The sequence below is a fragment of the Cibotium barometz genome, chromosome 20 (genome assembly GCF_041138505.1).
Source record: "Cibotium barometz isolate CiBa-2024 chromosome 20, ASM4113850v1, whole genome shotgun sequence".
In the NCBI taxonomy this organism is placed as follows: Eukaryota; Viridiplantae; Streptophyta; class Polypodiopsida; order Cyatheales; family Cibotiaceae; genus Cibotium; species Cibotium barometz.
In genome coordinates, this window is record NC_141065.1 from 24,973,284 (window position 1) to 25,117,462 (window position 144,179).

At 44.3% G+C, this 144,179-nt stretch overlaps 2 protein-coding genes across 3 annotated transcripts; both read left to right on the forward strand.

Moving 5' to 3' along the window:
• The first annotated feature begins 10,955 nt into the window (after nt 1-10,955).
• Nucleotides 10,956-89,368, forward strand: LOC147627693 (ketose-bisphosphate aldolase class-II family protein). Of its 2 annotated transcripts, XM_086814626.1 has the most exons (29): nt 10,956-11,077; nt 11,202-11,282; nt 31,944-32,020; nt 32,245-32,299; nt 32,437-32,485; nt 44,137-44,274; nt 46,160-46,241; nt 46,382-46,460; nt 46,581-46,627; nt 46,933-47,207; nt 47,314-47,401; nt 47,491-47,607; nt 47,691-47,809; nt 47,917-47,989; nt 48,061-48,180; nt 48,912-48,980; nt 49,094-49,264; nt 49,479-49,526; nt 49,651-49,792; nt 49,925-50,022; nt 56,111-56,255; nt 76,827-76,912; nt 76,997-77,107; nt 77,192-77,266; nt 77,355-77,420; nt 88,223-88,411; nt 88,599-88,709; nt 88,793-88,873; nt 89,064-89,368. In XM_086814626.1, exons 1-29 carry the CDS (start codon nt 10,984-10,986, stop codon nt 89,244-89,246), a joined length of 3,069 nt encoding a protein of 1,022 aa, XP_086670752.1. In that variant the 5' UTR covers nt 10,956-10,983; the 3' UTR covers nt 89,247-89,368. The 2 variants fall into 2 exon arrangements, with proteins under 2 accessions (XP_086670752.1, XP_086670753.1); XM_086814627.1 differs by lacking the exons at nt 10,956-11,077; nt 11,202-11,282; nt 31,944-32,020; ... (1 more) ...; nt 32,437-32,485; nt 46,160-46,241 and having other exon boundaries at nt 44,136-44,274.
• Nucleotides 89,369-126,566: 37,198 nt separating this feature from the next.
• On the forward strand, nt 126,567-133,611 carry LOC147627694 (S-adenosyl-L-methionine-dependent methyltransferases superfamily protein). The gene is made up of 6 exons (XM_086814628.1): nt 126,567-126,905; nt 127,123-127,309; nt 131,870-132,022; nt 132,131-132,576; nt 132,714-132,838; nt 133,032-133,611. Exons 1-6 carry the CDS (start codon nt 126,573-126,575, stop codon nt 133,309-133,311), a joined length of 1,524 nt encoding a protein of 507 aa, XP_086670754.1. The 5' UTR covers nt 126,567-126,572; the 3' UTR covers nt 133,312-133,611.
• The last annotated feature ends 10,568 nt before the right edge of the window (nt 133,612-144,179 follow it).

Below are 144,179 nucleotides of genomic sequence, written 5' to 3' on the forward strand. Positions count from 1 at the left end.
TCAAGAGTCTCTCCTTCCTCCCGTGGACGATCGTGTAAGGATGCCTCTTCGCCCTTCAAAAGGTTGATTTCCTCCTGCATGGCGAGCTTTTCCTTCTCCCACTCCTCTTGCATGGTAAGCTTCTCTTCCTTCCATATTTCCACTTCGGTCTCCAACTTCCCCATGCGCGTCAATAAGTCCTTCTTGATGGCGGTGATGGTGCTGTCCAGTGTCTTCTTCTGGTCCTTGATAAGATCCCTAAGGATATGATCAAGCTGGCTGATTTTGTCATCTACAGACCCTCCCACTGTAGAGGGAGGGAATGTTTGAAAGGAGCAGGTAGATATGTGGGAAAGAAAGAGAAGAAATGGATGAAATGGATGAAATAGGGTGGGGGGTTCAAGTCCCCATTAGGGCCCAGGGATGGTGATCGGAGTTCACAGGCAGGGAAAGGGGGAGGATGAAGGAAGGGAGAGAGGGAAAGGGGAGAGAGAGAGAGAGAGAGAGAGAGAGACGGGAGGGAGAGAGAGAGAGAGAGAGAGAGAGAGAGAGATGGGGGGCGCAGGCAGGCAGCGGGAGGGGAGAGCAAAGAGCGAAGAGCGAAGGGAGCAGCGGGAGGGGTGTGCGTAGAGCGAAGCGGGAGGGGGGCGCAGCGGGAGAGTCCTCTGTCTCCTATGGGCTCTCAGTGTCTCTGCTCTCTGGAGAGTAATTCCCTGCTGTGTAGGGGTTGGGAGTGGGGTGGATCTCTGAAAAAATGTAGTAATCTGTCTGTCGTCCCCTTGTGGAGCTGTCTGAGCTTGTAATGATGTCTCTCTGTGACGCTGTATGTCTAGAATGAATCGCGTTGTTGTGCTGCCTCAAAGATCTGGCGTAGGGAATGTGGCTCTCTGAATAAAATGGGATATCTCTCTCTGATGGCTGTATATGCTATGCATCTGTATACATAATGCTCCTCACTCTCCACCTCCTCTCTGCACAATCTGCCGTGTGGTAAAAAGCCCTCCATGTATCTAGGCCTCTCTATAAATCCATCATCAGTGATACTCATGAAGTGATCTCTGTAGTATAGCATCTTTGGTGGAAGAGGCTGTGTAGGTGATATCCATGTCTCTCGTGTATAGAGCTGCCATAGGTCCCGTCTCAATACTATGTTCCTCTCACTATGAGAGAGACGGATATGTGGTGCATGCCTGTCATACTGGAATGGTGGTAGATGATCCATGTCTAGGCCATGCTGTGAGAACCAATGTGTGACCTGTGCATACCATGATCCTCTGTCTCCTGCCTCAGCCAGCTGTCTAGATGCCTCAAAAGCTATGTATGACAATCTATGCTGTGGCATCTCTCTGAATCTGTCTAGCAGGCATATAGTCTGGAATATGGCCTCTACCATCATAGGAGGCGCAGCAAACTGTGCTCGGATAATGTCATGAGGTACTGACGGTTTGCTGCGTATCATGTGTGCCATCATGAGGACCTGTGGTCTCTCTATCTGTGTCCACCAATAGGTAGCAAGTCCTGGCGCCCATACCGCTGCTCCAAACATCAGTGCCGGTGTGACTAATGTGTCAAATAGCTACCCCTTCGACTGGGGCTCCTGAAAATGCGCCTGGTTGCATTGTCTCTCTAGCATAGCCAATGCTGCATATCCTCGTGTCAATCTGGCTTTGGCTGCTAAACCATGGTGAAGCGCGTGGCTGCTGGAGAGAAGGTAACCCCTAGGTACACGTATGATGTCACCACCTCCACCTGGCGTCCTGCGAGAGTGAATGTCAGCTGACTCCTGCCCTGTCTCGATGTATGAAAGACCATAACCTTGGTTTTCCCAAGGTTCACAGTAAGACCCCTCTGTGTGCAGAAATCATCGAGTGCATGTAGATGCTGCTGTAGACCTCCTGGAGACTCAGACACTAATACAATATCATCAGCATAAAGCATAATATGTACTGAGGTACCTGCTAGATCAACTCCATCTCCGCTTCCCCTTGTAATGAAGTCAGCCACCTCTTCAATGCATAACCCAAATAGCATGGGGGAAAGTGGGCATTCTTGCTTCACACTAATGGTGCTAGCAATAGTCTCGGACATACGTCCTAGGCATTTGACTCGCCTGATGGGGAGAAACCTGTAATTAGGGTTTAGAGTTCATTCATGGGAGACATACACAGAGAAGCAAGGGAGAGAGAGAGAGAGAGAGTTGTGGGGATAAGTCAACTCATGAAAAGCATGAGTGTGTGACTCCCCTATCACACATGTATATTGCACTAGTACACATAGTGCACTTAGTACATTAAAAGTACTAAGTGTACTATGTACTATAACTTATGGGCTTGTACACACTATAAGGGTGGGCATAACGCCTTTACCCCAACAACCTCCCACTTAAAGGCAAAGTGCCCTTAAGTAAAGGAAAAGAAAAAAAATCAGCATGTACATGATAATATACAAGGCCATATCAAGGCTGAAAATGGCCTCATCCAATGCCCATCAAGTGTCTGCAATGAGCAAACCGCTCCGGAGGCAAACTCTTCGTCAACAGATCAGCCGGGTTGTCATCCGTATGAATCTTAACAAGCTGAATTTGCTTGTTCTCTATCACCTCTCTGATGAAGTGATACTTCACATCCACATGCTTTGTCTTTGCATGAAAGACAGGGTTCTTTGCCAACTGAATGGCACTCTGACTGTCACAATGCAACAATGGAATATCCCCTGTATAGCCCAAATCAACCACTAACCGAGATAGCCATAATGCCTCCTTGCAAGCCTCTGTGGCTGCAATATACTCGGCCTCTGTAGTAGATAAGGCAGTGCACTTCTGCATCCTGGATATCCATGACACAGCACCTCCTGTGAATGTAAATACATAACCGGTAGTAGACTTCCGGTTATCTGGATGACCGGCATAATCCGAGTCCGTATAACCATGCACTAATGCATCCTGTTTGCCAAAGCAAATGCACAAATCCTGTGTGCCCTTCAGGTATCTCATGACACCTTTCACTGCTTCCCAATGCTTCTTGCCAGGGTTGGCCATGTATCTAGAAACCACTCCCACTGCAAATGCAATGTCCGGCCTAGTAGCAACCATGGCATACATGAGACTGCCACAAGCTGAAGCATACGGAATCTTGGCCATATCAGCCCTGTCTCTATCTGACTGTGGGCTGTCCATAGCACTGAGTTTCACATATGGAGGCAAAGGAGTACTAGCTTTCTTCCCCCCGTCCATATTGAATCTCTGCAAGACTTTGCCAATGTATTCCTTCTGAGACAAATACAACACATGCTGATTTCTGTCCCGAAGTATCCGCATACCCAAGATGTGATTTGCATCACCCAAATCCTTCATATCAAAGGTTTGATGCAGCCTCTGCTTCAAAGCATCCATCTCTTTACGAGATTTCCCGGCAATCAACATATCATCAACATACAAAATGAGAATCAATAGACTGCCATCCAAAGCTTTTTTGGTGTACAAGCAGTGATCTATATCACTTCTCCTGAATTTCTGAGATTTCATGAATGTATCAAATTTATGATACCATTCTCTTGGTGCCTGTTTGAGCCCATAAAGACTCTTTTTCAGCTTGCATACAAGCTTCTCCTTTCCACTCACTGCATAACCCTCTGGCTGCTGCATATATATCTCCTCATGGAGATCACCGTGAAGAAAAGCAGTCTTCACATCCATCTGAATCAAGTCCAGATCATCATGTGCAACCAAAGCCAACACAGCTCTAAGTGTGGTCATTTTGACCACTGGAGAGAAGATCTCATCAAAGTCCACACCATATTCCTGCTTGAAGCCCTTAGCCACTAACCTGGCTTTGTATCTTGGCTTAGCATCTGATGCAACTTTGAGCCTGTATACCCACTTGCATGGCAAAACCTTCTTGCCTGCAGGCAAAGACACCAATTTCCATGTTCCATTTTTATGCAGAGAATCCATCTCTGACTTCATGGCACGCTCCCATAGAGCTTTGTCTGCCCTCTGTAAAGCCTCTTTGTAACATGAGGGCTCCCCACAGTCAGTAAGCATCAAATAGTCAACCCCTGGAACAAACCTGTCAGGGACTCTGGAGGGTCTAGTGGACCTCCGTACCCAATGACCATCATTTGCAGGTTGCTGTCCAGCCTGCATATCACCCATTGGTGGCTCCTGTTCCATGCCATAAGGCTGAAAAATCATGCCCGGTATATCCTCCAACTGTGGTATATCCATAGGGATATCTTCTGCCATATCTGGCTGTCCATTTGGACCATTTTCAGCACCATTTAAGGGCTGGTTTTCCTGCTGTAATGGCTGATTTACAGCCCTTTGTTGTTGTCCATGATGTCCATCGTCATCAAAGATGACTCTGCCAGGCTCCTGTTGCCTTGCAGGCTCCTTATACATGCATGTTTCATCAAAAATGACATCATTGCTGCGTATGATCTTTCTATTCATGGGATCCCAAAGTCTATACCCCATTTCACCTCTGTCACCATATCCTAGGAATATGCATTTGTGAGACTTGGGATCAAGTTTGGTGCGCATTTCCCTGCGTATGTGCACGTACGCAACGCAACCAAACACTCTCAAGTGCTTGTATGACGGAGGCTTCCCTGTCCATACTTCTTCTGGCACTTTCCCACCAAGCCTCGTGTTAGGTGACCTATTTATAAGGTGTACGGCTGTCATAACAGCTTCAGCCCAAAAACCATGAGGTAATGCAGCATGTGACAACATAGAACGGACCTTCTCCTGTATGGTCCTGTTCATCCTCTCTGCTGTCCCGTTTTGTGGAGGATCATAAGGAGTAGAAAGCTCCCTCTTGATGCCTTTAGCATCACAAAAGTCCTGAAACTGTTTGGACATATACTCTCCACCATTGTCGGAACGCAAAGCCTTCAGTGTTTTGCCAGTTTGATTCTCAACAAGAGCAACAAACTTCTCAAACACTGAGAATGTATCACTCTTCAAACGAAGAGGATAAACCCACACCTTGCGTGTGGCATCATCTATAAAAGACACAAAGTATTTTGCCCCTCCCAAAGAAAGCTGAGGCATCTCACATACATCTGTATGCACAAGCTCTAACTGAGCATCTTTCTGTCCAAGAGCTTTCTTGTGGGGGCACTGTAGTTGCCTACCATATATACAATGCTCACAAAACTGAAAACTTGAAAACTTTAGAGAAGGCAAGTAACCCAAACGAGACAATTGCTCCATTCCCTTGACACTCATGTGTCCCAACCGGCTATGCCACATAGAGATTTCCGGCAGCTCGGTTGCATTTACATTTGCATGGTGACAAACACCTGCATGCATGAAATAAAGAGTGTCCACCTTAGAGCCTCTGGCAACAACCAGTGAGCCCTTACTAATCTTCCACTTTCCACTACCAAATGTGGTAACATAATCAGCATCATCAAGCTGTCCAGTAGAAAGCAGATTCTTCTTGATCTCAGGCACATGCCTGACATCATGGAGCATAAGCTGTGAGCCATCTGAAAATACAAGCCTCACATCACCTCTGCCAAGAATTTTGCATGCATGGTTATCACCCAAATAAACTACTCCTTCATTGCCAGCAGTGTACCTGACAAACAAGTCTCTGCAACCTGTGACATGAAAGGAGGCACCTGAATCAATGATCCATGAGTGCATACCATGACCACCTGTAAGAAGTGAATGGGCATCAAGTGAAGACGTAAAGAGGACCTCATCCTCACTGCCACCTGCATGTGACACATTGATTTCTTCGATCTTGACTCCACTTTTGCCCTTTGGCTTTACATCTTTGGCTTCATCCTTCTCTTTGTCTTTGCCTTTTCCCTTTTCCTTTTGATCATTTTTCCATTTGTAGCATTGCTTTTTGATGTGTCCCTTTTTGCCACAATAATGGCATTCCAAATCCTTTTTGGAGCGAGACTTGCTCCTTCCCCTTTCTTGGCTTTTCCCTCTTTGCTGGGATCTCCCACCTGCATTCATTGCATTAGACTTGCCAACAGAGTTGTTTTTCCTGTTCATCTCTTCTTGAAGAAGAGCACCCTCAACATCTGCATATGACAGCATAGCATTCGAATTGCTAGTGGCTGTCCTGAATGTGTCCCAACTCTCTGGCAAAGTGCATAACAAAAAAGTGGCTTTGAACTCATCGTCCATTGCCAACTTTTGATTTATAACCTGGCTGACAATACCATTAAACTCATTGAGATGGGCTGTCATAGAAGCCCCTTCCTTCATCTGAAGGCCTATGAGTTTCTTCAACCAATACACTTTGCTTGAGGCACTTTGTTGGGCATACAAGTCCTGCAATCTCTGCCACATTCCCCAAGCTGTCTTCTCTTCACGAATGCTGAAAAGTAATGAGTCTGACACAGACAACATGATAGTAGATCTTGCCAGCTCATCCATATCTTCCCACTCTTCAGCTGTAAGAGAAGCGGGCATCACACCCCTTTCTTTGATAGGCTTATGTTGCTTTTTCTGAAGCAACACATTGTAGCACTGGGTTTGCCAAATATCATAATTATGAGAGCCTTCAAGCTTCTTGATGTGAAGCAATGAAGAGCTCTCACCTGTGGTTGCCATAGCAAAATGCAACCTGTAATGCCTGACTCCCTGCAAATGTGCAAACACTGCACCCTAAGCACACAAAGTGCTTACAAATGTTCTCCCAAGCTTTATCTCCCACTGCGGAAGCAAGAATGCAACTTTTCTCCCACTTTTTGTGATGAAAACACCAAAATCTGGTTGCTGCAGATTTTGGACAGCACCTTAAATGTCCTCTTTTGCCCTTCCAAAGTACTGTACAGCAGTACTAAGCGCTCTCCAATGATGTACCAAACCTGTACCGGCAATTTCAGCAGCTGAATTTGAACCTTTTGATCACTCAAAACAGTGTACAGCCATGCCCAAACATGCACAAAGCTGTGCCAAATCTGTACCAGCAGGTACAATAGCAATAAATGCTCTCCTGGCTGTCCAAATGAGTGAAAATCAGATTTTTTACAGTCACGAACACTGCATAAAACAGTCCCGAACAGAAATTGGGCAAAAGCCCCTTGACTGCAAGCTGATTTCTGAAGATTCAAGGCATAAATGTCTTGCCTGCTGCTTTGCCAAGCTCAACAAGCATACAAACTTGAAAAGCCCCTTGATTTGAGATCAATTTCTGATCATGCATGGTACATTGGCGCACATGAAGGCATCCAGAGTGTTCACGATGCTTCCCCCTGGCCACATATACATCAAATACATGAAAGCCCCTTGATTTACAGGCACATTGAGTGCTTGTAAGGCATCAACACATTATCCACAGCATCAAATGCGATTGCCTGCATGCAAATCAACCAAATCGGCACAAAAGCCCCTTGATTTGCACTGCAATTTGCTGCAATTTGCTGCAATTTTGCCCAAATGTGCGATTTTTCACATCATACAGCATGTATGAGTGCTTAATTGCACAATTACATCAAAAGCCCCAAATTTCGACATCCAATTTCCTGCAAATTGATCCTGATTTGACCAATTTCCTGCAAATTGATCCTGATTTGACCAATTTCCTATGAAATTCTGAATTTCTCTGATTTGCAGGCGGGTTGATGAATTTGGTGCTGCTGCAGAAAGATTGTGCTGATGAAAAATCCTCACATGTGAGTATCTTCAAGCGTGGTGTAGAAGACTGCTGCAAGCGCTGCCCTTTGGCGAGCTTTGTCAGGGCGAGTGATGCGAACAATACCAGGTTGTTGCCTGTACTCCCAGCAGCGCACAGAACAATACCAGGTTGCTGCCAGATGGAAGCTTGCTGACGGGCGCCCCCTTCGCTAATGGTCGGGCGTTGATCACGATGTCACGGTGGTGGGCGTTTGCCTTCGCCTATCCGCCAGCTTTGCGTGAACCTGCAGCAGCACGGCGCCCGTCGCACGTCTAACGCCTTGTGGCCACCAAGGCTACACGCTCACCGCACCGTTTCTGCCGGCTCGTGTCAAGTAGTAAAAGCCTTCGCTTCACCCACTTGATGGACGCCCGCCGACTACCTGTAGGTGCAGTTGATGCGCTGGCTGCTGTTGTTGATGCGCTGGCTTCTGCTGCGCTAACTGGGTGGCTGCGCCTCTTCACACACAGGCAGTATCTGGCCAGCCCCTGCGACCAAGGAATCAAAAGGCCCAAGAGCAGGCGACCAGCAGAGTAGAAGAGGGAGGAGAACCAGAAGAAGAATCTGGAGACCAAAGCTCTGATACCAGTTGATGGGGAGAAACCTGTAATTAGGGTTTAGAGTTCATTCATGGGAGACATACACAGAGAAGCAAGGGAGAGAGAGAGAGAGAGAGTTGTGGGGATAAGTCAACTCATGAAAAGCATGAGTGTGTGACTCCCCTATCACACATGTATATTGCACTAGTACACATAGTGCACTTAGTACATTAAAAGTACTAAGTGTACTATGTACTATAACTTATGGGCTTGTACACACTATAAGGGTGGGCATAACGCCTTTACCCCAACATCGCCCAAAAACCTACTCATATAATGCATAGATGCCCCATGTCATATCTGCTGGTATGCCAAGAGACAGCAGGCGCTGATGGTACTATGTCAAATGCCTTGCGGAAATCCACAAAGCAGCAATAGAGCTTTCTCTTCCCTACTCTTGCCTGATCAATCATACATCTCAAAGTGAATACATGGTCAGTGGTAGAGAAAGTTCTCCTGAAGCCTGCTTGCCCTGATGAGCATAAACTTGCTCGCTTTGCATATAAGCTAAGCTCTTGCTCCAACACTTCACCATAGAGTTTGGCCAACACGTGGCCAACCATAACCGTCCTGTAGTTGCTCGGATCGAGCATATCCCCTGTTTTGTGGATCGGCAGAATGGTGTGCACCGTCCACTCCACAGGCAAACCCTCTGCTAGTGCGCTGTTAAACAGGTGTGCAAGAAAAGGAGCCAAAGAATCTACTGCATATATGAGATGCTCACACTGTAGGCCCATATGGTCGGGGGCCCGTCCATGCTGTAGGCGGCGGATAGCTTCCTTTACCATCGAGTGGGAAAAGAAGCTAGCTGTGGTAGGTCAAGGCTCCTGTGGCTGAGGTATAGGTGGCTACTGTGGGGCGTGGTACAGGTCCTCTGCATATGTGTGCCATGTCTGAGTCTGCAATGGGTGTCGGTGACCGGGGCTCTCTGAAGTGCCGCCATGAGATAGGACTATCTCTACTCATGAAGAAATGGAAGATCTCTAGCTCCTGTATCTCTGCGAAGGCCCGCCTTTTGCGGCGAGTAAGTCTCCTCATCTCTCTCCTCGACTCTTGCTCTGTGATGGCTCCCAAGGCTCTTTGTATAGGGCTCTGGACTCGTCATCATACCATCTGTTCTGGGGCATAGTCCCAGATCTCGCAGGCTCTCCTAAGTGGACACGATGTGGGAAGCTCTGTAATGCAGCCGTGTGTAGGAGTGATGCCAGCTGGGCTGTAATGGTATCCATAGGTGGTACTGTAAATCAAGTCTGAGTTTCCTTCCGCAGTCTTCACTATTCCAGTGAGACTGACTCATATAAAGTAACTAACCCCCAAGTGAGTGTTGGCGGTACCCCAATGTCATACATCCTTTGCATCAGCCTGGCCCGTGGTACCATATTAGAAGCCTTGCGAAAATCCACAAAGCAACAATATATCCTCCGACCATGTGCTCTGCCCTCCTCAATAATGGCTCTAAGCGTAAAGATATGATCTAATGTCGAGTATCCCCGTCGAAAACCTGCCTGGCCTGGAGCTCGCAATCCCTGTGTCTCTGCCCAAATACTCAACTCATGCTCAATAATAGATGCATATAGTTTGGCCAAGGTGTGGCCGACTGTAATGGTACGGTAGTTGCTGGGATCTGTGGGATCTCCGAACTTCAATATGGGCACGATGGTGTTATCTCTCCAACTAGCCGGAAAGCCCTCACACAAAAACCCTGTTGAACATATGAGTCAACAAGGGTGCTAACAAATCTCTCACATATATAAAATGCTCCGCAACTAGGCCATCATGGTCTTGAGCTTTCCCTGATTTCATCCTATCAATAGCATCATATACCATGCTCAACCGAAAGAAAGTGGAGGCCAGGGAAGAACGCAACTAAATGATGAGAGTATTGATATTATTGATTAATTTCTTCAATGAAGTACATGTACCTTTATAGGTTACAAAGGTTCTCCTCTTGACATCACTACTCATGTCACATCACACACAAATATCTAGATATTATTATAATCCCTCCAAGAGGTGGTTCACACACAAACATACTATCTCACTCATAAGAGTGGGTTCACACACAGACGTACACTTAAACACTATGTTGACCAAGTACACACACAACACAGCTTAGCAGCCATTCACACACACACACACACACACTTAGATCAAGTACACACCGACCATAACAACCACAGAGATAAGGCATGCATGCTCGCGCACACACTTTTAAACTTAGAAACTTGATGCTTTTTTGGGTCCTTTATGTACTTCTTAGAGAAATGACAGTACAGGGTTCGAACCCAGCAAAAAGAAGGGGGATAGATTTTTCCACAGCTGAAGCTGGAGGTCTGGAGCAGCATGCTTTTGTATGTGTCTGATATACATGGGTGCTATCCGCAGAAGGTAGAAAAATTTCAGAAGTCAAAACAGGGATGGAAGGTGAAGGAAAGAAGGGATGCAACTTTTTGTGTGCTAGTAGATCTTTAGACTTTGTGCAGTTTCCTTACGCTAGTCTCAATTAGGGTAGCATGTGCCCTCACATGGCTTTAAAATTCTGTTGTCCTCTTTAGTATTTGAGCTGATTTTCACATGCTTACTTGGATGGCCACCAACTAAATGGGTTATGTGAGAATGAAATGCTTGAATTCATATAAGATTAAGAAGGGCTATAGAGGTCTTGATTACACTACCCAAAGGGGCTCAGGAGTCACGTGCCGTAAAACCTTAATGAGCTTGCTGTTTATGCATACCATGCATGCGTGCCAATTATCTGTATGATATATGTAGGTGCTCAAGTTCTTATTGTGATGGTTGCGACTGAGGTCCAAGCAGAGATGGCGTTGTTTGGAGAGCATGGGGCAGTTCCAGGTTGTTTTTGCATGCATTTCTTCTTGATGATGATTGGTGATTGAATCCATATTTGTTTTCTGGTTCAATATTTAACAATTGTTTGATGCTTTGCTTTTTGATACACATCTCTTTTTTTTTACAGCTGTTCCGGATGGTTGTACTATTATCTTATGCTCTACAGTGTCTCCACACTATGTGAAAAATCTTGAGCAGCGCCTGCAAGGTAATCTTTGCTTTCCTAGTTATTTGAAGTTCCTTTTTCTTTCTCTTGGCTTGTTCATATTTTGACACAGCAGTTTTATGCCCAGTAGCGAGCGTAAGAGAAGAAAACACACATATCAGAACAGTTGTGTTGTACATATGTTTAGAGGTTAAATATTTTTTAGTGTAGAGTGTTGTTCAGTGGCAAAGGCTTAGCGGTTGTGATGACTATCAATACTATTCTAGTGATAAATTAATTTGTGGAAGATTGGATGGTGTCACACAAATACCATGCCTGAGACTTGTGGGAGATAACAATACTTCGCTCCATTGTTGGACCTCAAAGGGGATTATGATACTTGGGCTCTTTATACCTGTAGAATGACAGGCAGACACACCTGAACTGTGTTGACAGACTGGGTGCCAGACAGCTCAAAACTGTGCAGTGGGCAGCACCAGCACCAGCAGAGCGCTGGACCGCAATGGATCACTGTAGAAAAAAGAGTAGAGCATGTCATGGGTGAAAACCATCTTGGATTGGGCGGCACAAGGGTGTGGAACCTCAGAAACCAAGCTAATGGCAACCAATAAGAGAAGGACCATGCACTGTGGTAGTGGAGAAGTCATGACGATCAGTTTGTTGCACTCTTGGGGATAATGATACTTCGGAGTTGCGGCCAGTTGATATTGTGCTAATTCTTTCTATCTTTAGCAGTGCATTTGCCCTATCAACTACTTATTTGCTGTACTAATTCTTTCAATTTGCTACTTCCCTTAGTGCTAGGCTTCATTATGGCTGAGTCTGCTGTGCATCTCCGGAGGTTTGACAGAAACTCAGTACAAAGGCCTTTGTGTGAATATATGCTCTTATGTGTGTGTGTGTGTGTGTGTGGAGTGCGTGTGTGAGAGCATATCTTGATACAGAGTTCTACACCCACTATTGGGCACTAATGACGTTAGTGGGGAGTATCTAGTTCATACTATGCATAATGGAGTTTATAATTATACAGTCTTGAGGGTTGACTACCATGAGTATATAACATGCACGTTTCTAAAAGGTGAATTTGGGCATGTTCCTGGATTCATCTAGGTATATAATTCAGCCGTATTAGCAAACATGCAAATTTCACATTGTGAAGTTTTCGTCTGAGTTGCGGCCAGTTGATATTGTGCCAATTCTTTCTATCTTTAGCGGTGCATTTGACCTATCAACTACTTATTTGCTGTACTAATTCTTTCTATTTGCTACTTCCCTTAGTGGTAGGCTTCATTATGGCTGAGTCTGCCTTGCATCGGCCTTTGTGTGAGTATATGCTCTTATGTGTGTGTGTGTGTGTGTGTGCACGTGTGTGAGAGCATATCTTGATACAGAGTTCTACACCCACTATTGGGCACTGATGACGTTAGTGAGGATGTCGTAGTATCTAGTCCATACTATGCATAATGGAGTTGATAGTTATATATTCTTGAGGGTTGACTACCATGAGTATATAACATGCACGTTCCTAAAAGGTGAATTTGGGCATGTTCCTGGATTCATCTAGGTTACAGGTATATAATGATACTTCGTCTCTTTAAAACTATAGAATGACAAGCAGACACACCTGAATTGTGTCGACAGACTGGGCGCCAGACAGCTCAAAACTGTATGGCGGGCAGCACCAGCAGAGCGCTGGACAGCAACGGATCACTGAAGAAAAAAGAGTAGAGCATGTAGTGGGTGAAAACCATCTTTGATTGGGCGGCACAAGGGCGTGGAACCTCAGAAACCAAGCTAATAGCAACCAATAAGAGAAGGACCATGCACTGTGGTAGTGGAGAAGTCATGACGATCAGTTTGTTGCACTCTCCGAGCTTGTAGTGGGTGAAAACCATCTTTGATTGGGCGGCACAAGGGCGTGGAACCTCAGAAACCAAGCTAATAGCAACCAATAAGAGAAGGACCATGCACTGTGGTAGTGGAGAAGTCATGACGATCAGTTTGTTGCACTCTCCGAGCTTTGGATTATATAGCCTAGGTCCTTATAGAAATCAATCAAATGCCGTGTGGTAAATTGCCTACGCCCTCTTGCAGGTTCGACTAGGCTGTCATGTCTCCCACATGGGTAGTGTACAGGGCGGACAGGTGTGACGGCTGGATGTGGGCAGACAGAAGGTCTGAACTGGTAGTGTAGAACAGGGCAGATCTGGGCCAAGTGAATACATCTGAAAGGCAACCCGCATCTTAATTATAAGGTTATTTCGGGGGTCTTTATCTGGCTGCCCACCCACGACCTGCATGGAGCAGCTGACCAGCTCTCAACCTGCAGGTTGAGGAGGCTATTTGTCCTATAAAAAGGCCCCTTCTATTCAGTTATCAAGCAGTAATCTCCTTCTTCACCCAACATGCAGCTGACAGAACTCTTTAAAACAGGAGTCAGCAGAGTAGCTAGCGTTTGGGGAAAACGTAGCATTTTCCATTTACTTGGGATTATTCTGCCATTGGTTACATTTTGGATTGGTTTACATTAGTTGTGGAAACAATCTTTTGCTATTTAGGCATTTACTCATTTAATATTCTACAGTTAGTTGTAGGTTCACCAGAAGGTCTTGCATTTTGTTAGGTCTCCTAGGGTCTTGCTTCACCTAGAATTCTGTAGAAGCGGTTCCAGAGTGCGAACATGATATACCGTAAACTTCAAGGCATGGGATACGTGGATGATTTACAATTTGGAACCACTACCAGTTTATCTGTTTCTCGAACCTAGGGTTCCTACAAATTTGTTTTTTCTCCCAATATTCCATTTGTAACCTGCCCAATGCATGCCTGGGAGAAGGCCGAGCAGGAAGTGATGTACCACATGGTGGCAAGAAGGACTTGGTTTGCCATCACAACACAGCCAGCTAAAGAAAGCTTGGCTACACTCCAGAATAGCAACCTCCTCCAAATGCTCAGAAGAAGAGGGGCAAGGTGCTGGTTCGGGGAAATGTCAATGCCAACCTGGCATCCAAGATAATGAACGTGATTGATCCACTGGAAACAACAACTGGCCTCCAAGTTGGGGCAGGCGATGAGCCCACCCAAAAACCACACGACTTGTGCTTGTGCGCCGGATGCTTGGCAGAAGATCTCTATCACATCAACGAATCTCTAGAGATTTCCCACATCTCTAGGCAGGTATGCTACTGTGTCATTGGAAATTCTGAGTCGAGCAGCTCCTCCTGTGAACGGATAAGTAAGCGCTGCCCTTGTAAACCAGTCTCTTGGGCGAAGAGGAAATTGCTAATGGCCTTAGCTACAACCAAGAAAAGGAAGGGCGCGAGAGGGCATGCTTGTCGGACCGATCAAGAGGGGATCTATCTCCTCGGGCCCCTTGAATGAGTACCTAGCTATGAGAGGGGGAGTCCGGAAACACCTTGGACCCACTCCACTTGAAAGCCCATCCAGCACATAGTCCCGTCTAGAAAGCCCCAATCCACCCTGTCGTAGGCCTTCTCAAAATCAAGAAGGAGAACTATCAAATCTTGATGCTGCTGCAGAGAGGCCGAGGCTCTCGCCTCCCAAAAAGTGAAGATGTATCTAGGATACTGCAATCCTGAACAAAACCTGTTTGTGTTCCATGTAATGAGTCGGGGAGGAAAGAGTGCAGGCGCCGGCTGATGGACTTGGCTAGAATTTTATAGGCGGTCTCTAGGAGGGTGATGGGTCTTCACTGTCGAATGTCCAACCTATCTCCACCCTCCTTGGGAATCAAGACCAAATCTACGACGGCGGTTAAGAACAAGACCAAATCAATGAGGGTTAAGAACAAGGCCAAATCAACAAGAGTTATAAACAAGACCAAATCAAGAAGGGGGAATAAATCTAAGATCACATCGACTACGGATTAAACCCGTGACACGATAAAGGTTCAAGCTCCAAACTACTAGGCACATGTTGGTTGGCACTTGGGGTTCTAACTTGAGGTGTTTAAGTTACGGTTTATCGTGGTGACACCTGGACCCATGAAAAAGATAAAAGTATACGTTGTGTAAATGTTGAATCCTAATGATCCTAGTTCCTAGAGATAAGCCACCTTTGGTTGTTATGAACCCTCAAACAAAGAAATACCGACTAAATATAAGCACCTTCCATGAGATCCTAGTGTCTAAGAAACAGAGAGGTTGGAAAGCCATCCTCCTCCTCTCAGGGCATTTGCCCCGGGGGAGTGCCTGCAAAGCCTCAGCTAGCTCCTCACAAGTAAACGGTGTCATCTAGAAAGTCGGGAGAGTGGGAGCGACCACCTTTCTCATGTGCCGCCATACCCGATCCCTCGTATCCATCACCTACACGGAAAGAGGGGCTCCAAAAAGAAGGGATCTAAAAAACTCTGTGGCAATGGCTCAAATGAGGGGGGATTAGAGACAATAGAGCCATCTTGGCCATGCAATCTCTGGATGCCATCCTTCCGCCTGTGTGGACCAGTGATCTCAAAGAAATCTCTAGTGACCTTGTCTCGAGCCAATGTCCAGAAGGAAGATCTAGCGTGATATCTGTACTCCACCCTCCTCTCCTCTATTGAACTCAGATCTGGTAGCCGGGCCTCAATCCACGAGCTGTCCAGGGCATTCTCCTAGAGATGCTGCAGGGAGGCCAAGCTCTGACGGATGCTCCTCTCCTGCTCTCTGTAGTCTGTGAGCTGCTCTATGCCGCCACCTGCAACAAATCGGTGATCTCTCTGAGACCTACATCCAAGGCCCCTGTAGTTGAGCGAGCATAAAAATCAAGACTCTTCCAGCTTTCATCAATCTTGTTGTAAATCTCAGATTCTTGAATGAAGCACTTGGGGATATGGGTGGTCGAGTGTCTGTCTTGCCTTCATGAGTTCTCTAGGGAAAGAACGATGGGGGCATGATTTGAGAAAGAAGTGCCTACATGAATGCCAACCATGCCGCCTCGTCTATAAGCCCACTCAACAACATAGAAACTGTCTAGTTTGGAGAGGTTGGGGCCAGTAGCTCTCTTGTGTGATCTCGAGAAGCTAAGACCCCCCTGGGCTATACCGGGACACGGTTAAGTGCCATGGCTCGTCCCCACAGAGCTAAAATCAGCTCCTCCCAAGCTGAGTACTCCAAGCTTGAGGTGGTATCGGTGCCTCCTCCGAGTGTGTCCTCCGCTGCCTCTAGCATTAAAATCACCACCCATGCACCAAAAATCAGCCTGTGTGGGAGGTATAGACGGACCGTGCTCCAAAAAATGGCTCTGCCTACTGCAGTGTTCGGAGCGTAGAGGTTAAGGAAACCCACTCTGTCCTCTCCAATGCTAATGATCACCCACTGCACTCTCCGTGTGACTATGTGCCTGAGTCAAGGATTACAAGTAAGAGTTGCTCACAGACAGAGATGCATACCCCTCCTTGTATCCCGGAGGGGCCAAAAGCGTGGGACCAGAAGGTGTGGCTTCTGTCTTGGAGAATCTTCCCACATGTGGGGGTTCGATCCTCTTTGAGATGGTGCTCCTGGAGGAAGAGTATGTCAATAGGTCCTCTGACTATAGCTCTATGAAGCTCCTTTGTGAGGAACCCGCACCTCCTCTCAGACACTGCAGTCCACTCAAACCCTGAATGTTCCATGAGACAATTCGCATATCTAGGAGCGGTGGGAGACAAAACTATCGGAACTGCCCACCACTCTGAGAGTCTTGGGGATGGTGAGTAATCACAATCCGTCCTAGGGTGAAGCCTCACCAAGTGGTCTCGAATCCTACTGTGAAACCAGTCTCGCTAGGCCTGGGAGTACGCCTATTGTGGGCTCCACTTGTCATAGTGAAGGTATCTGTAGGAAGGGGAGAGGGGTGTTGGCTCAAGAGCTATGGCAAATGTGTGCGCAAGAGAGCCATGACTAGAGAGAGAAGGAAGAGAGAGTACAATATAAGACACGGGAGATCTGGGCACAAAGTACCATGTTGATTGCTTGATTGATTTATTTGTGAGTACATTGGTGCCCCTTTTATGGGCTGAAAGTGCAACCTCTTCTTTGACCTTATTAAATGAGGTGTGACATCACTGCTTACCTCAAGGGAAGCTTCTGAGCCTAAGAGACTATTCCCACACTTAACTCCGATTTCCCAACAAACCCCCCTTCGGAGTGAAGGAGTGGTGAGACCCTTACACAAAAAAGTTTCATTACCTACTTTGCTTTCCAGTCCTCCTTGGGCTGATTCACCACTCAACAGCTCCCGCGTTGCGGTAACAAAATCCCGAGTAAACCTAGAAAGAGTATAGCAACTAATTTTTGTCCCCCCCCCCCCCCCCCCCCCCCTTACTCTTGGCTAGGATTTATGAAATCTAAGAGTTTGGAACATACAAAATAAAGGAAAAAATACACATTTTGGGGGACGACCCAAGCAGAGGACCCTTATTGACTCAAACACACACAGCTGTGGTGGACATGTGTGGGGAAGGAAGGTTGGCAGACAGAATATTGGCGGGCAGCCGGTGCGGGGGGCTGCTGGTGGACAGCCTGGGTGCAAGGGTTGGGTTGGTGGACAGCCATGGGTGCAGGGGTTGGTGGACATGTGTGGGGAAGGAAGGTTGGCAGACAGAATATTGGTGGGCAGCTAGTGAGGGTGTGGTGCGAATGGTGGAGGAGAGAGACGGATGGCAGCGGGGGGTGGATTGGCGGACCGCCGCCGGGTGTGGGGGTTGGCGGACATGCGTGGGGAAGGAAGGTTGGCCGACAGAATGTTGGCGGGCAGCCGGTGAGGGTGTGGGGCAGACGGTTGAGGAGAGAGGAGAGAGAAGGATGACAGAGGACGGTCTTGATCGGGGTGGTTAGTTTGTAGCAAGAGGACGGCCGTGAGAGATGGTGAAGTGGGAGAGGAAGGCCACCAAAAGAGGAAGATGGCTGCAGGTGGGTTGAGATAAAAAGGAAGTCCTCTAAGGATGATAGAGAAAGGACGTCCACCAAGAATCGTCCGCCAGATGGGTGGATGTAATGAAAAGGATGTCCTCCAAGGGGGTTGTAAAAAGGACGTCCACAATGGTGGATGGTAAAAAGGACATCCTTTAATGGGTTCAAAAGGACCATGGTAAAAGGACATCCTTGAATGGGTTAAAAAGAACGATGGTAAAAAGGACATCCTTGAATGGGTTAAAAAGGACGATGGTAAAAAGGACCAAGAGAAAAGGTAGGGAGGGCATGGAATGTAACGAGGAAGAATGAAAGGGTTGAAGCAGGAAAAGGAGCGGTTAGACATTGGGAAATAATGGATGGGGTGGAAGAGGAAGAAGGGTAGTGGATGGATGTACTAGGAAGAAGAAGGTGACGGAAGAAGAAGGGTTGAGTGGTTTCTTCTTCTTCTTCTTCTTTTAAAAGGGGTTGGGCTATGGGGTAGGAAAGGCTTCAGAGGAGGCTTCGAGGCGATAAGCTTTGATCCGGGAGCCGTTGACGAGTGGGAGCAGTAGACTGTCCAAGGTGCGGAGTTGCATAGCTCCCTAAGAGGAAGAATCTGGTGAATTAGGAATGGGCCTTCCCAGGGTGGAACTAGCTTCTTTGCCCGTTTCAAATAACGGGCTTGGTATACCAAGACCAGTTGGCCATCCTGAAACTAGGGCCTGTGGAGATAACGATCATGCCATGCTTTTGTTCTGTTCTGTTCCACCTCCAAAGCTTGGCTGGCCAGGACCCAGGTCTCGTTCAGAACCCCACTAGGTGCTGCTTCCTCAGCAACATCGCCTACGGGCTATAGTCACAAGAAACGTTTTGTCTGTTTCATCATTTTGACACATTGCGTCTCTATGTTGTCAAATCAAATTGGGAAAAAGTGAGAAATCAAAGAAAATGTAGGAAATTTCAGCAATTGGGTGTGTAATTCTATGTGATGGAGATCAAAGTTATGAAATTGGGATTTATAAATTGGGGGAAGTAGCAAATTTCAACAATTGGGTGTGAAATTTGGTGCAATTGAGATTGAAGTATGAAGTTGGGATTTATAAATTAGAAGAACGTGAGAAATTGAAAAGCTAGTAGAACACTCAAGGAAGTTTCAACAATTGGGTGTGAAATTAGGTGAAATCGACCACAAGAAGTCAAATTTGGGCAAAACAGTGCATCCAACATTAAGGTCAGAAGTATGAAATCAAGATTTATAAATTGCAAAAAAGTGAGAAATTGAAGAGCTAGTAGAATACATGTAAGAAATTTCAAAAATTGGGTGAAATTGAAGAGCTAGTGGAATACTTGTAAGAAATTTCAAAAATTCAGTGTGAAATTAGGTGAAATTGACCAAGAAGTCAAATTTGGGGATCGTTACACATAGTCACAACAGAGGTTTCGTCTATTTCATTGTTTCATCTATTTCATGGTTTTGTCTTCACGGGGTTTTTAAGAAATTTGAGATGGAGAGGAGAAGAATAAGTTTTTTTTTAATTTTAAAAATCTCAAATTTAGGCGAAATGTTGTTTTGGTTGCGAGTGTTTCGTTTCATTTTGAAAAGTTTCACAGGGACAAAACAGGTTTTCATGTGACTATGCTACGGGCGGATAAAAAAGCGCCTACACGCGATGAAAAATGGTAACTACGGGATGATCTTGGGCCCAAGGCTAATCGAAAACAAAGAAAAGAAGAAAAGAGAGCAGACTCTTTCCATACTTGCAGGGTGGTGGCCATTGGATCACCTCACTTGAGGCCACTCCGCTCCCGTAAGTGGAGTGGGAACCCAGTGTAGTGTCCACACCATATCAATGAAGAGGGCACCTGTTTATGAGAGCTTGGCCGGTCGCTAGCTAATGAATGCCTAGACTCACTTATAATATATCCGCTCACACTTTAATAAAGTGTGAATGTCTAAACTCACTTATAACATGTAAGCCCAGCGGGACGTGCCGTGATTCAATCACGTGTCCAAGAGATAGAGATATAGAGAGAGAGGGGGGAGAAAGAAAGAAGGAAAGAAAGATTTTATTAACATCTTCCAAAAGACCGAACTCGGCCTATGTGACAAATCAGTGTACCTGTGTGGGGTATCCTCTGTCATCCCAACAAAATGAAAAAGTACTGAACTAAAAAGCTGAATCTAGGTGTGCAATATGTACAATGAGTGGGGGAGGTGATGGAGCTCTACTACTAGGAGAATGCAAAGCTATATGCATGGAGTATACAATCATGATATGCACCCTAGCTAGCTCCATCCTGTACCATACTAGGGGTATAGAATGGTATACATCAATGAAGGGGGTGTCCACAGCTCCCTGAAAAACATGCCTGGGTCTGCTCAGAAACGAGCCAGTTGCTCCACACCCTCTCTGTGAAACTGAGCTCTGATCTCTGTTATCTCTCTCTGGTATAGGCGTGGTGTCCGAAAGCCAGGTGTCCTCTGTCTCCTACGGGCTCTAAGTGTCTCTGCTCTCTGGAGAGTAATTCCCTGCTGTGTAGGGGCTGGGAGTGGGGTGGATCTCTGAAAAAATGTAGTAATCTGTGTCTGTCGTCCCCCCTCTGGAGCTGTCTAAGCCTGTAATGATGTCTCTCTGTGACGCTGTATGTCTAGAATGAATCTCCCCAATATGCGGTGGTCTGCTCCATCAAAAGGATCTGGCGTAGATGTGGCTCTCTGAATAAAATGGGATATCTCTCTCTGATGGCTGTATATGCTCTGCATCTGCATACATAATGCTCCTCACTCTCCAGCTGACCAATAGCTACTCGGGAGCCGTGTGGTAAAAAGCCCTCCATGTATCTAGGCCTCTCTATAAATCCATCATCTGTGATACTCATGAAGTGATCTCTGTAGTATAGCATCTTCGGTGGAAGAGGCTGTGTAGGTGATATCCATGTGTCTCGTGTATAGAGCTGTCATAGGTCTTGTCTCAATACTCTATTCCTCTCACTATGAGAGAGACGGATATGTGGTGCATCCCTGTCATACTGGAATGGTGGTAGATGATCCATGTCTAGGCCATGCTGGTCCTTGATAAGATCCCCAAGGATATGATCAAGCTGGCTGATTTTGTCATCTACAGACCCTCCCATTGTAGAGGGAGGGAATGTTTGAAAGGAGCAGGTAGATATGTGGGAAAGAAAGAGAAGAAATGGATGAAAGGGATGAAATAGGGTGGGGGGTTCAAGTCCCCATTAGGGCCCAGGGATGGTGATCGGAGTTCACAGGCAGGGAAAGGGGGAGGATGAAGGAAGGGAGAGAGGGAAAGGAGAGAGAGAGAGAGAGAGAGAGAGAGAGAGAGAGAGAGAGAGATGGGGGGCGCAGGCAGGCAGCGGGAGGGGAGAGCAAAGAGCGAAGAGCGAAGGGAGCAGCGGGAGGGGTGGGCGCAGAGCGAAGCGGGAGGGGGGGGCGCAGCGGGAGAGGGGGGCACAGCGGGAGAGTCCTCTGTCTCCTATGGGCTCTCAGTGTCTCTGCTCTCTGGAGAGTAATTAGCTTGTAATGATGTCTCTCTGTGACGCTGTATGTCTAGAATGAATCTCCCCAGTATGCGTTGGTGTGCTGCCTCAAAGATCTGGCGTAGGGAATGTGGCTCTCTGAATAAAATGGGATATCTCTCTCTGATGGCTGTATATGCGATGCATCTGCATACATAATGCTCCTCACTCTCCACCTCCTCTCTGCACAATCTGCCGTGTGGTAAAAAGCCCTCCATGTATCTAGGCCTCTCTATAAATCCATCATCAGTGATACTCATGAAGTGATCTCTGTAGTATAGCATCTTCGGTGGAAGAGGCTGTGTAGGTGATATCCATGTCTCTCGTGTATAGAGCTGCCATAGGTCCTATCTCAATACTATGTTCCTCTCACTATGAGAGAGACGGATATGTGGTGCATCCTTGTCATACTGGAATGGTGGTAGATGATTCATGTCTAGGCCATGCTGTGAGAACCAATGTGTGACCTGTGCATACCATGATCCTTTGTCTCCTGCCTTAGCCAGCTGTCTAGATGCCTCAAAAGCTCTGTATGACAATCTGTCTTGTGGCATCTCTCTGAATCTGTCTAGCAGGCATATAGTCTGGAATATGGCCTCTACTATCATAGGAGGCGCAGCAAACTCTGCTCGGATAATGTCATGAGGTACTGACAGTTTGCTGCGTTATCATGCGTGCCATCATGAGGGCCTGTGGTCTCTCTATCTGTGTCCACCAATGGGTAGCAAGTCCTGGCGCCCATACCGCTGCTCCATACATCAGTGCGAGTGTGACTAATGTGTCAAATAGCTACCCCTTCGTCCGGGGCTCCTGAAAATGCGCCAGGTGGCACTGTCTCTCTAGCATAGCCAATGCTGCATATCCCCGTGTCAATCTGGCTCTCGCTGCGGAACCCATGGTGAAGCGCGTGGCTGCTGCAGAGAAGGTAACCCCTAGGTACACGTATGATGTCACCACCTCCACCTGGCGTCCTGCGAGAGTGAATGTCAGCTGACTCCTGCCCTGTCTCGATGTATGAAAGACCATAACCTTGGTTTTCCCAAGGTTCACAGTAAGACCCCTCTGTGTGCAGAAATCATCGAGTGCATGTAGATGCTGCTGTAGACCTCCTGGAGACTCAGACACTAATACAAGATCATCAACATAAAGCATAATATGTACTGAGGTACCTGCTAGATCAACTCCATCTCCGCTTCCCCTTGTAATGAAGTCAGCCACCTCTTCAATGCATAACCCAAATAGCATGGGGGAAAGTGGGCATTCTTGCTTCACACCAATGGTGCTAGCAATAGTCTCGGACATACTTCCTGGGCATCTGACTCACCCAAAAACCTGCTCATATAATGCATAGATGCCCCATGTCATATCTGCTGGTATGCCAAGAGACTGCAGGTGCTGAAAGAGCCTCTCTCGTGGTACTATGTCAAATGCCTTGCGGAAATCCACAAAGCAGCAATAGAGCTTTCTCTTCCTCAGTCTGGCCTGATCAATCATACATCTCAAAGTGAATACATGGTCAGTGGTAGAGAAAGCTCTCCTGAAGCTTGGCTACCTGCCCTGATGAGCGTAAACTTGCTCGCTCAGCATATAAGCTAAGCTCTTGCTCCAACACTGCACCATAGAGTTTGGCCAACACGTGGCTAACCATAACCGTCCTGTAGTTGCTCGGATCAAGCATATCCCCTGTTTTGTGGATCGGCACAATGGTGTGCATCGTCCACTCCGCAGGCAAACCGTGTGCTAGTGCCCTGTTAAACAGGTGTGCAAGAAAAGGAGCCAAAGAATCTACTGCATATATGAGATGCTCAACCTGTAGGCCCATATGGTCGGCGGCCCGTCCATGCTGTAGGCGGCAGATAGCTTCCTTTACCATCGAGTGGGTAAAGAAGCTAGCTGTGGTAGGTCGAGCTCCTGTGTGGCTGAGGTATAGGTGGCTGCTGTGGGGCGTGGTATAGGCCCTCTGCATATGTGTGCCATGTCTGTGGGTCTGCAATGGGTGTCGGTGTGGCCGGGGCTCTCTGAAGTGCCGCCATGAGATAGGGCTACCTCTACTCATGAAGAAATGGAAGATCTCTAGCTCCTGTATCTCTGCGAAGGCCCGCCTTTTGCGGCGAGTAAGTCTCCTCATCTCTCTCCTCGACTCCTGCTCCGTGATGGCTCAAGGCTCTCTATATGCGGAGCCGTGAGTATAGGGCTCCGCACTCGTCATCATACCATCTGTTCTAGGGCATAGTCCCAGATCTCGCCGGCTCTCCTGAGTGGACACGATGTGGGAAGCTCTGTAATGCAGCCGTGTGTAGGAGTGATGCCAGCTAGGCTGTAATGGTATCCATAGGTACCAGGGGATCCATGAGTAGGAGCCCATCCTCTACTCTACGAGTGTATATGTTTGCCATGTCGTGTGTGAAGTAGATGGTAGTGTGTGGCATGGGTATGTCGAGGGCTGGTGATACTGGTGATCCGGCTAGTGAAAATGCCAAGTATGTATGATCTGCCCCAATAGGACGAGGTGGGATGGAGAATGAGGTGACAAGCTGTGATGCCTCCAAAGACCCCATAATGTAGTCCACCACCGTGCGTCCGGTCCGTGTATGACCCCCATGTGGGAAGCATGTCAGCCCTCCTGATCTCGGACACTGTAGCATCCCGTTATAAATAACGAGACGATGCCTGGCTCCCAACTCAAGTAAGTGGTCCCCATAATGTCCTCTGTCTGGTCCAGTGTCCTTTGATGCCCGACTAGCCCCTATCTCCTCTGGATCCACAAGGTGGAGGATCTCCATGTCATCATAGTCATACACCTCACACTGTCTGCTTTGTGTGTGGGCATTGAAGTCACCCGTAAGAAATACTTCCCCTAGTGTAGAATAATGCATAATCTCCTCTGACAGACAAGTGTATGGCGAGGCTCCTGTCTCCTCTTCCTGTGGCATGTCCTCTGTAATGACATAGGAGGATCCTGATGGAGGAAAGTAACATAGGGCTATGTATATAACCCTGTCCTGTGAGAGCTGTAAGCTGATCCACATGTATTTGGCCTTTGGATCCTGTGCTACCACTCTCAGTCTCCCCTGTAGCTCCCGTCTGAATAGAACTGCTACTCCCCCCGACCCTCTCGAGGTACCCTGCCGTGTGGTCCTCCTATATGCTGACTTCCACTGGAATCCCTCTACTCTAGGTAGCCCTCTCTCTGGGCTCTGATGTGTCTCTGTCAGAAGTATGATGTCTCTCCCCACCATAACATGCTCCAGTCGTCTAGGTTGCACCCATAGTGAACCATTACAGTTCCATACTGCCATGTGTATCTCTGTCAGTGGCCTGGTCTGTGTCCCATAAGCCCCAAACCGCTAATCCATGGGCCGGCCATCAATGATGACCCGACCATCTCGATAGAAGGCCTTCTTGCCTTCTCTCCTCGCGTGTAAGACTTGTGGCATGCAAGCTCTCCTATGCTCTAGCTGCATCCTCGTGAGATTATCATCCAAGAAAATAGGAGCTCCCTCTAAGCCTCGTAGTATGACCCTCTTCCTCATGAAGGTGACCCTCTCGGTCTCTCCTGCAAACTATAGGATGAGGGCTCGCTTGCGTGTTGAGTCTTTCCCGGCTCTCCATGCTTTGGTGAAGGGGAGAGGGTCCTCTTCCCTGTAGCCTAGCTTCATGTATAGAAGCTGTCCATCTTTCTTGGGAGTGGAGTTGGGTGTCTTGGCTATACCTGTGACTCGAATGTTGAGGCGGCGGGCATGCCTCATCTTCTCCTTCTCAATGGTGGTGTGAATGATTTGATGTTCTTTCCTTTGAGTCTCCTCCCTCACTTCTTTGGGAATGTTCTTCTTCACCACCTCAACCCATCCTGACTGCTTGGCTTCAAGTTTTTCCTCCATGTCCTTTGTGATCTCCTTGGAGATCTCTTCTTTGATGGCCGTGAGAGTGTTCTCATTGATCTCCCCTTCTTCCTTCTCGGTGTTCTTGACGGCTACCAGTTCCACTTTCAATGCACTCACCTCCTCCTTGAGTGCTGTGTTCTATTGTTTAAGGTCCGTGACCCGTGCTTCGAGGGCCATGATGTGCCGGTGTAGTTTGTTCTCCACCTCATTGAGGTTGGAATCGGATGTCTTCTTATTCTCCTTGATTAGTGCCTTCATTGCTGTCTCGAGGGCCTCAAGTTTCTCTTGGAGACTCGGGGCCATTCCTCAAGATTGAGAAGAGAGAGAGAGTTATGTTGCTGCCTTGGGGGCTTGAGCAAGGGTGAGAGGGAATAGGGATCTTGCACAACACACCACATTGAGCGGAGAATAGGCCCCGCCCCCTTAAATTATTCAGGAACAATCCATGGGCTCGCTAGCTAGGATCAATACAATCAATGAATACAAAACAAACAGATATGCCCATGTAGGATATCCAAGTCGATGTCGAGGCACAAGATCTCTCATGCCGAGCACACCACGGAGATGACCCACAAGTATCTCACTAGGCTAGTACCAAATCTAATATCCAAATCCAAGTCCAATGAATCCAAATCCAGATCCAAGTCCAAGTCCTGATCCAAGTCCAAGTCCAGATCCTAGTCCAAATTCAATGTTCATGTCCAAGTTCCATGCCCAAGCTCTATGTCCAAGTTCTCCATGTCTATGCTCCATGTCCAAGCTCTATGTTCCATATCCAAGTTCTATGTCCAAGTTCATATCCAAGTTCAAGTCCAAGTTCAAGTAGTCCAAGTTCCCATGAGTAATCTCCACAACTCCTACAACCTTGTCGATGAAGAAAACCATGGAAAAGCTCTTTCTGGCAAGAAAACTGATATGAAACCTATTTTAATGGTTTTTGGGCGATAAAAAATCCAAAAAGCAGTTTTTAGGGTTTTTGGAGCAGTTTTTAGGGTTTTTGGAGCAGTTTTTAGGGTTTTTGGAGCAGTTTTAGGGTTTCTGAAATTTTAAGGATTTTTGAATTTTTTGTCCGTACATGTCTGTACAGCTCCGTACATGCGTCCGATCGCCCATGCATATGCCCATACAAGTCTAGGGCTGACCGTACATCTGAAAAGCAAGTTGGAGAAGGTGTTGATGGCGAAGAAGAATCTCTCCATGTTCATAATGATGCCCACACACTCTCCATGATCTCCTTCAATCTTCAATGATCTTGTTCATGGTACTACAAGAGAAGTCCAATCCTTTTTATACTTGTAAGAGACCCTGCTTTTTGCCAAAAAGCCTTCATGCTTTTGCTTTGCCTTTTTATGCTTTGCTTTTCTCTTTTTGCCTTTGCTTTTGCTCTTTTTACTTTTATTAATAAAATATTACTCAACTTTTGATGCTTTGCTTTTCTAGCTTTAAGGCCTTGCTTTTTGGCCTTAGAGCTACTTTTTGAGAAAGCGCCTTCTATCTTTTTGGTGCGGCTCAATCTCCTCTTTCCAATGGTGCCCTTGGCTTGCGGTCAACCCTATTTGACTTTTTGCTTTTTCTTGCTTTTTGACCAAGAATGCTGCTTTTTCTTAATCAAACCTTATGGACCCTGTCCCCATGTCTTCTTCCACCTATCTGGTGTCCGGGCATGGGCATGGATTTCATCATGTGAAATAGAGCTAGGAGGGCCAAATAGTTACACAACATGTACGGCCACACTTTAATAAAGTGTGAACATGCAAAACAGAAAAATGAGCAATAACTCTAACAAACCTAAACAAGAGTTTAGAGTCAAACCTACCACCTATCTACAGCCCACAAGCAAGGTCAAAATACGGACTCATGTGTCATGGGACTTCCCCATAAACTACACATACAAATCTTGCAAGTAGTAAAACAATTCATGCAAAAGCAATTCTAGGCATGTAGGTATGCCATGCAATGCACAACATGTATTGAACAATCTCCCTTTCATTTAGTCGATCATTCAAAGCGTAGCTGTACAGGGTGGCTGATCTTGTAGGAAGTCGTTGAGGGAGGCTCAACACTTGTGATGAGGTCACTGCAACAATCCTCCGGCTTGGCATAGGGTAACTCACTCTGGTAATGCCAAAAGATGAACATATTGTGCTAAAATCCGCTTCCGATCTTTTGAAAGGTCAATCAAGCTCGTTAGATGCCACAAATAGAACATACGTGGTGTAGCCATTTCCAACCTTGTGTATCGCTTGCTAAGCAATGGGACTCATAAGTGAAGGCAAGGACTCCCCTACCATCTCCAACTAGTAACTGGAATTATCTCGGAGTGTTAGTGAGTGTTTGCTAAGGTGGACCATCCACAGTTGATGAAACAACCATGGCTGATAAAGAATGATATCCACTTGATCTAAAGATGCCACTGCCCATAAAACTCTCCAATCAACAAATAAGCATCCTCCAATAGCTATCATACTTGAACTTGGTTGGATTAACTCTTTTTTCTTCTCATGCCGTTGGTTGCGACCACGTTGCTCACGCCCACCACGAAAGGCAACTTCAATTGCTCAACCTAATGCTCCCGAATGATTGCTTAAGAGGCGCCATTTTCAAAAAGGGTAGACACTAGATGCCCATGCATGGTCCTTCGGCACATCACCTATCACTATTTGGGCATTCTTTGTGCTTTTGAGAGCTCCATGGTATGGACAAGACCTGTGGACAAGACACCTCATGGCAGGGAACTTATATCTACGCCAAGGGTCAGTAGCTCATGGTAGGGGCCTCATGGCTACACCAAATGCGAGTAGGCTGAAGACTTTGTCCGGCACTCACATTCAGAGTACGATATTCCGGTTGGCCTGGGGTTGATTGAACTCAAACAATTGTCACTTGAAATGTTATCCAAAGACTTGGTCCACTCAAGTTTCTTGCCATTTGGAGCTCCAATTATTTTGGTCAAGAAGAAGGATGGAAGTGTATGTGGTTGTGTGGATCATAAGGCGCTCAACAAATTAACTATCGAGAATGAGTTTCGTCTCACTCATGCCGATAATTTGCTCGATCAACTTGTAGGCGCTATGACGGTCAGTAAGTTGGATTTGAAGTCCATCTATGATTTGGTTTGGATTGCGCCAGATGACAATTTAGAAGACCCCTTTGGGTTGTTCAAGTATTTGGTGATGCCGGTTTGGGTTGACCAATGCATGGACCACCTTGAGTAGCATGATTTCTTGAACTCTCAGCCGAATTTTGGCCACATTGGCATCGTGTTCCTCAAGGACATTTTGGTCCTCAGAAAGTTCGGAGATGAGCATCATAGTCATTTGGAATTGGCCATAAGGGTGATTCAGGCCAAGCAATTGTAGCTTTACCCTACAGAGACGAAGTTCTACTTGGTCAAGGTTACCTCTTAGGACCATGTTATCATACTCAATGGAATTTTGAGGAATCCAACAAACATGTGGAGCAGTATGCCCAAGAAACTAATCCTCATGTTTTACAAAAGGAGGATTGGGTGTTTTGTTGGGTGGAACGGACTTGTTTTGAGACTCTCAAAGTATTTATGTCGGCCTCTCTAGTCCTCTGTCTTCCATATTTGGACAAGCCCTTTATTGTGCTTTGTGATGCTAATGGTGGTGACATTGAGAGAGTGTTGTAGGGGAAGGTCATTCGGTTGCCGACGGGAGTAAGAAATTGTGTGTTACAATACTCCATGTACGACTGAAGCTTCATGCTGAATTTTGGATCTGCATTGCCTCCTCATTAACTTCGTTGCCGGCATTTTCTCTCATACTTCATTTTTCAAATCAGCTGCAAGAATGAGTATTCTCTATTCATGAAGAGAATTTATGGGACGATCCGGATTTTAAGCACATTGAAGAAAGTTCTTGCAGGTTGAAGTACACTGTTCATGATGGGTGGTGGTACTACAAGGACGGCGCGTGTGAGTCAAGATGGTGGTTTGCGTCTGGTGCTTCTATGAAAATGACATGATGTTTCTGTTTCAGGACATTGTGTTGGGGGCCCTCATTGGAGAATTCACTCAACTTCTCTTCTGGCCTTGCATGAAGCATGATGTACACGAGCATGTGCGCTTCTGCTACATCTATCAAAAGTCAACATTAGACACATGGAAATCAGCACGCAAACAACCAAGCGTCATCCATTGCTGATCTGCGAGTTGCCATGGGAACTATGGTTTTCTTGGTTGGTTTGTTGAAGAGCCAGGAGTTTTATAATGACTGTATTTTGACAGTTGTTGATTGGTTGATTAAGTAGTCTCATCTCATTCCTTGCAAGTCAGATGCAAATGCATAGGATGTGGTGCAGTTTTTCATATATACAGTGTTGTGACTTCATGGAATTCTGTAGAGGATCGTCTTGGACTGGGATTTCAAGTTCATATGAGCGTTTTGGAAGGCCTTGTTTGATGGTCCGGGGTTGAAGTTACAGTTTAGCATAGCTTTTCACCCACAGACAAACAATGAGACAAAGAGCATGAACAAGACATTGATTATAATGTTTCGGTGTAACTGTCATGAGCATCAAACTCTTTGGGAGGCATTTTTGCTGTTGGTGGAGCATGCCATCAACAATATAGTTTAGGTTTTGACAATGAAGACTCCCTTTGAGGTGGTGTATGGTCATCTGTTTGTAATTAAAATGATTTAAACACTCAAGATTTCTATAGGTCATTATGGTGCAAATCAGTTGGTCCAGGATTCATGTCAGATGCTGCGGCAAATATGGAAGACTCAGATGAACCAAGTGTGGGAAGCCAACGAGTACTATCGGGATAGCAATCGGGTTTCTTTAAAAATTGAAAATCTGAGTTTAGGAGTTTCTTTGACACTTCAGAGTGGTCCAGGATTTATGTCAGATGCTGCGGCAAATATGGAAGACTCAGATGAAGCAAGTGCGTGAAGCCGACGGTTTCTTTAAAGATTGAAAAGCTGAGGCTCAAGGAGTTTTAGGAGTTTCTTTGATACTTGCTGCGAAGAGTAAGGGTCCTCTCAAGATCATCAAGAGACTCAATGATACTATTTTTTAACTGGAGTGAGTCAGCAAAGTGGAATATGCATCCAGTGTTCCACTCCAGAAATCTTGTGGAGTACCATGGACGAGAATTGTGTGCTCTACCCGAGGAAGATGAGCCAGAGTTCATGGATGATGGAGGTCTTGTGCCAGAACCGGCGGTTCTTTATTAGTACAGAAAAGACTCCTAGTGAAAGGAATTTGAATCTCTCCCTAAATATAAGGGTTATGCAATACAGCAAGCTGTTTGGTTTGATGAGGATTAGTTCATAGATTAGTCTCACCGGTTATTGTGATATCAGGAGGCTATGCAGTTGAGGATAGCTTCTGTTAAAATGGGGGACATGTGATGCACCCGCACCGTGTTGACAAGCCAGGCGGTCAGCACAAGCCTGGTGCTATATAGACAGCAGCAGCAACTGGGCTGTCATGGGCAGCAGGAAGGGAGGAAAGGTGATGGCTGGATCTTGGCAGACAACAGGTCTAAACGGGAAGTAGACAACAGGGTAGATCTAGGCTGGCTAGTAGCCAGACGCTCATGTATGAAAGATGGGTTATAATTATAAGGTTATTTTGGTAGTTTAGCTGGCCTGCCAGCCCATGACCTGCATGAAGTAGCTGACCAGCTCCGACCTAAAGATTGAGGACGTTTGTCCTCCTATAAATAGGCCCCTCCAGTCCTGTATTCAGTCATTAATCAGTAGTCTCCATCTTCAGTCATTGTGCAGCTTAGAGAGCTCTTTAATGTGTAGGAACTAGGGAAACATGAGTCAGCATTTGGTGGAAACGTAGCATTTTCCATTTTCCATCAACTTGGTTTCTGGTGCTATTGATCATCTTTTGGGATTAGTTTACACTAGTTGTGGAGACAATCTTTTGAAATCTAGATATTTATTCATTTTATTATATATAGAATTAGTCATAGGTTTATTGGAAGTGCTTGCGTTTTGGATATTTATTCATTTTATAATATATAGGCATAGGTTTATTGGAAGTGCTTGTGTTTTTTTCCGATTTGTTTTCTTCTCTCTTAATACTTGCATCTAGCCCAGTAATCTTATAGCCTGCAACACATGGTCAGGGGGGTTGGCCCAAAAATACCCTGCTCATGCTTTGCTATCTGGCTGCTCGTCTGTAAAGGCCCTTAGAGATGCCAAGGGAGTGTTGGCAGTCGGACACTGATTTTTCAAATTTGTGCTTCAGATAGCCTCAACGTTTTCACAAGGTTACCTCTCACTTCTAGGGAGACATAGGCACATTAGAGAGTTTGGAACCATGTTCCATAGTTGCTCTATCTAGAGATAAATCTTTAGGTAAGGGACACATGTTTACATTTTATTGCTAACCAGCAAGTTATGTACCTTCTATATGTTTCTTTGCAGCTGAAGAAAGAGATCTTCAGCTAGTAGATGCACCTGTTTCTGGAGGGGTCAAAAGAGCTGCCAATGGGACCCTTACAGTACGTAAAATTCTTCTTGATTCAAAGAATTCTTTTGTATTGTTTGTGAAGTTTATTCGAGTGTTCTCTTTGCTTTGTGTTTGTTTGTTGAAAAACTGCAGTTACTCTGTCAATTGGCAAACTTGGATGTAATCCAATGTTATGAGTGCGCATGTGCGTGCATGTGTGCATGCATGGGTGCATGATGTGTATTAAATATGATATGATATCCAATGTATGTGCAGATTATGGCAGCAGGCCAAGCAGAGGCTTTTAGACGAACAGGGCTGGTTTTGTCAGGTAATATTTTCAGTATAAAATTTTTAGTTTGACAAGAATATGTTGGAACTACAACCCTTTAAGGGCGTCTTTGGTTTCAAAACTTATCCTATGTTTGTGATTATATGATGAATGATACTTGGCTGTACGTTTGGCAGTTTTAAGTGAGACGTTGTATGTGATTGATGGAGGAGCTGGTAAAGGAAGGTATGCTCAACTTTGACACATTGCAGGATGTATTCTTTTCTTTCATGAGGAAAATGATTTTTCAATAAGTGTAGTACATGTTGAAGGTGTAACACACTGCTACAGCTCCTCCCTATAAGGGCAGTGGTCTTAACAGAAAGGCATTATCGCGGAATGGGAACAGTGGCGTTTGTGCCCTCTTTATAACCTCTGTGCATTGGGCTCTCCATTTGAGCCAATTGTCAAGTTTCTGACCATCACATTTGAATCCACACAACTGGGACCACACCGTCCTTTTAGGACGTGCTGCATCTTCACAAGTCTGTGACAGTAATGACCAAGTCCTATAGTGGGTCCTTGCAAATGACTCTAATGGGACACATGCAGTATGTGGCACCAACTTTGGTATAAAGAAAAGACTACAGTACATGGGCTCGTTGCACTTACTGATGGATCCACAGCACTGACTTATAGAAAAGGACATTTTATCTGGAGTTACACATGGCTGAAGGATAGTCAATACATGTCCAACCTTGGGACAAGACTTACATCTTTCAAATGCGCAATTTTCTTGCCATGATAAGTCTCTATTGGGATTGTAGCATGGTCATCAATTTGGGTGCTGCTTTTCTCTTGAGGAGAGCATGGTTTGGTTTGTTCCGAAATTTTGTCACAGAGTTCTTACTAGTGCTGCTAATGCAGGTACCTAATTGAACCTCTTTCGGCTATAGCAGGGTATTGAGAGAGGACTTTTGACTGGGCTGACCAGCCTAGCATGGGAGCGTGTATTGGGCATATAGAGGACACAAGGTGAGCTAAGAGGACTCCAAGTTTCAAGAGTCCCACCGAGCATGCCAAATTTTGGTGTGCATATAGTAAGGGTGGTTGCATGACACACTAAAGTGGTGGTTCTTCTTTGGACAGTATGTCCAGAGTCCTTGACACTCACGACATGTAACACTTAAAACAGACTTGAATTTAAGCATAGAACAACGCACAAGAACACCACAAACACCACCTGTATTACTTTCAAGAAGTTGTTATATGCCCCTCATTGCACCGTGCATAGCCACCAGTGGTCACAGTGAGATGGACAACACACAAGACATGATGCAAGAGTTTTTTCCATGTAATTTGGCCACGAATTACATTTGAAAATATTATGCTTCAACTGTGTATGGCTGGGATTGCCAAGTACTTAGAATAATGTTCCATTTTTGGAGGCTTGAATTCCATTTGAGCTTGAAATCGTGGAGGATCATCAATTCCATATAGAGCAATGTCGTCATGACTCATCCTCGTCCATGCAAGCATGCAACGTTTTGGAAGAGAAGACCTCAAATTAGCAAACATGCAAAAATAATGACACACTAGCATGGCATAAGGTGAATGTTCCCCCCCTCCTATATATACCAATAACGAAGGCACCCAAGTGAGAACCTACTCGTCCACAAAGTCTTTGGCCCTTGTCATTAGCTTCCCTGTGCATACTCACCATTGGGCTCTCTCGCCAGCTTGGCTCAACCCATGAACCCAGTCTTCCTTTGGCCGCTTACCTGAGACTGGAGTGTGCACTTACAGCTTGCAATTGACAGTGTGCATTCTCATGCCACCTTGTGTGATGCTTTCCTTCAGACCACTCAGACTAGTGTTCGCACTCACAGTTTGCAAGTGACGGTGTGCATTTTCATGCTGCCATATGTGATGCTATCCTTCGGACCACTTGTCTTCAAGCATTTTGCTTCATCTCTTGGCCTTGATCCTTAGATCCTTGCCTGAAGCATCGAATCGCTGACCTTGATCCACTTGATCCTTGCCAAATTATCAATCAACTGATTAGGGTCATGACATATTCTCATCCCCTTAACAAGAATCATCATCTTTGATCACAACTTAGGACCAAACTGCCAATACTTAGGTTCACCTTCCTAACTCATGCTACTTCCATATCTCGAACGTCTATCTTAAGCCTCAATAGCTTCTTGTATCTCTGCTCACTTTGTAGAAGCGCACAGCAGGCTCTTTACTAAGTTCATCCCATTTCTACTTGCAATCTTAGGGATATTTCAAACCACAATACTGCCATTTGCAGTCTAGACATTCTAGTCCACACAAATTCTAGTTGTTCGAGTAAGATATTCAGCTTCTATGTCATTAACACATGCCAGTTGGCATCAACTTTCCCATAATTTTGTTGCATCTAGCGTCTCTTGTTAACATATCTTTAGGAAACTCACTTCTCCGATTAAGGAAATAAAGTGAAATCTGTCTTAGCCTAGCAATACGATCACTACCAAGCTTGTAACTTCTCGAGGTCCTTATTGTTAACATAAACATTACAGGTCTACTTGGCCTTTCAATACTCTGTATCTTGGCCTAGCAATACTACACTACCAAGCTTGTAATCTCTCGAGGTCCTTACTCTTAACATAAACATTACACGTCTACTTGGCCTTTCAAAAGTCTATGGTAAAGTATGCTTGACCTACCAAAATCTTCTTGACTCAAATATGCCCGCTATTTTGGTCAACTTGTCCTTCATAGTCCAACACATGGATTGTCTGGATGTCTAGTTCTCTTCAGCTCTACGAACATGCCCTCATCATTTCCTTTTAAGTGGCCTAAGATGAGAAATCAAAACAAAGTTGATTGTTCATTTTTCTAATCGATATGAAATTGTGCGAACACTAACACTCACAAGTGTTCCCTTAGTTCTTTTGGCTCTCTTGTGCTTTGAACTACAACATGGGTTCCTTTAACAGACCAATTCCATGAACCATACCAAGATTTCTTAGGCCACGGGCTCCTTGAATCCTATAAAATTTGGAAACTCATAATAAACTTTCAAACACATTCTGATTCCAAGGATCACCTAGTACACATGCATAAACAAGATTGGTACAAACAAAGAAGGGTGCAGGCAAGCTCACCACCCAACCCTAGGTTCGCGTCCGCAAACCTACTGCGAGCCAGGGGCTAAGCTTCCACTCCTATGAGTCCATGCCAGTGTCCCATACCACCAGTGCCTACCTCACAAGGAATCTTGGCAAGACTACCCGTGATCCGCCATGTCCATGGTAGGAGTAAGCCTTTGGTCCAAATCGAGACCACCATGAATCAATAATAACCTTATATAGTTCTTATTGTTGTAATAAATAACACTCCAATCATAAATAGCCAATAACCTTGGATTTGTTAAATCTGAACCTTAGCCACCTAAATCTGTCTGCTTTTCCTCTCCTAACCTTGTTGGATTAGTCTCTAACCCCAAGGGTTAGTGTTAGGTACCTAACATTCCTCACGACTTAGGACATTTCCACTCTTGGAAATAAATGAAGGAGAATCTAGCTACTCGTAACATGCCTTCAGAAGGGTTGTGGCATGGGCACTTAGCTTATCTTCAAGAAAACATCAACTTAAAACCTTAAGAAAATCTGAAAATAAACAAAAGAGAGAGTAGAGAGAGAAGACACCACACTAGGGGTCGGAATAGCCTTGGGCCGACCCCCCCCTTTGAGTTATAAAACCCCTTGGAGGAGCCTTGAGTACAAGTTCTTAGAGCTAGAGAGCTCTCTCGTCTTTTTACATGTCTCAACAATGAGAGAAGATCTGAATTTATAGTTCTTGCCCAAAAGCACTTGAGAAAAGCACTTTCAAACTCACGTATAGTCCAAAAACCATCTTTGTAATAATAAAAGCTCTTCTCTTTTTAGTATTTAAAAAGCTTTTAATCTTTTGATTTCCAAAAGCTAATCACATCATTCCAAGCTTGTAAGGTGGCCTTGAGTTGCTAACTTGCCACATGTCAGTGCCATGTCACCATCGCCACGTCACTTTTTTTTTCAAACCTTTTTTTTTTAAAAATGCGTTGCATTTTTGCATATTAGGGACCTGTTTTTTAATGCTTCGGTGACATCCCCCCAACTTATTAAAACAGTTGTCCTCAACTGTTAGGTCTTGCTTTTCTTTGCTTTTTTCTTGTTGTGGGCTTAGCTCGTCTCTCTTTGGCTCTTGAGACATGGTTCTTCATGCGGAATGTCCTCCTCTTCTCTTGTGCTTGGCTTTGGGGAGCATCTTCCCCTCGTTGTTTTCACCCTTAACATAAAGTGACCTTGGGTTTGATTTCTCTAGCAAATACTCCCACCCCTTGCCCCTCTAGAGTTTCCCTCAGACAAGAGTTTCCCAGCATAATTCTCTTCCTATCAAGATCAACACGCACTAGTTATACGTTAGAAGACAAAAACACGTGCACACATGCTCGTCCTTGGGTTTGACTGGGCGTTCCCGACCCTTGGCATACATACACAGATATGCTCATAAGCATAAATAAAATGAACAAATGAATGCACAAACAGTTCCTTGGTTTTGACACCAATTTCTTGGTTTTTACACCAGTTCCTACTATAGTCCAACTAGCCATGTCAGTGTTTGACTATGGTAGACTAACAGTATTCATATCCATGTACTCAGTTATGATTTCCTTCACTGATAAACAGTGCCTCCATGAGATGGCTAGTCCCATGACTCTTGTACAAAAGATATAGTGTTGTTCAATCTCAAAGTTGCTCCTTTTGGATACAACTTGGACAACAACCCTGGAGTTCTAGAATACTCAATTCCCTAGAGTGGAATATAAACTTTGAGCATTCTCCTTTGTTCTTGGTTCCTTGTATGTCAAAATACAAAGGCCAGTGACATCTCCTTGGCTTCTAATAAGTTGTCCTCAACTAAAAAGCTTCCTGATATGCCTGTAAAACTTGTGGATACTCCACAAAGAAGTTCTCATCCACCCACTTGGCATCCATAGCCAAATAATTCTCGAAGGCACTTTCTAGTAACCTTGCCAAGCGATCCCCTTCTTTCCTTATGAAAGACAATCTACTCTGGTTGAACTTCCTCTAGCTCTTCAACTTTTGATGGATCCTCGTTCATTGGTTCCAAAGGTTCGGGACGCTTATAAGCTTTTAGGAGACTCACATGAAAAGCATTGTGAATCCTCCAATGATCAGGTAATGCTAGTCTGAAAGCCACATCGCCGACCTTTCCCTACACCCGGAAAGGTCCATAATACCTATTGGATAACTTAGGATAAAACTTCTCTTTGCCCTTCTTTCAAAGCCTTGCTTTCTCAAACTTCAACAATACCTAATCACCTTCCTTGTACTCCACCACCCTTCTATGCTTATCCACAACCTTTTTCTGCTTAGCCCTTGACCTCTCTATGGCTATCCGCACCTGTGCAAAAGCCGTATCTAGATCTTTGACATACTCATCTGGTGTAAAGATCTCATCCTTTGGCCATAAGCAACCTCAAACGGTACCTTTCCTTTGGCATCATGCACTGTATTGTTGTGGGCAAACTCTACTAGTGGAAGATACTTCTCTGACTCCGTTTTCTGTTCTACAACATATCACTTTAACAAATCCCATATGGCTGAATTTGCTATCTCACTATGGCCATCCGTCTGTGGATGATACGAGGAAGAAAAATCCAATTTCAACTGTCTCCAAAATCAGCTTTATACGTGTCTATCAAATCCACATAGCCACATATCAAGAAACTAGCTCAATCGAAGATGATGTTCGTCTAGCGTATGACCGTGGGAACAAGACCAAAAAAATAGAACCTTCTTAGGTCCTTGAAAAACATAAACCATCCTTCAATCCTCCAACTCCTCATGGAATTGGAAACTTGAAATCGTCGAGACAACTATCTGCCAGCTACAACATCATATCCATCCTTTCCAAGATCTGGTAAATCCTCGTACCTGGGGGGATATCATACCTCCCTCTTAAAACTATCAAGCACCACAACTGTCTCCTTCAAGCTATCAAAATCTTAGGGAATCTATACAATCTAGCAAGCGAGATGCACTCCCCCCCGTCCTGCTCTGCGTGCAGCCTGTGCTGTCCCCTTGCCCGTCTTCCCCCCTTGTTTGCGCCGGTGCCCGCCCCCCTACCCTCCCCATCGTCTTCTCCTACACCCGCCCTCTCCTCCCTTCGCTCTTTTCCGCGCCCACGCCCACTCCGCCCCCTTCCTTTCTGTGCCCCTCCCCTTTTTTTGTTTTTTTCTCAAACGCTTCCCCTTTTTTGCCCGTTTTTTCCTCCCTCCCTTCCCTTTCTCCTCCCTCTTTGCGCCCCCTCCCCCCACCCCCCCCCCCCTCACACACACACACACACACACACACTCCACTTGTGCCTTGTTCCCTTCCGTTTCCCCTTCTTTGTCCCTTCCTTGTTCCTCCGGCAGCACCCGCAACTTGTGGGCTGTTTTCTATTTCTGGCAAGTTCTGGTGTTCGCCCCCAGGAAGACTCCATGGCAGCCACTCTGTCCCACCCGACCGAGGCCACCATTACCTGCCTTTCTTTTTCTGAAGCAAACCTACAGCTTCTTGCTACAACTATTGCATCCCTAGAGACCTCCACTCTAGTATGCAAGATTGTCGGTAGCCGCCCCGTATGCGAACAACTCAAAGATGATCTTCAAGCTAGCCACCTAGGTGGACCTGCAAAGATCACAGACATTCATCCTTTGGGGCGCGGCTACTACCAAGTTGAGTTCGACTCACCAGCAGCGTCTGATCTTGTCGTGCAGTTGAGCCCCATTGCATTGTGTACGGCCCAGGCCTTCTTTGCACGGTGGCAACACAGCTTCAACCCGACATTTGACCCTCTCGCTGGAGTTTCAGGCTTTCCTGTGACAGTCTACTTCCCAAGCCTCAGGAAGGAGTACCTTCCTCTTCTCTTGTCGATCATTGGAGCCATTGGGAGAGTGATGGAATCCTCTCCCATTGCCACGTTGTCCCTTGCATGGGCTTTTGAGATTCCATCCCTCTGCATCTGTATCGCCTCACCAAAGTCAGTGTCCCATGTCATATCCATTCCTTGCCTTCGGGGAGACCCCATCATTCAGCGTGTGGAGTACTCAAGCCTTCCCGGCCAGTGCTTCATCTGCAGGCAAATGGGAGACCTTGCCAGAGTTTTCCCTCAACGACAGTCCAGGAGACCGCCTCCGGTGGTCCCTCCCCGGTCCCCATTCAGATCCGCACCAAGGGGTAGAGAGGGAGGCAGGCCCTCATTCAGCCGAGCATCTGGACCCAGCCACGGATGACTCTGCTTTTCCGGAGAGTGGCAGACTGTTGGCCCTCGCCAAGGCTGTCAGCCGACCACCAGAGCTAAGCGCCACCACTGAGCGTGCCTGGCTGGCAGAGAACAGGAGGATTCGGTTCTGTCAGAGAACCGTTTCGAGCATTTATCATAGCACCCACCACTCAGTGACGGGCCCTCTCCTGCCACTGCAAGGGTCCCTCCGGCCCCACTAGTTTGGCGGGCGCTTCCCTGTCGAGATTCCTCCTCCGGTTCTCAGTTTCTAGTGAGGCCTTTTTCCCACTGATCTCCCGGCATGCACCTCTCAGCACCCTCTAGCTCCGGAGGCCCATTCCCAACCGCTCCCTTCCCCCTCCTCTCCACCTCCCCACTTCTGCCGCCTCCTCCGCCATCCTCGCCTCCAACTCTTCCCGTTACAGCCCCGTCTGCCCCATCTTCTTCGTCCAATACTTTTTCAGATCACGCTCTGGTTATTCTGTCCTCAGAGAACCCCTAGAGGCAAGACAGGCACGCGAGCTCTAGGATTCCAGACAACCTCATTCAGGACCCCGAGATCTGCAGCAAGATAGAGCAGATATGGGCAGGACTGGATTTTATTTCAGGCTCTACTGCATGCACACTGGATGTGGGTCTGGGGGAGATCAACAGCTTCCTACAGGAGGCAGCCTAGAGTAGATTGGAGGGATTTCAGGAGAAGGAGAGGAGTCTGAGGAGGGGTCTGGCTTCTCTACAACGCCTTTAGGAGAGTTCCCTAGATAGCCCTTGGATTAAGAGTCAGCTTGCTGCCGCCCACACGAAGATTAGATGTATAGCGGAGAGGAGGGTGGAGTACAGGTATCATGCCAGGGCTTCCTTCTAGACCTAGGCCGGCGGCAGAGTCACAGGGGATTTTGGCCAAAATCTTCTTGGGACCACCTACAAGATTTTGGCCAAGGCCATCAATAGGAGACTTCATCCTTTCCTCCCAGACTTGATTCACGACACTCAGACAGGCTTTGTTCAGGATCGGAGTATTCCGGACATCTTCACCTCCTGGGAGGCGACAGCTTTGACCAAGATGCGACAGCAAGACCTCATGGTGCTACTCCTAGACTTTGAGAAAGCTTATGATAGGGTGGATTGGAGCTTTCTGGAGAGCACTATGAGCCGGATGGGGTTCCCCGCCGTGCAGTGGATCCGAGGTGTTTCAAGACTCTACTCAGCTTCTCACAATCAGGTTCTCATTCAGCAACCCATGGAGACAAATTTCCCCTCACTCGCTCGGTCCGACAGGGCTGCAAGCTGGCACCTCATCTTTTCTTATTCGTCGTCGAGGCCATGAGCAATTTTCTCTCAGCTCAGGAGACGAGGCTCCAAGGATTGCGTCTCCCCCTCCGTACTCAAGAGGAGCTACTGGACTCAGAGTTCACAGATGATACATCAGCTTACCTTTCTAGAGATGTGGGGAATCTTCAGAGATTCGTTGAGGCAATGAGATCTTTTGTCGCGCATCAGGAGTGTAGATCAACTGGCACAAGTCGTGTGGCTTTTGGGTAGGCTTTGCACCCACCCCGACTTGGTGTCTAGTTGAGGCTTTCTAGTGGATTCTGAGGGGCACTCCAGTTCGCTATCTTGGATGTCAAGTGGACATCAATATCTCTCTGGAGCAGCAACTTGCCCCCCTTCTTCTGAGTATTCGGAAGACGCTTTTGTACTGGAGTTCCGCGAGACTCTTCCTAGCTGGTATAGTGGTGGTGGCGAATCATGTCCTTGCCACCATGTCGTACATTACTTCTTGCTGGGCCTTCTCGCGAGCATGTATTGGTCAAGTACAATGGTTGATCCGGAACTTCTTATGGGACGGCAGTGATGACGGGAGGCCTGCCAGGGCCAAGGTGTCATGGAGAGTGATCATTCAGCCACGACACAAAGGGGGCCTTGGTATCATTGACCCAGCTATTCAAAGTCGCGTCCTACTGGGCAGGCTGATTTGTTAAAGGACTCCTTCTCGGTGGTGAGCCTTGGAAGGACTTCCTCTTGGCCCAAATTTCAGCCCGCACCCCACGTCTAGGGGCCCTTGGCTGCAGAGTACAAGATAGAGATGTGGGCCCGCAGATTTAGCCCTGCCTTTGAGGACAGATTTGCAACGAGTTTACTCGGAGCTTGGGACCACCTGAGGCTGGCCCTCAGGCAACTAGCTCTGGTTGCTTTAGGGGGAGCGTCTTCAACAGCCATTGATCTAGAACCCCTTGATCCGTTTACCCATTGGCCACATGTTGGGGGCCCGACCTCATGTATCTTGGGGCACATTGAGCTTACTAGGTCCCTTGGAGATTGGCTTGCACACAGGCAGTTACCCCCGGAGGTTCAGGAGAGAGGTTTGGCAGGGATGCGGGGTAGAGAGGGGCTTATTAGCATCGACATCGACTCTGCTACTCCTTAAGAGTGGCTAACTCCTATCCCAAACTCGACTCCCCCTGTGTGGCTAGGCATGTTTACTAGGCATGATATCGTTGTGGCGGTTCACGGAGCAGATGAGGGATGTGGTTTGCTCACTTTTTCTATTGGATCTCATGGCAGACTAGAGAGATCCGAGCCCCCCTTGGAGGATTTCAGTGGTTGCACCTTACTTAAGGTGAGAGTGATTGGATTTCATGCATGGGAGTGGCACATAGACGCACCACCGGCCAAGGTGGTCAGAGAGATTTTGGCCAGTGGGACCCCGGAGAGTGGACTTGGCATGATCACATTGATCGAGAGGAGACTCTAGATGCCCCCTTTTTTGCATATTTAGTGCAGCTAGGTTGGAGGATCCGGATGCCAGAGATTGATGGCACCTCAGCAGCAACAGTACACTAGCAATCACAATGCCTCTCATAGCGGTTCCTCTGATTTTTGGGAGAGGCTTTGGGACAATTTTCGGCCTAGAAAGGTCACCCTCTTTCTTTGGCTAATGGCACACAGGAGTTTGGCAGATGAGACGTGGCTAGCAGTTGGAGGTCGGCCAACAGCTTGCCCGAGGTGCGGCCACCCTCAGGAGTCTTAGCGACATTGTCTTTGGGATTGCCCGAAGGCTCAGTAGGTTTGGCGGCGGATTCTCCGCATATTCACGATGGATAGGGCCTCGACCCGGATCATTACATGGGGCATTGTCGCTTGGGCCACAGAGGCTGAGGTAGTCAGGGCTTATGAGGAGGATGGTGGAGGGCTATCCCTTCAGGCCTCTCACCTCCACATTTCAGTAGTACTAGTCACAGCCCCACCTACAGACCACTGGCGACCAGGCCCATGCCAAAGATGGGAGATTTGCAATAGCATTGCAGCCTGGTACATATGGCGAGCTAGATGCAGCAAAGCCATCGAGGGTACCCACACTCCGCTTGCAGAGTCTATCAGGAGCATTTGGCTTGACATCATACATACCCTCCACGGTCAGTGGGGGAAGTTGTAGGGTGGCTCTGACTGCATGTGGAAGCGGGGGGAAGCTTTCTTGAGGCTTTGGCAGCCTAGTCCTTTTCTCACTAATAGAGGTGGTGACCCCACTTGGCAGTACAAATCACTTGTGTGGTTGTCCCCCCCCCCCCCCCCCCCCCCCCTGCCCCCTGTATGAGATGGCCTTTTCCTCATAGAGTGGCCAGCCAGAGGAGAAGCGTCTCTTTCCACTCGTTAGATTACTTGATCCCTGCCCTGTACATGAGGCGAGTTTGTATCTAGCCCTTTGTGGTTGTATTTAGCCCTTTGTGGCGGTTTTTTCAGTAACTAATAGAAGGACCTTTTGCCCGAAAAGAAAAACTTTGAGGGAATCTGAGTTGCAATCCAACTCCTTCCAAACTATTGGCAGAACTATATGCTCATTACGATCATAGGCAAACTCAACCATAGGGATGTGTACCTCTCCTAATAACATGGTCGCTTGGAGCCGTATGCACAAAGCATAACAGCTGCCCAGTGGACTCTCCCCGCCTGGACCTACTGCCAACATCGAATAAATGCCCATTGGTCTAACATAGCCCTCTCAAGGAATCATGTAAGTCAACACTAAAATGGGTTAAAGATTCACCCTCCCAATCCTAGCTACCCCATCCATGAATAGTGTGTCATCCTAAAGACAGCTAGCTGTCAACAATAACTCACTGTATAGCTACTAGATTCGGAGATAGTGATGGAAGGCAATGCCATCTAAATTTTTGTGTGTTCACAAAGGGTCATATACATACATACATATTACATATGTATGTATGTATTTATTACCAACTAGCCGTAGGCCCAATATCCTCCTGTAGTTGCCATTTTTTTTACTGCCCATAGACGCCTGCCGGTAGGCGCTTTTTATCAGCCCATAGGTGATGCTGCGAAGGAAGCACCTTGGGGGGTTTTGAACCCAGAACCTCCTGGTCCTAGGCAAACACCTTCACCACTTGGGCTATCACCTCATTGGCAAGGTCATATATTTTCATATGGTATTGGCTGGATTAGAAGTTTCACTTGGTTATTAGAATCTGATGCTTTGGATGATTTTTGAGGAAATGACTTGTGAATGTGCATTGAAACAACTCAAACTTATTAATTGTTTTGTTTTTTGACAGTGGTGTTAAAGTGGTAAATCAGCTGCTGGCTGGAGTTCATATAGCGGCTGCTGCTGAAGCAATGGCATTTGGTGCTCGTTTAGGACTCAACACTCGGAGCTTGTACCAAAGCATTTCTGATGCAGATGGCAGTTCATGGTACATATTACACGTCAATGTGTGTGACTTTGTGTGTGTGTGTGTGTGTGTGTGGTCTCTACCAATGGCTTTCAATGTTTGGAGGACCACGTAAGCACTTGTTTCAATCAGGGCCATAGGTATTCCTGTGCATATTTTGAACAAATAAGAGTCATAATAATAATTAATATCTTTTTCCTCATTTGAGCTGACTAATTAGACTTTGTTGGTGCAAAGAAAAAACATGAAAGCATGAACTTGCAGTACATACTAATTCGCATGATCCATTATCAAGTAATTTTTGAAAATGTAGCAGAGGCTGGCCCTCTAGCCCATCTGGATCATTGCATGTCTACACTAGGCCCCAAGGGTTGCCTTATCTCATCATGTATGACGTCATTTCTATCTCATCCTAACTGATTGGAAGATGCCTCAATGATAAAAGCAAGGAAATGGGAGGAGTACATCCGATAGTCTGCAGAGATGAAGTGGGGTTCCCACTCTCCATGATAAAAGAGTGAATTCTTGTATGGCTAATTCCATGGAAGAAGGCCATGCACAATGAATTTTGACAATAATCTACTCTGCATATCAGGATCAATAATTACCATGACCTCCTTCATTCAACTGTTTCTTAGTCACCTCCAGTAATCCATGCACCTGCAAGGCGAATATGCTAGGTAACTTTTTTCCTAAAAGGAATCCTGCCTCTCCAGAATGTAGGTGCATAAAGGGTGAGGAATCTGACCTTCATATTACCGACCAGAACAATAATCCACTATGCTCTTGCATCAGGTAGAATTCGAGAACCAACCACCAAGGGAAGGATACTAGCGGAGATGGAGACATAAGGAATTGGAGGCCCCCTTTCAGAAGGTGTGGCCTCTAGCTTGCCCATCCCAATAAATAGGGCATCATCCAGTTTATGCTCTCATAACACAAGTATCTCAATTCGTCCCCCACAAGAGAGTGCTAGAGCTGGTACCTAAGAAACAGTCCAGTGCACGGTTAGGCAACCTGCAGAAGCTGTGATTATTCAACTGACAATTTTCAGGGGTGAAGATAATATTTGTGGAATGTCTTAGTGGAGTAAAGCGTTGCATTTGAGAGCTTTGGAAACTTGAGGGCAAAAGAAATAGGGATAGCCTAGAAGTAGCATGCCCATGGCTATGAGAGCTCTGATGGCATACAACCGCAGCATGGGGTCTGCTTTCTTGTAAAATGGCAAGTAATTGTACGTGGTGTTTCCCAAAATCAAAACCCCATTATTTCAAGTAATCTTGAAATAAATGACTATGAATTTGCTGAGTCCTATGATGTCAAAGCCACCATTGTAGTGGATTTCAACAACAGATGGTACTGCAAGTCTAGTGTTCTGGCCACCTCACAACCTTAAGGAGATGACTGTAGAGGAGTTAAGTGGTTGCTTGGAGACGGGGGGACAGCTATCAAAAAGGTGGGAGCCAACCTTTGTACTCCATGTCCTATTGATCGGTGCCAAGGTCCAATCATTTCAAGAGACATATCTATCATAAACAGGCTTTGTGTGTATGGATAGATCACGGCAACATTTTCTTAGAAGATTGCAGGGCTCATCCTCGACATTAGAGGGCGGCCAGAGAGCTGCCATCAAAGGCATGAGATCAGGGGCCTTTTTTATATACTACACGGCATCCGGTAGCATTATATTAGAGTGGAATCATCATACTATGCTTCTTTTTTAGTTAATATCCTATCATCAATATGAAGGTTGCTTCAGAAGCCTGCACTGCTATACAGTATACTCCCTCATCTAAAAGAGTGTACCAAACATACCCTTATTTTTCATCTGAGACCGAATCCATCACATATGTATGGCTGTTAAAGCAAGTATCAGAACTTACTTTTAGACATTGCTTTTGTACAGGATGTTTGTCAACCGAGTGCCACATATGCTGGATGCAAATTATACTCCCTTCTCCGCAGTCAATATTTTTGTCAAGGATCTTGTATGTAATGTAATGGTGATATTAATTTGGAACATTGTTAACAATATCTTAATGCCTTGATCTTACAATACTGATATTAATTTGGAACATTTGTTTACAATATCTTAATGCCTTGATCTTACAATGTAAATCTTGTGCAGGGAATCGTGCTTGGTCAAGGCAAAAGTTGTGGAACTTATCTGCATCTTGCTGCTACAGCACACCAGCAGTTTCTTTTAGGTGACCTGTGCAAAAGCTGTGCATGCTGCCAAGCTTGTATTACTAGTTGGCTAAGCATTCTCAATACTAATTAGGTCAAGATGATTTTTTGTTAAATTTTAACCCCTTCTTTTATAACAGCTGCGGCTGCCGGATGTGCCTATGAAGATGACTCTGCTGTCGTGAAGGTAAGTTCCGCATTGAAATGAACTTTGTCAATGATTGCGACACCGTTAATGAGTTGGTACATGTAAATGCTCCATTGGATTTTGAGTATATCACTCTTAAGAATGATTAACCCAGGCCATAGGTACGGACATAATAAGGGGTGGTGGGGGTGGGTTTTTCTTTTTTTGGGAAAAAGGGGGGAAGGGGGGGGGTTAGGGTGCGCGGACATCATTGACCCAGTTAGTAAGTGCATGCATGTGTGTGGTGTGTGTGTGTGCATGTGTGCATGCATGTTCTCTAATTGGTGATTTTTTCTACCTTGAAGATTTATGAGAAACTAGCAGGCATATCTGTAGCTTCCATGGAGATACACAAGTCTTCAGAATCAGAGCCAACTCCAACTCCATCTTTCATAGCTTCTAGAGCTCAACTGGCATCTAAAAGTGAGATGTTGAACAGTCTTGTTCCCGAGTGGCCCAAAGATCCAGTCGATGAAATCAGCAAATTGGAGAACAGTGGGCAGGCCAAGGTCCTGGTGGTGCTTGATGATGACCCGACCGGTACACAGACTGTACATGGTGTAACAGTGTTGACCGAATGGTAATTTAAGTCTTCCAAGCATGCAAACATCTTTTTCGACAAATCATGGGTGCCCTTCCATTTTTTGCAAACCCATTCCACCAAATTCCTTCCATGGTTTTAATAGGGGTGTAGACTTTATAAGGGAAGAATTTCTCAAGCGATCCAACTGTTTTTTCATCTTAACCAATTCACGAGCTCTGAGCGCCGAGAAGGTAAACATAGATATCATGTTTTAATCTATTGATTAGAAGTTAAAGATGCAATAAAAAACTTAAGGGCATTTTACATGCTGCATTGACAGGCATCCGCTTTGATTCAGAAGATAACCACTAATGTGAAAGCAGCTGCCACCCTGACAGACAGTCTGTATACCATTGTTCTTAGAGGTGATTCGACTCTTCGTGGACACTTTCCCGAGGTCTGCAAGACATGTTCAATGCAAAAACAGTCAAGGAGACTTACACTGTTACAGAGAATCGCTTATGAATTTTACATGGCCAGGAACCCGATGCGGTAGCATCAGTCATAGGGGAGACGGATGCATGGATTATATGCCCTTTCTTCCCACAGGGTGGACGCTACACAATTGATGATATACACTATGTTGCTGATGAGGACAAGTACCAATTTTTCATAATATAGTAAACATGTGGTTTTCCAAACTTTTCCTTCATGATCCTTCAAGTTTTTCAAGTTAAAACTTAATGCTATGTTTATATCTCTTCAGACTTGTCCCAGCAGGAGAGACTGAGTTCGCAAAAGATGCTGTATTTGGATACCAGTCGTCGAATCTTAAAGAGGTATGTCTGCCTTTTTTTTCCTTGGTCTCTCTGTATATTACAATGGTTGACGATACCTGCTTGCACTGCAGTGGGTTGAGGAGAAAACAAAAGGCCGTGTAAAAGCTGCACATGTGAGTGCAGTCTCAATTCAAACCATACGCAAAGGCGGTCCATTGGCGGTGTGTGAAGACCTTTGCAGGCTACCAAAGGTGAGGAATAGTTGCCTGCTTTGTCAGATCCCTAATCTTCCATTAGTTTTTTTTTTAAAGGGCATCAAACATGATACATAAAGAGCTCTCAAATGAGATCTAAATCTAGAAAAAAAAAAGGGGGGAGATGGGGCTGAGAGGAAGATTACATTTGCTCCCCAGGGGGATGTTTGGTAAAGCACCACACTGGTGGCTTGTTGTGCCAAGTGATCCTGTCCTCATCCCCAGACAGGAAAGGCTGCCCGACAGTCCTGCATGCCCTGAAGGTGCTCCCATCTGCTACGGAGGAAATGGATAAAGTCAGTCCAGAAGCCGCAGACTGAATCTGCAGGGGGAGTAGCCATCCCCTCAAGGCTCTCACAACAACACAATCGGTTAAATCTGCCATGCCACCATTCTACTGATCATCTCACACTGACTTTTGGGGAGATATAGATGTCTTCCACTTTGTCACTCTGGTGCCAAACTGGCTACAGTGATCGTCAGCTGCTGAGTAGTGCTACTCAGGTGCCATCCTCCTTGTAGTGGAGAGCAGGCAATGGAGATGTCTCCATTGACTGCACCACAATTGATGAAGTGGTCACTTTGATGGTCCTGAGTGGTGCAGGATCCTCCTCCAAACCTGCTGTGCTATGGGGCAGCCCCATTGACAGGGACACTAGGATTCCCCAGGTGCTTTGTTGGCTCTTTCATCTTGTGTCTCCTGGTTAACTTTTTTTTTGTATGCCCAGGGCTCAATCTGCATTGTGAATGCAGCCAGTGAGAGGGATATATCTGTGTTTTCTGCTGGAATGCTTCAGGTTTGTGAATGTTCTTTCTTTCTGTATGCTTTGTCAATGTTACCTTTTTATTAAGTTCAGATAATGTGTGTTTTGCTAGATTTTTAACAATTGCTGTTGCATGTGAAAAGCAGGCTGAGTTGAAAGGAAAGCGATTTCTATGCCGTACTGCTGCTACTTTTGTGTCGGCTAGGATCGGAATAAAGTACAAGCTCCCCGTAACTCCAAAGGACCTTGGCGTTTTTAAATGCAAAAATGGAGGGTTGATTGTTGTGGGTTCTTATGTTCCAAAGACCACTAAACAGGTTGTTACTCCCAAACTGTTATCATTGTTATAACTTATACTCGAGTCATAATTAGGCTTTTTACATAATGTGCGCTAGTTTGACAGGCCCATCTTGATCATCTCTGCCTGTCCAATTGGCAGGGGTTTGTCTGTGATGAGCCTTGTATTTTAATCAGGTGATGTAAGTTAACATATTTTAATCACAATTTGATGAAGTGATACTCTTGTGGAAGGTTGAAGAACTGAAAGCACGCTGTTCCCATCTCATCCATTGCCTTGTGGTGTGTCTTTCTTGAATTTTCTTTTTAACTACCTTAATTATGAATCGTTTCATTACCTTAAATTTAGCATTTTACCATACTCAGTGTTTATAACCACTTGACTTTGTCATTAACTTGAGGCCAGGTTCATGTTCCCCTCCTTGCATCTGGCTCACTTGCATCACGCGAAGCCGAAATCAATCAAGCTGCTACAGCTGCGGATGCACTGCTTGCTGCGGGGAAGGACACTGTCATCATGACAAGTCGGGATCTCGTCATTGGAAAAGGTGGGCATTCAAAGAGAATTATCATGTAATATGTTTAAATTGTTGGGGTAGAGTAGTTTTATTTCCAAAAAACTTCATTCTATCAGTAATTGGACTAAGTTACAAACCTATGGATGTGCTGGGTTTTGATAGATGACTCAGAGAACCTGGAAATAAACAGCAAGGTGAGTTCAGCACTTGTTGAGATTGTCAAGCGCATTCGGGGACGGCCACGGTATTTGCTTGCAAAGGTGGGTGCAGGACCAGATTATCATGTTTTGACTTCCTACTTTGAACTCTAGGGTGCCTTTCATCGAGGATAGTATCCTGAAGTGCTTTTTCTTCTTTTTTTTTAGTGAAGATGTGTTTTTATTAATAATAACTGTTTATACTCACCAGACCAGCAATGTTAGCTTTCACTAAACAAATAACTTTCTTAGGATCTACACTTTGCATGCCATCATTAACAAAGACCAGAGTGTTCCTCGTAGACCATATCTCCCACAGGCACGTTAATCTTGCAAATCCAAAAAGGCTAGTACCCTCCTCTGTTGGACCAATCTTTTTACCCAAAACCCAATGGGACCATGTACATTGCAGCCCCAAAAATGTTTCCCCCCCATTTAGAGAGCTGTGTCCAAAAGGGGCAATCCCAAAAGGCATGCTTGAAATCCTCGATGGCTGTTTTGCATCTTGGGCATATCCCTGAGGCCATATTTTTTATCATCAGCTTACAGCCTAATGGAAGAGCCCCAACCATGATTCTCCACAAAAAAGTTTGAGCATGTGTTGGCAGTTTGGATCCCCAAATTCTTCTGCACAGCTGGATTCCTAGTATTTGTCCAGCCAAGCTACTTTCCATATTGTATTGAAATCTTTAAAATCTCTCTTCTCTTGCATTAACATCTGATAAAACTTGGCAGTTGATTCCCGACCAAGGGGAAGTCCATCTGAAGTGCTTGTTCTTAAACTCACATCCCTTCTTTTTTAAGACATGGATTTGATGTAGCATAGTATCCTTAAGTGCTTATAGGATGTGGTAGCTCCCATACTTTATAAGAGATTTGGGGCTCCATTAGCTAGTGGTCTCATTGCCTTTTACATTTGGAGTCAAGTAGGGCTGTCGGACTCTTTTTGGCTGTATTTTGAGATGATATCTGATTTTATCAAGAGGTCAAGAGGGGATGGTTCTTCATTGAAACAAAGCTCAAGTCTTGTTGTCATTCTATTGTATGCAGATATTATCGTGTTGATTTCCTCTTGATGGAAAGGGCTTCAAAAGCAATTGGGTGCACTAGAGGCCTTCTGTTAGCAAATAGATGTGGAGGTAGACCTCAGTAAGACCAAAAATTCACATAGGAATCATTAGAGATGGACCACTCCCATGCATACGGTATTTGCCGGCCCTTGCTTTACAAAGAGATCCACCGCTGTAGTCCTCTCAGGGGAAGAGGGTCAGCCAGCTGTGGGGACCAACTGAGAAAATAAGTGCAGGCCCCCCATCAAAGCCAGGACTGCTAGAGGGAAATCATGGTGAGTGAACATGCCAAGCCACTCCAGGGGGGGAGGGTCTCGGAGGGGCGTCCACAATCAGGGGGGATGGCTGAGTCACTGAGACGAGGCTGATCTGATTGCGGCCCGGATCTGTGCGAAGCGTCTGTGTCCTATGTCTCTTGGGGGAGCCTCCTGAAGCTGGCCCACTGTCCCCAGGACCAGTGCTGAGAGGCCTCCACACAATCTAAGAGCAAGTGCCTATGGGGTGACCACTCAGCATCCTGAAGAGGGGTTTCCAAATCAAGGGATGGCGAAGTCTCTCCTTATGTGAGAGGTGGTAATTGGGTGAGAGCTAGCTTGAGGTGGCCCCAAGCTCTGATCAAAACTGACAGCGAAGCGGTCCTCGAAGAGGAGCAGAGGCCGTGGGCTTGGGCATCCGTGAAGATCCACCACACACTAGGGGTCTAGGGTCCCCCGAGAGTCAGCGTGTGGGTCGAAATCCGACCGAGGAGGAAAGCCTTCCAAGGCTGACCCCCTGGTTCTGAGGGCCCCAAACGACCAGAGGCTTTGAGCTGAATAGCTAGATCAATGATGCTTAAACCCACCATGTTGGTCAATGAGGTGATAGCTCAAGTGGAGGTTCGAAACCCCCCTTCGTGCTTCCTCAGTGGCATCGCCTACGGGCGGATAATTAAGCGCCTATGGGCGGTGGAAAATCACGAAGGGGGGCTCGAAACCCCCCTTCGTGCTTCCTCAGTGGCATCGCCTACGGGCGGATAATTAAGCGCCTATGGGCGGTGGAAAATCAGTAACCATGGGAGGATCTTAGGCCTAATGGCCCCCCCAAAAAAAAAATGTCTCCGGAAATCTTGGGGAGCCCCCGCCGCCTCCACTGCCCTCTCCTCTGCCTCCTCCTCTGTCCCCGCCGTCTCCTCTTCCCCCACCTCCTCTGCCCTCGTTTCTGCCCCCCTCTGCTGCCCACGCCGCCTCCTCTACCTACTCTTGTGCCCTCCACCGCTTCCTACCCCAAGCTGCCTCCTGCCCGCTCTTCTGCCCCCCACCTCCTTCTCTACCCTTTGCTTTTCCTTTGGATTCGAGTCGGCCGCCCACCCTCACCCCCACAGGACGGGAGAATTATCAATTTTTTTGCAAGACGAGCTCACTTCTCTCCAACACGACATTGACATTGAGGTCTATTGCGAGGGTTTATGGCTCCCACCCCTCTTGCTCGCAAGCCCGTGAATGGCTTCTGGCAGCTCTCCCTTCGGAGCTGATTGTGCACTTCCAAGATACACGTCTACTTGGTCGAGGCTTCCTCTTGGCCCTAGGAAGATTTTCTTCTTTCAATACCACGTGGGCTTTGATCCAGTGGTGGAGAATGAGCGGCTTACCTCGGTCTCATTGTAGTTCCCTACTCTTCGTTGGTGTTATAGCTTTCATAGGGGCATCTTTTGGCCAGGTTTTAGAGGTACCAATCCTTCCGAGCTCTCCCGCCTCAACTTACGCTGTTGTCACTGTGGCTTCTGATGGTGTACCTCGGGTTTTTGTGCTTGTTCCTGTTGCATCGATTACTGACGATCATATCATGCTTCAAAGGTGTGACGGCTCGCATTTCTATCAAAGGATGGAGATTGCAAGCAGACCTGACCAGTGTCAAATTTGTCGTCGACAAGGCCGCATTGCTACTAGAGATTGTCCCAAATCAAGAGATTACACTAGGAGGCGACGTGGTCCTACCCAACAAATGCCTCTTGCAGCTACCCAGACTCTAGTTGCCCCTATGTCCTAGCTACCATATAGCGTTGGGTTGTGGTTAGAGATGGCAGGCGCCCTTAGACCCGCGTACCTACCCCCTTACCCGCACCCTAAGAGGAGCACCCCAACCCTTTTGCAGCTCTTGCCTCACAAGATGTGGATCCTTCTTTGGAGGATGAGGCTCTGCAGGCACAGGATTTGGATCCCTCACAAGAGGATGTAGCATTACAAATACAGGATGATTGCACCCTCGAGGATGACACTATGCAATCGCATTATAATGGTACCTCTCCAATTTTGAGGACCGGCCCTAGCTTTTCCCCATAGTGGGAATGAGACGTAAGGATCTCATTGTCAGATTTTCCCTCCCTTACCTATGCGAGATGTACCACCATCTCTAAAGGGGTTCCTTCGTCAACCACAAGACCTGGTCATTCCTACTCTACGTCCTTACGAGGATTGTCTCATGGAACATTCAAGGTCTTTGGGTTTTTTTCCATGTCGGCAAAAACAGATTGTCAAGACTCAACTTCACAGTGTAGTTACAGGTGGACATATGAATGTATTGCTCTATCAAGAGCATAAATTGGATGCTAGCCAGTGTGGGAGATCCGGCAAGCTTCTTTCGGGACACCTTTTGGTCACCAGCCATTGGTACCACAGGTGGTGCAACACTTCAAAATCGGATCATTGTCTAGTGGTTTTATGCATTAAAGATTCGAGCCGCCATGGATCAGCACCTCATATATGCATCCCTGATCATTTTCTCTCAGATGCAGAGCTATCACGTCAGATGCTTGATATTTGGAGATCTCATGTTTTCTCGTAGGCCTTTCAAAGTATAGCCTTTGCTCTCCGTGATATTAGCAACATTTATCACATGTGTGCCCTTTCTAAGAGACTTAGAAAGGGCTATTAGCTGCCTTACAAAGAGAGCATGAGAAACATCATCACGCTCACTAGGTTGCAGACTCTTTATGTACTGTTAAGGCAGAGCTTCATCATTCTCCGCTACCATGCCCAAGCAGCCATGTGCACCTGCCCAAAGAAAGTTCCGTACCAAGCTTTGCATCTGTCTGAGGCATGCCCGGGAGAATGCCCAACAAGTGGTAATGTATGACATGGTGGCCAAGAGCACCTAGTTAGCCGCCACCACCACTTGGCCAATGAGGGAGAGCCGGCAGTGCTCTAGTAAAGGAGTTTCTTCCGAATGCTCGCAAGAAGAGGGGCAAGCTGCTGCTTCGCCGAAATATCAATCCCCACTTGGCATCCCAAATATGTGATCGGGGTGCCATGGGGAATCCACTGAAAAGACTCAACTAGTCTCCAAGCCACGGTGGGTGAGGATCCAACCCAAAAACCACATGACTTGTGCCAGTTGATGAGGGTCCTAGGGTCTTGATGCCATGCAGAAGGCCTCCTTGGCATGCGCAAATCTCTGAAGATTCCCCTCCTCTCCCGAGAGGTAGGTGTCAGTATCATCTACAAACTCGGAGTCTAGAAGCTTCTTCTGAGAGCGAATGGGGAGACAAAGACCTTGCAGCCCAGCTCCCCGGGCAGCCAAGAAGCTGGCCTTGGGACCCCTAGGTACCCCTAACGACTAATCTGGAAATCGTGAACCTGTCCCCTGAATGAGGACCTGACTATGGGCAGCGGAATAAAGCACTGAGACTCCCCGTATCCATCCGGTTGTGATAGTTGCATATATATATGTATATATATATATGTATATATATATATATATGTATATGTATATATATATATATGTATGTATGTATGTATGTATATTTTAGGTGATACAAGGCTGCCTCAGTGACATCACTGCTTATGTTAGGCACACAAATATTTGGATATTGTATGATACCCCTCTAAGAGGTGGTTCACACACATGCACACTACCTCACTCATAAGAGTGGGTTCACACATAGACATACACTTACACACTATGTTGACCAAGTACACACACAACACGGCTTAGCAACCATTCACACACACACTTAGATCAAGCACACACAGACCATAACAACCACAGCGATAAGGCCTTGCTTCCAATATTCCAATGAGCTGCCTATATAAAGTTCCATCCACATCTAATTCTATATTGAATGCTGAAATTTTCTGGTTTGGCTCCAAATGTTTGTCATGTGGCCGATTGTCTCGTTAAAGCCCCTTTTTGGCCTTTGACTTTAATCATACAACTTATGCCTTTGGGCATGCCCTTAGGCCTTTCTATTTCACATTAGGCACCTCAACCACTGGAGTAACAGTCATCATCCCCAACTACTAGAGGCGAAGGCAAGCACCCCTGATCCGGAGTCAACAATTTCAAAGTCACAGATTGGATTAAAAATAGATGGTAGCGTTGACCAACCTACCAGGTAAAGGCAGGCAGCCCTTGTTAGGAGTTGACACGCTTTTGTTTCATGGCCTATTCTGGACTCGGAGAAACTTAGTACTCATGATGAGAAGATTCTTGGCTATATATATATATATATATATATCATCTGGGCATGTTCCTGGATTCATCTAGGTATATATATATATAATATATCATGACACAGATGATTCGTATAGTTTGTTGCCTTCTCGTTACTTTTCTAATACTCTTTTTTAATCCTTTTTGTTACATGCCACAATACATTATATTTGTGTTTTGATGGGCTGCTATTGTCTCCTAGACGACTGTGATCTTCTATGACATGTCAATAACTTTTCTTTCGATGCTTTCCTTTCTCACCCACATGCACATGCACACGCATACAACACTTGACCCTTGACTACATCTAACAACAGCAATCATCTGTTCACATGAGCCCTCTGTGCTGGTTGATATGGAAAGTGTTTGAGAGATAAGTGGCATTCTTTTAGCTAATGTTTGAAGCTACTGCTCTTCGCATGGAATTGAAGTAAATTCCCAAATGTAGCATGCCTACAACAAAGGAAATGCCAGTGTATGAAACAGTGCACAGTGTTTAAGTGTTTAATTTTTCTTGTTGCAGAAGCTGTTGTGAAAAGTTGTGTTGAGAACACAATCTTGCTTGTTGTCAACTGGATATGAATTGTGCCAACTTTATCTTATTTGTTTTTCAGGGTGGAATAACCTCTTCAGACTTGGCAACTAAAGCCATGCTAGCACGTCGGGCTGAAGTAGTTGGACAGGCATTAGCTGGTGTTCCAATTTGGAAGCTTGGTGAAGGGAGCAGACATCCTGGGATACCTTATATTGTGTTTCCAGGTGGTGCACTCAATGATTCATCCAAGGATGTACTTGTTTGCATCCTGTGTCGGAAAACCTACTAGTTATGTTGTTGCATATGTTTTTTTTTCCAGAAACGAGACTTGTATTAAGTATGAAAAAGTATACAAGAGGCATTTCATACCAAAGGGGGAAATCTCAACCAATCAGGTGCCTTGTGCTGCCAACAAGGTCCCATATGAGTGGTAGTGAAAAAGATGCCTATGATCCCACTCTCATAAACTGGTGACACTTTCTCTCCGTACCCCTTGAAGATCCCTGGATTTTGGCCAAAGTGACCATGAGGGTGTGGAAGATATCACTCCAAATCATGCAAATGCACTATGTATCACACACCAATGTGCCCTCAATGGCCTCAGTGCATCTAGCCTTGCAAATGTGCGAGGCTTCAATGCTAGCAATAATCTTCCATGCATTGTCCAACCTTTGTGTAGGTGGGACATATACTGACTCTGGCAGGTCCTAATGAGAAGACGACACCGCTAAGTAACTCCCTAAATGGCCATAATGACAAGATCCCTATCGTTCCCCTCATACCTGAGCTATAGGCTCAATTTTGTCAACCAAATGATAGCACCAAAAGAAATGTAAGTATCCCTCCTCATCCTTCCAAAGAGATGTGCCATCGCAGTCCAAATCCTTTGTGCTTCCCTGCACTCCCATAAGCAATGGTAGACTATCTCTAAAGCTCCTGCACATCTTGTGCATGTTTGGCTAACACCGACAACGACCAATCTCCACTGGTGGGTGGCGAGACCACCATGTAGAGAAAGCCAAACAAAGGAAGATCTATGTGTTTGCCTGTAAGAGTGCCACCACCTCCTCCAAAAAGTCATGTGAATGTTAGGTGTGATAGCAAAGCCTCCCAATAAGGCTAAGAGGAGGGACGTTGTGAATGTGTCCCAAGACCAGATGCCTGGCGTTCTACACAATGTAACTAAAGAAGGGGCATGCTTTTCATTGGGTTGGTAGCATCCCTCCTCTCCCACTCACCAGGATCCTGATGCAAATACTTGATAGGGAATCTGTCGTACAACCCAAGGGACCAAGCACTTGTGCTCACCCCTAGGGGGGCTCAATACAAAAGTGCTTCCTTGCTCTGCCAACAACTCTCACACGACCCAAGACCGGACCCTCGGTGATATCCTCCTGCACATTACATCTATCCAAATACCATGCATCTTGTGCAGTGAAAAAGACTGGTGCGTCATCCTCACTTGGCAATGGGAGGCCCATAACCTGTAGAGGTACACGTCCCTAAGAAAACTCCAAATCCACGAGTGATGAAGCCCTTCCAAGAAGGTCCCTATGATCCAATGGTTGGGTATGGCAGCCTCAATATGCACATTGTCCTCTAACTAGTGCCCCTTAGATACTGCATAAGCACCCTTCTCTCTGATCCTCCGTGAGGCTTTTTAGCCTCTTCCAATCGAGTACTTTGGGAAAGAGTCTCCGAGTCAACCCTCTGAATATGCGTAGCGGCCCCAAGAGGTCCATACTCATTCAAAATCAAGTCATCATAATGGGCTGTCTGTTAGCCTCAGCTGACTGCAGAGGTATGTGAATCAAGAACCTCATCATGTGATCACAAGCTTGAAGAACGGTTAGGGAGGATGGGGGGGGGCGATGCTTTGCCTCAGAAAAGATAAAGTGTGGGTGGTATATCCAGTCACCTCCCCTAACCGCCAGAGTACACCTCGTAACCTACTGTATGAGAAAGTCCTTCCATGGCTCAGTGCCAAGAAGAAATTCTCTGATAATCATCTTACAAAGCAACGCCTTACACTGCACCTTTGGATCTATGATGTTCAATCCCCCCTCTTGCTTGGGTAAGATAATCGTTTCCCAAGCAACCCTAGCCCTAGTGTGTATCTAATCCTAACTAAAGAAAATTCTGAATGAGACAACATAACTGGCCAATGCATCCCCTATGAAGAACCCAACAAGAAGTGATAAACCAAGCAGTGGTGGCCAGTAGCACTTGGTTAACCACCAAGACTCTAGATGCTAAATCAAGCTTCTTGCTACTCCAATGCTGAAGTTTCCTTTCAATGCTCATGAGCACAAGCGCAAACTCTTGCGTTGGGGAGATGCCAATGCCAACCTAGCAGCCAAGGTATCTGGCAATGCATCCTCTCTCAATCCAAGTGAACTCCACATCCAAACCACAATTTTTCTGCAGAGAATCACTGATCCAAAATCCCAATGACTTGCTGCCAAACAAAACATCACCAAGGCTGTCCTAAATACATAGAGACATGCATGTGAGGCCTCCAGAAACACCGCCATATCATCTGCTAGTTCCGAGTCCAATAATTCTTCCTCTGTACATAGAGGCAATCTGAGGCCCGAGACTCCAAAGATAGCCTGAATGAACATGCTCATAGCCTCTTACTACTATGAAGTATAGTAAGGGAGCAGGGCGCATCTCTTCCACACTGATCTGAAGCGCTCACCATATCCCCCGCAGGCCAAGATTGTACTATGGGCCTCCCTGTACATGCCTGAGACCCCTCTTAGGAAAACCTCATGCGTGTGATCGTGCCTTCCAAGAAGTCCCAATCCACTGTCATAAGCTTTTTCAAATTCCAACAAGAGGATGGCAAGGGGTTGTTGGCTAGATTTAGCCCACTCTATAGCTTCCCAAATTGAGAAAATGTTTTCAAATATACTCCTTCCTTGGAGGAACCTATCATCCTAGAAAGGACTAGTCATACTTGTCGCGAAGAAGCAGCTCTGTCAAAATCATTCGGACTAACGTCCGATTACTATTATGACTCTTATTTATAAGATCATCACTAAGATGATAATTCGGAGAGTCAAAAAGGGTACTGCACAGAGGATCACATCAAGCCCAATATGGTTTTGTACCTAGAAGACAAATCACAGATAACATTTGTAATGCTTATGTGGGCATTGAGTATGCCAAATACTCACAACAAGATGTACTATTGCTGCAAATAGATGTTGCAAGGGCTTTTGATACAATTCAATAGGATTTCATAGCTGCAGTGATGAAAAAACTTGGTTTTGGGCCTAAAATGCAACAAGTCATTTAGTGGCTCTATCAAGAGAGTACAATGCGTTGTATATTATTGGGCAAAGCATTGTCTTGTCCTTGGATATTGGGTAAATCAATCAGGTAAGGTGGCTCTTTCAATGCACTTCTATACGCAATTTCCACTCACCCTTAGCTTCTATATATAGACAAACTTAAGGACGTTTGCATGGTTTGCAATTGCCAAATGGTTGTAATTTAGTGGCGCATGCTTATGTTGATGATTCCTTTTTCTTCCCAAAAAACACTTCGCAAGATTTGTAAACCCTTGTGAGGGCTCTCCAATTTCTTGGGGAAGCTACAGGATTGTTCATGAATTTTTGCAAATCCAAATTATTACCACTTAGAGCATTGGACTGGCACAATTTATTATGGCCTGGACAGATTTTTCCACCAACATATATTGTTAGACATCTGGGTTACTAGTTGGGGTGGAATGTATCTTTTAGTGATGCCACAGACTGGTCTTTCAAATATGAAAGAAAAAATGGAATACTGGCAATTGCCTACTTGGCCTTTACATGTGCGACTGAGGATAGTACAGTCCATCTTGAAGGCTTATGTACAGTTTTTCTTGCCTCTATTGGTATGGACAAAGAAACATATCTATGCTTTCATGTCTCGTACCATGGAAGTCATTGGTTTGGAAGACCTCCAGAGATAGGTAACTCACTAAGATTGGAGAGTATTTACTTGAGCAGAGTTTTTTGCAACCTCTAGTAGTTCAGGAGCCAAGGAAAGCATATTTTCTATCCACTAAAAATATTCGTCTAATCCAAGATGTCATCTCTCCAGATGGAAAAATATTTACATTCCTGCAGGTGCAAAGGATATGGAATTTGGGTATGCATTACAAGCCTCTTTGGCAAAAAATTAGAGCTTTGTTGCAACAATTTGAAGTGATTCCATTGTCATTCGAGAGAACAGATTGTTGGATTGGATGCTTTAGGGAGATGAGCCTAGTTTTCCCGAAGTTGCTATGTCACAGCTCATTGCTGCCCGAACATACAGATTCATAATTCTCGAGTTGTGGATTGCTGCTCATTCGAAAAGGCTTTGGAATACGGATAAGACAACTCAGTAGATTTGCAGAGCCTTCTACTGGCTAACTCCATGCTCAATATCCTTGATGGCCCCCTCCTACTAGGGGGTTGGCTCCATAGGTTGTATGATGATGGTGGTCCCACTTTGTATCATATTGCTCGGATTTGACATTCCCAGCTTGTAGCTCCAGTTTTTGTTTTCTTCTGTACCATGATGAGATTACATGGACACTATTATATCACTTTTGGTCTCATAGACCCACTGGGTCTTTTGAAGACGTTTAATATAACTTTCTTTCTTTCTCCTTGAGGCACAAAACAACCAGGTAATGATCTAACTTGGTGGTGCTAGGCATGATAGACACAATCCTCATGGTAAAGATGTGGTTTTGACCCCGGACCTAAGCAAACACTTAGCCACAGTCTCTCATAATGTTGGAGGGGAAAATTGTAGACTGTATGTCATGGTAGTGATCAATGAACTCATCTAGAACCAGGCCGGGACACGTTTTCTTCTTTTTTTTCTGGGAAAAAGATCCTTCAATTAGTTAAAGAAAAAACAGCCACAAAGGGCTAAGTACAACCACAGCGGGCTAGATACAAACTCGCCTCATATAAGGGCGGGAAACAAGTGATCAAAGGGGAAGAGATGCTTCTTCTAGGAAAAGGCTATCTCATACAGAAGGGGGGGGGGGGGAGGGGGGGGAATAACCACACAAGTGGTCTGTGTGAGGATTATGTTGTTAATCCTGCATATTGTGTACTAATTACTACTCAAGTAATTAACTTAGAACAAGAACCTTCAGGAGAACACTTGAGACAAGATTGAATTGACTTGTTGTTGTTAAACTGAGTACAATAGGTCTCTTATATAGGAGATGAAGAGACACATTTGAAGAGGCATGTCCTTTGATGAAAGGACACGACCTTAGACGAAAGGGTACAACTTTTAGGCTAAGGGATGTGTCTAGTCGATGTAGAGGCACAACCATTCACTAAGGGATACAACCATTCGTCGAAGAGATGTGGCTATTCGATGAAGAGGTACATCCTTTGACGAAGAGTCGCAACCAGTCGAGGGTAGGGGTTCCCTTTGGCTGGTAACTCTTTGCATCTGCAACAGTAATCAGCAATGAAGAGAGAATCTGATATATAAACACGTCACAATCGTGACATTCCCTCCCATTTAAAATAAAACCCATGTGTTAAATGATAGACATCCGTTTGTCGAAGAACTCCTGAAGAAGGTTAGGGTACTGCTGCATTTCTTCATCTGTTTGCCAAGTGGAATCAGACTCATCCAAGTCCATCCACTTCACAAGAAATTCTGTAGTCAACTTTCTTCTTGTTTCCTTCTGTCTTACGTCAAGTATTACTTCTAGAACAAGGATAATATGGTCATCTTCAATTTCTGGTACATATGAAGATAAGTCTGGAACAGGCGAATCTCCTTGAATATACTGTTTGAGCCAAGATATGTGAAAAGTCGGATGAATCTTTTCCCATGACGGTGGAAGTTCCAACTTATAACTGACAGTTGAATTTTTCTTAAGAATCTTGAAAGGCCCATAGAAGCGATTTGGCATGTTTTTGATATTTTTGTTGCACATGGACCAATTTATCTCGACCAATTTATCTCGAACTTGTACAAGCACATCTTGCATCTCCTGAACCAACTGATCTGCCAACGCCACTTTGTGTTGTAAAACAAAGTTTGTAGGCACAAGAGGAGTATGTCCATATGCTGCTTGAAATGGAGTTAATCCAATTGCTGAATGATGGGAATTATTATAAGCAAATTCCACGAGTGGTAAATAATCTTCCCATGATGCCAGACGGAATTGAATGTAATGTCGAATCATTTCTTCCAAAATCTGATTGACTCTTTCAGTCTGTCCATCTGTTTGAGGATGATAGGCTGAACTGAATAACAAATTCGTGCCAAGAGATTTGAACAAAGACGTCCAAAAATGTCGAGTGAACTTTGGATCTCTGTCAGAGATGATGGTCTTTGGCAAACCATGCAATTTGAAGACATGTTGCACGAATAATGATGCCACATCTGGGGCTGAAGCAGCTTTCTTGCAAGGAATGAAATGTGCCATTTTGGAAAATCGATCAACCACCACAAGAATCTGAGCATTGCCTTTGGATGAACGAGGCAAGGTGGTAATAAAATCCATACTGATACTTTCCCACCTCTCATTGGGAACTGGCAATGGTTGAAGTAACCCTTGAGGAAGTTGTCGAGAGGCTTTCATTGTTTGACATGAATGACAAGCTTTGACAAATTTGATAACATCTTGCTGCATCTGAGGCCAGAAGTATGTAGCAGACAAAAGTCTATATGTCTTGTTGATACCAAGGTGAGCAGCATAAGGGACTTCATGATGTTCTTGAATAAGAATCTTCCGCAATGAAGTATTGTGAGGCACACAAATGCGGTCAGAGAAGAACAGCAACTCATCCATGATAATATAGGCTGCAAACATGTTCATTTCTGCAGGACTGGGATTAGAAGATTTGAGAGCACGGAACGCATCTCCAAAATCTCTATCTGTCAAATATTCATTTTTGAAACAAGCAGGGATTTCCATTTGCACATTTGTGATGGCAAAATTAATGGCTCGAGGCATGCGACTTAAGGCATCTGCAACCACATTCTGAAGACCAGGAACATACTGAATAATCATGTGGAAATTAGCCAAGAATTCAACCCATCTGCCTTGTCGAGAGTTCATAACAGGCTGAGTGAAAATATACGTCAGAGATTGATGATCTGTACGTACAACTGAATCTGCTCCAAGAAGATAATGTCTCCATGTTCGATAAGCATGTACGATTGCCAAAAACTCCTTATCATACACAGGATACCTGCTTTGAATGGCTGAAAACTTTCTGCTGTCAAAAGCAATGACACGATCATTCTGCATCAGAACTCCACCAGAAGCACGATCTGAGGCATCTGTCATTACATCAAAGGGCTGAGTGGGATCTGCAATGGCCAAGACCGGGGTTGTCGTCAAGGCATGCTTGAGATCATTGAAGGATTGCTCAGCTTCTGAAGACCACTAAAGTTTGTCCAGCTTTGTCAATTCTGTCAAAGGGGCAGCAATCTCCGAAAATCTATGCACCTTGTTGTGATAGAAATTAGCAAGTCCCAAGAAAGATCGAACATCTGAAATGGTGAGAGGCAAAGGCCAATCCACAATCGCCTGAATCTTCTTAGGATCTACTGCAATCCCATTAGCAGAAATGATGTGACCAAGATATTCCACATGGTTTTTGAAAAATTCGCTCTTCTTTTTGTTGATGTACAGCACATTGTTGCGTAGTACTTCAAAGACTATCTGTAAATGTTCTTTGTGATCTACCATAGATCGGCTAAAAACCAGAATATCATCAAGGTAAACGATCACGAACTTATCCAAGTATGGCCCAACAATTTCATTCATCAGGGTCATGAAAGTGGCCGGGGCATTGGTTATCCCAAAAGGTATGACCAAGAATTCATAATGGCCATATTTTGTCCGAAAGGCTGTCTTGTATTCATCACCATTACGGATACGAATTTGATGATAGCCGGCTCAATCTTTCCAAACAGGTCCTTAGTCTTCTTGGCTTCATTGGCGACCATCCCATCAATGTGCTGGTGGACAGTGGCTGTTCCACTAATTTTGTGGGCACTTCTTTGGTTCACAAGCTTCGCCTACAGACCCGACATTTTGTGGATGCTTTTCAAGTGGAGCTTGCTGATGGTTCCTTCCTTAATTGTAACCAAAAGGTGCAATAGCTCTAGTTCCAGATTCAAGATTACGAGGATCACCTTAATTTTTCAGTGATGCCGTTGTCACATTATGACATGATATTGGGACAATCTTGGCTGTATCGATATGATCCGGTGATCAGTTTTCATTCCCATTCAATCCAATTATATCATAATGGTCGAGAGCTGGAACTTCATGGCCTTTTCAGTGCCAAACCCATCACCATTGTTTCTGCCCTGCAAGTCAAACGTCTCGTTCGCAAACGTGACAGTGCAACATCCTTGGTCATGTTACGGGAGATTGAAGCAGAAACCAGTGAGCAATCTCAAGCCTCGTCATCAACTACTGCTTACTTGGAGCAACCCTTCTTCAAGCCTTTTCAGGATTTGTTTCCGAATGATCTTCCGACGACATTGCCTCCTCGTCGTCCTGTGGATCACCCGATTGATCTTATCCCAGGTCAACCTCCTCCAACCCGAGCTCCTTACCGTGTTTCTTACTCTGAATCTCAGGAGATACAAAAGCAATTACAGGAGTTGCTGGACAAAGGTCACATCCGTCCCAGCAAAAGTCCCTTCGGAGCGCAGATGCAAAGAGTTACCAGCCAAAGGGAACCCCTACCCTCGACTGGTTGCGACTCTTCGTCAAAGGATGTACCTCTTCATCGAATAGCCACATCCTTTGACGAAGAGTCGCAACCAGTCGAGGGTAGGGGTTCCCTTTGGCTGGTAACTCTTTGCATCTGCAACAGTAATCAGCAATGAAGAGAGAATCTGATATATAAACACGTCACAATCGTGACAGTCTGTAATGCCAAATGGGGTCACCGCCTCTATCTGTGAGGAAAGAGTCATGCCTCCAAAGCCTCAAGAAGGCTTCCTGCCGCTTCCGCCGCATGAGGTCAAAACCTCCATGTAGTTTCCCCCACTGACTGCGGAGGGGGTGAATGATATCAAGCCATATTCTTCCGATGGTCTTAGCCGGTGGAGTGTGGGTACCCTCGATAGCCTCTGGGGCACGTTTTCCCTCTTTAGGAGGTTTTTTTTGAGCTCTCTTCTCTCCCACACTTCTCTACATCTTCATGACTGTGTGTGCGCGCATGTCTGCAACCCCAACATTTGGTTTCAGAGCTGTCCAGATTCCTGCCTCCTACCCCTCTGTTGGTCGCACAGCAAGACGTCCCCGTTCAACTATCTACGACTTCAACGTCCCATGCTCGTCGACACCCTATGCTGCCCCTCACCCGCCTGCTGTAGTGCCAAGCGTTCCATTGTGTCTGCATGTAAAGTTGATACCCTTCGTGCAGATCGGGGGTTGGGGAGGTGTTAGTGCGTGCAATATCAAAGGAATTCACTACATACATATCACAAAACATCAATGTATTGTGGCCTACACACCTCAGCAAAACGGTGTCGGAGAGAGGAAGAACATGCTTCTTATGGAGATGGCACGTTGCATGGTGAAAGGACAAGATTTGCTTCATGGTTTTTGGTTGGAGGTTTTCATGTGTGCCACTTATGTGCTGAATAGATGCCCCACCAAAGCCTTGCAGTTAATAATGCCTTATGAAGCTTGGAATATCATAAATCCTTCTCTGGCTCACATGCGTATGTACGAATGTCTTGCTTATGCTCTTGTGCCCGAGCAACACCGCATTAAACTTAATTGACAAGGCGGTCAAATGTATTTTTGTGGGATATAGCCCGGAAAGCAAGGGGTATAGGCTCTACCATCGGGCCACAAAGCGACGGTGATTTACATGAAGAGATATGTATCTCAACCTCGTGGTTTTGTTCAGAAGAGGCAGGAGAAGAAAATATGCAAGCTACAAAAAGCTTTGTATGCCCTAAAGGAGGCTCCCAGAGCATGGTATGAGAAGATTGATGCATACTTGATCCACATGGTTTTTGCAATAGTCCAATCAAGAGTACCCATTGTGTCGAGAAGACTAAAGAGGAATTTTTGGTCATCGACATGTTGCTCACAGGCCTTGATGATGAGAAGCTTTCAGCCTTCAAGACTGATTTACATGAGTCATTTGAGATAATAGATTTGGGACCGTTGCATTTCTATTTGGGCATTCAGTTTCTTAAGTGTGATGATGGGATTGTCATTTGTGCAATCAAAGTATATATAGAAGGTGCTGAAGAGATTGAATCTTGAAGATTGTAAGCCTGTTGCTACATCAGTAGAGACTAGTGCCACGCTTCGTCTCCAGGATCCAAGTGATCCTTTTGATGACATGTTGTATGAGCAGGCTGTTGGATGTCTTATTTACTTATGCAATATGAGGCCAAACATTCGGTTTGCGGTTAATTGAGCAGATTTATGCACAACCCATGTACCGAGCATTAGCGGGCTGTCAAGCGGGTTTTTTTGCTACTCGTAGGGTCCTCAATACCTTGGATTGTTCTATCCCAGGGGGGTGAGTCAGTTGCATGCCTTCAGTAATTCCAGTTGGGCTGGATGCTATGACACCAGTGTCCACTACTCAATCTTGGTGATTCATGTATTTCATGGCTCAGCAAGAAGCAACCACTAGTGGCCACTTTGCCCTGTGAAGTTGAGTACAAAGCAGCTTTTATAGCTAGAGTTGAGTGTGTTTGGCTCAGATGCTTTATGACTAATTTGGGTGTTGGACAGTCATCCTCCACTACCATATTCACCAAGAGTTAGGGCGCATTGGCAGTTGAGGAACCCTGTGTTCCATGATCGCATTAAGCACATTGAGGTGCATTATCATTGTGCCAGGGAGAGACTCTCTACAAGACATATCAACTTGGTTTATGTGCCTACACATGAGAGCATGGCAGATTTGTTCACAAAGGCTCTTTCTCGTAAAAAGTTCGAAGCTTTTCACAAAGCTTTGGGGTTATTGCCTTTTGGGGATTGATCAACCGTATTTTTGTACATGTTCACATATGCTAGTTGAATGCTGAAGAGGGGCTTCAATATTGCCTAGAGAGGCTGAAGACTGAATTCTGAATTGATTTCTTGAATTCTGATTTTTATGCTTGATGATTTATGCTGAATACCAAGTGTTTGCTTATATATGGTATATTGCTGGCAATCGGCCACTTAAGTAGCTGTCGGCCTGCTTTATGGGACAAAATAATGCTATTTGACAGCATTAAATGCTGCGCACTTTAACATGCTGCCCCCATGACTGCTCCCTAAAGCTGTTGGCTGGCCCTATGTGCTGTCCAGGGCTGTAAACAGCCCCTATACAGGCTGCTGCAAGGTGTTGTAGCCATGGGTGGGCCTTTGGCTGGCCCATAGGCATGCAACAATTCTATACATAAGAGTGATTCTGGAGATCCCACTGCCCACGAGCGACTGGACCTCCCCCGACTGTGCGCCTGCCTTCACCATCGCTAGCCCAGCTTCCCTTTGCCCTAGCCACACACTGCCTTGCCATCGCCCTTTCCTCTTGCCATCTCCCCTTCCGCCTGTGTTCCGTTTGCCTTCGCCATCACCTGCGCCCCTCTCATCCTGCTCCCCTTCTGCCAGGTGTTGCCTCCTATCCCAGCCTTCTCCACCTAGTGAACCCCCGCCCCTTTGCGCCGCCCCGTCTTCGCGAGCCTCCTGCCTGCCTCCTCATCCCCTGCTTTCACCACTTCGCGCAGCCCCCAGCGCCTCCTTCCACCTTGCCATTGCCCTTTCTTCTTGCCATCACCCCTTCTGCCTGTGTTCCGTTTGCCTTCACCATCGCCTACGCCCCTCTCACCCCGCTCCCCTTCTGCTGGGTGTTGCCTCCTATCCTAGCCTTCCTCCGCCTAGTGACCCCCCGCCCCTTTGCGCCGCCCTGCCTTCGCCAGCCTCCTGCCTGCCTCCTTATGCCCTGCGTTCACCCCTTCGCACAGCCCCCCAGCTCCTCCTGTCCCCTCCTTCGCACCCCCTCACAACCTACCTCAACCTTCCCCCACCCCCCACCCCCTTTGCCTGTTCCTTCTTCGCCTCAGCCCTACGCTTGCCTGCTCTTTCCGCCTCAGCCCCTCGTGCAACCTGCCGGGCTGTGTATCGTCATCCCCTTCCTTTCGTGCTCCCCCCCCCCCCTTAAAAAAAAACCCGGTCAGGTGCTTACAGCTTTCGGGGTTAGTTTATCTGTGGCAAGTTTTGGCATTCTCTAGTACTCCATGGCAGTGCCTCTCCTTTTTCAAAGAAGATCTCCAGCTCCTCACTTCGACAGTTGCCTTTTTGGAGGCCTCTACCTTGGTATGCAAGATTGTGGGTAGCCGCCCGGCGTGCGGACAGTTCAGGGATCAATTACATGCAAGCCTTCTCATAGACATTCATCCTCTTAGGCATGGCTACTACCAGGTTGAGTTCGATTCGCTTGCAACCCTTGGCCTCAGAGCACGAGATGGATATTCACAAAGATGCGGGCACGTGGCTTTAGCCAAGCATTTGAGGACAGATTTGCAACCAGTCTCTTGCGTGCTTGGAATCATCTCAAGCCAGCCCAGCTCCAGTAGCCTTCGAGGAACGGCTCCAACAGTTGGAATCCTTTGGTCCATTTGCCTAGTGGTCACATGCTCCGGGCTCGCCCACATGTATCATGGGGAGCCTTGAGTACGGGCCTTGCTAGGTCACTTGGAGATTGGTTTGCATTCAGACAACTACCACCAGAGGCTCAGGAGAGGCCTTATTGGAATCCGGGGCAAAGACCAACTTAGCTTCAACATTGACTCTTCCATCCCTCCGGAGTGGTTGGTCCCGATACCAAATCCTTCTTCTCCGCAATGGCTGGGAGTGTTCACCAAGCACGATATACCCCTTGTAGTTCATGACGCGGACGAGTACTCCGCTTTACTCACCTTCCCTATTGCGCTTCATGGCAAACTCGAGAGATCAGAGCCCCCCTTAGAGAACCTCAAAGGATGCACCTTGCAGAGGGTGAGGGTCATAGGTTTTCACACACATGAGTGGCACATCAACCCTCCACCGGCCAAGGTGGCCATAGAGAGACTATGGCAGCTATGGATGTGGAAGGGCCGGCCTATTACGAGTCTCCAGTGGGACCCAAGAGAGTGGACATGGATGTGGAAGGGCCGGCCTATTACGAGTCGCCTAGTACCCCCTTCTTTGCCTACAATGCGCACGCTTGGGTTGCAGGATTCAGATGTCAAGCATGGAAGACACTCCAGCAACATTAGCACATTTGCAGTCCCAGGGCTTCTCGCAAACTTCTAGAAGCAACCGTGGGACAGCTTTAAACCGCAGAAGATCACCCTTTTTATGTGGCAGCTAGCACATAAGAGTTTACCGTTGGCACTTGGTTGACCATTGGGGGTAGACCAGCACTGTCAGGGTTGTGGCCATCCCCAAGAGTCTCAACATCACTATCTTTGGGATTGCCCAAAGGCCCAGCAGGTCTAGCAGAGGATCCTATGCACTTTATCTATGGAACGGGCTCCCGCCCGTATTGTTACCAGAGAAGCGGGAAACGGCCAGAAACGCGAGTGCAAACACCGAAACGTGGGCAGAAGCTTCCGAAACACGTTTCTATTGATGAAATGTTTCGTTGTTGGGGAAACGGCTTACACGTGGCGTTTCCTTATGAAGAAATGTTTCTTCAGCAACACTTTAATCGAGGGATTTTTTAAGCCATGTAAAAGTCGATTTGCCTACACAGCCAGTGGCCACGCACATGCACCTGCCAGGCTGCCAGCCAGATTCCAAAAATCTCTCTCTCTCTCTCTCTCTCTCTCTCTCTCTCTCTCTCTCTCTCACACACACACACACACATACACACCGTTACACAACTCATGCAAGCTGCCAACCAACTCAGTTACTCATGCAAGCCGAGAATAGTTTTCGAGTAACCCAGTATATCATGCTAGAATGAAGCACATTGAGGTGCATTATCACTTTGTGAGGGAGAAGGTTCTAGCAAGAGATGTAGATCTGGTATATGTCAGCACAAAGGATCAGGTAGCTTACATCTTCACGAAGGCATTGGATACAGAGAAGCTCCACAGGTTTAGGAGCTTACTTGGAGTGCAATATGTGGAGTTGAGTTCGAGGGGGAGTGTTGAGATATCTAGCTCAAGTAGTGCTACAGCGGACACATTGATGACCCACCTGGGTGATAGCTTCCACATCTACACCACTGGCATGGTTGGTGAGATTATGGGTGATATGTGGCGAGTAGGAACAGGCTGTGTGACAGCCATTTTGGATTACTAGAGACTGGCATAGTTATAGCACGAGCTCATTTAGTCGGGTACACATATTATGGACCGATCCTTGTATATTGCAGTAGTTGAGTACTAACCCATATAGTGTGTACTCTTACCTTTATGTTATGTTGGTTGAGTAGAGAAGAAGAAGATAGAAGAAAATTCAGCTATCCATCTCTCTCGTGTCTTGCTCTCTCTTGTGTGTGTGTTTTCCTGCTAGGGTTTGAAGGTCTCCCTCTCCCCCACATTGTCTTTATACGGGCCCCGTTTTGTCACTGCAAGGTATTTTCAGGAGTTTTCTGGAAGAACATAAAAGAAAATCGTGTAAAGATTTAAGAATCCCATGTACATCCAATTACAAGAATCCCATGTATATCCAATAACCAATTATCCAACTCATCTACAGACTGCAAAAAAAAACCAAAAAAAAACCCCAAAAAAAAAACGAGAAAATAATTATATTATACCTCAGAAATCCTATAAATACATGCATAAACATCAAGGTCATCCACTCAACAGCGAACACAGCCCAGGCCCTTAAGCCTACTAGTGGACTCTCACCCTACCATTGGGCTCTCTCTCTCTCCTATCACGTGCCCGGACACATGGCACTCCTATGCACGCTCCCTCTATCATATCCCCCATCAGCAACCCCTACCTCCACCACCAGATCCCCGCCCCACCACCTCCACCTTCTTCACAAAGGGCATGGTCCTCAAGGCCATTCGTAGACTACGCAATGGGCGAGCCCAAGATCATGAGGGACTCACTGCCGAGTACATCTCGCATGCCCATGATACCCTAGCGCCCCTACTAGCCTACATGTTCAATAGAGCCCTTTGTGAAGGATTTCCACCCTCTTGGTCCACCAACACCATCACCCCATCCTCAAAGCCGGAGATCCACTTGATCCTAATAACTACAGGACAATCATGATTGGCCACACATTGGCCAAACTGTATGGGATCAGTGCTAGCGGCAGAGCTCAGTTCATTTGCAGAGAGCCAGGGATGCAGAGCCTCAGCACAGGCTGGCTTTCGGAGGAGCTACTCTACCCTTGACCACATCTTCACCCTACGTGTCATCATCGAGGAGGGTAGAGCATGACACCAGAGGATTTACTGTTGCTTTGTGGAATTCCGCAAAGCCTTTGATACTATACCCGAGCCCGCCTCTTACACCGTCTACAAGTCACATCTAACATGGTTTGGAGCATCATCGCCCTCTATGAGTCCGTCACTGGACGAGTGAGAGCCCCAGGAGGTACATCACAGGAGATTTCCAGCACTATTGGGGTGAAACAGGGCTGCCCTCTATCACCCACTCTTTTTGGCCTCTACATTGATGAGATCTCGAGCTTCATTGATGGATTAGGTGGGGCTGGTCCCACACTGGCAGGCATATTGATCCCCATACTACTTTATGCAGATGACATCATCCTCCTCTCAGACTCAGCCGAAGGGCTTCAAAGACAGTTGGATGCCTTACATGACTTTTGCACTCAACGGGACCTCTCTGTTAACTGTGGTAAGACCAAGGTAATGGTCTTCAATACCTCTCACCCCATCACATCCAGATTGAGCTTCACATATAGAGGGGATCCTGTGGAGATTGTCTCATCCTATGTCTACCTTGGTGTCACTTTCAGTGGCCCATGCTTTACCATGCTTCCCGCAGCACATGCCAGAGTGACGCGGGGATATGCAGCCTTGAGCTTACTTGAGCGGCAGTGCTTCCAGGCACATTTCCAGGAGCCCAAGACGAAGGGCTGGCTTTTTGACACCCTCGTCACACTAGCCTTGATGTATGGAGCAGCTTTCTGGGGGCCAGATTTATCCGATGAGGATTGGCAGGGAGTTGAGAGGCCCCAGGTCATGATGTTCTCCCGTATGATCGGCAGCAAACCATCAGTCCCACACCAAATTATCCAGGCAGAGTTTGCTGCAGCCTCGATGGTAGTGGAGGTACTCTTCCAGACAGTCACATACCTCCATCGCATCACTTACATGGATCCCCACAGGTACCCGAGGCTTGCCCTGGAGTCCTCCAAACAGCTAGCACTTGAGGGGCACTCTAGAGTATGTTATGCACTAGTTTCCACTTGGTTCTCAGTATATGGGCTCTGCATGGACCACCTACCCTCCCTTCAGTACAGTTTGGACTCCCTTTTTCTCCGACTGTCTCACGAGGATACCGACCCAGATATCCGGTCAGATCTTCTTAGCCTCTACACAAATTGCACATGGATTACACCCCTGGGGGTCCCCACGAAGATGCTCTTTTACAGAGACCACTTCCTCACACTCACTGAGGATGGATTTATCCAGCAGCCGGGCTACTTGAGTGTTCACATGCCCCATGCTATGTGGATTGCGATTGGCCAGATACGGTTTCTTCCCATCGCCTCAAAGTGGAGACAGGTAGAGCTAAGCGCATCTTCAGAGCCGGGAAGCTCATACGGACACCCAGAGAGGAGAGGATCTGTCGACTATGCCACACAGAGGTTGAGACAGAGGAGCATTACATATGTCGCTACCCAGTATACTATGAGATCCGCGAGAGGTTTCACTGTCTATTTCGTGAGGGATTCGGTCCACTCTCCAGGATCATTGACTTTGAGGACCAGCATTGCCTAGGCCTCTTCCTGCTTGAGCTCCGCAGACACAGGGACACCTTCTTGAGGCACAGGCCCCAGCCAACCCGCCCCCTCCCTCGGCAACCAACCATCACTAGTTTCTTCTGGACCCAGGAGGTGGAGGACACCGACATAGTGGATCTTGTGGACCCTCCACGAGTTGCTCTGGGCCTACCTCGCCCGAGAGGAGTTACCTTGGACCGAGCCTCTACACTCCAGCATGCCCGACGCCCTCGACCCCCCTATCGGCCATGATCACCTCATCAGCTCCAGATCCAGAACATACTCCACCGCCAACCTTTCCACGTGATATAGCTGAGGGAGACCTCTCGGCCATACTCGTCGGCGCCATGCTTGACATCTTGGAGAGTGGTATACCATCTACTCAGAGCTGATGTTGCTCCCATGTTTTTATGTTCTTAGTATTCCATGATGAGTTCCATGGACAGTTTTGTATCACCCCAGTGAGATAGGTATATTTATGTTTTCTTTCTGTTTTATTTTCCATTCCATGATGAGATATGCCATGGACATTATTGTATCACTTTGGTCTCATAGGCCCATCGGGTCTTTAGTAGACGCTTAATATCTCTTTCTTTCTCGTCACAGTCGATCAGGACGCACATACGATGGATGGAGATCGATGGAGAGACCACTTGTGTCCATGATCTCCTGGATGATTCGGGCTAAGGCCTCGGTACCCCATGAGATTATTAGAGCCGAGATGGGAGCACCACCGATCGAAGTCGAGGCTCTTGCCAGATCAATGTCCTTCATTCATAGCACCTGGGAGCTTCCTTGACACCGGTATGCACGACTTGCTTTAGAGTCCTCTCATCAGCTAGCCATGGAGGGAGACACTTCATGTTGATATGCGCAGATAGCATCCTGGTTTGAGCTCCACGGGTTCAATTTAGACGGACCTCCACCCTTCCAGTACTCTCTGGAGGCACCCTCTCTCACCTTGATAAATTCTGAGATTAGTAGAGTCATCAGACATGACCTCATTCAGTTGGACACTAGGAGGACATGGCTAGAGCCCTCACAGGAGTTGGGGACGAAGATGGCTTTCTATAGAGACCATCTTCTCCGCACCACTGAGGATGGCTTTATACTTAGACCAAGCTACATGGATACCCATCTCTCTCATGGATTGAGGTGCGCCATTGGGCAGATCCGCAATGGCTGTCTATAAGCCATTTAGAAACCTCGGGCTAAACTAGACACCCTTACCTGGGTTTGATAATTTCCGACAAGATTGCCACCTACCACCTAGTGGCTATCGGATAACATGAAGGGTTCATGGGAAAACTTGGTATGCTTTCTTCATTGTTTTGAAAAGAACCATCCACTCATGTAGAAGAGTAAGAACATGCAACAATTAGATTCCATCACAGTTCGGTTTACAAAGAAGTAGTTGAAAATAAGTGTCACGACTTACGGTCTATGAAATTGAGCCTATTGAGCCATTCTTGCACCAACCAATGTGTGTGTGAATTCAAACTTGAAACCCACTTAGCAAAAGCCTCCTGACACCACTTGACAACCCCGTGAAGGTATTGAGCACCCATCAACCTTGGTCCCAACACTATCCTTCCTCAAGGGATCCTAGATAATGTGTGTATCTTCTAGCGATATTGCTGGTGGCGGGTAAAATTCGAGCAATCCTGGTGGCTTCACTTGCTCAAAGTCTTTAATCACCGACCAACTCCACGTCGTTACTACGGAATGACTTCACGGAATTACTGCCCACTGACTCCATATATCTCCGGTGCACACTAAACACACATGCCAACTTGGAGAAAAGCAGTGACAGAAAGAGGTGACGGGCTAAGAGAGAGCTTTTAAAAAAGATTTTAGGGTGGATGAGAGGGCTGAGACAAAGTTTTCAAGTTTTGGGGACCAAGAGCAAGTAGATGGCACATGCTTAGACCCTGCACGTGTAGATATGAGCCAACAAGAAGGGAGAGACTGAATCTATAGGGGAAGTGAGTTAAAAAACACCCTTGCTTTAGTTTTGTGCTTAAAAGTTCCATAAAGGTTGGGGCTTAAAATAAAGCCCCCTCCCGCTTTAGCACAAAAAGAAAGCCCACATATTCTTTTTTTTACTCACGCTTTTCCTTGTTTTAACCTTCACGCCTCTTTTAGCTTTCCTTCTCCCACACGGTCCCCTACATCCCTATGTGCACATCCAGCTTGTATGCATCCTCCACCTTCTCTCCAGTCCCAGCCATCTATGTGAGCTGTTCAGGCTCTGTACGGCCTGCCCACGCTGCCCAGACCTCTGCCTGCACTGATGGCTTGTGTGCGCACACTAGCACGGCTACCATTGTCACATGAAGCGCTACTGTCCTCTGCGTGTGCAGCCTTAAGCAGCAGACATACTCGCGGTGCCCTACAGGCCACGTTTTGTGTGAAGGGGCTGGCTGTGCCTTCACATGCACATCAAGGCCTAGTCAGCCTGTGCATGACCTGGTCTGGGCTCTCCACATGTGCGCCTGACAGGGCTGGACTGCTTTGCCATGGCTGGCTGCCCTCCTTCCCGACCTCCGTCTTTAGATGACTTCCGGCCTGATGGCCTGATCAGCCCTCTGCACAGGCCTGCTGAAGTGCCGCACTTGGCTTCTCCAACCGTCACATGGCCATACCCTAAGCTCCAGCCTGATGCGATCCAAGGATAACCCCCTTCCGGCTGCTGAGATACCCACTCTGGCCCACACATGTGCTTATCTTGGGTGTCCACACCCTAGCCGGCTTCTGCAGTAAGGAATCAGCCTTTGAAGTCTGGACGCATTGATGCATGGCTGCCGTAGGGTTTACAGTCAACCACCCAAAGGGCTCCACCCTTGCGCATCAAACAGTACAGGCCATGAGGGTTTTGGGCTTTGATGTTTGGCCCCAACAGCCTGCATAACCCTTACTTTTTCCTCTTCTCGTGCCCTATGCACATCTATGCTCAGGGCTCTTGTTCTCCATACTTTTCTCGCACATCCATGCAGAAAAAGCATGGTTTTCCTGCCAAAACAGCCCATATGAGGGTACTATCTTGTACGTCCTCCATGCTTCAGATTCTAGTACTCGCCAGATCCAAGCTCTGATACCAATATAAGGTCTCCATAGACCATGCCCCAAGGATCATCTGACCTAGAATCAGAACTCTAACAAGGCTTCATAAACACGACATCGTAACCATCGCATGACCACAATAGATAGTGGCTAGCGACTCCCCACCCAACCATAGAGTCCTCCAGACTCACCCCCAAGCCTGAGGTCTGATTGCCACAAGCCTACTTGGTACCGATGGCCCAACCTAGCATCCCATACCACTAGGCCAAACCACACACCTTGCAACTCCATGGCCATGAGGTCTTGCACGCCCCTAGTAGCCCACGTGTCTAGTGTCTGGATACCTCAATAACTCATGAGTGTCCCCCAAGTTCACTAATATAGCAATTATAACCTGGCTATTATTGTCCTTCACTTTATTTATAAGATTATGTGCTTTATATATATGCTTTTAGCCATTATTAGCCCTAGGCTATTAATTTTGAACTTTTCGCCAATCTAGACCTCATCTTGCTAGCGACCCTTAGCCCACGTGTGAACCCTCCAGGTCGCCACACCCCAGCTAAGCCCTAACCCTAACCTGGGTTAGTCTACGTCCCTAGCCCTAACCCTATGAGTGTCAAGACGAAACAATTTCTGTCTCAGTTGGGTTGAAAAATGAGGAGAATTGGGGGGGGGGGGGGGGAAGGGTTGTTGAAGGGATTGTAGAAGATACTTTGTGAACATGTGGATTTTTTTTCTTTAAAGAACTCTCTTCTGAGTTCTATCTTGACCTTGGAGACGTGTTTTCCTTTTGCAGGGAATGTTGGCAGCTCTTCTGCACTTGCTGAAATTGTGACCAATTGGGCATGCAAACCTCATCAATCAGTCAAAGACATACTTCTTGTACGATTTTATAGCATCAAAAAAATCTTTGTCAATGTCTAAGTCCTCGTGTTTTAGAGACCAACATAACCTTGTAATCAACAGGAAGCTGAGAAAGGAGGGTATGCAGTGGGAGCTTTTAATGTCTACAATCTGGAGGGTATCTCAGCAGTTGTAGCTGCTGCAGAGGCTGAAAGGAGCCCTGCCATTTTACAGGTAAGGTTACCTATGAATGCTGAATCTAAGCCTAGTTAGAGTCTTGATTTGTAGTACTGACTCGTCATGAGGCTTATGTTGCAGATCCACCCAAGTGCTATAAAGCATGGTAAAGCACCCTTGGTTGCATGCTGCATTGCAGCCGCAAAGACTGCCGCGGTAAGCCCAACAACTTCAAATGTGCGCAAGGCATTTCTATGCATAGCTTACAAGTCTACCTTGCGTGCTTTCTTTATGTTTTCTTAAGGTACCAATTGCAGTCCACTTGGATCATGGGAATGATGAGCAAGAAATCATGGAGGCACTCGACATGGTATATGAAGATTTTTATTCACATTATTTTTTAAAAGTTTTTAGTCCAAGAATCCCAAGCATCGTTATTTTTGTCTTAAATAATACAGATTTCACTGAAGTGCCAGCAAAAAGCCATAGCAAAACTTATCCCCATGGCTTGACAAGATTTCATGGACACTATGTACACATCATTTTGGTCTCATCCATGACTCCGCCCACGCTAGCTTCCCCTACACCACATGCTCCACAGCAAGTTTGCCAGTGGGATCCCAACCCGAGAATGGATGGTATGATAAAGAGTGCAAAACCACCAGACTTCGCCTCTTACGCGAGAGGGAACATGGGCTGATTTCAGCACATAAGACGCAATGCATCTTCCATACATTCACTCGTCGAGAAACGGGCATTTCTCGCCAAACGAGAACAAGAGTTATACCAGCTCTTTTTGAGCGAGGACAACTCAGAAGCTTAGCGCATTCTGGAAGAAAAAAGAGCACCTACACCTATCACAAATCCTAGCCTTTGGGAAGCCTATGCACGACAGCTGTATGATGTGCCAAACCAGCCTATACCACAAATGTCACACATCCCTAGGCCTACATCATCTTATCTCTTTGATTCCCCCGATGTCACTAGGGCTCTTAAAAAGCTGCATAATGGGAGAGCAAAAGATCATGAGGATCTACGTGCGGAACATTTTGCCCACGGGCACCATGTATTGGCTCCCATTCTTGCCAATCTTTTTAACAAAGCACTCTGTGAAGGCTTCACACCCTCTTGGACTACCAACACCATTGTCCCCATCCACAAAGCAGGAGATCCCATGGACCCAGGTAACTACAGGACTATCATGATTGGTCACACAATGGCCAAAATCTATGGGGCAGTACTAGAGGACATGATGAGCTCTATGGCAGAGAGGATGGGAAACAGAGCATCAGGCCAAGCAGGCTTCAGGAGAAACTTCTCCACGCCGTACCATATCTTTACTTTACGGGCTATCATAGAGGAGGCGAGGTCCTCAAAGAGACGTGTGTATTGCTGCTTTGTGGATTTTTGCAAAGCCTTTGACTTCGTCCCTCGATCTCGTCTGATAGGACGCATGTAGGAGCTCCAATTCTCACATGAGATGATATGGGGTGTGATGGCACTATATGAGGCAGTACTCGGCCGAGTACGTGCACCCGGTGGAACCTCGGGAGATATATGTAGCACTATTCGGGTTAAGCAGGGCTGCCCACTCTCACCTACACTCTTTGGCCTATACATTGATGAGATCGAAGTATTTGTCGATAGTTTTGGATGTAGAGGTTCACCATCGGCTCAGACAGTAGTGCCCATATTGCTATATGCTGACGACATTGTCTTGATCTCAGATTCAGCCGAGACACTTAAATGCATTGGACAGATTTTGCAGGCAGAGAGACCTTACGGTCAATTTGGGCAAAACCAAGGTTATGGTCTTCAACACATCTTATGCAGTCGCCTCACGATTTTCTTTCATATACAGAGATGCCCCAGTGGAGATTGTGCAGAAGTATGTGTATCTAGGAGTCACTTTTACAGGCCCTTTGTTTTGCATGACCACAGCTGCCACTGACTGACCTGCGAGGGGGCACGCCTCCCTAGCTCATATGGAGAGAGTGTTTCCAGGCACATTTCCAAGAACCCCGCACTAAGTGCTGGCTCTTTGATAGTCTAGTACAACCAACAGCTATGTATGGTGCAGCCCTTTGGGGGCCAGGCCTAGGGAAGGATCACTGGAGAAGCATAGAGAGGCTACAGTGATGATGTTGTCACACATGATCAGGAGTAAGCCATCTGTACCACATGACATTCTACATGCAGAGTTTGAGGTGGCCCCACTAGTTACAAATGCCCTTTTTTAGGCTCTCACTTATATTCAGCATGTATACACGATTGACAGAGATCGCCTCCTGACATTCACTCCACCATCAGATCATTAGCTGATCACAGCATATCTCACTCTACACAGGACCATCTATTGATCACATGTACCAATGTTTTCATTTTACTTTTTCTTTTAGTTTTCCATGGCTTAGTATATCCATGGTACCATTGTATTATTTTTGATCTCATAGGCCCTTGGGGTCTTCCGTAGATGTTAATATAACTTTCTTTCTCTCCCTACACACTAGAGGATTGCTGCCTCTCCCGACTAGCCTTGGTGTCCTCTCAATGCAGTTGGACTAAGAGGGACATCGCCGATCATGGTGTTCCGAGACTTCCTAGTGGTTCACCCGACACACGAGGGATTCAAATGGTTATTTTTTAAGAGTTTTTAGTCCAAAAATCCCAAGCATCATTTTTTTGTCTTAATAATACAGATTTCACTGACATGCCAGCAAAAAGCCATAGCAAAACGTCTCCCCATGGCTTGACAAGATTTCATGGACACACACATCATTTTGGTCTCATAGACCCTTTGGGTATAACTCTCTCTCTCTCTCTCTCGGATTTTAACGTTCTAGATTTTTGTTATCTTTCTTTATTACTGTTTTGTACCCAGGATTATGTACCTCATGGATATGATGTAACCTTTTGGTCTCATAGGTCATTTTGGCCTTTTAAAGACGTTAATACAACTTTCTTTCTTTCTTTCTCTCTCTCGGATGTAACTCTCTCTCTTTTTTGAAGACGGTAATACAACTTTCTTTCTATCTTTCTTTTCTTTCTCTCTCTTTGGGATATAACTCTCTCTCTCTCTCTCGCATGAGGCGATGGTGACAGTTCATGAGGCCCATAGAGCAGGCAAGTGGACTATCTACAGAGAGGGTAGGGTCGTTATCACTGAGCGCCGTCCGAAATAGGGACGCGGGATCTATGAGACCAAACACTTGAGGTTTCCAGTATGGAATTGTAATGGCATGCTGTGGTCGAATCCAGGAGGCTTGAGCGAGATTCTCACAAGCAAGGGTGTCATTTTTTATACCGAGACTCATCAGAGCCCTGAGAAGAGCTTACCATACATAGCCGGGTATGAGTGGGAGTTAGCTTTCCGAGGCAAGACCTACACATCATCAGGAGTACGTGGCTCTGGAGGGGTAGCTGTCCTTTTTAGATCCCATCTTCGACAGATTCTCAACATCGTCCGGAAGGACGAAGATGCACGGTATCTTTGGGTGCGGCTATTTTGCATCACGCCACTCTCCTTACGCCGCACAGCATGGCCAGTCACCGTACTTACCATTATATGGGGATATTATGGAGTTCTCAGAGCTAGGGGGGAGTCCTCCTGCTCGAGGATTTCAACGCCAGGACGAGAAGTGAGCAAGTCCCACTACTCGATTTGGATGACCCTATCAGACTACAGGAGTTGGACATCACTGGCACAGGGCTACATAGATCATCACAGGACCGTGAGGAGCTCACGGTGAATGGGAGATATTTCTTAGAGCTGGGAGCTGCACATGGTCTCGTTATCTATAATGGGATGTCTCGATGGCCCTCTTCCGACACCCTCACCTCCTTCCCTCACTCAGGAGGTACTAGCACGGTGGACTACCTTATGGGATCTTTGGCTTTGGCACACCTTCTCCCTGACTTCTCCATCCCGCCACCCCCCTTTGAGGCTGACCATGCCTACCTCTCTTTCACTCTTACCTGCACACCACCCGCCCCTCCACCACCACCTCCCATCTCACATTACACTCAGGTCCTTTTTGATCACGAGCTTGACCTCGTTTACTCCAACCACATCTACCGCCATGGAACCTATTGTCCCCCTATCCACCCTCACATCATAGATCACCACCATACTCCACACATCTGCCACCACTTCTTTCATCTGCACACGGCGGTCTACCGCCAAGCCACCTTGCGGATCCAGCCCCAGAACTGTTGGTATGATGACGAATGTCGGGTCACACGCGCCCGTCTTAAGCATGAGGTACGGATTGGGCAATTCACGAAGCACCAAGCACAACGGATTTCTCAATGGCTCACCCAACTTAAGAAATGAGAGTTCTACGCTCGGAAAGAGGATAAGTTATACCGACTTTTCTTAGGGCCGAATTACAAAGAGGCCTGGAAGAAACTCCGAGAACACCACCCTCCCACACCTATCACCTGCCGAGACACATGGCACTCCTATGCACGCTCCCTCTATCATATCCCCCATTAACCACCCCTACCCCCACCATCAGATCCACGTCCCACCACCTCCACCTTCTTCACAAAGAGCATGGTCCTCAAGGCCATTCGTAGACTACGCAATGGGCGAGCCCAAGATCATGAGGGACTCACTACCGAGTACATCTCGCATGCCGATGATACCCTGGCACCCCTATTAGCCTACATGTTCAATAGAGCCCTTTGTTAAGGATTCCCACCCTCTTGGGCCACCAACACCATCACCCCCATCCTCAAAGCCGAAGATCCACTTGATCCTAATAAATACAGGACGATCATGATTGGCCACACATTGGCCAAACTCTATGGATCAGCGCTAGCGGCGGACCTCAGTTCATTTGCAGAGAGCTAGGGATGCAGAGCCTCAGGATAGGCTAGCTTTCAGAGTAGCTACTCTATCCTTGACCACATCTTCACCCTCCGTGCCATCATCGAGGAGGGTAGAGCACGACATCAGAGGATATAATGCTGCTTTGTGGATTTTTGCAAAGCTTTTGATACTGTACCCCGAGCCCGCCTCCTACACCGTCTACAGGAGATAGGAATCCCTCTATCAGGGCTGCCCTCTATCACCCACTCTTTTCGGCCTCTACATTGATGAGATCTCGAGCTTCATTGACGGATTAGGCGGGGCTGGCCCCACACTCGCAGGCATATTGATCCCCATACTACTTTAAGCAGATGACATCGTCCTTGTCAGACTCAGCCGAGGAGCTTCAGAGACAGTTGGATGCCTTATAGGACTTCTGCACTCAGCAAGACCTCTTTGTTAACCTTGTTAAAACCAAGGTAATGGTCTTCAATACCTCTTGCCCTTTCACATCCAGATTGAGCTTCACATATAGAGGGGATCTTGTGGAGATGGTCTCATCCTATGTCTACCTTGGTGTCACTTTCAGTGGCCCAAGCTTCACCATGCTTCCTGCCCGTAGCACATGCCAGAGTGACACGGGGATATGCAGCCTTCAGCTTGCTTGAGAGGCAGTGCTTCCATGCACATTTCCAAGAGCCCAAGACGAAGGGCTGGCTTTTTGACACCCTCGTCACACCAGCCTTGATGTATGGAGCACTCCTTGGGCGAGATTTATCCGATGAGGATTGGCAGCGAGTCGAGAGGCCCCAAGTCATGATGTTCTCCCGTATGATCCGCAGCAAACCATCAGTCCCACACCAGATTATCCAAGCAGAGTTTGTTGCAGCCCCGATGGCAGTTAATACACTCTTCCAGACAATCACATACCTCCATCGCATCAGTCACATGGATCCCCCCAGGTACCCGAGGCTTGCCCTAGAGTCCTCAAGACAGTTAGCACTTGAGTGGCACTCTGGAGTATGGTATGCACTAGTTTCCACTTGGTTCTCAATATATGGGCGTTTCCACTTGGTTCTCAATATATGGGCTCCGCATGGACACCCTACCCTCCCTTCAGTACAGTTTGGACTCCCCTTTTCTCCGACTCTCTCACGAGGATACCAACCGGGTTATCCGGTTAGATCTTCTCAGCCTCTGCACCCATTGCACATGGATCACACCTTCGGAGTTCCCCACGAAGATGCACTTCTACAGAGATCACTTCCTCACACTCATTGAGTGTGGATTCATCCAGCAACCAGGCTACTTGAGTGTTCACATGTCCCATGCCATGCAGATTGCGATTGGCTAGATACGGGTTTCATCTCACCACCTCAGAGTGGAGACAAGTAGAGCTGAGCGCATCTTTAGAGCGGGGAAGCTCATACGGAGACCCAAAGAGGAGAGGATTTGCCGATTATGCCCCACACAGGTTGAGACGGACGAGCGTTACATATGCCGTTGCCTAGTATACTATGAGATCCGCTTGAGGTTTCACTATCTATTTCATGAGGGATTCGGTCCACTCTCAATGATCATTGACTTCCAGGACCATCGTTGCCTAGGCCTCTTCCTGCTTGAGCTCCACAGACACAGGGACACCTTCTTGAGAGAGCTTCGGCCCCAACCACTCCGCCCCCTCCCTCGCCAGCCAACCATCAACAGTTCCTTCCGGACCTAGGAGGTGGTGGACATCGATATAGTGGATCTTGTGGACCCTCCACGAGCTGCTACAGACCTACCTCGCCCGAGAGGAGTTACCTTGGACCGAGCCTCCACACTCCAGCGTGCCCGATGCCCCCCTGCCCCCCCCCCCCCCCCCCCCCCGGGGCCACGATCACCTCATCAGCTCCAGATCTAGGACATGCTCCACCGCCATCGAACTACCTTTCCACATGACATAGCTGAGGGGGACCTCTCGGCCATACTCAATAGCCCCATGCTTGATATTTTGGAGAGTGGTATACCATCTACTCGGAGCTGATGCTGCTCTCATGTTTCTATGTTCTTAGTATTTCCATGATGAGTTTCAATTTATCTCCTCCCTACATTTGGATTAATCTTATTGGTCCCTCAAAACCTTAATCCAAAATTTTATGCAGATTGTGCAGAGAGGAGGTGGAGAGTGAGGAGCATTATGTATGCAGATGCAGAGCATATACAGCCATCAGAGAGAGATATCCCATTTTATTCAGAGAGCCAAATTCCCTACGCCAGATCTTTGAGACAGCAGACCAGTGCATACTGGGGAGATTCATTCTAGACATACAGCATCACAGAGAGACATCATTACAAGCTCTGACAGCTCTAGAGGGGGGACGACAGACACAGATTACTACATTTTTTCAGAGATCCACCCCACTCCCAGCCCCTACACAAAAGGGAATTACTCTCCAGAGAGCAGAGACACTCAGAGCCCGCAGGAGAGAAAGGACACCTGGCTTTCGGACACCACGCCTATACCAGAGAGAGATGACAAAGATCAGAGCTCAGTTTCACAGAGAGGGTGCGGAGCGACTAGCTCGCTTCAGAGCAGACCCAGGCATGTTCTTCAAGGAGCTGTGGACACCCCCTTCATTGATGTATACCATTTTATACCCCCAGTATGGGTACAAGATGGAGCTAGCTAGGTTGCATATCATGATTGTATACTCCATGCATATAGCTTTGCATTCTCCTAGTAGTAGAGCTCCATCCCCTTCCCCACTCATTGTACTTATTGCACACCCAGATTCAGCTTTTTAGTTCAGTACTTTTTCATTTTGTTGGGATGACAGAGGATACCCCATACAGGTACACTGATTTGTCTCATAGGCCGAGTTCGGTCTTTTGGAAGACGTTAATAAAATCTTTCTTTCTTTCTCTATACACTAGAGGATTGCTGCCTCCCCCGACTATCCTTGGTGTCCTCTCAATGCAGTTGGACTGAGAGGGACATCGCCGATCATGATGTTCCGAGACTTCCTCGTGGTTCACCTGACACACGGGATTCAGATGGGGCATCTCCCTCCCTTTCAGTAAAGCGTCACCTCCTTATCTTGGACACTCTCTCAGCAAGAGATTAATGGCCTCATCCAATTCGATCTGATAGCTCTCCACACTAGCAAGAAACGGTGGTTGTGACATAGCAGAAGCCTTCATGCCTTAATCACAGCCCCTAAGCACTCTGTAGGAACTTTAATGCAAAATGCATGAAAGAGAGATAGAGAGAAAGATATCTGCTTTGGGTGAGCTACCCTTTGCCATACCTGTGACGCGAATGTGTGAGGCCTTAGTCTTCCTCCGCTTGTCTTCTTGGAGTGTCTCATGTAAAATGTTCCTCTTCTCTTCCACTATGATGGCAGGGTGGAGGCTCGATGTTTCTTGACCACTGCTGTCCACTCCTTCTCGGCTTCCTGTTTTACTACATCAGTCCATCCCTGCACAAGTTCTTCTTTTGTTGCTACCATACTCTCTTGAATCTTTGCCTCTACATTCTTGGTAAGCTCTTCCATGTGTGCCCCCCCCCCCCCCCCTCCCCCCCTCCCCCTCCTTGATAGCGCCTTGGCATTCTCTGAGCTTGTATGTGAGACATTCCACTTGCTCTTTCAGTTGGCTTGCCTCACTGGAGAGCTTCTGAACTTGTAAGGTGTGGGCTTCCTTCATTTCTCCCAATGCTTTCTCATAGGAGTCCTCTTGGATCCCGAATATGTCCCGGATTGCCTCAAGGCCGTCTTTGAGTACTGAGCCCAGAATGGTTTCTCCATTCATGCATTCAGGGGTGTTTCCATATGACTGATAAGACCGATCAGCTGTTGGGATGGGCCATCCCATTTCCCTGACCTGCATGGCATTCTGTTCAACCAGGTGGGCACAGTTTCAGAGCCCCATTCAGAGAGAGAGAGAGGATTATGTTGCTGCCTTGGGGGCCTGACCAAGGGCGGGTGGAGGAGGCGGCGGCGGCGGCACAGCTGGGGCAGCGAAGAGAGAGGAGGCAGTGCATGTGGGAAAGGGGAGAGGAGGTGGCACAGCTGGGGCAGCGAAGAGAAAGCGGCAGAAAAGAGAGGAGGGGCAGGTGGGGCAGCAAAGAGAGAGAGACAGAAACAGATTTTATTAACATGTACTAAAGACCCAAAAGGTCTTTGAGACCAAAAGGCAGTACTGAAAGTCATAAAACATGGAAAAGAAAAACACGTGTGTAAAGAAACAGGGCCCACATACTACGCGAACCCTATGTGTACAAACAGACAAGATGAACTATCATCCTGTCCTACAACCGGATATAGACTCAATGTCTACCTCCTATGGTGGTGTCACTCTATGGCATTCGATGATGTGTCAAATCTGAAGCTGACAAGAGGAAGGCCTGGATCTTTCGAGATGCATGCATCCGGCTCTTTGGATGGCCTTGCTCTCTCTGAGGACTCCATGTGTGCACGGGGCCAGCTCGCTCCGGGCTTGGGATACATTCTCCTGATGAGATGGGTTGTCTCTCTCATTTGTCTGTCTCTTTTTTGCCATCTAGGCTGATTATCAGTCTTGACCAGCTGATGAGTGCCAAGGAAATCTGTAATAGACATCTGGGTGTCTGGGTGGTGTCCCGCCACTCTGCAAGCAGCTTCATTAGGGCTCATTAGCAAGTATAGTCCCAGGAATATCTGATCTCTTTATGATGCATCACACATGATAGAGGACCAAACCCCTCTTTGAAGAGATAGTGAAACCTCCCGCGTATCTCATAATACATTGGGCACCCAAGCAGGTAGTGCTCCTCTGTCTTTATCTCAGTCCTGCATAATCTGTTTATCCGCTCCCCTCATCATATGTCCTCTGCTCTCCGTGTCTCTATCTGAAGGTGTGTGATGAATCATGAGGACACCGTCAGATATGGCAATCCTCATAATCTGTATATCCACTCTGTTCTCTGTGCCTCTATCTGAAGGTGTGATGAGACACAACGTATCACTCCGTGTCTCATCTGAAGGTGTGATGAGAAGACACCGCGTATTTCATAATACATCGGGCACCCAAACAGGTAGTGCTCCTCTGTCTTTGTCTCCCAGTCCTACATAATCTGTATATCTCCTCCCCTCATCGTATGTCCTCTGCCCCTAAAAAAATGCTCTTTGTAAAACTAGAGCTTCCAAGAAAGCTCTGGTGGGAACTGCCATGTCCAATCTGTGTGGGGAGCCTAGGGAGATAATGTGGTTGATCTTTTGTAATGACACATCCAAAAAGAGGGGCATCCAAACTGTACCCAAAGGGGAGAAGGCAATCTATCTGAAGGCCATGTGACTCGGTCTCACAAACAGTACTGGAATACCATGATCTGCCTTACCCCTCCTGTGCCAGCTGTCCGAATGACTCAATTGTCAACCTCAGGAGAGCCAATCTCAGTTCAGTGTATACACATGGTATATGTAAGCGATGGTGGGCATGAGAACCAAAGGGGCTACCCCAAATTCAGCCAATATAAGCTCTTGCAGCAGGGAGGGCCTACTCCCGATCATGTGTGAGCGCATCACTTATAGACTCTCTATTCTCCTTCACTCACTCATCTCCCAAATCTGGTCCCCAGCACCATACATCAAAGCAAGGCGCAGCAAAGTGTCAAAGAGCCAACACTTCATGTAGTAAATTCATGGAAGTGAGCATGGAAGAACCCTCTCTCTCAGTGAACGATCTAGGGTGGCATAACCTGTTGTCAAGCGAGCCTGGGCAGCCGGTCGCATAGAGAAAATAGGGCAAGTGAAGGTAAACCCGAGGTAAACATACGATGTGATGAGCTCAACTGCATCATCCTCTGTATGAGGACTGTTTGGCTTTTTTTTCCCCCCCAACTAGCCTTAGGCCAAGAAGAAGAAAATTTGTTTTAAAGTCATCGGAAACTATCCCAAGAATCCTTGAAGGGTTATTCAACCAAAGCTGGAGAGAGAGAAAGAAGACAGTTCCATTAGCGTCTACAAAAGAATGAAGAATCTATCAGAGCAAGAGTGTTACAATATATTCATGAAGTGACTAAATCATGGGAAAACATTAAAAAACAACTACAACTGATACAATATGATGGGATCAATGTGGATCCTTGGCATCGGTGACTGCATAGAGGATCTCCACTGTCTGTAGAGGGGCACTCCTGTGTCTCTGGAGGATCTCTCAGATTTGAAGCTGTCGAGTAGAGCGTTTCCTTAGACCAGTGGATCCTGGGCATCTAGCTAAAGTAGCAATGAATCCATGAGAAAACTTAGTCATGGAAAACTGAAAATAAAACTATCTATCTATGTCCGGAAGATCTGGCTTTAAGAAAATGGAATAATTATTTTGCTTGTTATTTGCAGGGCTTCGACTCCATCATGATAGATTGTTCACACCTTCCTTTCCAAGAGAATCTAGAGTGCACAAAACACATCACAGCAGCTGCACACACAAGAAATATAGTTGTGGAAGCTGAGCTAGGCAGATTATCAGGTACAGAAGATGGCATGACAGTTGAGGAGTATGAGGAAAAACTGACTGATCCAGCCCAGGTGATTATGTACTCTGTGTTTGCCATGCTACAGGATCAATAAGTATGTATTCGTTAGTTCCAACCACACGATATGCTTGCATGCCATACCCTTGACTGAGATTTTTAAAGGCTAATGTTAGTCCTGAAGATGAGATTTTGATGTGAAAAATCTCTCCTTTTCTTTCCACAATCTATGCACTATGCAGGCAGATGAATTTTTGAAGGAGACTAAGGTGGATGCCCTCGCTGTTTGTATCGGAAATGTTCATGGAAAGTACCCACCGAGTGGTCCAAAAATAAAGCTAGATCTTCTTGAGGTAGGAGACTAACTTATAGAATTTCATCCCATATGTATGACCTTTGTTACAGACAGTTACATACACCTTTCATTCTTTTCCAGGAGCTTCAGCATGTTGCGTCGAAGTATAACATAGTCCTGGTTTTGCATGGGGCTTCAGGTCTTCCAGGTGAAGTAGTAAAGGTAAAGTACAATCTTCTATGTGCCACTCTTTTGTGCATGCACACGTGCATGTGCTGTCATCTGCTAAAATGCAATATGGTGTCATCAAGTTGAAAATGTTCACATTCAAACCTCTAGATTTTATTATGCTCAATTACATTTAAAGGTGTCCTGTATGAATATCTATTGTGGATTATGCTTTTGATCACAGGCATGCATCAAACTCGGTGTCCGGAAGTTCAATGTGAATACGGAGGTGCGGTCGGCTTACATTGCCACTCTTAAGGAAACCAAGAAGGATCTTCTTGACATCATGTGTTCTGCTGAGGAAGCAATGCAGGCTGTTGTTGCAGAAAAACTACAGTTGTTTGGTTCAGCAGGGAAAGCCTCTTGACAAATGAAAAGCATTTATGAAAAAAGGAGCAATCCAGCAAAACACAGCATTTTATTGTAAGACTTGAATGCTCAAAAGTGTAATCAAGGGAATAATTCAACGTATAAAATTAAAAATTTCCATTTTCGAGTATGCAGGAGGAATTAGCACCTTTTTTTTTAGGAATTTGATCTCTCTCTCTCTCTCTGTGTGTGGCGTGAGCCCTTGCTAGCCTTCTCGTGCTGCGCGTAGGTGGTCCTTTAAGCCTACGCAGACTTGCTGCCCGCCATACCCACATTCCCGCCTGAGAGCTGCGCCTGCTCCCTCCCGTGCGCCGCCCTGCTTAAATCGGCCTCTCTCAAATCGATGATTGTTTTATTTTTTTAAGAGAATATTCTTTTTAAGGCTCCTACATAGAAAAAAAAAATCTCTCTCAATCTACGGCTATGCCTCCATACATATTTTTAAAAAATTTACAAAGAACATTTCCATGGAATGACATTTCTATTTTCTAGTTCTGAAATTAAAATCTAGAAAAATATATGGGTTAAAGCAAAGAGAATTAACGATTAGCCAAAAAGAAAAAAATAAGGAGAGAAATAACAAGGTAGCAACTTGGAAATCCAGAAACCTAAGCTAGAGGAAAAAAAGTATTGAAGCGGTCGGAGATGCAAGAAACATCTCAAAATGTATTGATACAGACATGCAATGCTTAGCAAGTGGTGATCAGACAAAAAAGTACACTTGGCCAGGGTTTAATACATTTCCTTTTTCACTCAATGTAGTCCCCTATTTAAGTAAAGTAAAATCATATAAAGGGGGAACTCAATGGATATCTCAAACGATCCCAACCAAAACCAAAAAGTAAAGAGATCTCAACCAATGGGGGCACTATGCTGCCATAAAAGCCCTGTAGGAGTGGATGAGAAGAAAATACTATGTTGTGTTTTGTTTACATAGCTCTAGAAGATCCTTGTACATGGGACCATGTGGCCAAAAGAACATGAGTACACATCTCTTGCTTTGGTAAAACAGTTTTCCAAGAGAACTTGGAGTCCAAGAAAGAGGTAAAATTGATCTCTTTTCAAGCACCAATCAAGTAGTTTTTCTTCATTCTTGCATGTGCACACGCGCGTGTTGTGGGAGGATGACTGTCATCTCCAATAATGTGCAGGTAGAGAGTTTTGTGAACACATGACGATGTTACTCCATATACTACAAATACATTGGGTGTCACATATGGTCTTCCAGACATGCCACATCATGATACTCCCAATAATCTCAGCGAAGATTTGTGTGAATCGTAATTGGGGGATATCCTTAAGCAAGCATCTCTGAGCTATGCCCCACGAACAACTATAACAGGATCTATTCCCGTACCCTTTAAAAAAAAGCTATAGGCCACACCAAGTTAACCATGTAATATCACCCTAGGTAATATAGATAGAATCGCTCCTCAATCTACCTAAGAGTTGGACTATAGATATCGAGATCCTATGTGCCCCTCTACAACACTCTTATAAGTAGTACAATGTCTCGGATGGAGCTAGGACAAGAGGGATCCACGCCAAATGTAGATCTCCACTAGTTGGTAGGCAACCCTATCGAAAAAGCATTTGCTCAATGCTCCACCCTCGTGTTGTGGGAGACGAATGTGTTGTATTTTGTGAGGCCCTTTATATGAGGAGAACTCGTGGTGAGCACCCAACAGTCTCCGTAGTTTGCATCTTGGACACTTCAAGTCATTGGGCCCTCTAGCCCTCATCCCAAGTGAGCCATATAACCCGCATTTTCATCACCTAAAGTCATTGGGCCGTCTGGCCCTCATCCCAAGTGAACCATATAACCTGCATTCTCGTCACTTAAAGTCATTGGGCCCTCTAGCCCTCGTCCCAAGTAAACCATATAACCTACTTTCTATCTCACTTGAAGTCATTAGGCCCTGTGATCCTCATCCCAAGCGAACCATAACCTGTATTCTCGTCACTTAAAGTCATTAGGCCCTTTGACCCTCATCCCAAGTGAACCATATAACTTGCATTTTCGTCACTTGAAGTTATTGGACCCTCTAGCCCCCTCATCCCAAGTGAACCATACAACCTGCATTCCCATCACTTGAAGTCATTGGGCTCTCTAACCCTCTTCCTAAATGAATCGGGCAAGTCCCTTTATACGACTCCCAGGGGGGTTACATCCCTAGTAGATAGTCAATCATGGCAACCACACATGGTCCCAATTCAACAAGAATTCAATGACTACCCAAGGAGTCCCAACCCTATATAGATGGTCGTACATGGAAACCACCCTCAGTCCCATGCCAACAAGACTCAAGTGACTACCCAAGGAGTCCCAACCCTAGATAGATGATCAACATGGCAATCACTTTGGGTCCCATGCCAACATAACCCATACTGGCATACTAAGGAAGGGTCAAGTCTTGGCATACTATTGCTATGAGAGTGCACCCCATAGTCCCTTGCCATAAAATAAGTTTATCATCATGTCGTAACTGTACGGCATAATCAAGTTCTTTGTACCTAGGCAAAACCTTAGACTTAGAATTTCAATAGATTTGACAAACAAGATAAAGAATCCTTATAATGACTTTTTGGGTCTCTTGGTTTACCCATTACCTTTGAGTTATCTTACTTGGGCCATGTGTTATCTTGCGAGGATTATCCCTTGATCAATTTGAAGGGAGGGTTGCATTGTCCCGTGCCTTAGACCAACTCTAGAGTAATTTCATTTTGGAGGACTCAAGATTTCACACTTAGCAAAAAGTATATCACTAAATTTATTACTTTTTTTGATTAACCATAAATTATGGTATGATTACTTATCATTCTCATGAGTTTCACACAAGCAAATAGGTTCTGACAAGCTTAGGATCCTTAAAAGGCTTATCCCATGCTTGTTCAAAGATCTTTCTTATGAGTCTCCTTACTGGTTTTTTGTAGAAGTTTAAGAATCAAGGCTATGATGAGTGACTCAAACTACATACCTTCTTACCCTTAAGTCTTCCGAATATGAAACCCTCTTACCCTTAAGTCTTCTGAATATGAAACCTTAAGAATCTCCTTTCATTCTTACCTTTCTCTATGCATGAGCTCAACCCTTTGATTCATCTCATTCGGACTAAGGGGTCTTTTTGAAAAAGGATTTAACATAAATGAGACTATACTTCAATGTAAACTCGTAAACCAACCACTCATGGCATATGCAAGGAGAATCTACGTTGAGATAAACTTTTAGAAGATCAATTGCATGGAATTCTTTCTTATCATTCAAGATCTAACCATCCTTCCATTGACGTATGCAAATAAGATCAACCAATGTAAGAACCATCATATATACTTTTGGTGAATTCACAACATGAGATACCAACTATCAAGACCAAGCTTTACTACTTTTATGAAAGAGATTCTTCTTACATAGATCCTAATATAAGAGAGCTATTGGCTATGTAGCCTCATTTCCTTGCTTTAATTTAAATCTATAAATTTAAGAATCATATATGAGAGATCTACCTTTTTATACCATTATGATTCAACATATGAGAGATTTGTCAACATTCAAGCAGTTATACGACGTAGCCATGCTTTTACAAGCTAAAGTATAAGATCTAGAATGTTTGTGTACAAGAGGTCCATACTTCTACCAAAACACGACCTAGAATCTTCAAGAGTTCAATCAAAACTATGCTTCCAAGAAACCTAAGATTTATCATGCTTCTAAACTAATAAAGAGATTTGTCCTTTCAAGAACATCATTCATTCTACCCGGTTCTCAAGCCTTGATCTACGCACACGAGATTAAAGCTTCATATGGGTCTACTTTAATCATATTTATCATAAATCCTTCTATTTATTCAAAGCAAGATTAGATATTTTCATGTTATTTATGAACTAAATCCATGTTAATTATTCTCATAAGTCTTTGTAAGATTTATCCTCTTTCATGAGGAGATCAATCAATGCAAGCCACCATTTGAGAACAAAGCTAACAAACCAAAGGCTCAATAGTTTCAATAGAAATCCACAAGATATCATATGAGAACGCGCTAATGATCCAAAGCATCACTAAAGATTTCAATTACCTATGTGCATGATTTTATGTGTTTGGGGACCTATTAACCAACTTATATTCAAGTTTGTATCACATATAAACCCTCAAAAAATCTTTTTTTAATTACCTTAATATTACTTGGATGAGTTAAAAGGCTCATTTATCTATTTCGATGCTTCATAAAATATTTTGATATATTACATGACCCAATTCTGGTCCCAATTGACCATCCTCTAAACAGTTTACTTTACGGTTTCATATGTAACTAACGCATACCTAAAAAATAAGGTATGGGAACGTGGAGCAAAGAGCAGTAAATATGGCACACACACATGGGAATCATGACATTCTTGGGCGGCTACCTCACTCTTGGGAAAATCATCATGGGTAGGTGTAAACACCTCGAAAACACAACCCCAATCAAGGAACCCTACCACAACCAACATCCCTGACCCTTGTTCTCCCTGAATCATTTGCAAATCGCTCTCTTGCTCCTCCTTTGTTGCTTCGCCTTCTCAAGCCCCCCCCGCTATCAACCATCTTTCTCTCTTCTTGCCAAAATTAACAACCAAAACCTGCCATGGCTAGCAGCAACAAGACAGTAGAGTTCAATTCACATAGTACTATCCTAGACCATGTGCTTGAGTAAGAATGGCTATAGAAGGTTGGGCTGTTCGGGTTCGCATCAAAGAACTGGATGAACCTGCAAGAAAACATGGAAGCCAAAGTACAGCTAGCAGAGTTGTCAAAGCACAACACAATCAAGATGGAAGGACAAAAGGCGGTGTGAGTCACACCAGAGAACATCGCTAAGGCATTCAATCTTTATGTAGATTGCTATGATACAAAGAGGCAAAAGACAATTTAGATTTTACCTCCATATGATCTGTTTGCTTGCCAAAAACACCAACATCAGCAAAACTAACTACAACTGTTGGTAGCAAAACATGATCAGAAGGTGAATTAGGCATTAGTCGTGGTGGCTAAGACATCCAGCAGCAGCAAGCTCAGAAGTTGCAGCTATCCGGAGGTCACACAAAGATGGCGGGACATTTGAAAGCATTGGCATAGCTTGATGAGTTGGAGAAGGATATATCCGCTGCAAACAAAGAAAGTGTGTAGAAGCAGCGAGGAAGAGTCTCACAGGAAAAGGCTGGAAGAAGAAGTAGCCAAAAAGAGACAAGTGGAGAAAGATGATAGGCAAAAGCTGGCTACAAAGGCAGAACAAAAATGCCTTGCAACCAAATCTAAAACAAGCCTGGCTAAAGAAGCAAAACACAAACACCTTGTAGCTGAATCTATAGCCAAGGATAGAGCAGACACTGCCACCACAGAAGCTACCAAAACAACACAAGAAGAAATCTCCAAAGAAGACTCCCTCAAGAGGAAATTTGAATGGTCTCAGCACATCACCGGTCTCACAAAACGCCTTGTAGCTGAATCTACAGCTACAACCAACACCGTCACCTTAAAAGGAAATTTGAATGGTCTCAGCACGTCACCACTCTCAAACCAAAGACGCAAAAGGAGACCCAGGCAACCAAGGAGCAACAAAGGCAGCAACTTGAGGACATAGGAAATCATCTCGTTAGAAGGGAAATGTCTCCAAGCAATGAACAAGTGGCAGAAGAATCAGCACAGGGAGATAGCCACAAAACATCGTTGGGTGATAGGCTGAGCATAATGAGGTAAACATCTAACTCAGGAGCACATAGCATTCTCACATCATTGGAAAACATTGCAAATTGTGTCATGGATAAGCTGGAGAATGAAGAAAGACTTGCCAAGATAGATCAAGTAGAAGCACAGGTGCAATTGCTAGTCACCCAAGTCCAACAACAGAATCAACAAGCAGCCGCACACAGAACAAGCTCTGACATAGCAGTAAGACACCATCGCAAGGCTGGAGGATGAAGCAACAACTCTGCGGAGGAAGGGAGATGAGTTAGATACAGTGTTCGCTCCGGACAACCAATATGGACATCCAAAGCAAGTTGCAACAAGTAGAGCAGACTGCTCAAGTAGTAGTAGAAAAAGCAGCCTGCATTATGGACCATGCCACTCAAATGATCCGCAATGTGGAGCTAGTAGCAAGAAAAGACCACAAGGAGCTAGTCCTTGTAAAAGGGAAGCTGTGAATACAAGAGATCATGGAGGTTGAAGAAGAGCTCCCTATAGTCCAGATGCCTGTGGAGCTCATGGAGCAATGGAAGGAGAAACTAACGGCATCACAAAAAGCATCCTGGGAGGACAATTTGCTAATTACTGAAAGAATACATAATATTGCCAACTCCCACATGCCATCTCCTACTACCACCAATCCCACCAAGGGACCAAGATGATGGAGCTGGAGGAGGCAGAATCGAAGGATCATCCTCTACACAGCCAGAAGGAACCACAGCAACCACCACCACCTCTGAAGGGAACACTCGTTCTTCAGATCAGCAGAATAAAGAACTGTGGTGCAAAATATGTAGTCTAACGGAGTAGTTGGAGGGAAAAAAGGATCTGGAGATCCGGTTAGAGCTACTCCAGAAACAAGTGCTAGAGCTAAAGCCGCTTTGCAGGAGAAACTCCCACAGATCAACAGGCTGCTTGTGGACTAGTAGAAACAGATTGAAGCACTTAAACAATAGCTAGAACACGAATAACAAAGAGACAAGCTAGCACTCGCCAAGGTCAAAGAATTGATACAATAGCTGGAGAATACAACAAAAATCATCGTCGACAATCTGCATGCCATTGTCGACAATCTGCATGCCATCGCGATCAAATGACACTGCTCAACTAAAAGAGTAGATAATCATTCATGGAGAAGCAGATGTCTGTGCAAAAGGATGAAAACATAGCCAAACAATTTGCCCTGACTGAACTGGAAGAAGAGTTTAAGAAGACAAACAAGGCATTGGGCTAGGCATATGCAAAGTTGGACATGCAAAAAGCTAAACTCATTTAGCTTGAAGAGCAAGTGGCAGCAACAAAATCGTCTCCCAAAACAAGGTCCAAAAAGAAGACTGACACAACAATAGCGCCCAAGGAGACCATCACGGCCAAAAAATTACTATAGCCTGCTGCGAAGTCTCAAGGAAGAAAACTCCAAACTGACTTCCCATCTACAAAAAACTCAACAGGAGTTGACATCTGCAAAGGAAGGAGCTAGCAAACCACATGAAAAACAAGAGGAGCTAATAGAGGCCATAAAGAAACAACTGGGAGACCTGCACAAAGAAATTCAAATCAAGGACACCAGGGTACAGAAAGCTAACCAGATGGCGTTTGAGCTGCAAAAGCTCTGAACATAACTCATGTAGGAACAAAGTAGACATAGGAGTTGCATAAAGAACTGCTAATAGCCAAACAACAGTTGAGAAAAACTCCACTAATTGCCACAAACAATCAAGTACACATCCTCCATCAGCTAGTTGGTTAATCTTTAGGAAGCACATCACCTGCGAGAGAAGGCACAGGCAACATAACAGCTAAAGGCCAAAGCATAAAACTTGGAATACGCCTCCTAGTTGCTTGCAAAATTCAAACAGTTGTATGAAGATGAAGACTGGGACCTACCTGACAAACCTTATAAGCTAGACGAATTCCTCCGCAAGAACAAACCAGAGGAATAATCTGCATCCCAGACCCCCCAGGATCCTCACATCAGCGGATCCAAAATGATGGTGCGTAGCTACTCTACAAAGGGCGTGAGGAAGAAGAAATGGACATTTGTGAAGAAGAACAAGAGGCCCTACAAAGCAGCTAGACCCCAATCCACAAATACAAATATCTACAAAATTATTCTTTCATTCTTTAATTTATCAAACATCCCATGATGATGCAGAAAGAAATTTTTATCTGATTCAACCCCAAGATAGCAGGGGGGGTCTAGGATGTGATCCACAGGAAGCAGGCAGATACAAAATAAAGGGTCATCTAGGTCAACCCCCCAACCACCTCCACCGAATCATCAAACCTTCTGATCCACCTCTCAAGTAGCTAGCGTAGAGCCACACCGAGCGTGCCAGGTGTTAAGCATTCGACAAGAGCTGTACACTAGGACTTGAAGAACTGGCCAGAATACACAAGTTGGCAGTAAAAGGCTGGCACACCAACAGTTGGGCACAAATGATAGCGCACACGTGCATCCACCATTGTAATCATATGTACTTTGTTATAACAGTCTGTTAACAGAATAAGTCTTGTAAAATAGTAGGCAACGGGGCTAGAAGGGACAAGAAAAAGGACCATCCAAGATAGCAAAGAAGGAAGTAGTTAGCAATTAGAAGATAGATATATAGAGAGATAGAAGGGATCAGTAAGTAGGCAGAGAGTTAATTTGGAGCACACAGCATTGTACGGGCAATACAAAGCCCTTGAGAATTATTTCATTGTGTAATGTCTGAGTGAGCAGAGAGTGAGAGTGAGCATTGTGGTTTTGTGTGTGCTTTCGATTTAGCCTGATAGAGCTGGTGAGTTTCAAACCCGTTGGGCAAGAGATCTTGTACCTTGAAACATAGGGTCTTGTGTAACCGACTCTTTACGTTTCACCACCACATAAATATGCAAAAGACACGGTCAGGATGGCATTCGTGATGGGAAAGGTGGTTGCAACCAACATAGCACCTAGAGGCTCAGAGTTGGGAAAAACCAAGCCAATCCACAAGGATGTAGAGATCCCATTTCAGTACCTATAGAATATCAATAAAATTTGATGGAACTAGAGATCCCATTCAGTACCTAGAGAATTTCGATTAAATTTGTGAGGCCATGGGATGGATTGATGATCCCACCAAGATCTGTTCATTTGGACTTCGTCTCTTTTGAAGAAAAAGTAGGCCAGTGGTTTCTCTAAATCCATTTGAAAATGCCAACTATACAAGGTTTTGAGACACACTTTCATAGTGGGATTCTCGCCAATGGAGCTAAATGGAGACTAATTGCACATATATATGACCTTAAACAAGATGAACGAGAAACCATGTGGGGCTATATTGCTAGAACTAAGCATCTCCACATGAGATTTAGCACTTGTGAATGACTGGATCTTATCGCATCGATCAATTTATGATCATTTTTAAGAGCAAGAGGCTTCATGACCATCTTCACATGTCTAGGCACTACATCTTTGTTGAGTGTTGTCACACGAGGCAATAGATCTAGTAGACAATCTCCAACACAAGGATATAGAAGTTATTCACCCAAACTAAGAGACAGGGGGATGCATTATCCAAAGCCTCATCGTCAAAACCAAGGGTGCTCAACTAGCATACTAGCTAGAGTCTTAGTTAGCGACATGAGCATAGATGAGTTTGCAAAGAATCTACTCAACTATTTAGACTAGCAGTGGGGTGGCAGGGATAGCCCTAAGGGCAACCTCAAAGCCAGCCCCAGACATCAACTCAAGCATGACACCCACATCTATTTCCATGGAGAGATATGGTTTAATGCGTAATTCACTGCAAAAAGCATGCACCATAGAAGCACACACCACGTCGCTTGACATCTATAGAGCTTGTGACAAGATATTGGATGGTGAAAACAAGGACCAAGAATATGAGCCCCCCCTCCTAGAGCCTGCCGACTCCAAGGATTGGCTTCATGTTCTTGTAGCCATGGACACTCTTCTACAAAAGATTGAGATAAGGTTTACACAATTGGACGATGCTGAAATCTGTTCTTGTTTGATGCATTCAAGATAGAAATAATAGTGGAACCGGCTCGCATTGAGTTAGAGTTTTCCTAGAAAGACCACCTAACTATATGGCCCACCTTGGTTGACATTGGGGCTAGCCACAACATGTTATCTTGGGAGACATGGACCTCATTGGGTCACCCACCCCTCACATCATCCACAACAACCATTACCAGAGTAAATAATTATCAATCTATGACTGTCAGTGGTTGTTTTGAAGTAGATTTTATAATTGGATCTAAAATTGCATCGTGCAATTTTTATGTGACCTTGAGGTGCATTGAAAGAGAGCATCATCCTCATCGAGAGGGGATGGATCCTGACCATAGATTGTATCGTCAGCTACACCGACAAAGAAGGACTGCAATGCTTGAGCTGCCCTTCGTAATGGTTACTCTGGATGAGGGCACCTCGAACTATCAACACACCAAGCCTCACCTCATACTCTAAGAAGGACAACAATGCTTGAGCTGCCCTTCGTAATGGTTACTCTGGATGAGGGCACCTCGAACTATCAACACACCAAGCCTCATCCTCCACTTATAAACCACCACCTCAAGTAACCTTTAACACTAAACAACCCTCTTGCCTTGCCACATCATCTGCCACCCCCTCAAACCATCATAGTGATCCAAAACCTCACTAGTAAAGATAAAGGCCATCCCCGAAACCTTAGCCTCAATGACCCTGGATGAGGGCACCTCGAACTATCAACACACCAAGCCTCATCCTCCACCACCACCTCAAGTAACCTTTAACACTAAACAACCCTCTTGCCTTGCCACATCATCTGCCACCCCCTCAAACCATCATAGTGATCCAAAACCTCACTAGTAAAGATAAAGGCCATCCCCGAAACCTTAGCCTCAATGACCCTTTAGGGAGGTCACCAAAAAAGAATGGGTATCCAAGATTACCTTGGTAAGCGAGGGAAAGTATGACGCCCATGCAAGGACCTTACATCCCAAAGCCCAACCGTGAGATGAGCGGAGATCTGCCAAGCACGAACCCCAACCAACAAAGTTTTACCTACACCCCAAGCTCCATTGGATCGCTATCAAGTTGCTAAATGCTTAGAGCTTCTAATACAAAGGAAACCCAATTTTTTGGATCCCAAAAACCCCATTGTGTCTACATAACTCTAGAAGCCAAAAAGATCTAGCCAACAGCTTCAATACCTAGTACTCCCCTAGAAATCGATGTCTCAATCGATCCCCATTAAACTTCTAGAAGAAGCACAAAGATTCTATGAGGGAAACTCCCACATATGGGTGCCAAAATCAAAGAAAACCATGCCAAAATCAAAGAAAACCATGCCCTAGACCTCCACGGATTCACCCTCAAATCTGGTGGGTCTGGAGAAGAGCCACCCATGGTGCCAAACTTGAAAGAGAACCATGTGCACACTTCTGGGGCACCATTGAGTAACCCCAAGGCTTAGAAGGATCACCCCATGACCCCACAACACCTATGTGCACCACATCACAACGTTGGAAGGCCAAAGTTCAGACCAACACACTAGCTAGGCCGACTGTGGTGGCATCTAAGCTTTCATCATGGATGGGTAAGTGACTCTATGACCTCGCCTACTGTTGAGCACTTGCATGCTAATAAATGTCGAATCCTAACTCATGTCTACATATACAATGTAGCCTCCCCACACTATTGTACATTCACTACCTTCACCAAGAATGATAAATAACATGAAAATCCAAAAACATATTGTCAAAAAAAGAAAAAGAAAAAGAAAAAAATGAAAAGAGGTTTGAATCGGCGATCTCAAAAGTTTGATCACCCATTATTATCGTAAAGTCGGATTGACATGGTTTAGATCACGACAATTTGATGGGCCTAGTGATTTATAACATTGAATCACAATTTGAGAAGTTAAAATGATGATTCAAAGGAAATTATAAGAGGGTGGAATCAACGAGGTCAAGTTGCAATCGTAGAAGTGAGATCGACAATTCAAGATGTGAGATCAACGAGGTCAGATCACGATTGAGAATAATGAATCGTTTTTTGGAAATTGTTAATTGTATTTGAATGGGCTAAGGAGTGTTAAAAAGCCTACAAATAACTCAAATATACATTGGCAAATGCAACAATGTTACATGAGCACCATAATGGAATGTGATTTTTCATGTCCATGTGGATGCTTCAAGCTTGACAGTTGGTTGTGTACTAGACAACAACTTGGAGAGTACAAGATGGATTTTTTTTGCTTAGGTTTGCTAGCAGACAATTGAGTGATGCCAAGATTAACTATACCACCTTCAAAAAGGAAGGGTATATGCTACAAAGAAATATTGGCATTATATTTTGGCTATAACAAGTTTGTATTGTTTTGTGTGGATCACCAAGCTTTATTGTATTTGTTAGTGAATAAACCTCGAGCAAACCTTGTGCAATTAGAAGGGTTACATGGTGATGGTTGGTGATTCGCATGGAATTTTATTTGAATTTGATTTCATGGTACTCAAAGGGATCATGTTCACGCATATCATCTTATCCCAAATAGCCAATGGAGAGCCAACCAATTGGAGTGTGGATGATAACCTCCTTGATGCTTTGTTGTTTTGACTTAAGTTAGTACCAACCCAAGGTGAGAGGAAATTTCTCACTAATATATTTGGCTAACAAAGTCCCAACCAAGCTTTCAATCAACAAGGAGAGGGCTAGATGACTTATCAAATAAACTCTCCCTTTAAATGATAACAAGACATAAAAGAGGGAAGGATGGTATTATGAAAAGTTTTATACAAGAAGATCAATTCCTCTCCATTTTAAAGCAATCACATTTAGGTGTAGTCGATGGAAGTTATATTGCTAAATTACAACTAGGAAGTAATGCAAGTTGGCTTATGGTGGCCAATTTGATTTGTGGTGATTCATGGAAGTTTTTAAGTAGTGTTATGCTCCAAGAATTTGTTATTCCTAAAGAGAAGGATAGAATGCCCCTAAATCTAACTATTGTCTAGTAGCCCTTTGAAAAGTGGGATACCAATTTTTTAGGTTCAATTGGTCCTACAACCAAAGAAACTTAGGTGCACATCATTGTAGCCATATACTACATGACTAAATGGGTTGAAGCCAAAGCTACGCATAAGGGTGATGCAAGAACTACTGCCAAATTTTTAGATGAGAACATCATTGCTCTTGGCACAAATGTCCACTGAAACTATTCAGTGTGATCAGGGTTTACATTTTATTAAGGAAGTGGTGAGGTTCGAAATTGTAGAAATTTATTAAGGAATTGGTGAGATTCACACTTGTAGAATTCTTGCTAGTTCATTACAATTCATTGCCTTACAACCCTCCTCAAGCCAGTAGTGGTCGAGTGGAGAGAGCACCAACAAGACACTATGTTTCATTCTCACCAAGACTATTGAAGTGAGTAGAAGTCGTTGGAAGTGCACAAGCTCACAGTCACACTATGGGATTATAGCTTGGTTTACAAGGTTTCCAAATCACCAAAACATATATATACATGTATATATATATCTATATATGTGTGTGTGTGTGTGTTGAAATAATACACCAAAATATGATGCATGTGACATTGGGGATATGGGAATTATGGTTATAAGGCCTTAGGCCAATGCAGCACCATATCATATAGTCCATTTTTTGCTTCATAAATAGACAACAAGAAAGGTGTCTATTGCAAGTGAAGGAAGATCTTGGTTTCCCTCAAAACTAGGCAAGTGGGTGCTTGCGCCTATTGGGCAAGTAAAGGAAGATCTTAGTTGCACTCAAAACTAGGAAAATGGGTGCTCACTTTTAGATGCTCAAATCTAGGAGAGATTATGTTTTAATCTCATTGTTAAATCACTTGTACTCATGCCTATGTAGGAGGTTCTCATCTAATGGAAGAGATGCTCAAATCCAGGAGAGATTATGGCTTAACGTCATTGCTAATCACTTATACTCATGCCTATATAAGAGGCTCTCATTAATGGAAGAGTATACTCTCATTCTCTCTCACACATTGTCATTATGCTATCATTGTGTTATCATTAGTCTTTTTTGAAATACATGGATCTAGGCATGGCTATGGAGGCTCAAAGCATATGATAAGACTCATGATTAAGAATATGATAATTAATACTTAATTAAAGACACTACTAATCAAGGAAATAGACTTAAGGCAAACACATAATCTCATTACATTAGAATGATCCAAGTACGTCCTTTTATAGCTCTCATGGAGCTCCATCCCACAAGATATGTGCACCCTTGTTGTGCCATCCATGTGTCCATAAATTCTCACATCCCTTGTACACCCTTGCACTTTCCATGTGCCTCAAAGAAAGGTGCCTATTGTAAGTGAAGGAAGATCTTGGTTGCCCTCAAAGCTAGGCAAGTGGGTGCTCATGCCTATTGGCAAGTGAAGGAAGATCTTGGTTTCCCTCAAAACTAGGCAAGTGGGTGCTCACTTTTAGATGCTCAAATCTAGGAGAGATTATGCCTTAATCTCATTGCTAAATCACTTGTACTCTTTCCTATATAGGAGGTTCTTATCTAATGGAAGAGATGCTCAAATCTAGGAGATATTTTAGCTTAATCTCATTGCTAATCACTTTTACTCATGGCTATATAAGAGGCTCTCATCTAATGGAAGACTACACTCTCATTCTCTCTCACATTGTCATTATGCTATCATTATGTTATAATTAGTCTTTGTTGAAATACATTGATCTAGGCATGTCTATGGAGGCTCAAAGCATATGATAAGAATCGTGATTACGAATATGACAATTAATACTTAATTAAAGACACTACTAATCAAGGAAATAAACTTAAGGTGAACACATAATCTCATTACATTAGAATGATAGTTCTCATGGAGCTCCATCCCACAAGATATGTGCACCCTTGTGCTATCTATATGTCCATAAATGCTCACATTCCTTGTGCACCCTTGCACTTTCCATGTGCCTACTTTTTGACCATCTAACACCTTTTACATTCATCTATTCACATGGCCACATAACCTTAGCTTGCATTGCTCAACCTGCTGCAAGTTAGCATGGATGGGAAGCACCATGGGCTTGAATGAAGAGACTTCAGAAGACGGATGAGTGGAGAAAGTGTTCAGAGCAGCCTGCCATGGCTACTGCAGTTGCCTCCTGAAATGGGGGTCACAAACACTCATCTAGTCTTGATGAGTTAAAAACACAACACTTAAAGCCACCATCACCACTTTCAAACCTCTACCAGCCATCTCTTCACTCTCACAGTGCAATACTTGTAGGCTCCTTCCCTTCTCTCCCTCTCTCACTGAGTCTCACACACACTCTCTATGCAAGACAAAAGGCCCTAACTAAAAAGGAAATACAATTTAATCAAACCCTAAATTACTAATTAGTTTCTGAAGAATGACGAGGAGATCCACCTAGCCTTAGCACCATGGCTCTGATACCATGTTGAAATACATGGATCTAGGCATGGCTATGGAGGCTCAAAGCATATGCTAAGACTCATGATTAAGAATATGATAATTAATACTTAAAGACACTACTAATCAAGGAAATAGACTTAAGTCAAAACACATAATCTTATTGCATTTGAATGATCCAAGTACATCCTTTTATAGCTCTCACGGAGCTCCATCCCATAAGATATGTGCACCATTGTGCCATCCATGTGTCCATAAATGCTCACATTCATTGTGCACCCTTGCAATTTCCATGTGCCTACTTTTTGACCATTGACCACCTTTTACATTCATCCATTCACATGCCCAAATAACCTTAGCTTTCATCCATTCCAATTTCAGAACATCCTAAGCTCTCACGGAGCTCCATCCCATAAGATATGTGCACCCTTGTGCCATCCATGTGTCCATAAATGCTCACATTCATTGTGCACCCTTGCAATTTCCATGTGCCTACTTTTTGACCATTGACCACCTTTTACATTCATCCATTCACATGCCCAAATAACCTTAGCTTTCATCCATTCCAATTTCAGAACATCCGAAGCTTCTTCTACCTTACTCCCAAATATGTGTGCCCCATACATGGCATGACGGGCACTACATTTCAACAATCTTAATATCATGTGATTAGTTTTAATATCCTTGCTTAGTTATTATTTTGCTTTCACCATGAGTCTAATCACCATCTATGATCCACCGTGAAATCCAATATGGTATCAAAGCCATGGTCTTTAGTGTTTACGCTTAATCTCGTCTCATCATATACACTAATCTCATAATTAGTTACTTTTTATTATCTTTTAGGACTTTTGTCTCTTCGTCTCCTCTACCCATTTGTAATGGTGGATTGATTGCTCTCTCCCCAAAACACCATTAGCCAAACCACTTCTTGAAGCCTATTCCTCACTTAAAGACTAGCCCGAAACAATAGTTTTAATCGATGAAAATCATGTGCAAATCATCGATGACAACCCACAAACATTAAAAAAAAACATAGTTTTTTCTTCTTCTTCTTCTTTTTTTTGGGGGGGGGAACTTAGATCCCCCCCCAACCATTATACTTCAAATCGAAAGCATTCCTCTAACCCTCTCAAGGGTTTTCAACCATGCTCTACATGATGGTGTGGTCAATTTGAGCAAAAATTCATGCCTTCTAGGTGTTCCAGGCTCGGGTACTTCTCAAAAGCACAACTTGGTAAGACTCAGATAAAATCTTCATTATTATGCTTAATTGTGTATTTATGGACTTAAAATACATCTAGACACACTATTATATCTATTTCTTAATGCATTCTTGATTTGGATAAGTGTAACATTATCATTTTAATGCTCCAAGTCGGCCTATTTTCTACACTATGAATAGAAAATTACATTTGTTGATCAAGTAATTAATGCTAATCATTGAGGTGTTTTTAGAAAATTGAGGGCTCAACCCTACCATCTAGGACCTACTATCACTTGCCTTTGCTTCATATTGAAAAAGCCCCTTCATTTGCCCCTCCATTTGGGTTTCATAAATTAGGGTATTTTTGCATAGTTAATAGAAATTTGTTTTCATTAATACTTTCATTAGTGCTAATCACTTGAGTTTTCTGGGCCATTAATGGTTCAGATCTGTAATCTCAACAAGAATTTCCCAGTAACCCTATCTCTTTCTTGCATCTAAAAGGAAGCTCTGGCATGGTAACTGTACTCCACTCTTTGCTCCTCTATGGATCTGAGCTCAATATGGGTGGCACAACCAACTGACCCTCAATCCATAGGGCTATCTGGGGAGCTTTCTTGAAGTCAAAGAAAAGAAAGGCCTCGACGAATGCACCTCTCTTACTCATGGAATCTAGCCAATCTTCTCTATACTGCCTATGTGGCCAGTAAGTGTTGTTAATATTTGCCCTTTGATTTGAGTGATCAATTTGTTAATCCAAAACAGGGTATAAACCCACATAAGCATTCCTTGGGATGATGGGATTTTCAAGCTTATATGTATCATATATTTCATTAATCATGCTCATAAATCACTTGTACAAGGGCAAGACATAAGCCATTGATAAGTCTTAGACCCCCTTATGCATATTTATTGTATTATCATTTGAAAGAGATGGGTATCATCATCATGTAAGGCTTCATGAACACATTGGAAAATTGATTTATCATTACTTTACAAGCTCAAGATCAAGAAGGAAGCATCTTCAAGCAAGGAAGACCGGGGCCAACTATATTAAAGACAACTAGGCTTTCTAGACCAACTAGAACCCACATGTGGTCATCCTCTACCCTAAGTGAATTCTAAACATAAATAGAAGTCTAGCATTTGTCATCATAACTCGCATTGTAAACCACCGTGACTAAGACATACGGGCACTTAGATGGTTATCATAACTAGCATTGTAAATAGTATCTAGAGATAGCATTGACATCATAGTAGCCATGGATATTTTGTTGAGGGAGGGTGTTGAAATAACACACCAAAATGCCATGCACGTGATATTTCGGATATGGGCATTATGTTTCTAAGTTCTTAGGCCAATCCTTCACCATATAATATTATCCGTTCAGCTTCACAAATCCACAAGAAGAAAGTTGCCATTGAATGGGCCATATAGTATGATCCATTTAGCTTCACAAATCCCAAGATGAAAGGTGCCTATTGCAAGTGAAGGAAGATTTTGGTTGCCCTTAAAAAACTAGGCAAATGGGTGTTTAAAACTAGGCAAATGGATGCTCACTTTTAGGTGCTCAAACTTAGAGAGATTATGGCTTAATCATCTCATTTGTTGATCACTTATACTCATGCTTGTATAAGAGGCTCTCATCTAATGGAAAAGATTACACTCTCATTCTCTCTCTCTCTCATCTAATTAAAGAGTATACTCTCATTCTCTCTCTTATCTAATGGAAGAGTACACTCTCATTCTCTCTCACATTGTCATTAGTCTTAATATCATGTGATTAGTAATTGGATTAAAATTTGAGAAACCACAGCTCATTGAAACCCAAGCATGTGCAACATCATCTTTGGTGATAGAGTAAGGGAGTCTTTAAATGCTCATTCCAAATTAAATCTAACCCCGTGGAAGGAAAGTTTTATGTCATGTGTGTGGCACATGCTATAAGTGTGGATTTGAAAACATGCTTATAAGGGTTATCCTAACCAATAGAGTTGTCCTAACCAATAGAGTGACCACAAGGAGTACATGATGCAAGCACACAAAACCACAGCATTCCTTGAGAGACTTGTATCATTAAGACCCTAAGAAAATTAATTGCATTTATATTCCCACGAGTTTATCTTAGGACATCTCAAAGACCCATAGCATCCCATCGTATATTTCATGAATTACATCCACTGCCCACCATTAGGAGATCAAACATTGTGTAGAAAATAATTTCATGCACGCATGGAGGGCACACCATGTAGTCCCATTGCTATGATAGGCAGTGAGCTTGCAACCCTATTAGAGCTATACATGGCCAGAGCTGTTAGTCCTTCTTAGGACAACTCATGCATATGGTTTATTGCATGACCCACACCAAGTTAATCTATTTATTTGCTATTATAGCTCTCAACAAAGAGGCTATATGGATCTACTATTAGAGATTGCATACACCTTGTACCTTCTTGTCAAACAAATGATTTATTATGTTTTATTACATGACCCACCAAGTTCATATCTTCCATTTATTTATTATCATAGCTCTCAAAAAATATGTTGTATGATGTACTATTAGAGATTGCATACATCTTGTACCTTTTTGGCCATGTCATTTTTCCCTCATGCAAATCTCTCTCTCTCTCTCTCTCTCTCTCTCTCTCTCTCTCTCTCTCTCTCTCTCTCTCTCTCTCTCTCTCTCTCTCTCTCTCTCAACTACTACATAAACCATAAGGAAAATAGGCCAATGAGGGAGACTCCAAGAAATTCTATTACCCATGGATACTTATGTTGCCAGGAGGGAAGACAAAGAATTTGCCATCAAATAAGGAAAAACCACCTTCATGTCACTACTAGCCCATGAAGGGTTTGGCATACTCAAGGCGATTTTGTCCAGTAGAAGAGGAAATTAGCAATCTTCTCCAATAAAAATGGACCTCCTTAAAGAGGAGCAAGGGAAAAGGGCAAATGATAAGTCCCAGGAGAGCTAGGATCTCAAACTTGCTAGGGACAAAAAGGAGCAAGGTGGCGACTATAGACATGAAAGCTTTGCACAAGGATCAAATCATTGGATTGAAAGGCACACACCCCAAGAAAATGGAGAGACTCTAGGAAATATTGGATAATTAATCACATAGGAAATATTGGATAATTAATCACATACGAATATTGGATAATTAATCACATAGGAAATTTGACAAGAAACTAAAGTGACAAAGATGGCTATCAAGGAGGAGGTCCAAGAAGAAAATTTCAAATTAAGAAAAGATGTGGAGGCCACCTCCAAATGGGTGAATTGGACAAAAAGTCCTTGATGCCACTTCCAAGTGCATAGAAGTGACATAAAAACAAAAATCAACCACACAACCAACATGCCATCATGATGACAACATTGGAAGAGGATAAACACAGTCAATCAAGGCTTTGAATGTAAGGGTCACTCACCGGCCTCCCCAAAAGAGTCAAAGAGGATGTATATGTATTATGTAAACAAACGGGTATCAATCGAACCCCATTCACCGATGTATAGCAATCAAGAAAAGACAAGGGTAAAGCCCATCCTTCTCAAGTTGAATGATAAAGAATAATATGTAGCCCTATGAACCCCAAGATTTAATAATCTCACACCATTGCAAGTGGAGCAAAGACAAAATGGGAACGTTCAGGTCATGGAATTATGCAAATGGTTTGTTTATCAAGACATGATGGGGCAGGTTCTATTGAGACCATAATGTGCTTTACATGGCCACATGGAACTCTATGAAACCTTATGGTCTAACTCAATAGGGGGATTTGCCAAGACCTACACCAAAGAGGTATTATCTTCTACATGGAGACTCATCAAAGCCCAAAGAGAGGGCTTTGATGAGTCTTTTCATGGAGACTCATCAAAGCCCCGGAGAGAGGGCTTTTCAAGGTATCGATATATGTATGGGAGTTGGCTTTTAGGGGCTACACTTATAGTTATGAAGGGGTACATGGCTTCAAAGGAGTGGCATGTTGAAATATACAAGTGAATAGGGTGTGTGCGGGAACAAGCCCTTAGTTAGAGGCTGTAAAAGAGAATCTGTAAATATGAGAGAACCTGTGAAAAGGTGAGAAGAATCTATTGGGAAAGAATAAAGGGTAGCATGAGAAGATTTAGGAAGTGTGGAGATATTCTGTGAGAGGTGGAGAGAATCAAGCAAAAGAGGTGGAGTGAATCAAGGAGAAATCAATGGGATTAGATGCTTGGATGTAAACTCTATAAATTGAGGCATTGGCCTAATGAGAATTTGCTAGTTTTTGATTATCCATGCTTACATTAAGCTATTAGTTAATTACTCACTAATTATATCTTAATTATTTACTAATCACTTTGTTAATGATGTTGATTCTAGTATTTGATCCACCATAGCTCATCACATTGCTGTAATTTTAACATGGTATCAGAGCCAAGCCTAGAATCCATCAATTTGTGAGCCCATTATCTTGCTAATTACTTTGCTAATTAGGATTAGTAGAAAATTAATTTTTTCACCTCTTTTTCAACTAACCTCTGCACCCCCAGTTAGTGGAGGAGCTCCCTCTCCTTGCACACTCAACCATTGCCCAAGCCCTTTTAGGTACTCATAGTAGGCTCAAGGGGCTACACACATCCCAAGGGAATTGAACCAATTCAGCGCAGAACGCTAGCGGTAGCCCGATTTGCAAGCATCATTTTTCAGAAGGGAATTTGATATTTTCACTTCCACAGATCAAATGGGTCTAATTCCTCTTAGTCCCAAGTGTTTTCAAGCATGCTTTACAAGCTGGTGAAGTCAGAATTCAATTTGATCAAGTCTACAATGAGATCCAAGCTCTTCATCAAATCTGTAGGTGACTTTGGTAAAACAGAGATTAAGCATTCAATGTTTGGTCAAATCTTGTGTTTCTTAGCTTAATCCTCTACTAGACTAATTGCTATTAATGAACTTAAAAGCATTTGAGCTCATTTGAAGTCTAAGGCCCCAGATCTGGGCTCCTCGTATACTCTGTTTTTTGCACACAAAATAAAGGATTAATTTGCTAAATCAATGATTAATCAATGCTAATCATTGTATTTTGGTGCAATTGAGGGTTCAAATTAACCATTAGTATCTAATACAGATCCCTATAACTTCAGATTGTAATTCGGAGTTGGTTTGATACTCTAACCATTCCGTACAAATTGGTTACCCTTGATTTAATGTAATTTTTGGTAAAATTATGCTAATAAATTTGTGGTAATCATCATTTTGCATTTAACCCTTGGTTAATGCCTGTAAATAACACTCAAGTTCAAGATTATTCACAGCCAGAGTTGCATTTGGGAATGTGCATAAGAATGAATGCTATACGCATTATGTATTGGGCACATTACATCAGTGTAAAAATGGGATCAGACAATGCCCTTGTCCAGAATAAGGCAAGAGGTAAGACCTCCCCGCATAGAGAGAGAGAGAGGCAAGGACTATGAGTTTAGGGACTTGAGGCACTGGTCGCGGACTATCAACAAGTAAGAGAGAAACTTGGTACAAGGTCCAGGTGTGCTAAGTTAACTTGAGGGGAGGTGTGCTAGACACTGGTCGCGCGGACTATCAAGTAAGAGGGAAACTTGGTATAGGGTCCAGGTGTGCTAGGAGTATTCACTTGAGGGGAGGTGTTGAAATATACAAGTGAATAGGGTGTGTGCGGGAACAAGCCCTTGGTTAGAGGCTGTAAAAGTGTCATGAGAATATATTTTAAGTTCTCTTTAAGAATATTATTTTCCCCTCTTGAGTAATTTGGGGATGCCTAGGTTACTCTTGCGTCATGCCGGCTAGGTTAATATCGTGGGTGACACCACTATAAATATTAATACGTACGGTATATGACGTATGCTTGGGACCGTCTATGATTATTTCAGTTAGGTTTGTATGGCAGGGTGATTCCTGGGGTACTTACGCCTGGTAGTCATGAGTTGGTGATGGTTTGTGCCTGTTTTTAATATTTGTGGTGATGAAGATTACGAGGATTGATAAATAATGTCGAGGAGAATGTTTCTTATGCGCATCATATTTATTTTTACAAGCGTAGCTTGTAACCTTAGTAGTTGATTTTTCCATTTTGATACATTGGGAAAAATACATTTATAATGTTGAATTTATTAAAGCCTAAAGGCTTTACCCTAGCCCCAATTTTTTGGGACACTCTATTTTTGTGGTGGAAGAGTGTCGTGCTCTCTAAAAGCACACTGTATATTTTTGGGGGCTATAGCCTATTTTTGGTTGAAATCTAATAAAAATACTCTTGTGTGGGGGAAGGCCACACATAGGGGGGGGGGAAGATTGCACCCAGCATGTTTGTCTTGGAGCTCAGTATTATGTTTGCTATGCTTTTGTTCAATTTATTTGATTTTGTTGAAACCTGCAAAGCATATGTTTTCATGGTTGAATTTATGTGTTGAATTTCTCAAGTGTTCCACAAGCTATCCTAGAGAACAATTCCGTTTTCAAAAAGAGAATCTGTAAATGTGAGAGAACCTGTGAAAAGGTGAGAAGAATCTACTGGGAGAGAATATAGGGTAGCATGAGAAGATTTAGGAAGTGTGGAGATATTCTGGGAGAGGTGGAGAGAATCAAGCAAAAGAGGTGGAGTGAATCAAGGAGAAATCAGTGGGATTAGATGCTTGGATGTAAACTCTATAAATTGAGGCATTGGCCTAATGAGAATTTGCTGGTTTTTTATTATCCATGCCTACATTAAGCTATTTGTTAATTACTCACTAATTACATCTTAATTATTTACTAATCACTTTATTAATGATATTGATTCTAGTATTTGATCCACCATAGCTCATCACATTACTGTAATTTTAACATGGCATGCCTATTTAGGCCTCACTTGTGCAAAGTGCTTACAATAGTTAGGACTAGTTCATGTGGATGTTTTGAGCTAAGCCTAGATTTCAAGTTTTTCATATTACAATGTATTAGTTCCTACTCGAGGCATCTGTCTTTGCATGAGACTTATTGTCTCTATATGAGACTTACTATCTCTACATGCCCCCTTGTTTTTGTGGACATGGTGGAGTTCTCCCAAAAAGGGGCATATAGAGACTTTCTATCTCTATGTGCCCCTTGTTTTTGTGGACATAGTGTAGTTTTCCAACAAGGGAGATGGCGACGGACAATGCACATTTTGGATTGAACTTTGGATTGGAGAACATTTTAGATTAAAGGGTTTTGTATTTTGTTGTTTGGACTTTTGAAACCTCATTGAAGGAATCATTGATATAATTCCGAAGGTTGATTTATTCTCATTGATATAATTCCAAAGGATTCATTCATAACTTTGATTCACTTAAAAATTTCCATGTTTAAGAATTTCTCAAGGCTCTTGAAAGGCTTTGTCTACAAACTTTAACTTTGTTTGCGTGTCTTTAAGAGTAGGATTCACACCATTGACGATGAGGATTAATGATTGGACATTGAGGGAGAGAAAGTGCTCATGGTATAGACTTATGGATGCGAGGCTACCACATACAGGTAAGAGAGAGAAAAGAGCTCACCTCATCTTCTATTTATAGTTTTTCAAGGGAGATGCCTGTGAAAAGGTGTGCTAGTAAACGGGCATCTTTTTTAGGATCTTCCAAGAATAGTGTAAACTGCATCATTAGACAAGCTCTACACTTCTCAAGTGTGAGAAAAATGTGATAATATGGCTAAAATAAAGGAAATATAGTGGAATATATTCCCAAGATGTAAAAAAAAACTAAAATCTAGTTTTGAAGTGCCTAAATTTGCTCTTGAAGGGTTGGGGGTAGAGGATTCATGATGAAAAAAGAGAGAAAAGGTACAAATTTCAAATGTACCGTCTCTAGTAATATTAAAGTGGGCATGTACTCGTCTAGAAAACTCAAGAGACTTTGCCTTTAAATTGGCCTTGCTTCAAATTTAATGGAAGTATATTGTGCCAATGTTTGATCAAATAAGAATTAAAATTGTAGAGGAATTGTCTTGAACCCTTGATGGAATCCCCAAAAGTAACACTTGAAGTTGGAACTTTTATTTTGCTTGTAATGCATGTTGCGTAATTTCGCGAAAGTTCTTTCACTTTGGTTGTGAGCTTTGATGATGAAGCTTGGTTGATTACAAAAGCCCTTAGTAAAAGAAAAAGTGTTGCAAAAGCCTTTGGCTGATTGCAAAAGCCCTTGCAGCAAACAATTGAGGAAATAGAGCAATGTGTAAAGCTTACAAGCTTGTGTAGGATTTATATTATGAGCTTTATAATATAAATTTTTATTACAATGATTTAAGACCTTTAAGGTAAAGGTGCTAAGCAACACAAGGTGGGAAAAGAGAGCTTTGGTGACGAAAAAAGTGCCCTTTTCATTATATCTCCTTTCCCCTTCTACCTACTTTTCTCTCCTTCTCCATTATTGTTTTAAGAGAGAAAAAAGTAACCCCTTCATCTCTCTCTCTCTCTCTCTCTCTCTCTCTCTCTCTCTCTCTCTCTCTCTCTCTCTCTCTCTCTCTCTCTTCCTTTTCTCTCTAATATTTTCACTTAATCCCATTAATATTTACTATTATTTATCACTATTTATCCCAAAAAAACTAGCCTCCCTTAGTCCCCCCGGGGCCAGGCCTTAAAATTGGGCGTCCTTGGCCATCTCAGGCTTCAAAGAAATAGCTCAAGCGTCATTTTGAAGCCCAAGAATTTCTACAAAGCGTCAAACGAAGCAAAAGAACCTTCCAAGAAATAGCTCAAGCGTCATTTTGAAGCCCAAGAATTTCTACAAAGCGTCAAACGAAGCCTAAACCATGAGTCCTAGGCGTCCCAAGTATATATATATATATATATATATATATATATATATATATATATATATATATATATATATATATATATATATATATACTTGGGACGCCTAGGACTCATGGTTTATATATATATATATATATATATATATATATATATATATATATATATATATACTTGGGATGCCTAGGACTCATGGTTTATATATATATATATATATATATAAAAGTGGTGGTGGTCGCCGTGAGATTTTTCAAATGTCCACCACTACACTTCTGTGAAAGGCTAAAACTCACAAATTCAGAAATTTACAAATCTAAATCCAACATCAAAATGAGCGCCAAAGCTTTGTAAACTTATCTCTTCAACCTTTGAAAGCATGACTACCAGAGAGTGAGCGTACAAAGAGGAGCAATAAATAGCTATTAGCAAGGTGCACTGTGCGACTCCTTGCTGCTAGCACTAGCATATTGTGCAAGTCGAGGAGATTGGCAATAGCCCAGCTAAACATTGCCCACAAAAGCTGCAGCCTGCAAGAGGCATCATCCAACCCTCGAGGAAGCCAACACAAGCAGAGCAGGACTATCGTGCACTCTCACCAGGTAATCGATTTACTATAGCTTTTAGAGAGAGAGAGAGAGAGAGAGAGAGAGATGATAACAGATAGAGCATTGGTGTGTATATAGTGTGTGTGTGTGTGTGTGTGTGTTTGAGAGAGAGAGAAAGAAAGAAAGAAAGAAAGAAAGAAAGATTTTATTAATGTCTTCCAAAAGACCGAACTCGACCTATGAGACAAATCGGTGTACTTGTATGGGGTATCCTCTATCATCCCAACAAAATGAAAAAGTACTGAATGAAAAAAGCTGAATCTGGGTGTGCAATAAGTACAATGAGTGGTGAAGGGGATGGAGCTCTACTTCTAGGAGAATGCAAAGCTATATGCATGGAGTATACAATCATGATATGCAACCTAGCTAGCTCCATCATGTACCATACTGGGGATATAAAATGGTATACATCAATCAAGGGGGTGTCCACAGCTCCCTGAAGAACATGCCTGGGTGTGCTCTGAAGCGAGCCAGTCGCTCTGCACCCTCTCTGTGAAACTGAGCTCTGATCTCTGTCATCTCTCTCTGGTATAGGCGTGGTGTCCGAAAGCCAAGTGTCCTTTGTCTCCTGCGGGCTCTGAGTGTCTTTGCTCTCTGGAGAGTAATTCCGCCGTGTAGGGGCTGGGAGTGGGATGGATCTCTGAAAAAATGTAGTAATCTGTCTCTGTCGTCCCCCCTCTGGAGCTGTCTGAGCCTATAATGATGTCTCTCTGTGGCGCTGTATGTCTAGAATGAATCTCCCCAGTATGCGCTGGTCTGCTGCCTCAAAGATCTGGCGTAGGGAATGTGGCTCTCTGAATAAAATGGGATATCTCTCTCTGATGGCTATATATGCTCTGCATCTGCATACATAATACTCCTCACTCTCCACCTCCTCTCTGCGCACAATCTGCATACCCTCTCCTCTCGGGGGATCCATGCTGCTCTGCCAGTCTCAATCTCCAATCGGTGTGATGAAACTTTAAGCTGACCAATAGCCACTCGGGAGCCGTGTGGTAAAAAGCCCTCCATGTATCTAGGTCTCTCTATAAATCCATCATCAGTGATACTCATGAAGTGATCTCTGTAGTATAGCATCTTCGGCGGTGGAAGAGGCTGTGTAGACGATATCCATGTCTCTCGTGTATAGAGCTGCCCTAGATCCTGTCTCAATACTCTGTTCCTCTCACTATGAGAGAGACGGATATGTGGTGCATCCCTGTCATACTGGAATGGTGGTAGATGATCCATGTCTAGGCCATGCTGTGAGAACCAATGTGTGACCTGTGCATACCATGATCCTCTGTCTCCTGCCTCAACCAGCTGTCTAGATGCCTCAAAAGCTCTGTATGACAATCTGTCATGTGGCATCTCTCTGAATCTATCTAGCAAGCATATAGTCTGGAATATGGCCTATACCATCATAGGGGGCGCAGCAAACTCTGCTTGGATAATGTCATGAGGTACTGACGGTTTGTTGCATATCATGCATGCCATCATGAGGGCCTGTGGTCTCTCTATCTGTGTCCACCAATGGGTAGCAAGGCCTGGCTCCCATACCGCTGCTCCATACATCAATGCCGGTGTGACTAATGTGTCAAATAGCCACCCCTTCATCCGAGGCTCCTGAAAATGCGCCTAGTGGCACTGTCTCTCTAGCATAGCCAATGCTGCATATCCCCGTGTCAATCTAGCTCTGGCTGCTGAACCCATGGTGAAGCGGGTGGCTGCTGCTGCAAAGAAGGTAACCCCTAGGTACACGTATGATGTCACCACCTCCACCTGGCGTCCTGCAAGAGTGAATGTCACAACTGACTCCTGCCCTGTCTCGATGTATGAAAGACCATAACCTTGGTTTTCCCAAGGTTCACAGTAAGACCCCTCTGTGTGCAGAAATCATCGACTGCATGTAGATGCTGCTATAGACCACCTGAAGACTCAGACACTAATACAATATCATCAGCATAAAGCATAATATGTACTGAGGTACCTGCTAAATCAACCCCATCTCCGCCTCCCCATGTAATGAAGTCAGCCACCTCATCAATGTATAACCCAAATAGCGTGGGGGAAAGTGGAGAGAGAGAGTTTTCATGCTTGATAGTTGTGTGTGTGTGTGTGTGTGTGTGTGTGAGAGAGAGAGAGAGAGAGAGAGAGAGAGAGAGAGAGAGAGTTTTTCCATTTAAAAGAACTCGCTTCATGCTTGCTGATGATGGAAATGTGTATGTGTGTGTGTGTGTGTGTGTGTGTGTGTGTGTGTGAGAGAGAGAGAGAGAGAGAGAGAGAGAGAGAGAGAGAGATTTGGCTTTTTCTTCTTGCAGCTACATTCCATAAAAGATTTTACCATGGCTGGCGTTGGTGCCATGGCTCTTGATGGTTTTCCAGTTCCTTCATCCTCAACAAAGGTAATTGTGCTGTGTCCACAAGGTTGTAACTATTTACATTGTGGTTAGCATGTTGAGTTGTTCAATGATAGTTTGTGATGGCATTGTAGCTTAAACAACGAACCTTGTTTGAGTCTTTTGGAAAGGAGAAGAGACAAGAAAGGGATTCTAGAGAGAAGGCATCTACAAGTCAAGTCATGGGGTAGAGATTTTTGGCTCTTCGAGTATCAACGAGGACCATGAGTTGGATGTTGACATGGAAGACTTAGATAAAGTGCTTCAAGACAATATGGAGCTTTTCGGTATGTCATTTGAAAACACACCCTTGAGTAATACCGAAACATAGGGATCAAATAATGATAAAAAAAAGAAGCTTTGAAAGTTTAGAGTAGAGTGGCTGCATAAGTTTAGTTTCCTAAAACTTGTGGTGATTGAAGATAAGGAGTTTATGAAATGCTTGTGGTGTGAGAAGTATAAACAGAAGGGACCATGGGGGAAAGGAAGAGGGTGCAAAACAATTCAAATGAGTGCCATAAGGAAACACAAAAAATCTCCTGAGCATAGGTTTGCCACATTGAAGGTACTTCATGAGGGTGGGATTCAAGTCCAAGAACACATGAAAGCCTTGGGTAGCAAGACTCAAAAAAGAGTCATAACTTGCATGAAGTTGATGTACTTTGTTGCAAAAGAAGACCTTGCAGTTCAAGAAGCTTTGTGACTTAGCATATGCCCTAGATGTGCAAACAATGCCTGTCAAGAATGATTATTCTTCATACACTAATGTTATGGCTCTGGTAAAGATTTTGCTGCATGTATCTCAGAGCATATAGAAACTATGCAGCTGGGTGACGTGAAGCAAAGTCCATTTTACTCATTGATGGTTGATGAGACCACAGATAGGGCAATGGAGAAGCATTTAATAATTTATGTTTCCTTTCTGACTGTGCTGGCTTGGGTATGGCCAAAACATAATTTGGCAGGCTTGTTGTTGTGGCAGATGGGTGACGTGAAGCAAAGTCCATTTTACTCATTGATGGTTGATGAGACCACAGATAGGGCAATGGAGAAGCATTTAATAATTTATTTCCTTTCTGACTTGTGCTGGCTTGGGTATGGCCAAAACACAATTTGGCAGGCTTGTTGTTGTGGCAGATGGATCAGCTCAAACAAAATTTGATGCGCTTAAGAAAGCTCTATGTGAAATGGGGTTTGATCCACAACGCATGGTAGGTATTGCCACTGATGGTGATAGTTCTATGCTTGGCTGCCATGATGGTTTAGTTGCAAAGTTAAGGAGAGAGATCCCCCATTTGGTCAATACACATTGTATCACACACAGGGAAGCCTTGGCTATACTGGATGTAACAAAATCTTTTCCCTGTTTGTCACACATGGATAAAGTTGCTAATAAGATTTACTCTTGGATTCATGGTTCTAGCTTGCAGCATACAGGTTTTAAAAATCTGTTGAAGGAGATGAATCTCCAGATCCTTGAGGTGTTGCAAATTCATGAGGTAAGGTGGCTCTCATGAGGAAGTGTGATGGAGCGCTTGGTGGCTTTAATGCTTGCCATTCTTTGTTTTTGGAAAGAAGGAGCCACTGCGTGGTATAATAAACTTCGTATTTATAAAGTGTTGTTTGTTATTCACCTACTTGCTGATATTCTACACGACTTGAATATGCTTAATAAGCATTTTCAAGAAGAGGATGTAGACATCGCCTCAATAAGTGCGTACATTGAGGTCACTTTATTTTCTTTGAGACGTAAGTCCTTGGAAGAAAATTTTAGAAAAGATACAAAGTACTTAAAGAAGTTTATGTGTGATACTAAAGACGGTACTTGGCATTATGTAAATGAATCTGGTGTGGAGTATACACATAGCTTGTTGTTTGAGGTTATTCCAGGGTAAGGACAAAGAAGGCAAGTCTTTGGATAATGGGGGTAAAGATGTAGAGAGTTGCAAGCAAGGAGTTTTGTGCAGAAGGTAATTGATTGTGTTAATGAGCGTTTTCTGGATGTATACTTCTTGAATGCTACCAAGATGTTCTCTCCACAGTTTTATCCTAAGGACGCCAAGCGCTCCAAGTCTACAATGGAGAGGTCAAAGAAGGTAAACGAATGGTTGAGTAGGCTCTTGAAAAAGGTTGGAGGTCATGTAGTGGATCCACAGGGATGCAATGAGATGAGCTTTTATCGTTTACCGATACGCTATACTAGCATGCAATACTATGAACATGAGAGATGCATGGCGGTTGCTTCAAATGTCAATTTGGCAGCACTCTTATCCGAATTTATTGAAGTTATGGCAATTGATTCTTGTTTTGCCCGTGTCATCTGTGTCTTGTGAACGAGGCTTTTCAAAGCAAAATGCAATTAAAACGTCTACGCGTCAATGCTTGAAAGTGGACACATTAGACATGCTCATGCGTATCTCACTTGTTGGTCCAAAGCATGATGCAATTGATTGGGTGTCAGTCTACAAGATTTGGGAGCTCAAAAAATGCTGAAAAGCAACAGATGCTTAGTTTTTGCATATGATCAGCTTGATAGCAGCTTGTGTATGAGTAGTATGACGCTCTTGATGCATAATTGGTTGTGTAAATGATCGTCTTGGCAACAGTTTTTGGCAGTAGCTTGTGTACTCTGTGTAAAGATTGACATTTGTCAATTGACATTTGTCAAGCAAGGCTTTTGCCGTGTATGGCTGCTTCTTGTAATCAGATGTTCCGCTACCTTTGGTTGAATGATCCCCATGTGGCTATGCTTTTACTTATCGACATGTCAATCAGCATGTGTAAATGTCGAAAGTATGTATAATAGTTTGTGGTTTTTTCACTTGTTATACAAGGCTTCGTGTTTTGCAGGTACATTCTCCTTTCGAGCCAACAAGGTTGTGGCTTTTCTCAGCCCATTTTCTAGCCGTGTTTTTAGCAAAGAAGGTGCCAGATTTCAGCCTATAGTGCAGCCCCGTCCCAGCCCACAGTGCAGCTGATTTTGGGCCAAAAAATAGCCAATCAGTTTGCCTATCTTCAGCCCACAATCCAGCCCTTTCTCACCTTGAATGCAATCCGACAAGTTTTTCTATTTTCAGCCCAAAGTGTAGCCCACAGTACAGCCAATCTCAGCCTGAAAGAAAGCCCACAAGTTGGTCTAGTTTCAGCCCACTGTTCAGCCCTTTCTCAGCCTGAATTTAGCCCAATGTCCAGCCCTTAGTGCAGCTGATTTCAGCCCAAAAGAAAGCCGACAAGCTTGTATAATTTTAGTGCACTGTCTAGCCACTCTTCAGCCCACTCTCCTACCAATTTTAGTATGAAAGAAAGCTGACAAGTTTGTCTTGTTTTTACTCATAGTCTAGCCATTTTCAGCCCTGGTGTAATGCACAAATTGATCTATGTTTAGCTGATGATACTACTGACCATTTTTCAGTCTCGATTTGGTGGGAACTTGGCACACAAATCAGCTCTACTACTAGTCCAAACTACAACAATATTCTGGCATGGGAGGTGAGATTTCCTTGCATCACACATGCTTTTATCTGCAAGTGACGACTTTCTACCTCGAACATTGGCACCATTAGAGGGTAGCTTGAAATGTTGTTGCTGGTGTAGATAGTAAGAGTGATTCGTGCTTGTGTCAATGTCTTGTACATTCCATCTGCTCATTAGACATATCAATTGTATTTGAGATATATGCACTTCACAGATGTTGAAGGATCAAATGAGAGTTTATATGACTAACCTTGTGTATCATGTTCTTGAAAGAAATCTTTGCAGATGTGCTACTGTTAGCATCTCCATTCTCTGGCAATGCAAATTTGTTGTATATACAGATGTGATGGTAGAAGTTTGCTACCGACACATTGTCCTTTCTTTTAATTTTGGGCTCATGTTTTGCTGAATTTCTTTCCAAGAGCTAATGTTACTTACTATTGTCAGTGCGTTAGACTGATTTGCTAGCTTCTTTTTGGAAGATGGTGACAATTCGGGAGCACAAGTTTGCCTTTTTTGTAAAGGTAAGGGGAGCTTGAACACATGTGTGTCCATGTTTTTTATTATTCCCAAAATACTTGAGTCCATTTGCTATCATATGACTATATCTTCTTGAATTTATTGGAGCTTTACACAAATTCTTATATCTATGAGATGGTTAGTACTCTCTTGACCAGGTTGGAAACTGGAATTGCTTTACTGCTAATACCGGGGTACCTTGATGGAGAAATTCTTGTATGTGTAATGGCATCAAGATCCCAAGATGTGAATAGTTTTGATGGAAACAACAATGGCCAGGTAATTGGAACTTGAAAGTTGTGTTCAATACTATGTATCCAGACTTTTAAAAGAATGTGTTCAATACTATGTATCCAGACTTTTAAAAGAATGTTTTAACTCTTTAAGTGACTGATATTCTTGACAATGCTTAACATTGTAGAATATGATGATGGTGTTTGCTCGACCTTTGTATGTTTATTGGAGGTGACAACAATGAAGGAAATTTGTCTTGTCGAAGACACTAGCAAGGTGTGTGTTGATTCTAGTCGACTCTTACTGTGAATCCTAGCTTGCCTGGCATACAATTTCTTCTTAAGTTTTTTGTGAATTTCCATGTATCATGAACTTGTTGTTTTTATCTTGTTGTTTTAATATTTTTACAAATTTGAGTGAAGCCCTGGAATACTTTGGGAAGCTTCATAGGAAGCCTAGAATAAATACACAGGGAGTCACAGCCCTTGTGTTGTGGGGAGTCAATTTTAAGACCTACCCCACCTCTCTCTTGCCCACATCCACCTTCCCCTCCCTCTCGTCCATGTCCTTCTCGCCCGCCATCCACCTCGCCAGCCCACCTTCTCACCCTCCACCTTCCCCGCCCTCTCGTCTATCCTCCTGCTCGCCCACCTCCACCCCTTCCCCTCCCTCTCGTCCATCTCCTTCTCGCCCACCCCTGCCTCACCCACCTTCTACCCCCCCCCTCGTCCATCCTCCTGCTCACCCACCTCTACCATACCCACGTTCTCATCCATCAACCCCTTGCCCACCCTTCCTCGCCCAAATCGTGCTTTTCATACACATTATTTTTTTAGACTTGCTTTTTTGCGACCTTTGCGCAAAGTTCCCCTAAGGCATGATTTTGGCAATCATTGCTTACATCCAATGTAAGTTTCTTATAAAAATTGAAGCTTTGAGGGTAGATTGGGCTCCATTGAACACATGTTTATGATATTCATGCTCAGGAGACCCATATTGGACAATTTGGTCTAGCAAAAACATAAAAAATTCCTAAAAATCAAATTTTATATTTTTTACAAAATCATTTTTTTAGTACAATCTACAAAATCACAGTTGTGTGATCACGCCCATGATTATCTACTCGAGATTCTTATTACAATTTTTAGAATTACGAGGCCAAAAATAGTAAACCTTATCTTATCTTGATCGACATGATTTTACAATCACGGTAAAAATCGTTGTGATTCAACAGTCATGGCATATAGACAAATCACGATGTACGAGCAACAATCATGGCATATGGACGAATCACTATATATGGATGAATCACAATGTACAAGCAACCCGATTTTACAGTCACAATACAAGAACAAGGTCAAAAGAAGGTAGATGGAGTCTAGAATAGAAAAAGGAGGTGGGGAGAAGCTTTTGAGAATCTAGGAGAGGGGAGAAACTTTTGAGAATCTAGGAGCTGGCTTAAGAATCCCAACCTGTTTGAAAGCTTCCAGAGGCCCTGTTTTATACCCAAAAGTCCAACTTTTGTCATCTAGTGGTCTAAATTGAGTGCTACACTTTTAAATTACTTTTACCAAAAACTCTGTTAATTACATTTTCTATGAAATATTAATGTAATTTTAAGTTTTAACTAAAGGTATCTCAAAGTCATGCATGACTTTGAAACTAAGGGTTCCCATATGCCTTAACCTGAGAGAAAAGGGAGATCCTTAGCCTTTAGGCTTACAAGAACAAGGTCAAAAGAGGAAAGAATGGCTAGTCTAGGAGGTCAAAGATTTCCCCTACATATGCAGATATTTGATTTAGACCTTAAAGCCAACCTTAGGCAGCCATCATTGAGACCTATGCCATACATTGAGGTGTCACACTCCTTAGGGACTTCATACTCGTATTGGACCAACATTGTACACATGAGTGCTCCACTGGGCTTCACCAAACCTATAGTAACCCCAATTTTTCCAATATCAAGTCCCTTGCATTACACTACTTCCAAGCCAATTGAACAAACTCTTTCTATGTTGAACAGTTTAGGAAGGGTATTGCACATGGGTTGAAAGGTATCCTAGGCCAAGAAGGAGTTGAACATAGCTCAAGAGATACCCTTAAACTTGTTGCCTGGGAGATATCTAAATATATGAATAAATTAGATGGTTCCACGAACCCATGTGAGTTCATGCAAGCATTTAAACAACGTTGTGATGCTTTTAGAGCTATTGATTTCTCGTCGAAGGTTCAAGCTTTCACATTATGCTTAACAGGCGAAGCCAGTTAATGGTTTACCACACTGTAGCCCGAAATCAAAGTGAATTTCAAAACTTTAAAGGCAACTTTTGTCTACGCGTTCTCAAGGCAAGGCCACTGATGGTGTTACTCAATTGAGTGGAAAATTAATGAAAGCATATGAGATTTTATCCTCCAGATAAAAGCTCTAGATTCCATGGGAAAAACAAAATGACACACCAATTAAAATGATGTTTTATGATGGGGCTAAAGAAAAATGGCTTACACAATTTGATCCTTGTATCAAATCCTGAGACCTTTGACCTATGTTATAAAGAGGCTATTTGATTGGATGAAAATATGTGGGTGGATGATGACCTAGAAGTGGAGAATCCCTTAACCAAAAAAAGGGGTTATAAACAAATTACTCCAGTGCTTTTACTATCATGGACCCTGCATGGACCACATAAGATAGTAGATTGCCTGGTTTGGAACACCTCTTCTCTTGTTGCTACCGATACTTTGAACCCTTTCAAAGATTGTCCAAAACTGAACACAATAAAAGCTTCACCACTCACCATTGTTAGTGTGCACCACCATACCATTAAATGTGTTAAACACAGCTACAAGCTAAGGTGTAAACCAAAACAAAATCTGCCAACACTAAAACTTTAAAATGAGTCAAAAGAAAATGTTGTGACACATCAAACCTGCAAGGATCCAAAGCTGAAGGATGAATCTTAAAAATTGAAATGAAAACTAAACGGAAATTAAAAAAGCCTCAAATCAGCAACCAAAGAAAAGCAATTTAGAACCTCAAAAACCAAACAAAATAACAAAGGATAAGAAAAAGGTAGAGATCAAAACAAGCTCAAATGAGGATAGGAGAATCCAAACAATCTCATCAAAGAGAATCAAGTTAGATGTCAATGTGGGAACATCTGTTGCACAAGAAATAGTAAAACTTGCATATGAAATTATTGATGTTGATAGGCAAAAAACAAGTTTTGCGAGCAAACAAAGAGACTTGGAGGAGTTAAGTGCTACATAGAGGGGCACAAGCAAAAACCCAAAACAAAACTTTGCCCTATGCCATCACATGGGAAAATAAGGAATCAAAAGTACTTGCACCCTTCCAACCAAATGATGAAGAATTGACTCCAATTGATAATTCCAAGGGTGACACATGGAAGAGCATGGTGAGACTAGTTGAATGGTGGAACGAGTCACCCATTGACTCCCCCCCCCATCGACTTCCCAAATATCCAGATTAGAGATACAAGACCAAATGAAGTATTTCAATTTCCCTTTCAAAATAAGCCAGATTTGCCAAGTGAAATTCAACACCCAAGATAACCAAACTAGAGAGAACTCAATGCCTTATACAGTGGTGGTCATGTTCGTGAAGGTCGCCTCTCCTGGTGGTGCATTGCCTGGTCGTCCTGATTTGCCGGAGTTGTGATTGCACGTGGCAGCTTTGTTGTGACTTCTCATATGGTATCAAAGCTCAGTCTTGTGGTCCTCAAGCAACCTCGCTCCTATCTTCGGGTGGCTCGAATGAAGGAGGGCATTGGAGGTAATTCGAGCATGAAATGGCTAGAAGATGCATTGGATCCCATACGTGATAACATGGGAAATCCATGAGCCATATATAGGCTAGAGTGGCACATTGTAATAACCAACTGCCCTAGTCATTTTTTTGGGGGGTGGTCATGTTCGTGGTGGGGTCACCTTGCTCCTAGTGGTGTGTTACCTGTCGTCTTGATGGCTTGGATTATGCTTGGACGTTGACGTGCCAGCGCTACTGGTGACTTGTCATAATTGCTACTTAATGTCAAGCATGGTAGACTTAACAAGTGATGTACAAGCAAAATGTTTAACCTGTCCACACAAACTAATGGTGCAGATTATATTCAACTGTAGTAGTAGGTAGCTAATGGCCTATTCATACATGATTGAAAATGCAAGGTTTTTAGCAAATTGGTCGTGGATAACGATTTGGTTCACATGTGTAAATGAGTAAAGGATCATGAGTATTTTCTTTCATGTAAAATAGCGTTTGAGAACACTCAAAATGTGTTCAACTTAGTTCCGCTACACAATTGATAGGCTGCATTCTTCTCCACTTGACCAACTAGCATTTTTTATACTTGAGAATCACAATGGGTCATTTTAGCAATCGACCTTAGATTCGCCACTATGGTGGTAAAAAAATGCTCAAATGTATCGCCACTGTTCGGCATGTGTGAAAAGCCAACAAGAGGACTTCCCCATTGAAAGGTGAGGGGAAGGGATTTTATGAGTGCCCCCTAGCTATTTTTGGTTTGTCGTCCCTATTGGAATTCTTCAAAGAAGATCAGTGCATTGAAGGTTGCAAACTCTTTGGAAAAGCCATTAACATTCATTATTAGGGTTCTCAGGTCAGATGGAAGCTTTATGGAAGAGATGGTCCCCACACCAAGTAGTTGACTCTTGTGGGGCTTCCAATCAGATGGAGAGATTGGAGCTACTCAATGGGAAACTCTTATGTGTTGTTCCCACGCACACCTCTGGTGGTAGCTGTTGGTGGCCAGGCCACCAGTGCTTGGATGAAGCCACACGTCCAGTGTCCACACAACCAGTTCAAATTTTGGCCATTGGCTTTGGGCCACCGGCCACGAGCGGCATGCGTGGGAACAGCCCCTTACACTCTAAACTGAGAAGTACAAAAACATTCCAATGTGGGTCACACCTCATCTACTACTACAAAAAGCGGAAAGACGGTACGTACAGCATGTGTAGATATATACAAACACAGGCACGTAATTTAGCAGCCAAAATCCTAGCTATGGCGCAGAGGTTTTTTGTATGCCATACCTTCTTCACTATCATCAACAAACCCTGCCGTGTGGTGTCTGTGCAGACCCATAGCCGCTTCTTCTCTCAGCCTCGAAGTTCGCTTGCCCGGCGCCCGCCCGCAGACCCTGGCGATTGGAACTTCTCGCCCGAATGGTGGGGCACCCAAGGCCATGGCTGGGGCCACAACGAAGGCATCACCGTTTTCCGGAAGACTTCCCACGAAGGCAATGGCCTGGTCACAGTCACGGCCCACCCTGCGTCCTCTCCCGTGAGTTCTCATGCCTATCTCTGTGTTTTAGGGTTTAAATGGTGCACGCAAGGACACTCAGTTCTCTAGGGTTTCGCTTTGCAAAGTCGTGTCCACCATGTAAGTTTAGGGTTTCTAGGGTCTCGAGTTCCATGAAGATATGAAAGTACTAGTGTTTGGAGGAGATTATTCTTGTGTCTGATTGAAAGGATGGGCTTATATTAAGTTTTTGCAGTAGGGTTTGGAAGACTGGCCGGAATTATCCAGAGTCTTGCAAGAGAGGCAGGCAAATGCTACATGTGAATGGCGAGTGCTTAGATTCAACAACGAAACACGGCAAAGTGTGGCAAAGGTGCTTCTGATTCAAGGACATAACAGCGAAGGACCATTCCTGATGCAAATTCCAAACTGTCTAGCATTTGAGTGTAAGTCCTCCACCTTCCCTTTCTGTAGATCATCCCTCTACTCCCTATAACACATTCCTCGTTATTCTTTAACATCACAGCCTTCGACAAAGCACTTCGATGATTTTTTCTTGAAGCGCTTAGTGTGGACTACTGTCTTGAGAAGGATGTAATTCTCCATAAAAGGAGAGGGTGGTGTGCTGTTTGAGTTGTGCATATGCAGATTTGGGGACATACCAAATTTGGAAGGTGTCCGAGGTATACCTGGAAGGCCTTAAGTTCTAACCCGATATTTTATGAATATATATAAATGACTATTTCTCTCTCAAAAAAAGAAGGGGTAGGGGCATTTCATATAGTCCAAGACATCCTAAACAAGAAGCAATCCACCCACCTCTCCACACGCCACCACCTGGGTGTTCGCTCCCACATCTCTTGGGGCCATTTATGCTCCAGCTCAACTCAGTCAGTTGGCTCGTGGCTCTTTAGAGAGTTGCCTTCCCCAGTGCGACAAGAGCGATTTGCTGGGCTTAAAGGCAATTATATCCTTAGTCTTGACATCGACTCACCCATCCCTCCAGATTGGTTTATTTCTATAGCCTTGCCTCCCTCTCTGACATGGATCGCAACTCCATGTTTCTTGGCAGAGCCAGCGTTCTCTCATCCACATGAAGGTGAGGATTGCCTGTGTGATGAGTTTTCTACGACAGAAATTCTACTTCGAAAGACTACTCCAACATTCGTGTTTGGTAACATGTTTTCATTCACTTTGTTCATGGAAAATCTGGCCAGCATTGTTGCTCCAAAAAGCGAAGGGTCTGTGGAGACCTTACACTCGGGCCACTATAATCAGCTTGCTTTTCTAATCTTCTTGGTCCGTTAACCCAAGATTAGATCAACCAACCCTATGGTTAGCATCAGGTATGTAATAAAAAAGACTCAGGAACTCAAATAGCCACAAATTCTGGCAGGTGCTGGTCCTAAGAGAGTGATTTCTGTGCTTGCTTTGATGCTACCACCACCTTCATCAGCACCTCATCAAGATCTTGCAGTGGTCTATACTTGTGTTGTGGGGCAACAGTCTCTTGGGTCACTTCTGGTCTTGGATGTTCTCTGGTATTCTTGGAAACTTCCTCTTGTTGAGCTTCAACCTCGGGTGAATTCTCCACTCTCTGTCTTTGTCTGTGATCTGAAGCCATAAGTGCTGCACATTGTGCGTGCATCTCTCTCTCTCATGCTTTGCTTGGTAGGTCTCACGTTTTCTTTGCTCCTGCAAGTATCCGGCAACGTGTGCCCGAATGCATGCAAGACTCTTCTACTTGCACACTAACGTTTGACAAGACGATAGGAAACCCTAAATGCATTCCTAAATGCAATCTTGGTTGAAAATGCAATCCCTACTGCATGAATCTAGATGCAATTCTTGAATGCCTTAAGAACCCTTTTCAAGATCTACACTAAGATTTGATCTCACATTGCATTGTAAGAATTTACACAGAATTCTCATGAATATGCATAGAATCAACAACATTGGGTTACGATTTTTATGAAGATCTAACATAGCACACCAACAAACATGGGGATAAGCTTTTATATTAGAGCTCGGCGAGGCTCTCCCTAGCAGGTAGAGTGGTGGTGGCGAACCAAGTACTTCTAGCCACCATGTGGTACATCACTTCGTGCCAAGTCTTTTCTCGAGCATACATTGGCCAGGTACAACGATTGATCCGGAACTTCTTATGGGCCGGAAGTGACGGAAGGCCAGCCAGGGCTAAGGTGGCATAGCGAGTGATCATTCAGCCACGTAGTAGAGGGGGGCTTGGCCTCATCGATCCTGCTATTCAGAGTTGTGCCTTGCTGGGCAAGCTGATTGTTAGAGGACTCCTTCTCGGTGGTGAGCCCTTGGAAGGATTTCTTATTAGCCCGGATCTCAGCCTGCACTCCAAGCCTTGGGGGCCCATGGCCGCAGAGTACTCGATGAATCTTCACAAAGATGCGAGCCCGTGGTTTTAGCCCAATTTTGAGAATAGATTTGCAGTCAGTTTACTTCGGGCTTGGGATAATCTCAAGCCAGCCCTCAGACAAATAGTACCAGTTACCTTAGAGGAGCGGCTTCGGCAGCCTTTGGTCTGGAACCCCTTGATCCATCTATACCCAGTTGCCACATGTTAGGGGCTCGACCGCATGTATCTTGGGGAGCCTTGAGCACGGGACTAGCCAGGTCTCTTGGAGATTGGATTGCACATAGGCAGTTATCCCTGGAGGAAGCCTGACAAGGATCCAGGGTTGAGATAGGCTGAGCATCGGCATTGACTCAGCTATCCCTCAGGAGTGGCTGATGCCTATCCAAACCCCCCCCCCCCCCCCCCCCCGCGTCCTGTGTGGCTAGGAGTGTTTAGCAGACATGATATCCTCGTGGCGGTCCATGGAGCAACTGAGGACAACGGGCTGCTCACTTTTTCTATCGGTTCCTAGTGTAGATTAGAGAGATTAGAGCCTCCCTTGGAGGATTTCAGAGGTTGCACCTTGTAGAGGGTGAGGGTGGTCGGTTTTCGAGCACGGAATGGCACATAGATCTAGCACCGGCCAAGGTGACCGGGGAGAGACTATGGTGGTTATGGATTTGGGAGTGCCGACCTCTCACGCGGCTGCAGTGGGACCCGGGAGAGTGGACTTGGCATGATCCTGCTCGAGGGAGACTCTAGGCCGTAGGATCCAGATGCCTGAGATAGATGGCACATCGGCAGAAGCAACACATTGGCAGTCACAGGGCTTATCATAGCGATTCCTTTCAGATTTCTAGAAGAGGCTTTGGGGCAGCTTTCGGCCTAGAAAGATCACACTCTTTCTTTGGCTGATGGTGGCAGACATGAGTTTGGCGGTCGGTACTTGGCTGGTAGCAGGTTGGTCAGTGGCTTGTCTGTAGTGCGGCCACCATCAGGAGTCTCAGCGGCATTGCCTTTGGGATTGCCCAAAGGCACAGTAGACTTGGCAACGGATTCTCCGCATCTTCGCTATGGACAGGGCATCGACCTGGATCATCACTTGGTGTTTTGTCGCTTGGGCCACAGAGGCTGGAGTGATGAGGGCTTATGAGGAGGATGGGGGAGGACTAGCCCTTCAGGTCTCTCACCATCGTATTGCAGCAGTAGTAGTCATAGCCCCTCCTATAGGTGATCGGCGGCCAGGCTCATGCCAGAGATGGGAGATTTGCAATAGCATCACATTTGGCGTGCTGGATGCAATGAGGCCATCATAGTTGTCTCCGCACGATGTACGACAACATATCGTACGGAATACCGTATGGTATGATATCGCACGGGCTCGCACGATTTTTTTTTTTCAATTTTTTTTTGGGAGTAATGGTCTTGTTTTTGCTTGTCTATGGCTGTTTGAGCTTTCCTCTGAATTACGATGCTTCCCTCCTTTTTAAAATACTCCATATCTCGAAATTGGAAATACCTAAGTTTATAAGTAATTTTTAAAAACACGATGAGGTTCCGGTAGTTCTTCCTCCGCTCTTTCAAATGAGGACGCTCCGATTGCCTTGTCACAAGAGCTTAGAGAGCCCGAGTTTGATGATGAGGGCAACATCCTTAGCGAGGGTGACTTCTGCAAGCGCTCCGATAGGCACTCTTGTGATGGAGATGATCCTAGCGAGAGCTTTGATTTTGATAGTGATCACTTCTCCATCTAGATTATAGTCCAAACCCTCTAGCCTTCCTTTTTCCACTTTTTGTACTTACTACTATGGCTACATGCGCCTAGAGCGCCTCGCATTGTATGACTTAGGCTTTAGCCTAACATCTATGTATGTTTTCAACTTGGTTTTAATGGAATTTTGGTTTGAGTCATGTGACGACTTGTCTTCTCTTTGAAATTGAAAACACTAAAGTTTGTAAGTATTTTTTTAAAAGACCGTACGATACCGTACGACAAGAATTTTTTAATATCATACTGTATTTTCTCGTACGGTATCGTATTGTACGAACCTTACGGTATCGTACCTGACAACTATGGAGGCCATTGAGGGTACCCACACTCTGTCGGCTGAGATCATGAGGAGCATATGGCTTGATATCATTCACCCCCTCCGCGGTTAGTGGGGGGAGTAACAGGGAGGGTATGACTGCATGCGGAACTTGGAGGCCTGGCCCTGGCCCTTTCCTCACAGATAGAGGCGGTGACCCCATAGCCTTCTCCTTACAGAGCGGCCAGCTGGAGGAGAAGCATCTCTTCCCCTTATATGAGGTGAGTTTGGAGGCCTGGCCCTTTCCTCACAGATAGAGGCGGTGATCCCATAGCCTTCTCCTTAGAGAGCGGCCAGCTGGAGGAGAAGCATCTCTTCCCCTTATATGAGGTGAGTTTATATTTAGCCCTTCGTGGTTGTACTTAGCCCTTTGTGGCTGTTTTCTTTAACTAATTGAAGGATCTTTTTCCCGGGAAAAAAACATGGGGATGTTTATGGTATGGGGAGTGATTATCGATTCAGGCCACTGATGGTGCAGGGAAAATGAGAGAGTGGGGAAGAGTTGTTTACTAAGAAAACCAATGACAAAAAAAAGCATGATTGGTGTGCAGATTTGAAGAGCATGGTATCTGTTGGATTGGCAAGTGTGAACTGTGCCGGTTTAGATCTGGAACTTGTTGCCAAAGGGGAAAAACGAATGCGATGTCTTTGTGTTGGGCTGGGTGGTGGTAGCCTCCCACTTTTTCTTGCCAACAAGATGCAAGGTTTTTATTAATGTGCTTTACTATTTTATCAAAGACAAATTAAGAATGGGCAACGTAATAACCTTCGATGTTACTGCCATGTTTTTTTTTTGTTTATTTGTGCTCCAGGATGTTTTGTGGAGGTTGTTGAGATTGATGACACAGTCATCTCAGCAGCCACAGAATTCATGGGTTTCCCTGGATATGGATTCAAAACTTCACAGCAGTATGTTAATGGTTCAAGCTCTTTGAATCCTTCCTATAACAATTTGTGTTTACAGGAAGGCATGGGTACTCAGACACTTTCTCAGGCTAATACTATCTGTGGGTCAAAGAGCAATGTTGACTCCTTGTGGGGGGGCGTGCAGGAGAGAATTGCTGGTTTTGAGGCAGATGGTGTGGCATATGTTTATGATCTTTTGGAACACATTGCATCTCCAACAGATTATTATGATCTTGTGTTTATTGATGCATTTAATGGGAAGGATGAAGTTCCTTCTTGCCTCTGGAGTGGTGGTGGACATTTCCTCACTGCGCTTCGTGATCTTTTAAGTCCCAACCATGGGACTGCTGTGGTAAGCAAAGAATGCTCGAACCCTCTTTTCTATATTGGTAAATGAAGCAGGCAGCCAATGGGTGATTAATGGGTCTTGGCATCTTTATTGGGTTTTAAAGGTATCTACTGCATTTTTTCTTTTTTGCTTTTGGAAAGGTGAACCTTCACACGGACATGCCACCTCCATCCCTGCTTGAGAGGATCACCGGGGAGTTTGGACCTGGCTTTGATCCCCTTTTACCAGGTGGAAGGCAAGTACAGGAAATCTCATACATTTACAGGTATCATCACACCTGATTAATGTTTGTTGTAAAAAACCTAGTTGCTTTTCCCTGTGATTTTAGACTGGCTCACCAGTCTACTTTTGAAAGTATATGCGTGTGTGTGCGTGCGCACGCGCATCCGTGGGGCTAGTCAGGGTTGTATTGTTTCTTAGGTATGTTTGGATGAAAAGTCCACTCTTTTCTGTCACAGGAATGAATTGTTGCTATGCCCAAGCCAAGAGAACGGGGAGGTTTTTGCCACTGAATTCACAGACAATGTCAGGCATGTGGGTGCTTCGACGGGGGTGGCCTTCACTGTGGCAGTCCCTCGACAACAAAACATCTGTTTGGTAGTTTCTCGAGGTATCAATGGTACAAAGGTGTCAATCGTAGATAATCTGAAGGCAGCGGCATGTTATCTTGAGCGTATGCTCAAGATCCCATTTCCTATGTCCAAAAGAATTTCAAGAGGTTTTCATATTGTGCAGTAATTTTGAGCAAGAGGCTTCTGTTCTCGAGTGTGAGCAGTGTTTGTGTGTGGGTGCATGCTCAGTAGTGCGTGCTTGTGTGTGTGTGAGAGTTCAAGGTGTTCGTACATCAATAAGGATGCCTAGCATTTTCGATCCCTTGCTCAAGACTTTCTGACGCCATTTATTTGCCAAGTTTTCACACACCAGCAGTTTTACAGTGCTTAAATGTTCATGATCCAAGCTCCCTTGATATTAGCCTTGTGGTAACATTGTTAATCCTTATTGCAGACTGACCTGCTAATTTAATCTCATTATTGTGTATATCGATTATGATCTGATAACACCTACCTTGATCCAAATGTGTTACATACCCTGCGGTCGCTTGAGTGTTAAGGCGTGTAGCAAAGTCTTTCAGCACATGAGAGAGAGAGAGAGAGAGAGAGAGAGAGAGAGAGAGAGAGAGAGCACCGGCATAGTATTGGGTCCCAACCGCCTGCTGAGGGCCCCACCTTTCGGTGTATTTTCTGTATAGCTGAAGTGGAAATGAGTAGAAAGAATAGAAACTGTTTCTTTGCTGAACTTAGTACAGGCTGAATTTCTGGCTGGACAGGAGGTGGGACTTGCACACTGAAGCAGGTTTTGTGCTTGAGCAGGCTGCCTTCTTAACTGTGGAGATTAGCCTTCTTAACTGCTGGCTGTAAAACTGTGGATTGAGCTAACTTAGGCACCTTCCTGGGGGTTGGGCTGATTTGCGTTGATTGCTGGCTTGTCTTGAGATGATTACTTGATGTCAAATGCTTGCTGGCAGGTGCTTGATTGCAGACTTGAGAGATGATTGAGGTGGGGAGAGGAGGGGCCTAAATTGCACCTGGACAAGCTGGTCGGCTTTTGTGACCTGTCCAGACACGTCCAAGATTGCCCAAACCTGTCTTCTTGCAACATGGCCCCATAAGTTGCATAGACGTGAATACACTTCAACTTCAGGTGGGTTACAAGACTCCGGGACTTTGCAGTAAGTGATCTACTTTGACCTACCATGATGATGACTATCCCTAGACTAGGATTCACAAAATTGTGTTGTGCACATCTCTAACCCAAAGACTATCCCAAAACTTGCACTTGAAAAACAGATATGCTCACATCACCCAAGTGTAGTTGGTGCACCTGACAGTCCCTCTTGCTTAGCTCATTGATGGGGGGTTGCATGGCCTCCAAATATTCCATCAACAGTGTTGGTGTCAAGTGCACGCATGGGTGGCATGTGGACATGTCTCTTGAAAGTGTTAGTGCTGTGCATTGAATATTTTGTGAGCCCTAGTCTAGGGACTAGCCGCATTGTTATAAGGTAGGTGAGGGCAAGTCCAAGTAGTCAGTTGTGTGGAAAACCCTGCAATCCCATTCACGTTGAAGTATGTATAGATGTCCAAGATGCTTATTGGGCCAAGAGCTGGGTGTCTGCAGTTACAGTTGGCAGGCAAGTTTTCCCCGCCAGACAGCCAAGCAGCCCATTTGGATTGATCCGGATCTAAACAGGTTAGGCAAATTGGAAAGCAGGTTGTAGACCAGGCTGACAAGGGGGCAATTTTCTCTATAAACGGGCACCTCCTCACATGCTAGTCATGGCATAATTCCAAGAGAGTTTAATACGCTTCTTCATTAGATGAGCAAAGACATTACCGTTTTGTTGTAGACCTGCAACACAGGGCATCCTAAGATCTCTACCCAGAAGTAGTTTGTTTTCATGTGGACTTGCTCAGAAGGCAGTTTTCCATTATTGACTCCACTGGTTTCTGCCTCTATTGAGCTTAGATACGTAGGCCAGTGCTCAACTAAGCAAGGAGGAAGATATCTTCAGGTCAAGTATTAAGATCTGCATTGGTACTTATTTCATTTCAACTTTAAAATAAAGCAAATACACTCGTAGGTGGGGATCTTTAGTGGGTTATCCAGACTTAAATCTGGTGTTTGGTGTATTCTCTTTCCTGTCTCCTCTTCAGCCAACACACCAATGTAATTAATTGTAAGTGTGGCTTTTGTAGCCCATGTAACATTGGTATCATATCATAGTGCATGGTATGTTAGTGTACTTTTGAAAGAATTTCTCATCTAGCCGTCTCCATGTGTATCCTGGTTGTGGAATTTAGTGAGGTTTTGGTGCTTGTAGTGATCTATGGCATCGGGAGGGCGATTTGCTCCAGATAAAACAAGCTTGTTTGGAATGGTAGTAGGTATCTGGAGCTTGTTTTGGATGGTAGTTGGTAAACAGCTTCAAGCTGTTGATGTGAAACAAAGCGTGCATAGTCCAAGTTGGTGGAGAACAAAGCACCTCGAAGACATTGATCTTGTTAATGGAGAATGGGCCAATGCTTTTGAAAGCTTTGGGCATCTCTTGTCCGCTTGTTTTAGGCAGCGCTTCATTATTCAAAGATACACTCAATCACTCTTGACAATGTCTCAACGGGGTTTATTGGCATGTTTATTAGGCCGCTTGCGCCTTGATTAATCTATCCTTCATAGACAGACACTTTTTGATAAGACTCAATCACAAGATTAGGCTTGGGCGAATGAGAAATAGCACATAATACTCCACACTTAGATGTACTAGCTGGCGTGTTTAGTCTTCAAAGGGCAAAGAATGTCAAAGTGGACACTATCCTTCATATACCTTGTCACTTCCATAATGGAGAGGAGAGGAAAATGTGGGATGTGAGATACCTGACGAGATGCATCCTTTATCAAGATGAAGAATGAATGCATATTCTAGTCTATCGTGGATTTAAATTTATGAAACCATTTCAATCAAATCCAAAATTATGTATATAAAGATGAAGAATGAATGCATATTCTAGTCTAGCATCGATTTAAATTTATGAAACCATTTCAATCAAATCCAAATTAGATATATGCCTCTTAATGAACTTGGCATTAAGCTTTGTACTCGATCCGACTACGCTTCCCTTTGAAGCAATTCCAAGTGGGCTTATCGTGTGGCTTGCTTTGTGATGACATCCCTTGTATTGCTAAAGATGACGACAATATGCCGATCACATACAAAGCCATAACACTAATAACTTGCTTAGCTTGCATTCTCTAGGGGAGTTTGCTTCCTTATCTTCTAGTTCCCTATTGATGGTATCACCTACAAATGGAGCTGGTTGAGGTGGTAGAGCAATGGTTGTTGCCATAGAAGGTTTAAGGCTCGAGGTAGTTGTTGGTGCTTAGAGGATGATTGCTTGTCATTGCTATTGTTAACATTTTTCTTTTTGTTGTTGTTGCCTCAAACATAGACAAGAAATCTTCCTTTTTGTCTTATTTTGGTTAGGTGTAAGCCATGGCTTGGTCTTGGCGGGCTGCTTGTCAAAGCTAGAAGCTTGTGCAACATGTGACTTAGTATAAGGCCACGTTTTATTGCCACTGTAATGTCATGGCTTAGGAATTGTAAACTAGGTTGTTGGTAGTTTCTTAGCCTTTTGACACATCTTCTCCTCCAAGAGTATAGCAATAAACTCCTTTAAAGTCAAAGGAGGATTCCTTACCTAAGTATGCAATGAAGTGACCAATCCATCATACTTCTGGGGCAAGATTCAGATGCACCTTTGCGCTAGATCTTCATTTGACTTATTGATCCCAATTGCCACATCTTTTTATCGTTGTCTGCACTTTGCTTGTATATGACCAGGCTTACTGCAATAGAAGCAATTTACTGTCTTCTTCTTCCTACAATCAAAGAAGAGGGGTTACCACACTCCTTCCCATTACCTAGGCTTATCGTAGAAGAAGCAATTTACTGTCTTCTTCTTCTTGTAATTAAAGAAGAGGGGTCACCATAGTCCTTCCCATTATCTTCCTTTCTGCTTGTTGATAAAGTGGCATCACCACCATCTCTAGCCTTGTGATGCTTTTCCTCCTTCAGAACAATAGTACTAAACTCCCCTAAAGTCAAAGGATGACTCCTTACCTAAGTATTCAATGAAGTGACCAACCCATCGTACTTTTGGGGCAAGATCGTAGTGCACCTTTGTGCCAGTTCCTCTTCACTTGATCATTTTACAATCTTTTTCTTCTCCCTCTTGTTGCTAGAGTCCTTCCCCTTACCTTTCTTTGTGCTTGTTGCATCATCACCATCTCTAGCCTTGTGTTGCATCTCCTCCTTTAGGAGTAGAGCACTACACTCCTCTAACATTAGTGTCATACTTCTAGGCTCATAGTGTATGCCAACAACTTTAGAGGATCTGGAGCAAAGCCCTTTCAAGAGGCACTTGAAGAGATTTAGAGCTAAGAAGAGGAGATTAGTGAAAAAAACATTATTGTGAAGCTTTTATGCAAGCTTCCATGGCTTCCTCATAAGGGCAGCCTGGTTTTTTTGCTGTAGCGTGTGCGTGAGGCCGCCATTAGGGCTGAGATCTTGACTGTAGAGACCATGGGCTTCAAAAGCCCTAAGCCCCCTTAGCCTACAATCGCCTACACATGGCGTATGGCTGTACGAAATATTGCGCTGCAGAAACAAGCGCCGTCTTTGAACTAGGTGCAATGCCATGGCCAGGAGAAGAGAAATCGTCTAATTAGCTATACGTTCCTGAGCGCTCGGACCTCTTCTACACTTTCCTAGTTGAGAGCACGCCGAGTTCTTGCCTCCACAAGCTGCTAGAGTTGCTCCACTGGCAGGAGGTTCAGCTCCACAAAGAAAAAGAGAATAAAGTTGACCTATTCTACGCCACAAAAAATGACCTAATCTTGCCAAGCTCTAGATGCCATGTTAGAATTTCGTGGTGTGCTCATGCTAGATCAAATATGTGGAGGAGAGACTCACAAAATACAAGAAAAGATCTTGCTTATTAAGTTTCTCAAAATACAACTAAGCTTCTTGCTCCATCTAATGCCTTCTAGCTCCACCTTTAAATAGGTGAGCTAGTGGACCATAAGTCCATTCACACACACACACCCTTCTCCTCTCCTTTTACAAAACCTTAGTCTCTTAATACATAATGCAATGAAGATAGAGAGGTTAACAAACACATCTATATAAAGTGCCCAAGGTTGGTTATATCATAGGTTGTCCCATGTCCGCCACCTTACGATTGGGGTCCAGATGGACTAAACCAACCACATCATCCGATTGGGACCATATTAAACTAAACAATAGACAATAGGTTCTTGGTGTAGATTACATGTCCATTCAAGGTCATCTGAGTGCTTGTTTAGGCCCCACAATCTAAGGATAAGGTGTCTTGAGAAGATCTCCTTCTACCCTTGAGTGCCATTAATCGACCCACACTTACTTGTATCCTACTTGACATGGTACTAAATCTACATAAGTCGTCTCACCACCATTCGGGCCACCTATGGCCAACATCTAGTGTCTTAATTGGATATTATCAATTGTGTGGGTGCTCAACACTATGATTACTCCTTATAAAGGGGGCCTTACAAAATAGAGCAACCCATTACCCACATAATCACCAATGAGGAGGGTGGAGCATTGTTTTCCAAAAGATCTCACTAGTGAGATGAAAGCTTTATGTCCTTGCTAGATTATAGTGAGAGGGTTGATAGTTTTCTAGGAGTACCAAGAAGATATATATTTAAGATTTTGGTTTTTCCTTGCATTAGACTATGCACTACCTCAAGAAACCTTAGATTTGATACTAATGTTACATCCAATATGGAAGCTTGAGTAGTAAAACATGCAATAAATGCTCTTAGTGCAATACTTCAATGACCTTTGAACGTGTGTGTGTGTGTGTGTGTGTGTGTGTGTGTGTGTGAGAGAGAGAGAGAGAGAGAGAGAGAGAGAGAGAGAGAGAGAGAGAGAGAGAGAACATGCAATAAATGCTCTTAGTGCAATACTTCAATGACCTTTGAACGTGTGTGTGTGTGTGTGTGTGTGTGTGTGAGAGAGAGAGAGAGAGAGAGAGAGAGAGAGAGAGAGAGAGAGAGAGAGAGAATTGACAGAATATTGAGAACCCATCTTATGGTGTATTTACTATATCATTGAAGTGGAAATGATTACAATGTTTTGGACTTCTCGCCTAAAGTGTAGTGATGCATTGTCAATTGAATTTTGAGTTAGATTTTGGGTCGAATAGGAAGCACAACTTGCATGTATGAGTAAGATCTACATGCATAAATATGAGAATGTGATCTTTTCAACTTAGTACATGGGCCCATTGGGACAAATGATCTCAAGTAACTTGGTTGATTGTGAACATTAAGCTCAATGAAATAGCTAAGGGTTTGTTTGAGGTGTTACTTTTGAAGACAATTTCATTTTAAGGATAGCACTCATTGAGTTGATGTAAAGCTTAAGAAAGTTCAATTTGAAACTGGAGGATTATATTTCTCAAGTGAGATTGAAATTAGAACTTCATTATTAGAGCTTTAGACAAGAAAAGTATACGTAAATGATATATTATGAAGTTTTGGATGTGGACTTGTAGTGTCAACTTTAGAAAGTGTAGAAATGAAGTGAAGGATGCATCCATAAAGTTTTAAGGGGATTTGCACACAAAGTGGGAATGACCATAGCATTTTGTAGATATATACTTAAACCCACTAGGGGTGCATATAATTGAAGTAGCTGCAATAGTAGAGCCTTAGATGGCATTTATTTGTATACCTCATTATGACTCATTATCATACTACAACATAGCCATTCAAATTGATATCTAGGGAAAAAATGGATACAATTATCTGTAAGGTTTTGACATTTGTGCACATGCATTTTGTCTTTGGGTTGAATCACTAGTGGCAAAACAAAATGGGGTTGAAATTCGTTTTTGTATTTTTTTTATTGGTTTGCTATGTAGGACTACTTAGTCATGCTGGAAATTTGGTAGTCATATGCCAAAATGTCAAAAAATATACATGTTAGGATAAGTATGCTTGATGTGTGGCTTAGGGTTTAAATTCCTTTAATGCATGTCATAACATGAACTTTGAACTTGATAAGTTCCTTTTAGCTTAGTACATGTGTCCATCAAGTACAATAATTTCTTTGTTAGGGCCATTAATTCCTTTTTTCTTCCTCTAACGTGAAAAGGGAATATGTGTTTTTCCCAATCATGAAAAGCGAATATGTGTTTTACCCAATCTCATGAAAAACTACATGAGTTTTTCACGTGATAAATTTTTGAGATTTGGATGTGTTAGATTGTTATTTGATGTTATAGTACTTATTAAGAAGCAAGGTTGTAGTACCTATTTGATGTTATAGTACCTATTAAGAAGCTAGCACCTATTAAGATGCAAGGTTAAATGTTATGAAGGTAATTAAGAAGCAAGGTTAAGATGTTAAAAAGGTAATTATGACATGAAAATACTTGCATGATTATGAGAAGAGGTATGCGAAAGTGCATTTTTTTAAAAACGTGTTAATCGTTGTTTTGTGGTATTTTATGAGAGACTTTTTTGTTAATGTTGAGCAACGTAGGCTATGGTACGGTAAAAGGAGAGTTTTTTCCCCTTGTTGAGCAACAAAGGCTTGAAATTGCATAACTTGTTTGCAAGTATTCACAATGCTAGTGTAAAATTTTTGCATAACTTTTTATGTAAGCCTTCACAATGTTGCTGATGGTGTAGTTGGATTTTGTAGATGAAGTGTACTTTGTTTTTGCTAATGAAGGCTTGAATAAGATTTAAGGATAAAAATTTTGCATGACTTTTCTTTAAGCCTTCACATGTTTTTGGCTAATGAAGGCTTGAATAAGGTTTAAGGATAAAATATTTGCATGACTTTTCTTTAAGCCTTCACATGTTGCTAATGATATTGTTGGATTATGTGTGTGGATCGTGATTTGTGGAGGTCCACCCACACCGCAACACCATATGTATGACATATATCAAGAAGCTAAATTTTAAAATTTTGGATTTAGTAGAAGGAAGTAATTGGAATATTTAATAGCATGACTTTGTGAGTTGGTTTTTGGGCACACGAAGACATCACAAGCATATATGATCAATTTATGAAGTAATAGTGTCCAAATCTATAACTTGGACAGGTGTACAAAAATGCTCGGATGGAATAACAAAGACGAAGACATCACAAGCATATATGATCAATCTCTATGAAGTAACAAAGTAACTGTGTCCAAATATATAACTTGGACAGGTGTACAAAAAAACTTGGATGGAATACTTATATTGATTCTGGCTCCAAGAGTGTGTGTGGCAGCAACCTAGAATGAATTCCTTGTGAATATACTTCACACATGTAATAAGAGATTAAGAATTCTATAAGTAATATGCCACTTATGAGCCCAATATAGTTTAAGTGTGTGTGAATACTTATGGACTTGTATATAAGTCACTCTCTCTCATAATGCAACATACTCTCCCATTATGCAATAGATTCTTGCTCTTGCTAATTATCTTCTCTAATGCATGCTAGTGAGTGTGTATGAGTGGTTTGTGGTGAGAGGAGGGACTAGGATCCGTAGTCCTATATGCGAGATAGTGTGATAATGCTCATAGAAGATGGTGACACGAAAATGCTACCCATAGAGGTGCAGAGCTCTTGAAGAGGTATGCTCAAGCTTGGCCATTGGAAAGATCCCCATGACAGTTATAGCTCGTGAAGGTAAGCTCTTATGGTGGACTATAATGTTTTTGGCGCCGCTACCAATGAGGAGCAATCCTTTGGCTTTTTTCATTTGTTTGTTCTCTAAATCTATGCTAGAGCACGTGAGGTGGAATGAAGTGGATGCATTGGAAGCAATAATGCATTAGAAAAACTTTGGACTCACTTTTGGGCCTTTTAAGCTCTTTGAGATTCTAGGGAATATTCCATAAGGACCAATGAGGGGTGAGGCTTCCGTTACAGAACTTTTGAGGTTACTTTTTGGTGAGGAGGCTATAACTTGAGCATAAAAACTCAAGACTTGTCGGGGATTGGTGCGTTAGAATCCTCTCATCAAGATCTTTCCAATGATATGTTACATGATATAGTTTTGAGAGGTACTATGGATAGAGTTATCCACGATCCCCCTTTTCATAATAGAATGATGATTTGGCATTTCTTAGAGGGCCCAAAAATGAGTCCACATTTTCCCTAATGGGCAGTAGCCATTGAAACTCAAAGCTAGAAAGCAAACATTGTAGCATATGCCTATCTTCAGAAGGCAACAATCAGCAAGTTGGCCCCAAACCAGCATTGTGCGTGAGAAAAAGAAGATAGGGTTTGGGTGAACAAAAACAAAAAGAAAAGGGGAAAAAAAGAGAAGGATAGAGAAATAAAAAGATTCGAAGTCTCTACCTTGTGTAAAGTGCCTTTAATAATAGGTTGTTCACATATGGGCTTCATGCATGATTTTTTATGTGCTTCATCAAATGATTTCGTGATAACACGTGCATCAATAAAATATTTTTACAAAAAATTTGTAACCTTTGTAAATGCTGCCAATATAAGTAGGCAAAAAAGCCTCGGCCAGGAGTTAGAGAAAGATGTAACTTTTAAGGTAACGTGGCCAAATGAGCACACTTGGGATAAACGCTCGTATATGAGAGCAAATAAAGAGCTCTAGAGAAATTCTACGGACATAACCACTAAGTTGTTCGTGCAAACAAGAAGACCAAGTTCAAGGCCTCTAAGTCTGAAGCGAAGCGAAGAACAAGCTGATAATTCCAAAGAGTAAAAGGGCATAGCTTCTCACCCCTATTTGTAACCCCATTCTCCCATGTGTAAAGTGTGAAGTCAAAACTAGCATTGTAGCCCACAGGGCAAGTTGAGACAAACCACTTTAGCACATGACTAGGAGTCTAGGTCTAATGTAGCATATTAGTTAATAGATCCTCATCACCTTGAGGGGGATAGCAATGTGTCATGGTACAACATGAGTAGAGCAATGGGGGAGAGCATGCACATTAGAAAGGAAAAAGAAATACTAAGGGTCCTAACTCAAAAGTTGATTTATATGGTTACTTGTAAAAGGTAAAGTTAATGGTAAAAAAGGTAGCACATGGAAAGCACAAGGTGGTGTGAGCATTTATCCACACATGGATGGCACAAGGGTCCACATATCTTATGGGATGGAGCTCCATGAGAGGCTATAAAATGATGTACTTCCAACACTCATTTGAGTGAGATTTATCAAGCCTTTGTTTATAATGTTAATTATTGTGTTGATTTATATTTGATTTAGTTATTTACAACCATGAATTTTCTCACTTGTTTAAAGCCTCCCTAGCAATGCTAAATTTCAAACAAGAATGCTTGGTAGGTTAATCTTTTGTTTGATTTGTTGTTTTAATTGCTTATAGAGTAGCTTTTAGTGTTCATATGGCATAGATGACAAGGTTGACATGCATCTGATTGACATACGATAGAGGGCCATAGTGCAAGGATCTGGATACACACACAGGGAGATATGTAGGGTGGTATATGTGAGCACCAAACAAAAGGATGGCAGCGATAGTGGAAAATCGGTGCAAATCGCATAAGCAGCATAGGTCACATGGTAAAGGTGTGTTGTGATATACATATGGATCAAAGGCTAGGAGTGTTGCACGCACATATGGACATAGGTTGGGGTAGGTTGCACCTGAGCAGGCACAAGATGGAGGTGTGACAATGCTGAATGTGGGGGCTATAGGGTACCACCTAGGTGTCGAGAGGTGCCCTCGTGGGGTTAGGGAGCGACGATGAACACACAAGAGAAGTAGTTGGCCATAGGTCACACACAAGAGATGGCAACGTGTGGTGGCATCACAACGTTCTACCAAGATGGAGCACTATGACATGTGGGGTGAAGAAAACATGGACAGGGGAGTTTTGGAAAAAGCATATGCTAAATATAGCTACCAAGAATGGGACACATGCACATGCATGGGCACATGTGTTGGCACATTGGCATGGGAGAAAGAACATATTTGGAAAACATACCCCTTTAACCTCC

What these genes read in the sequence shown, in the direction of transcription:
- LOC147627694 (XM_086814628.1), top strand. Translation starts at nt 126,573, where the DNA reads ATGTGTAGATATATACAAACACAGGCACGTAATTTAGCAGCCAAAATC. An exon ending in AAACTGTCTAGCATTTGAGT is followed by an intron (nt 127,310 to 131,869) that starts GTAAGTCCTCCA and finishes ATTGGTGTGCAG; the next exon opens with ATTTGAAGAGCATGGTATCT. An exon ending in CCAACCATGGGACTGCTGTG is followed by an intron (nt 132,577 to 132,713) that starts GTAAGCAAAGAA and finishes GCTTTTGGAAAG; the next exon opens with GTGAACCTTCACACGGACAT.
- LOC147627693 (XM_086814626.1), top strand. Translation starts at nt 10,984, where the DNA reads ATGATATATGTAGGTGCTCAAGTTCTTATTGTGATGGTTGCGACTGAG. An exon ending in AGTCGTCGAATCTTAAAGAG is followed by an intron (nt 47,990 to 48,060) that starts GTATGTCTGCCT and finishes CTTGCACTGCAG; the next exon opens with TGGGTTGAGGAGAAAACAAA. An exon ending in TCATGGAGGCACTCGACATG is followed by an intron (nt 77,421 to 88,222) that starts GTATATGAAGAT and finishes TGTTATTTGCAG; the next exon opens with GGCTTCGACTCCATCATGAT.